Source organism: Sturnira hondurensis, unplaced genomic scaffold, assembly GCF_014824575.4.
Source record: "Sturnira hondurensis isolate 20B ecotype Veracruz unplaced genomic scaffold, ASM1482457v3 Scaffold0005309, whole genome shotgun sequence".
NCBI classification, from domain to species: Eukaryota; Metazoa; Chordata; class Mammalia; order Chiroptera; family Phyllostomidae; genus Sturnira; species Sturnira hondurensis.
This window is the reverse complement of record NW_028077940.1, coordinates 928292-1066265: the sequence shown is the minus strand read 5'-3', so window position 1 is coordinate 1066265 and position 137974 is coordinate 928292. Positions and strand designations below refer to the sequence as shown.

The 137974-nt window shown below is 46.0% G+C and overlaps 10 protein-coding genes and 2 pseudogenes across 27 annotated transcripts in view; 6 read left to right on the top strand and 6 right to left on the bottom strand.

Annotated features, from left to right (window-relative positions):
* Positions 1-19209: 19209 nt before the first annotated feature.
* On the bottom strand, positions 19210-29058 carry GNL1 (G protein nucleolar 1). 2 transcript variants are annotated; one of them, XM_037046873.1, is made up of 12 exons: positions 28857-29053; positions 28293-28458; positions 27816-27952; positions 27511-27662; positions 27333-27404; positions 26110-26317; positions 25857-25952; positions 25258-25452; positions 20963-21141; positions 20725-20887; positions 20364-20504; positions 19210-19984 (listed from the first exon to the last, which is right to left on the bottom strand). In XM_037046873.1, exons 1-12 carry the CDS (start codon positions 28927-28929, stop codon positions 19740-19742), a joined length of 1827 nt encoding a protein of 608 aa, XP_036902768.1. In that variant the 5' UTR covers positions 28930-29053; the 3' UTR covers positions 19210-19739. The 2 variants fall into 2 exon arrangements, with proteins under 2 accessions (XP_036902768.1, XP_036902769.1); XM_037046874.1 differs by lacking the exon at positions 20364-20504 and having other exon boundaries at positions 28857-29058.
* Positions 29059-29190: 132 nt separating this feature from the next.
* Positions 29191-34718, top strand: PRR3 (proline rich 3). The gene is given in 6 exon segments (XM_037046875.1): positions 29191-30137; positions 31144-31206; positions 33584-33613; positions 33616-33873; positions 34129-34157; positions 34159-34718. Coding segments are annotated over 6 exon segments (669 nt in total). The 5' UTR covers positions 29191-29926; the 3' UTR covers positions 34237-34718.
* A 10123-nt stretch (positions 34719-44841) lies between these two features.
* On the top strand, positions 44842-58458 carry ABCF1 (ATP binding cassette subfamily F member 1). Of its 5 annotated transcripts, none has more exons than XM_037046870.1 (25): positions 44842-44968; positions 49265-49311; positions 49508-49592; positions 49737-49874; positions 50019-50056; positions 50141-50265; positions 51116-51170; positions 51254-51370; positions 52167-52262; positions 52494-52616; positions 53007-53107; positions 53185-53270; positions 53554-53693; positions 53777-53925; positions 54237-54320; positions 54512-54636; positions 54845-54957; positions 55095-55266; positions 55399-55473; positions 55552-55622; positions 56871-56903; positions 56986-57154; positions 57340-57404; positions 57488-57560; positions 57704-58458. In XM_037046870.1, exons 1-25 carry the CDS (start codon positions 44896-44898, stop codon positions 57868-57870), a joined length of 2520 nt encoding a protein of 839 aa, XP_036902765.1. In that variant the 5' UTR covers positions 44842-44895; the 3' UTR covers positions 57871-58458. The 5 variants fall into 5 exon arrangements, with proteins under 5 accessions (XP_036902765.1, XP_036902767.1, XP_036902763.1 ...); XM_037046872.1 differs by having other exon boundaries at positions 49508-49595; positions 50141-50248; positions 51117-51170; XM_037046868.1 differs by having other exon boundaries at positions 49508-49595.
* Positions 58459-64043: 5585 nt separating this feature from the next.
* Positions 64044-80871, bottom strand: PPP1R10 (protein phosphatase 1 regulatory subunit 10). The gene is made up of 20 exons (XM_037046852.1): positions 80679-80871; positions 79951-80462; positions 73865-73982; positions 73088-73174; positions 72792-72927; positions 72329-72380; positions 69690-69767; positions 69380-69553; positions 69114-69219; positions 68902-69014; positions 68308-68408; positions 67920-68067; positions 67684-67842; positions 67341-67587; positions 67112-67175; positions 66810-67004; positions 66573-66648; positions 66233-66346; positions 65453-66076; positions 64044-65204 (listed from the first exon to the last, which is right to left on the bottom strand). The coding sequence occupies exons 3-20, from the start codon at positions 73969-73971 to the stop codon at positions 65095-65097; spliced, it is 2691 nt and encodes an 896-aa protein (XP_036902747.1). The 5' UTR covers positions 73972-73982; positions 79951-80462; positions 80679-80871; the 3' UTR covers positions 64044-65094.
* A 380-nt stretch (positions 80872-81251) lies between these two features.
* On the top strand, positions 81252-87006 carry MRPS18B (mitochondrial ribosomal protein S18B). The gene is made up of 7 exons (XM_037046866.1): positions 81252-81421; positions 82618-82726; positions 82819-82916; positions 83044-83112; positions 84691-84757; positions 85835-85894; positions 86447-87006. The coding sequence occupies exons 1-7, from the start codon at positions 81344-81346 to the stop codon at positions 86698-86700; spliced, it is 735 nt and encodes a 244-aa protein (XP_036902761.1). The 5' UTR covers positions 81252-81343; the 3' UTR covers positions 86701-87006.
* An 83-nt stretch (positions 87007-87089) lies between these two features.
* On the top strand, positions 87090-102654 carry ATAT1 (alpha tubulin acetyltransferase 1). Of its 6 annotated transcripts, XM_037046855.1 has the most exons (14): positions 87090-87578; positions 88053-88113; positions 88206-88297; positions 88413-88473; positions 88599-88712; positions 88900-89001; positions 92183-92206; positions 96825-96870; positions 96988-97056; positions 98774-98845; positions 98979-99222; positions 101739-101818; positions 101911-101953; positions 102305-102654. In XM_037046855.1, exons 1-14 carry the CDS (start codon positions 87472-87474, stop codon positions 102477-102479), a joined length of 1290 nt encoding a protein of 429 aa, XP_036902750.1. In that variant the 5' UTR covers positions 87090-87471; the 3' UTR covers positions 102480-102654. The 6 variants fall into 6 exon arrangements, with proteins under 6 accessions (XP_036902750.1, XP_036902751.1, XP_036902752.1 ...); XM_037046856.1 differs by lacking the exon at positions 92183-92206; XM_037046860.1 differs by lacking the exons at positions 87090-87578; positions 92183-92206 and adding an exon at positions 87591-87878.
* Positions 92440-93355, bottom strand: LOC118987623 (40S ribosomal protein S6-like; annotated as a pseudogene).
* A 176-nt stretch (positions 102655-102830) lies between the features above and the next one.
* CUNH6orf136 (chromosome unknown C6orf136 homolog) lies at positions 102831-106977 on the top strand. 4 transcript variants are annotated; one of them, XM_037046861.1, is made up of 7 exons: positions 102832-103085; positions 103499-103612; positions 104294-104695; positions 104991-105079; positions 105267-105467; positions 106550-106619; positions 106697-106977. In XM_037046861.1, exons 1-7 carry the CDS (start codon positions 103014-103016, stop codon positions 106808-106810), a joined length of 1062 nt encoding a protein of 353 aa, XP_036902756.1. In that variant the 5' UTR covers positions 102832-103013; the 3' UTR covers positions 106811-106977. The 4 variants fall into 4 exon arrangements, with proteins under 4 accessions (XP_036902760.1, XP_036902756.1, XP_036902758.1 ...); XM_037046865.1 differs by lacking the exon at positions 106550-106619 and having other exon boundaries at positions 102831-103085; positions 106697-106785; XM_037046863.1 differs by lacking the exon at positions 103499-103612 and having other exon boundaries at positions 102833-103085.
* A 35-nt stretch (positions 106978-107012) lies between these two features.
* DHX16 (DEAH-box helicase 16) lies at positions 107013-122289 on the bottom strand. Of its 2 annotated transcripts, XM_037046850.1 has the most exons (20): positions 121890-122289; positions 120551-120795; positions 120289-120451; positions 119691-119747; positions 117375-117629; positions 116994-117197; positions 116723-116914; positions 115966-116076; positions 115679-115794; positions 113979-114189; positions 113697-113795; positions 113433-113585; positions 111203-111343; positions 110845-111007; positions 110627-110745; positions 110449-110516; positions 109641-109803; positions 109389-109550; positions 108760-108933; positions 107013-107244 (listed from the first exon to the last, which is right to left on the bottom strand). In XM_037046850.1, exons 1-20 carry the CDS (start codon positions 122094-122096, stop codon positions 107116-107118), a joined length of 3132 nt encoding a protein of 1043 aa, XP_036902745.1. In that variant the 5' UTR covers positions 122097-122289; the 3' UTR covers positions 107013-107115. The 2 variants fall into 2 exon arrangements, with proteins under 2 accessions (XP_036902745.1, XP_036902746.1); XM_037046851.1 differs by lacking the exons at positions 107013-107244; positions 108760-108933 and having other exon boundaries at positions 109458-109550; positions 109679-109803.
* A 1074-nt stretch (positions 122290-123363) lies between these two features.
* LOC118987621 (40S ribosomal protein S2-like) lies at positions 123364-124708 on the top strand (annotated as a pseudogene).
* Positions 124709-126358: 1650 nt separating this feature from the next.
* PPP1R18 (protein phosphatase 1 regulatory subunit 18) lies at positions 126359-134605 on the bottom strand. Of its 2 annotated transcripts, none has more exons than XM_037046853.1 (4): positions 134164-134605; positions 131769-133393; positions 127821-128037; positions 126359-127195 (listed from the first exon to the last, which is right to left on the bottom strand). In XM_037046853.1, exons 1-4 carry the CDS (start codon positions 134267-134269, stop codon positions 127176-127178), a joined length of 1968 nt encoding a protein of 655 aa, XP_036902748.1. In that variant the 5' UTR covers positions 134270-134605; the 3' UTR covers positions 126359-127175. The 2 variants fall into 2 exon arrangements, with proteins under 2 accessions (XP_036902748.1, XP_036902749.1); XM_037046854.1 differs by having other exon boundaries at positions 134413-134605.
* Positions 134606-135313: 708 nt separating this feature from the next.
* Positions 135314-137974, bottom strand: part of NRM (nurim) — a 2891-nt gene continuing 230 nt past the window's right edge. The window contains exons 2-4 of one of the 3 annotated variants that reach the window (XM_037046846.1): positions 137288-137484; positions 136561-136737; positions 135314-136211 (exon numbers count right to left, since the gene is read on the bottom strand). In XM_037046846.1, the coding sequence (XP_036902741.1) occupies positions 135930-136211; positions 136561-136737; positions 137288-137484 (656 nt within the window). In that variant the 3' untranslated portion in view covers positions 135314-135929. The remainder of the gene's footprint in view (positions 136212-136560; positions 136738-137287; positions 137485-137974) is intronic. The other 2 variants (XM_037046847.1, XM_037046849.1) reach the window with 2 other exon arrangements.

Below are 137974 nucleotides of genomic sequence, written 5' to 3'. Positions count from 1 at the left end.
TGACAGACAGAAACTAAAGGACCATACAGCTGCAGGTCAGTGGGGTCTCGGGGACCTGAGTAAAGACAAGAGCAGTGGCGGCCTCAGCCAGCGCCTAGCGGCCTCAGTCGGGGTCCAGAGGCTTCGATCTGCGACCAGCGCTGTGGGTGTCTTCCACAGGCTCTTCAGGAGCCCCGGCACCTGGCAGATCTATGGCAGATTCTTTGGGAGCCTTGGGCCTGCCGCAGAGTCCTTTGGGGAGAGCTGGGTCATCAGCTCCCTCCTTCCCCGTCTAAGCAAGGCTGGGCAACACTGGGCAGAGACCTGTCTGCTTGAGTTAAAAGAAAGGGTAACAAGGGCAAAGGGCCATGTTCAACCACGAACTCTGTGGTCGCCAGCCCAGGAGAATTGGGAAGCACATTGTCATCACCAGTCTGGCTGGGGATCGGGCTGGGCTGAGAGGCAGGCTTTCTGGAGAAGTCTTTTTGGAAAGTGGACTGAGGTGTTCTCCTGCCACAGCAGCTTGGCTTGCTTCCCACCCAGCCTGGCAGCAATCCAGAGGAGGGGCCAAAGCACTTGAGTTCCCCCAAAGAGCTGGGAAGGACCGTGCCATATCCTGCGAGACCCAGGCAGCCTGGGTGGCGTGCGCGCACCCGGCACCCCAGCCCACAGACAGGACCCCCAGGGAAAGTGCTCTGAAAAGAACCTAGATCGCCTTCATGGAGTGCTGGGGAGAGGCTAGCTCTTGGGACAGCACTCTCAGAAAGACTACGCCAATTGACTCTCAGGCTGCTGCAGCCAGAAAAACCGGTCTGGGCAATTTGAAACCAACAAGGGATTTCTTGGGGGGTGATTTTTTTTTAGTAATCTTATATCTTTTTAATTTTATTATTGTTTTATCTTTCAATACTCTTTTCCTCTCCTTTTTTCCCCTGTTTAAGTCCTTCTTCCTTTCTTTCCTCCCTTCTCCTGCCTTTTGTTTGTTTGTTTTTTTGTTTGTTGCTTTGTTTTCTTTTATCCACAAGGGACACAAATAACTGGGAACCACAAAAAGACCAGAGTGGGACCCAAAGAGGGAGTATCCCAACAGTAGAGACAGAGACACAAATTTCACTTTGCTATAGCAGAGAAGCCACGAGTTGCTGCATATTTGTATTATTTTTTTCATTATTCTCACTTCTTTTATATTTTAATAGTGCCTTTGTATTCCTCCTTTTTCTGTATAGGCTTCTTAGTCTTGGCTGGTTATATTGTATTATTTGACAGGTTTACCCTCTTCTTTTCTCCACAGTGTATTGCTAATTTTCTATACTTCACACCACTTGTTTTCCTTTAGCACACTACCCAAAGTTCTATACCCCCTATTCAGACAGATCATATAGAGTCTGTCATATGATTGTTGCTCTAATATTATTGTAAATAATAGCTGTTCAATACAACTGTAAAAACTTCACAACACATCTCCTGGGTCTTAGCCCACATTACAGGTTCCTGAATTCTATGATTAGAATACAATTAACTCTATTCTGTAGTGATTAACTCTATTTGCTCACATACAACACCTACTTACTATTCTTTACTCTCACCTTACCTCAAAATCTGACCGCCTGCAACCTCACTGCTTTCTAGATCCAACTCACAAGCCTTCCTTCCCCAACAAGAGACTTATCTTTTGTCCATCCTTTCTAAAACGTAGCAAGTTGGGTTGAAGATTACAGTTAACACTATATATATACCTAAAGATCTTCTATCTCTTCTCTACCAGCTGTGACTGTAAATATCATAAAATACTCTTCTGTTGTCATAAACCATTTTGCATCCCCCTCCAACTGATCACCCACACACATACAAAGGAGTAGGTGGAAGTGGAGAACATCAAGATACCTGAAGGAGACTGCACCACTGAATTTCACAAGTATTCTACCACAGAAGTTCACAGCATAAACCCAGGGAGTCAGATCAGATCAATTTAAGAAGCTGAGGCAAACAAGAAGAGTCTCACAAACAATGGGAAGACAAAGAAACAATACCCAAGTGAAAGAAAAGAAGGAAGCCTCAGAAAGAATGTTAGATGAAATAGAGGCAAGTCAACTACCAGATATTGAATTCAAAGCACCAATTATCAGGAAATCCAAAGAGCTCACAATGAGCTACCAGAAACTACAGGGGAACTACAATGAACTCACCACAAACTATATCAACATGAAAAAGGAAACAGAAACTATCAGCAAAGGCCAAGAGAGAATGAAAAATACAATTTATGAACTGAAGAACAAAGTAGAAGGAATCAAAAGCAGGATCGATGAAGCAGAGAGTTGGAGGACAAAGGGAAAAAAAACTCCCAGAAAGAGCAAGAAAAGGAAAAGAGGCTCAGAAAGAATGAAGAGGGATTAAGAGAAATGCAAGACAATATGAAACATAATAATATCCAAATAATAGGGATACCAGAAGGAGAAGAAGAAGAACAAGGGATAGAAAACCTATTTGACAGAGTGATGAGAGAAAACTTCCCTAATTTGATGAGAGAAAAAAAAAATCACACAAATCTAGGAATCACAGAGAGTCCCAATCAAGAGGAACCCAAAGAGGCCCACTTCAAGACACATCATCATTAAAATGGCAAAATTCCAAAACAAACAGAGAATCTTAAAGGCACCAAGGGAGAAAAAAGGAAGTAACATACAAGGGAGCCCCAATAAGGTTAGCTACTGACTTCCCAATGGAAACACTCCAAGCAAGAAGAGAATGGCAAGAAATATTCTGAGTAATGAGAACCAGAGGCCTACAACCAAGGCTACTTTACCCAGCAAGGCTCTCGATCAAGATAGAAGGCCAAATAAAGAGCTTCCAAGACAAAAGGAGTCTAAAAGAATATGCCTCCACCAAACCAGCTCTACAGAATTACTAAAAGGGCTGCTTTAAGGAAAGGAAGGAAAAGAGAGAGACAGAGAGGAACACAGGTAAACAAAAGGCAATGAATAAGTACCTTTCAATAATAACCTTAAACATAAATGGATTAAATTAACCAATTAAAAGACATAGAATAGCTGAATGGATAAGAAAGCATGACCCACATATATGCTGCCTACAAGAGATCCATCTGAGGACAAAAGACCATCCCAGACTAAAAGTGAAAGGCTGGAAACAAATTTTCCAAGCAAGTGGACAAGAAAAATAAGCCAGGGTAGCAATTCTCATATCAGACAAAATAGACTTCAAAAAAAGGGCCATAAAGAGAGACCCAGAAGGTCACTTCATAATACTCAAGGGAAGAATCCACCAAGAAGACATTAACATCATAAATATATATGCACCCAACATAGGAGCACCCAAATATATAAAGAAAATCCTAGAGGACCTCAAGAAAGATATTGACAGCAACACAATTATAGTAGGGGATTTTAACACCCCACTGTCAAAAATGAACAGATCTTCTAAACAAAATATCAACAAAGATATTGTGGCATTAAACAACACCCTAGATGAAATGGACTTAACTGATATACATAGAGCCCTTCATCCCAAAGAAGCTAAATACACATTCTTTTCAAATGCACATGGAACATTTTCAAAGATAGACCATATGATAGGACACAAAACGAGCCTCAACAATGAGCTCAAGAAATTCAAGAAGACTGAAATCATACCAAGCATTTTCTCCAACCACAAGGGACTGAAATTGGAAACCAACCCCAAAGGAATAAACCCAAAACACTCAAAAGCATGGAGACTGAATGGTATGCTATTAAACAACGAATCAGTCAAGATTGAAATTAGGGAAGAAATCAAAAAGCTTCTGGAAAAAAAATGAAAATGAACTCACAACAACCCAAAACTTATGGGACACAGAGAAGGCAGCCCTGAGAGGGAAGTTCATAATAATACAGGCCTATCTAAAAAAGACAGAAACATTTCAAACAAACAACCTAAACCTACATCTACCAGAACTAGAGGAACAACAACAAAGGCAGCCCAGAGAAAGTAGAAGGAAGGAAATAACCAAGATCAGGGCAGAATTAAATGACATAGAGATTAAAAGCACAATTCTAAGAATCAGTGAATCCAGGAGCTGGTTTTTTGAAAAGATAAACAAAATAGACAAACCTTTAAGTAGGCTCATCAAGAAAAGAAGAGAGAAGACCCAAATAAACACCATCAGAAGTGAAAGAGGAGAGATTACAACTGACACCACAAAAATACAAACGATTGTAAGAAATCACTATGAAGAACTGTATGCCAAGAAATTTGAAAACCTAGGTGAAATGGACAAATTTCTAGAAAAATATAATCTTCCAAAACTCAATGAAGAAGAATCAGAAAGCCTGAACAGAACAATAACAGCAGATGAAATTGAAGCAGTAATAAAAAAACTCCTGTCACACAAAACCCTGGACCAGATGGTTTCACAGGAGAATTCTACAAAGCATTTAAGGAAGAGCTAACCCCTTTTCTTCATAGACTTTTCAAAAAAATCCAAAATGATGGAAGACTCCCAAAGTCTTTTTATGAAGCCAGCATCATCCTAATTCCAAAACCAGACAGAGACACAACAAAGAAAGAAAATTTCAGGCCAATATCACTGATGAACATAGACACTAAAATCCTCAACAAAATATTGGTGAATCGCATCCAACAATACATTAAATAGATCATACGCCATGACCAAGTGGGATTCATCCCAGGGATGCAAGGATGGTTCAATATCCCCAAATCAGTAAATGGAATACATCTCATAAACAAAAGCAAAGACAAAAATCACACAGTCATATCAATAGACACAGAAAAAGCTGTTGATAAGGTACAAAACCCATTTATAATAAAGGCACTCAGAAAAGTGGGAACAGAGGGAGCATTCCTCAATATAATAAAGGCCATATATGAGAGACCTACAGCCAACATCATACTCAATGGGCAAAAACTAAAAGCTTTTCCACTAAGATCTGGAACAAGACAAGGTTGTCCACTTTCACCCTTCAATATAGTATTGGAAGTTTTAGCCACAGTGATCAGACAAAAGGAAATAAAAGGCATCCAGATCAGAAAGGAAGAAACAAAACTGGCATTGTTTGCAGATGACATAATAGTGTACATGGAAAATCCTACAGACTCTACCCAAAAACTGCTCAAACTAATAAATGAATTTGGCAAAACAGCAGGATACAAAGTCAATATCCAGAAATCAAAGGCATTTTTGTATACTAACAATGAAACAGCAGAAGTAGAAATCAAGAAAAAATTCCTATTTGAGAAAGCAAAAAGAAAAATGAGTTTTTAGGACTTCCGCCAAGATGGAGGCATAGGTGGAAACACTGTGCCTTCTCCCACAACCAAGTTTGAATACAACAAAGGTTTGGAGAACAAAGACACAGCCAAAGAACAGAAAATTGAATTATACGGAAGTCTGACAACAACTAACCGTTCAACCGGGACGGTAAGAGGTGCGGAGCCAGCAGCGGAGCAGGGTCGGGCAGGAAAGATCCCCAGACCTAGGCGCTCAAGTAGCCCGGACCCAGTCAGGGTGTGGGGCAGACTGACCGGGGTCGCACACTCATGCACAGTGAGACGGACCACACAGGCCCCAGGGGGCGAACCCAGTGGAGAGCTAGCGGTGGTGGCACACTCGTGCACAGTGGGATGAAATGCACAGGCCCAGGTGACGGTGGCAGCTGCGGCACCAGCCACCAGTGGGGGCCGCAGCCGGAGGTGGCAGATGGGACACCATTGTTCCTCTTTGACCCCGCCCCCACATACAGCGTCACAACCCAGCAACTGAGTGGCCCTGCGGTGGTGAACACCTAGGGCTCTGATCCTGCTACAGCCCAAAAGATGGTGCAAGAACTCAAAGCCCCAGAGCCGATAACTCTAAGCCACCGAGAGATTGCCAGCCTCTCAGAAGCACAGTTCAAGACACTGTTTATCAGGATGCTCTCAGAACTGGTTGATTATAGTCACAAATTAGAGGAACATATGAAGGCTAAACTAATTGAAATGAAGGGAGATGTCCAGGAAACAAATAGTGATGGAAAGGAAACTGGGACTCAAATCAATGGAATGGACCAGAAGGAAGAACGAAACATCCAACCAGAAATGAATGAAGAAATGAGAATTCAAAAAAATTAGAAGAGGCTTAGGAACCTCCAGGACATCTTTAAACGTTCCAACATCCGAATTATAGGGGTACCAGAAGGGGAAGAGGAACAGCCACAAGTGGAACACTTACTTGAACAAATAATAAAGGAGAACTTCCCCAGTCTGGCAAAGGAAATAGACTTCCAGGAAATCCAGGAAGCTCAGAGAGTCCCAAAGAAGCTGGACCCAAGAAGGAACACACCAAGGCACATCATAATTACACTAGCCAAGATTCAAATGAAGGAGAGAATCCTAGAAGCAGCAAGAGATAAGGGGACAGTCACCTACAAAGGACTTCCCATCAGACTGTCAGCGGGTTTCTCAAAAGAGACCTTACAGGCAAGAAGGGGCTGGAAAGAAGTATTCCAAGTCATGAAATCCAAAGACCTACAGCCAAGATTGCTCTATCCAGCAAAGCCTTCATTTAGAATGGAAGGACAGATAAAGTGCTTCTCAGATAAGGTCAAATTCAAGGAGTTCATCATCACCAAGCCCTTATTGTATGAAATGTTAAAGGGACTTATCTAAGAAAAAGAAGATGAAAAATATTAACAGTGAAAGGACAGCAAACTCACAGTTATTAACAACTACGCCTAAAACAAAAGCAAACCAAGAGGACAGCTAGATCAGGAGTGGAACCATAGAAATGAAGATCACATGGAGGGTTAGCAACAGGGGAGTGGGAGGAGGAGAAGTGGGGAGAAGGCACAGAAAATAGCATAGATGGTAGGTAGAAAATAGATAGGGGGAGGGCAAGAATAGTATGGGAAATATAGAACCTAAAGAACTTGAGACAGGTGGTTATAAACTAAGCGGGGGAGAATGGTGGGGGAGGGAGTGTGCTGGTGGAGGGGAATGAAGCGGGGAATAGAACAACTGTAATGGTGTAATCAATAAAATATATTTTAAAAAAAGAAAAATGAAATACCTGTGAATAAACCTAACCAAGGAGGTAAAAGGTTTGTATACAGAAAACGATACAACATTGAAGAAAGAAATCAAGGAAGACACAAACAAATGGAAACATATACCATGTTCGTGGATTGGAAGAATTAATATCATCAAAATGTCCATACTACCCAAAGCAATTTACAGATTCAATGCAATACCTATTAAAGTACCAATGGCATATTTCACAGACATAGAACAAACACTTCAAAAATTTATATGGAACCATAAATGACCCCAAATAGCAGCCACAATTTTGAGAAAGAAGAACAAAGTAGGAGGGATCACAATACCTGATATCAAACTGTATTACAAGGCCACTGTAATCAAAACAGCCTGGTACTGGCATAAAAATAGGCACATAGACCAATGGAACAGGACAGAGAGCCCAGAAATAAACCCAAGTCTCTACAGGCAAGTAATATTTGACAAAGGGGGCAGTAACATAAAATGGAGTAAGAATAGCCTCTTCAACAAATGGTGTTGGGAGAACTGGACAGCTATGTACAAAAAAATGAAAATTGAGCACCAACTTACACCATATACCAAAATAAATTCAAGGTGGATAAAAGACTTAAATGTAAGCTGTGGCACCATTAAAATCCTAGAGGAGAACGTTGGCAGGAAAATCTCAGATATTTCATGCAGCAATATTATGTCCCCTAGAGCAAGGGACATAAAGGAAAGAATAAACAAATGGGATCTCATCAAAATAAAAAGCTTCTGCATGGCTAAAGAAAACAGCATTAAAATAAAAAGAGAGCCAACTGTCTAGGAAAACATATTTGCCAATGATACCTCAGACAAAGGCTTAATCTCCAAAATATACAAAGAACCCACACAACTCCACTCTAAGAAGACAAGCAACCCAATTAAAAAATAGGCAAAGGACTTGAACAGATATTTCTCCAAGGAGGACATACAGAGGATCCAGAGACACATGAAAAGATGCTCGATATCGCTGGCTATCAGAGAGATGCAAATTAAAACCACAATGAGATACCACTTTACACCGGTCAGAATGGCTATCATAAACAAAGCAACAAACAACAAATGTTGGAGAGGTTGTGGGGAAAAGGGGACCCTAGTTCACTGTTGGTGGAATTGCAGACTGGTACAAGCATTATGGAAAATAGTATGGAATTTTCTCAGAAAACTAAAAATGAATATGACTTTTGACCTAGCAATTCCACTGTTAGGAGTATATCCTAAAAACCCTGAAACACCAATCCAAAAGAACCTATGCACCCCAATGTTCATAGCAGCACAATTTACAACAGCCAGGAGTTGGAAGCAACCTAGGTGCCCATCAGTAAACGAATGGATCCAAAAACTATGGTACATTTACACAATGGAATTCTATGCAGCAGAAAGAAAGGAGCTCCTACCCTTTGCAACAGCATGTATGGAACTGGAAAGCATTATGCTGAGTGAAATAAGACAGGCGGTGAAAGACAAATACCATATGATCTCACCTTTAACAGGAATCCAAACAACAAAACAAACAAGCAAGCAAAATATAACCAAAGACACTGAAATAGAGAACAGGCTGACAGGGACCAGAGGGGAGAGGAGAGAGAATTTCAGGGGAAAGGGGGAAGGATTCACAGGAACAAGTAGAAAGGACACATGTACAAAAACTAAGGTGGGGGGAGGGAAATGGGAGGGAGGCGGGGAGCACTGGGGCAATGGGCTGGGATGGGAGTAAAAGACAGAAAACTGTACTTGAACAATAATTAAATAAATTTTCAAAATAAATCCAATACTATAGTGGAGAAAAGAGGTAAAGAATCTAGATTTCAATTAATTCTATCTTATCCCAAATTACACACTATCCTTTTTAACCTTACCAGACATTTTTTCCATAGTTAATCTTCATTCAATTTCACTCACACATTTACCTTTTTTAAAAAAGGTTTTGCCCTGGCCAGAGTGGCTCAGTTGGTTGGAATGCCATCTCATAATATAAGGATGGCTGGTTCAGTTCCCAGTCAGGGTACACATCCAGTTGGGGTGTGTGCAGGAGGCAATCAAGCAATGTTTCTCTCTCTCCTCCTTCTTCTCTGTCTTAAATGAGAATAAAATAAACCTTTCAAATTTATTTTTAATTTTCAAAAAATTTAAGTATTTTATTTACTTTTAGAGAGAAGGGAAGGGTGGAAGAGAGGGAGAGACACATCAGGGTGTGAGAAATACATCATTCGGTTGCCTATTGCATGCCCTCAACTAGGGACCTGCCCCACAACCCAGGCATGTGCCCTGACTGAGAATCAAACTAGCAACTTTTCAGTTCACAGGCCAGCATTCAATCCACTGAACCACACCAGCCAGAGCTAAATAATTTTTTATTTAAGTACAGTTGGTATGTAATATTACATTGGCTATATTAGTTTCAGGTATAGAATATAATGATTCAACATTTTTATACCTTATGATGTGATCAACCCAGTAATTCTAGTAATCATCTGTCACCATGAAAACATTACAATATTATTGATAATATTCCCCTACCCCTTTTCACCCATCCCTATAACCCCTCCCTTCTAGTAACCATCCCTTTGGTCTCTGTTTCTATGAATCTCTTTTTGTTTTGTTTTGTTTGTTTTAGATTCCACATATAAGTGAAACCATGCAGTATTTGTCTTTTTGACTGACTTATTTCACTTAGCATAATACCCTCTAGATCCATCCATGTGTGAGAAGTGACAAGATTTCATTCTTTTTCACACTGACCGGTGTGGTTCAGTTGGTTGGAGAATGTCCCATAGCCAAAAGGTCACTGGTTTGATCTCCAGTCAGAGTACAGCACTGGGTTATGGGTTCAACCCCGGGTCAGGGTGTGTGGGGGAAAAAAACCAATCAATGTTCCTCTCTCACAGCAATCTCTCTCTCTCTCTCAAATTATAAAATAAACCTTTAGCCCTGGCTGGCGTAGCTCAGTGGATTGAGTGGGGGCCTGCGAACCAGAGTGTCGAGGTTGATTCCCAGTCAGGGCACATGCCTGGGTTGCGGGCCAGGTCCCAGCAGGGGATTCACAAGAGGAAACCATTGTGATGGTTGATGTTTCTCTCCTTCTCTCCTTCCCTTCCTCTCTAAAGATGAATAAATAAAATCTTTAAAAAAATTAAAAAAATAAAATAAAACTTTAAAAATATTTCATTAAAGACCACATCCATGTTCTAAAATACACATCTTTCAGTCCTCTTTCAACCCCTGAGGTAGCTGGCCACAGCTCAGTGGCAGGAAGCTCTGCTCGCCCCCTCACCCAGGAGGGCTGGGGAGTAGGCCCCAGCCCTACCTCTTTACCATTATTTATGGAGAGGGAATCCCCAAGGAGGGAGCCTCAATAAAGGACCTGCCAAGAGTTTTTTAAATTTGTTATTGAAAAGTATAACAAATTAATGAGTCCAGCTCCAAAAAATATTCCATTATTTTTATTTTAAAGATTTTATTTATTTATTTTAGACAGAGGGAAAGGGAGGGAGAGAGGGAGAAAAACATCAATGTATGGTTGCCTCCCACGTGCCCTCTGCTAAGGACCTGGCCCAGAACCCAAGCATGTACCCTGACAGGGAATCACACTGGCGACACTTTGATTCACAGGCCCGTGCTCAGTCCACTGAGCCACACCAGCCAGTGCATATTTCATTTTTATTGCTGCATGATATTCTAGTGTGTGAGTGAGTGTGTGTGTGTGTGTGTGTGTGTGTGTGTGTATACCTCATATCTTCATCCGTTCATCTATCAATGGATTCCTAGGTTGTTTCCACATCTTGGCTATTGTAAACAATGCTGCAGTGAACATATATCTTCCAAAAGCTTATATCTTCCCAAGTTAGTGTTTTCATTTTCTCTGGATAAGTACCCAGAAGTGGAATTGCTGGGTCATGTTGTATATCTATTTTTAATATTTTCAAATATCTCCATACTGTTTTCGATGGCAGCTGCACCAGATCCCACCAACAGTCCCCAAGTGTTCCCTTTTCTGTACATCCATGCCAACACTTGTTATCTGTTGACTTTGATAATAGCTATTCTGACTGCTATGAGGTAGTTCTCATTGTGATTTTGATTTGCATTTCCCTGATAATTAGTAATGTCGAGCATCTTTTTATATGGCCATATATATGTCTCCTTTGGAGAAATGTCTTTTCAAGTCTTCTATCCATTTTTCACTACACTGTTTATTTTATTGTTATTGAGTTATATGAGTTTCCTATATGTTTTGGATATCAACCCTTTATCAGATACATCATAAGCAAATATATTCTCCCATTAAGTAGATTGTCTTTTGTTTTATTGATTTCTTTTTTTAATATTTTATTTATTTATTTTCAGAAAGAGGGGAAGGAAAGGAGAGAGGGAGAGAAATATCAATGTGTGGTTGCCTCTCATGTATTCCTCACTGGGAACTGGCCTGCAACCCAGGCATGTGCCCTGACTGGGAATCGAACCGTTATCCTTTGCTTCACAGGCCCGCGCTCAATCCACTGAGCTACACCAGCCAGGGCTGTTTTATTGATTTCTTTTACTGTGCAAAAGCGTTTTAGTCTGATAAAGTTCCATTTGTTCTCACTTTTGTTTACCTCACTCAAGGGGATGTATTCAAAAAAATGTTAGACAAATAACACATAGTCTCCTTCCTATGTTTTCTTCTAGGTGTTTTATGGTTTTAAGTCTATACGTTTAAGTCTTTAACACATTTTGGGTTTATTTTTTCTTTTTTTAAAGATTTTATTTTTAGACAGAGGGAAAGGGAAAGAGGGAAACATTGTGTAGTTGCCTCTTGTGTGCCCCCTCCTGGGGAGCTGGCCCACAACCCAGGCATGTACCCTGACTGGGAATCCAACCACCAACCCTTTGGTTTGCAGGCCAGCACTCAATCCACTAAGCCACACTAGCCAGGGCCATTTTGAGTTTATTTTTGCATACAGTGTACAATAGACCAGTTTCTTTCTTTCTTTCTTTCTTTTTTGCCTATACCTGTCCAGTTTTCCAAACACTATTTGTTAAAGAGACTGTCTTTACTCCTTTGTCCATATAAGCGGAGGTTTTATTTCTGGATTCTCTATTCTGTTCCATTGATTTATTTGTATGTTTTTATGCCAGTACTATGCTGTTCTGAATACCGTAGTCTTGTAGTTTGAGTTCAGGGAGTTTGATACCTCCGATTTTGTTCCTTCTCAAGATTGCTTTGGCTATTTGGAATCTTTTGTGGTTCCATATAAATTTTAGGATTATTTATTATGGTTTGAGAAGCATGCCATTATTTTGATAAGAACTGTATTGAATCTGTACACCTTTGGATAGCATGGTCATTTTTTAATAGATTTTCTTTCTTTTTTATTTATTTTTGGAGAGAGGAGAAGTGAAAGAGAGAGGGAGAGAATTTGGTTTGCTAGATATTTGTGAGAATTTTGGCATCTATGTTCATCAGGAATATTGACCTGTAGTGTGTGTGTGTGTGTTGTTCTTGTCTGATTTTGGTATCAGAGTAATGTTGGCCTTGTAGAATAGTTTGAGCGCCCCCTACTGGGGGCCTGGCCAGCCACCCAGGCATGTGCCCTGACCAGGAATTGAACCAGCGACCCTTTGGTTTATAGGCCCATGATCAATCCGCTGAGCTACACCAGCCAGGGCCTAGCATGGTCATTTTAACAATGTTAATTTTTCCAATCTATGAACATGGTATGTGCTTCCTTTGATTTGTATCCTCTTCAATGTCTTATAATTTTCAGAGTATAGGTCTTTCACCTCCTTGGTTAAATTTATTGCTGGGTATATTATTCTTTTGGATGCAATTATAAGATTGTTTTTAAATTTCTCATGATTGTTATTAGTGTATAGGAATGTTGACAGGTTTCTGTGTATTAATTTTGCAGACTGCTACTTTGACGATTTTGTTGATTCTCTTTTTTTGTGGATTCTTTAGTTTTCTTTAAATAACACCATGTCATGTGCAAATAGTGACAGTTTTACTTCTTCCTTTCCTATTTGGATGCTTTTTATTTCTTTTTCTTGCCTGATTGCTGTGGCTAGAACTTTTGGTACTGTTTTGAATAGTAGTGGTGAAGGTAGGCATCTTGGTCTTATTACTGATCTTAGTTTTCAGCTTTTCACCATTGCGTATGATGTTAGCTGTGCATTTGTCATACATAGCCTTTATTGAGTTGAGGTCAGTTCCTTCCATACCCATTTTGTTGAGTTCTTTAAATCATAAATGTGTGTTTAATTTTGTTAAATGCTTCTCTGCCTCCATTGAAATAATCATATGATTTTTATCCTTATTTATTGATGGTGTGAATCACATTAATTGTTTAATGGATGTTAAACCACCCTTGCATCCCTAATATAAATTCCATTTGATTATGGTGTATTAGCCTTTTAATGTGTTGTTGAATTTGGTTTGCTAGAAATTTGTGAGATTTTGGCATCTATGTTCATCAGGGATATTGACCTCTAGTTCTTTTTCTTTTTTTGTAGTGTTCTTGTCTGATTTTGGTATCACAGTAATGTTGGCCTTGTAGAATAGTTTGAAAAGGTGCCTTCTCTTCAATTTTTTGGAATAGTCCAAGAATAGTTTTTTTTAACATATTTTATTGATTACACCATTACAGTTGTTCTATTCCCCCCCTTCATTCCCCTCCACCCTGCACACCCCCTTCCCCACCATTCACGCCTTCCTTTAGTTCATGTCCATGTGTCTCAAGTTCTTTAGGTTCTATATTTCCCCTACTATTCTTGCCTTCCCCCGTATCTATTTTCTACCTACTGTCTATGCTACTTATTTTCTGTACCTTCTCCCCACTTCTCCTCCTCCCACTCTCCTGTTGCTAACCCTCCGTGTGATCTTCATTTCTATGGTTCCACTCTTGATCTAGCTGTCCTCTTGGTTTGCTTTTGTTTTAGGCGTGGTTGTTAATAACTGTGTGTTTGCTGTCCTTTCACTGTTCATATTTTTCATCTTCTTTTTCTTATATAAGTCCCTTTAGCATTTCATATAATAAGGGCTTGGTGATGATGAACTCCTTGAACTTGACCTTATCTGAGAAGCACTTTATCTGTCCTTCCATTCTAAATGAAAGTTTTGCTGGATAAAGCAATCTTGGCTGTAGGTCTTTGGATTTCATGACTTGGAATACTTCTTTCCAGCCCCTTCTTGCCTGTAAGGTCTCTTTTGAGAAATCCGCTGACAGTCTGATGGGTACTCCTTTGTAGGTGACTGTCCCCTTATCTCTTGCTGCTTCTAGGATTCTCTCCTTCATTTTAGTCTTGGCTAATGTAATTATGATGTGCCTTGGTGTGTTCCTTCTTGGGTCCAACTTCTTTGGGACTCTCTGAGCTTCCTGGATTTCCTGGAAGTCTATTTCCTTTGCCAGACTGGGGAAGTTCTCCTTTATTATTTGTTCCAATAAGTTTTCCACTCGTGGCTGTTTCTTTTCCCCTCTGGTACCCCTATAATTCGGATGTTGGAATGTTTAAACATGTCCTGGAGGTTCCTAAGCCTCTTCTAATTTTTTTGAATTCTCATTTCTTCCTTCTTTTCTGTTTGGTTGTTTCTTTCTTCCTTCTGGTCCACTCCCTTGATTTGAGTCCCAGTTTCCTTTCCATCACTATTTGTTTCCTGGACATCTCCCTTCACTTCAATTAGTTTAGCCTTCATATGTTCCTCTAATTTGTGGCTAAAATCAACCAGTTCTGTGAGCATCCTAATCACCAGTATTGTGAACTGTGCATCTGAGAGGTTCACTATTTCTTTTTCACTTAGAGTTATCGGCTCTGGGGCTTTGAGTTCTGCTTGAGCCATATTTTGGACTGTTTGTGCCTGTTATGCATGAGGAGCGGAGCCCTAGGTGTTCACCAGGGTGGGGCCACTCAGTTGCTGGGTTGTGATGCTGTATGTGGGGGCAGGGTCAGAAGGGGCAATGACGGTCCCCTCTGCTACTTCCAGCCGCTGGGGCCTGTGCAGTCTATCTCACTGCATGCAAATGTGTGACCATGGTCAGCCTGCCACCTTGTGCCCTCACTGGGTCCGCCACTGGGGCCTGCACGCTCTGTCTCACTGCTCACTGTTCACTCTTTTGCTGGTTTATCTGCTCGTGGATGCGTGACCACAGCCAGCCCGCCACCCTGCGCCCTCAGTGGGTCTGCTCGATGCTACCCCAACTGCCCGAGCGCTTGGGGTCAGGGGATCCTTCCTGCCAAACCCTGCTCTGCTGCTGGCTCCAGCCCTCTTACTCGTCCGGTTAAATGGTTGGTAGTTGTCGGACTCCCGTATAGTTCAATTTTCTGTTCTTTGGCTGCGTCTTTGTTTACTAAACCTTTGTTGTATTCAAACTTGGTTGTGGGAGAAGGCACAGTGTTTCCACCTATGCCTCCATCTTGGCAGAAGACCAAGAATAGGTTTTTTAACGTTTGGTAGAATATATCTATGAAGCTGTCTGGTCCTTGGCTTTTGTTTTTTGTGAGTTTTTTTTAAATGCTCAAAATTTTGTATGTAAAACAAAGTTCCTCAAATCCATATATATTCTCCTCCATTTTTCTTTTGTTGCAAACACAACCAAACTTATTGAAGATTATAAAATTTCTCCCTCTACCTCCACTTCTTTTGTACATATTCCTCAATCCCCTGACATCGAGTGTTTCTGATCTCACCCATCCAATAAAACTGCTCCCACAAAGATCATGAATGCTCAGTGTTGCCAAATCCAGTGGACACTCTTCAGTATTCATGACGTTACTCCTCAGCAGCATTCCACACTGTGCCCTTCCATCCTTCTTCCCCTGGCTCTCATCATACATTTCACTAGGTTTTATCCTGTCTGCTGGCTTCTCTTTCCCTGCCTTCCTTTTTATGTTCTCCACTTTTCTCCCTCAGCTGTCTTCTCTTCTCATTACACTTTCTGTGGATGTTACTCTCCTCCCCCTATATGTTAATAACACCCAAATCTCTGTCTGCAGCCACCACCTCTCTTCCTCCAAGCCCAACTTGTATAAACCCTGTCTCAGAAGAGTCCCACCACCCATCCTGTTGCCTAGCCAGAAGCATGAGATGCACTCTTGACTTGTCCCTTTACCTTACCCACACAATGAAACAATTCCCAAGACCTGTCAAATTCTACCTGCTATGTATCGCATAAAACTATTTCTCTTCTCTCCATCTGCCAGCACCTTAATTCTGGTTTCTAGTCCTTCCCTGGGATTGCTGCAAAAGCTCCTGATCTCTTCCCTTTCCAAACAAGTCTTCACACAACCACCAGAGTGGTCTAAGACACAAATCTCTACTTAGTTTTGGGCTTAAGTTCCTCCAGTGTTCCTCTGGATATAGCCTACATCTTTAGCATGGTGGAAACGGCCCAGGAAGAGATGGCCCAAGCCTACCCCTCTGACTCTACCTTGCCCCACATCTCCCTTGTACCCTCTACCCCAGCCATGCTGAACAAGTTAGTATACCAAAGCTGTCATGTGCTTGTTCCTGGATCTTTGCATTCCCCTCTGGAATGCTCTTCCCCTCAATGCCTGGCTAACTCCTGCTCAGTCTTAAGGCCTTGGCTTGGACTTCTTGCTCTAGTTTTCCTGACTCACAAAGACTGGCTTAGCAGCCCATGTTGGGTGTTCCCACAGCAATTCTTTTTTTTTTTTTTTTCAATAGCAATTCTTTACCACAGACCACTAATTTGTTTTTTTAGTTATAAATAATTTGCTATGCAAATACTTCCAGCCCTGTCTTCCACTCCTTTCTGATCAGCATCCCAAGACCCCTTCTTTATGGAGCCCATGCTGCCCCATAGGACCCTGCACCATCTTTCTTAGGGCACTTATCCCATTTCTGTAATTGCCTATTTAATTGCTAGCTCCACAAAGGGCCATTTCTGTATCACTTATACTTAGCAGCAACTGGCAGACAGTAATTGCTCAACAAATGTTCAGTAGGTGAGTGAATCCTTGGGATGATTATGTCCTATCTATCTTACTTAGTATAACAGTTCAATGGATACATGTAATTATTTTCTAATTTACATAGTACTATAGAATTGTTGCATTACTACTACTACTACTACTACTGTGTGTCTGGCTGACCCACTCCATGAGATCTATGCCATATTCAATTTTTTTTGTCCCAGAACTCAGCATGCTATCTGGCACGTTTTCAACCGATTTTTGTTGGTTGCACCAATGATTTTAAGAAGTGAAAAAACAGGAGCCCAGGTAAGTAAACCTACCCGGACCACACACAGCTACTTTGTGTCAGATACAAGACTAGACCTCTTGTCTGAAAAAAGGGAAGCTTGGAAAAAACTTGTTCAATATCCAAGTAGAATTCCAGCATAAATGAGATGCACTGGCTTCTCTCCATCAAGAGACTGGTCAGAAGCTATAGGAACTATCAGGGCCCAGATCTCCCTGGTCAGGTATCCCCATAGTGGACATAACCAAAGAGGGGTATGCAGACAGGATCCTGGGTCTTTCAGTATGGAGGGAAGCTAATTTCCTTTGTCCCTTTCTGTAAGTTTCAACCTCAGCCTCAAGCCCTGGTCTCAGAATATTACCCTTCTCCTCCCAAATCTGTTTGTTGCCAAGACCATTCTTTTCCTAGTATTCCTTCCCCACAGTCAGTGAGTCACTGGCAGAGGCTGGGAATGAATCTTTAGACTAGCCCCTTAGGGTTGTTAGAGGTCCTGCTTCCAGGTTTTCATTATGAACATGCCCCCTCTTCATGGTTCTAGGTCGCAAGTCCCTGTCGACACACATAAGATAGCAAAAGACAAAACAAGGGAAGATAAACTCTCATTTTTCTTTTTCTACATTTTGAGATGACTTCCCTGGACATCACAAAACATTAGAGGACACTGAGCATCCCTTTTCTTCCATCAGAAGACCCAGCCCTGAAACTAAAGAGCCCCAGTGGAAGACAGGTAGGTTTTTCTCTCAACCCAGACTTTTTAAATCTTTTACAGCACATTTTAAGCAACCTTTAAGCACATCCACACACTGGCAGTATTTAAACTTGGCACTGGAGTGCAGATCCCAGGACTCATGCCCTCATAGGGACCGACAAAGGGCAGAGTTTGAGGTAATGTGTGGCCCCAGTACCTTAGCTTCTTTTGCTCCTAGGTTGACAGCATCTTTGCTGGCATTCTGCCCAGTGACCCAGGACCTGAATGGGATGCTTGAGTGAAGAGAAAGAATCTGGTACTGCCCCTTAGCCTTACCCCTACACTTAATGGTCAACCCATCAAACAACACTTTTTGCTACAACCCAACCCAGACAACACTATGGCAGACAACAAAACAAAACCCATTCTCCCTTTTCTCCAAAAAATTAAATCTTGGAGTGTAGCTCCTCGCTTGACAAAGGAGACATACAGCAAAGCCTTAGGTGCCCTGACTCATAAGACAGCTGATCACTGCTGCAATGCACATGATACCATAGGTCAACTCAGACCCTGCACTGAGTCAGCTTGGCTCCACCCCCAAATCAAGGAAAATGGGATTCAGGAAGCTGGTTCTGTGCCCTCCCTTCTGAATCTCATACACCCTTATTGCATATAGGCTTTTAAATAATAAAACTTAACACTACTTAAAAGGCTGATGTGCTCAATCATAATTATACAAACTATATTGCCCTGGCCAGTTTGGCTCAATGGTGGAAGCATTGTCCCATAACCAAAAGGTTGCAGGTGCATCCCGGGTCCAGATGCGTACATTCCCAGAACCCAGCAGATTCCCAACCCAGGGGCATATTGAGGCAACTGAGTATGTTTCTCTCACATCAATGTTTCTCTCTCTCTACCTTCCCCCCTCCTCTAAAAGCAAATGAAAATGTCCTTGGTGAGGATGAAAAAATAAACAAAAAATAAAATAAATGTGCACACTATTTGTTTGCCAGTAATTATGACTCTACTTGGACACATTTAATCAACATTTTCACAAGCATTTAGTCTTAACTAAATATTTTCATCAACAGGAAGTTCTAGAATTATACTGTATGAGGCCCCAAAATTTGGAGAACATTACACATTCCCCTAATCCAAAAACTTGGATAATGACAATGGGGTCTTGGTCATGGCCAGGCTGCAAGTTCAAGTCAGACCCTGTTTATGCATCATCACAGGCTCAGTGCTTAGCATAGGTCCAAACACACAGTCAACGCTCAGTAAATATGTGCTGGATTTTAATGAATCCTGTAAAAATCTCACTTGGAGACATTAGGTTGTGACACCTCTTTCTGCTTCTTCTCCCAGGAGCTTCTGGTATAACCCAGGCTGGGCAGCAGGGGGCACCCAAGGCTGCTGCTCAAATCTGAGAAGGTATGGCAGGAACTCATAAAGGGGGTTGGATATAGACCAGGCTTTAAAAGCCTGACGTGCCCTGCACTCCCCATGGTGACACTGGCATTCCTAAGGTGCAGGTGGCAGACTGAGCAGAGGAAGCAGGTTTCAGGGCCTGAGAACCCACGGAAATAACTCCCGAGAGAACTTTACCTTTGCAGAGAGAATGCGCAAAAAGAGAGAGAAACCTCCCACAGCTGTCAGTCTCAAAGAGCTGCTCTCACCTCAGTCCATGTGGGGAAGGGGCTACAAAGCAGACAATCTTTATTCACAATTGGGGCAGCAGAGGGGAGATACCCCCAGGTCTGTCCAAAAGCAAAGAAATTGGGAAAGACGGCATGGGGCATGACCTCAGCATTCGTCCTCACCCAACAGGGTGTAAGGGTTTCTCGAGGCCAGGCTGGATCCTGGAGCTGAGGTCGGGGTGTCCTCATCCCCTTCCCCCTCCTCATCCGCATCCCGGTCCTCCTCTCCCTCCTCCTCACAGGAGCTGCTAAGCTCTTCTTCTTCCTCCTCTTCCTCCTTGTCACCTGCTGGCCCCACCCTGCCCTGCAAAACCACCAGCTCCATGGTCTCCGGATGGGATTCCCAGGTGCCTGGGGAACCGAAACAAGAAGAAGATCAGAGAAGAGTTTTGAACAAGGGACTAAAGCCAGAAAAAGATGGGGAAGAGGCAAAGACTAAGAATAAAAATAATTTTTTTTGTAGCTGCTGGAATGTATTCCTTCATTCACTCATTCAACCTCCCATATGCTAGGCACCGAATCGTTCTGCCCACATTAACTGTCACCACCTCACCAGGGGGGGGCAACTGGCACCGATTTTGTGGATCAGGAAACGGTCTCAGAGACACTTAGTAACACAGAGCTGACTGACAGGTGTAGAATCCAGGTCTGTCCCAGCTCTGTGTGGCCACAAGCCCACCCTCTCCTGCCTACACTACAGCAGGGCTGGGAGGCACACTGGTGGGCTGACCTTTCTGTTCACTATAGCCCGGGGGATGAAAGCACAGGCTGAGGCGGCCATCCAGTGCCAGCCGCAGGAGGCTGTTGGCCGCTCTGTACACATCGTTCCGTGCTGCCTTGGCTGTCTTGTAACCACGTTTCTCTGCCCAGGCTGAAGGGAAAAAAGCATAATGGAGAGGGAAGCCCATTAACCCCACCTCCCTAACACAGTCCTTCCAGTTTTCTAGAATATTCCAGGCCAAAGATCCTACTGTCCCATGACAGAAATCTAGGGGTGGCCAGCTGTTGGGTCAGTGACAGAATATCTGAAGAGAGGAGCGTCACAGGGCAGAGTAAAGGGCAAGGAGAGGAACCAGGCACATGGACCTTACCTTCACAGATGTCCCAAGCACACCAGGGGTGTTCTGCAGAGGGATCCTCAGCTTCCGGGTGGCGCAGGTGGAGCAGGACATGTACAGGGATTCGGGAGGCCAGGTAGCCCACAGCAGTGTAGGGCTCCTGGATCTGGGCAATGGGGTAGATCCCCGCCAGAACCTAAGAGGAAACAAAATGCTCAGCTCCTTCCTTGATCTCCCGTCTTCCCCCTCCTTCCCCACACTGCCCTCATACCTGCAACTGCTTAGGCAGAAGAGAGGGAAATATGAGGCCCGGGCAATCACAGAGCTTCACAGAGGGAGTCAGAAAGTAGGTCTGAAAGTATCGGGTGTGGCCAGGGGTTCTGGAGACACTCACAACCTTCCGCCCCACCAGCCCATTGATCAGAGAGGACTTTCCCACATTGGGGAAACCTGAGGAAAGCAAGGAAAGTTAACACTTGACAGATCCTCACTCTGTGATGGGAAGGATATGGTGCTCTATCTATAGATGAAACGGGAACTAAGGCTCAGAAATTAAGGAAGCAGTTTAACATTGCAAGTGACAAATCAGGCTCTGGACTTCCAGGGTTGAATCCTGGCCCCTCCACTTACCAGCTTTGTGACCTCAAAGCAATTGACTTAACTTTCTGAGCCTGTTTCTTCATTTTACTGTGTAGATATCTCCAACCCCACAGCAGTCAAGATCAAATGAGAAACAAATACAACTGTGTAGGTCAGTGCCTACAGTGGATTAAACACCCAATGCCAGTGAGACAGGCATCTCATGATTATACTAATTATCCAAGGAGAAGCCTGGAGACCATGGGCTCACTGACACTCTTGTCATGACACCATGTTCATTCTGGCGTGGATCAGCACTCTGGCCTCTCTTTGGATGTCCCTTCCAAAGATCGTTTCCTCCACCCTACCTCAGCTACAGATCCCTGTGGTCATGACCTGGAGCCTGTGACTTCACACCTCCAAAATCTCAACTGCAAGCATCCCCCTTTCTGAACTGACATCCCATCTTTCTAGATCATTTATCCTGATTCCTCCATTTTAATCATACTTTGACAATGACTCTAGTATGAGAACACTATTGAACACCCAATTCATGTCCTCACTTCCCTCTTTCCCAACTTTGATCCCATGACCCCAGTCTACAGCCAATCCCTGTCACAGACCCTGGACACCCCCTGATCCCACCTCTTCACTCCACTTTACTCACCTGGCAAAACCCCAACCCTACAAAATGCAATTCTTTCAGCACCTGCTCCCGGCAGCAGACTGCAGCTGGGGAAAGATGCACTACCATGACTGCACTCCATTTACAGCCGCTAAGAATCTGCTTTCCACAGGAGGGAGGGAGGAGGGAAGGAGAAAACAACCCTCCTCTGACAACACCCACCAGCCCCATTTCCCTGACCCCTTTATAGTGAAACACCTTCGAAGACTCATCACTTTTCGGTCACCACTTATTCATCCATCTTCTTTATGACTATAAACTCTTAACATACACATCTCCTCTTTTCTCCTTGTCTCTCAAAGAAGGGACAAAGTACGTATCTCTCCCACCTCCCCCAGGCTCCAAAAACACTTTTGCTGATGTTTCCTCAGCCCATTTCTTCTACAGCTCACTTCTTCTACCTCTGTGACTTTCTAAATAAACTTTCTCTTATAGTTTGAAAAAAGACTGTTCATATACAAAAATGCATAAAACATAAATGTGCTAGACAAACCCCATATCACCCACTCCTGTGTGATATGCATCTCCAGAGGCCCCACTGGTCCCTTCTTAATCATAAGCCTCTCCTTTAGCCTTAGTTTGAGTTGTAAGGGATTCTGTTGCTTACATTTCATTTTAGTTTTATAACCTATGTACTCCTGAATGATGCAGTTCAGTTTTGTAGCTTTTGAACTTTCACAAATGGACTTATGTAATATGGAGACTGTTGTGTCTGGCTCCCGTATCACACAATGTTACACAAAGTTCTACCATATTGTTGCCATTCTCTCACTGGCCTACACCAATCTGGCTTTCTCTCCTCCATTCCACTGAAACCCCTCACGTTCACATTGCCGAGTTCACTGAGCAAATCTCTGCTCTCATCCCACTTGATTTGTCGACAACATCTGATACAGCTGAGCACTTCTTCCCCCTCCAAAAAAGTTTTGCATTTGACATCTGGGGATCCCTGTTTCCTCCTCCTCTGCCCAACCTCTAAATACCAGCTTGGCCTCCACTTTCCACCTAGCTCCTCCCCCACACCTCCCCCAATCCATGGCTGTTTTAAATACCATTTATACCAGTGGTCCCCAACCTTTTTGACACCAAGGATCAGTTTCATAGAAGACAATTTTTCCACAGACCAGGGTGGTGGGGATGGTTTGGGGATGATTCAACCACATGACACTCAAGCTCAACTCCTGCTGTGTGGCCCAGTTCCTAACAGGCCCAGACTGGTACCAGTCTGTAGCCCACAGGTTGGGGACCCCTCATTTATACCCACTAGTGGCTCCCCAAATTTAAATGTCCCAAATCCAAATCTCCAATTCTCTTCCCTAAGCTCCAGGCTGATATACCTATTCAATATCTTCACTAGGGATATATTTTTTAAAAGATTTATTTATTTTCAAAAAGTGGGCAAGGGAGGGAGAAAGAGAGGGAGAGAAACAGTAATGTGTGGCTGCCTCTCACACTACTACACCCACTACTGGGGACCTGGCCCACAACCCAGGAATGTGCCCTAAGAATGGAACCAAAGACCCTTGGTTTGCAGGCCAGAGCTCAATCTCCTGAGCCACACCAGCCAGGGCTCCACTAGGGATATTTTTTTTAAATCTCAAATTTAATGACTGAACCCCCTCCCCTCCTAAACTCCTCCAACCTGCTCCTCTCCCACTCTTCCTATCTCAGTATTCCCAGTTGCTGAGGACAAAAACCTAAACTGGACGTGCACTACAATAGCCTCTGATGCACTCTCTGCTTCCCTTCTTGCCCACCCCCCACATTTACTATCCCCTGTCTTACTCAAAGCCCACCCTTGGGTTCTTACAAGACTCCAAAACTCTTAGCCACAGCACCTTACATAATGTGGTGTCTGATGACCTTTTTGACCTCATCCCCAGTTCTCTTTTCTGTCTCCAATACTCCAATCTGTCATTCCCACCTCCAGACCCTTTCTTTCACTTACTACCCTTGGCCCAGAGGGCCCTTGCCCCACATCTCCACAGCCACTTCTCTTCATCATTCCAGGCTTTTCTCAGGAATTTTTCCAAAAGGACCACTCCTCTTTAAGTCTCTCTCTGTCCCCTTTCACTGTTCCCTAAATAACATGATTTTAAATGATGACTCAATTTATTCACAAGAAAACAGCTCCATAAAGGAAGAGGCCTTCCTGGCTGGTGTGGCTCAGTGGTTGAGGGTGGGCCTGTGAGCCAAAGGGTCTCCAGTTCAATTCCCACCTGGGTTGCAGGCTAGATCCCCAGTGGGGATCAACCACACATTGATGGTTTGCCTCCCTCTTCTTCCCTCCCTTCCCCCCTTTAAAAAAATAAATGAAATCTTAAAAAAAAAAAAGGCCTTTCTCATCTTCATGGCAGTATCTCCTCCCCCTGCACATAGCACCTGTACCTGGTACTCAGGAATGGATGAGTGAGAGTAGCATGGCAGCCCCAAACCAGGGTGGCACGTGCCAACCCACCCTGAACACAGGCTGCCAAGACAGGGCACGGGCCTCCTGGGATAGAGAGCTGGGCTCAGAGTCAGCACAAGGGAAGTCAGAGGGAATGACTGGAATGGGGAACAATCTGTCGGCAGTCAGGCAAGTTTTTCCCAAGACAAAAAGGAGACTTATCCCAAAAGGTAAGTCAGGAGCATTTCCTAGGAGCCAACTACTCTGCTTTCCCCAATTTCTACTAGGCTTGGTCTTTTTTGCTTAAAATAATACCCTAGTACTACAGCTTTGACAAAATCACTTTGCATCTCTCCCACCCAAAATGAAAAGGAGTCCCGGGCCCCTCTCTCCCCCACCAAGAGCAGAGACAAATCTCTGGAATAAGGAAAGATTCTCTTTGACAACAGGTTAAGATGCAAAAAGAAACTAACATTTGCTAAACTCCTACTATGATTTAATGACCACTCTACTATGGACTAATTACAACAACTGAAACAGTTAATACACATAAGTCACTTAGTACAGTGCCTGGAACATAGTAAGACCATATAAATGTTAAGTTTTAACAATTATTCTTATTGTCACCATTTTTCAGGCTTTGTTAGACCCTCTCTATAGTCTTCCCTTCATTCCTCACATTTGTTTTTACTTGGGTATCACTGTCCTCATTATAAAAGTCAATCTATGACCCAGAGTGAGTAAATACTTGCTCAAGATCAGTAACAACTGAGAAGAGATGGAATTTAACTCAGGCAATGATCCTTCTACTGCAGCAGAGGGTCTTCAGAGACCCTGGAGCCTAATGAGACTTGATCAGCTTTCCTCTTTTCCAAATGTTGAGACTGCCCTGCAAGGGCCACAACCTCCTTACCCACACAGCCGATGGTCACTACCCCGTCCTTGTAGCGCTCTCGGGTTAGGCTGGCTGGCTCCATTGCTGAGTCAGACTGCTGCTCTACCAGGACTGCTGGCCCATCATCTTCTTCCTCCTCCTCACCAGAGCCATTGCCCCAGGTGGCCCCAGCCACATCACGGGCGATCTTCTCCCGCCAGCTGCTCAAATCCACTGCTCGGGGAAGGAAAAGACATAGAAGGTTTTCCCCAGGACCACCATATATCACGGCACATACTATGATGGCACAGCTTGTGTAACCAATACCCTCTGGAGTAGGATAGTGCCAACCTGTACCATGGATGACTCCCCATTCTTCACTTGACCCCACCCTGGAATCACATGCATTTCTCTGTCAAAGTTTTCTGAAAAGTCCTGGGAAGCCTGATGGCAGCTGCACTAGGGCTCCTGCCTACCTGTTGCTTCTCTGGTCCCACCAAGCCAGTCTTCCATTCCTCCCCATGGCCCCTTGCCTGTGTCCATAATAGAGGAGCTGACTTCAAGAAAGGTGAGCAAAATGACTCTGGGACTTGGATCTCCCCCATGGCCTGCCACATCTTCTTCTAAGGGGCACAAACCTTTCCCTGCCGTGATGGCTTCACAGGCTCTCAGCAACTGCTCCGGCCCCAGGGCCCGAGTCCATCCTCTCCCCCGCCTTCGGCTCTTCTTCAAAACTGAGATTCAAGGGTCCAAAAGGGTTAGCACACCCCATCTCTGTCACCACCCTCAGGTCCAAAATCAGGTACTTCATTGTCAACAAGCCTCTCTTTTCTCCCCCTTGTCCCCTGCCACGCCACCTCTCCCATGCTGCCCTTTTCATTTCCCACTCACCACTACTAGGGTCCTGTGGGATGCGGGGGTCCCGAGGGAAAGAGGTGAAAAGGACGATATGGAGCTGGGGAAAGTGCTGGTGGAAATAATGCTTCCAGGCAACCACGAGAGCCGGTGGGGCCAGATCCACCTTGTTCAGGACCAGCACCAGGGCCAGCCCAAGTTCTCCAGTCACATACTCGTAAAGTGCTGGTGGGAAATTCACAACCTGGGATAGGGTTGGTAAGGGGATGAGCAATGAGAGGTCAACCCAGAGCCCTCTGCCTCTAGCTCCCTACTCAGCAGTCATAGCTTAGAGACAAAACTCTGGTAGTAGCAGAGTCTGGGGCAAAAAGGGTAAATCAGCCAAATTAAACTAGAAAAACAAAGTAATACCTATAGGTATTAAGTAATACCTATGCATTTATGTAGGAGTGCGTGTACAACCCGTTAAGGTCCTCCGAAAGAGATCCTCTTGACATCCCTCACACACCTCCCTTCCTCCCACTGAAAGACAATAGTGAAGCGGCAAAGCAGGTCCACACAGTATCATCCAGCAGCAGAGTTTAGAGCCTTAACTACCACGCCCACATTCCAGGTGAGTCCTGTGCTCACTGATGTGGCAGGGCAAGGGGAAGCTCCCAGATGCCTTCATTATACCCCCAAGAACTCCACTCTGGGATTTTCTACTCATTTAGCTCAGCTGGACTGGGAAACAGGATATGCAGTTTTTCTTTCTTTCTCTTTCTTTCTTTTCTTTTCTTTTTTATTTTTTTCCTCATCTGAGGTCACGCTTAGTGATTTTAGAGAGAGGAGAAGGAAGGGAGGAAGAGAAACATCAATGGGAGAGAGACACATCTATGGGTTGGCTCTTATACACACCCCAATAGGGGACCAGACCGGTAACCTAGGCACGTGCCCTGACCAGGAATCAAACCTACAACCTTTTTTTTTTTTTTTTTGGTTTATGGGATGACCAACTGAGCCACATTGGCCAGAGTAGGCTACGCAGTTTTTCATCAAAGGAATAACCAAGAGGAGAGTCAGCTGGCCAGGAAAGAAGTAACAGGCTATAGCCCTGATGAATAAAAAACTGAGTCTCCGACTGCAGACATCAGCACAGGATAGAGGAGACTAGAAAGGAAGGTGGATACCTCTCTGTCTCCCAACTCCTGCCTCTGCCCTTAACCCCACAAGAATTTTTCTCTCTCCTCCTGCTTGCCCAGCCTCATCCCAATACTCACTGGATGTCGGACATCAGTGATCAGCAGGACAATGTCAGACATCTCTAACACTCGCCACAGTTGCCTCCACGTCTGAAAAGACAAGGTCAGTGGAAGAGACCCTGAGCCTAGAGTCCCTTTCCAGGCCAATTTGACCCTAGGTCACTATGCTCTACTACTGTCCCCTTTCCATTCTCACCTCCAGATTGTGCTCAAAGTAGCTAAGTTTCTCTGACATGTAAGCCCCATGAATCTTCCCGAGATACTCCTGAAAACTCCGTTCCTCCTGACTCATTAGTTGTTCCTTGGACATCTCATAGCTCCAAGGCGGACGGCGGGGAAAGTCCAGCACTGCAAAATCAAGAAAAATCCAAGTAAGTCTGAGAATAGTTTCAGGACTCCAGAGTGCATCCCAGGCCCCTCTTTCTCAGTTTTTCCTCTTCCACACTCCTCACCCCAGTCCAGTGCCTGTCTCAAACATCTAGGTGTTAAATTCTCACTCACCTGAACCAGGCTGATAGACTTGGTGGATGTCAAGCTCCAGCACCTCAGGACTGACGGGCTGTAATACTTGCTCCCGGGCTGCTCTCTTTCTCCTCTCCACCTCCTCCCTGCTATCCCGTTCGAAATGCAGTCGGTATCTATGGGAACAAGAACCAAAGCATCCATCACAATCCTGTGGCCACAAACTCCTCACTTGCGCAGACAATTTTGCTAAGCTTGTCTGTCTCAAAGGTTGTTTGCTTCCTGAGTCGGCCCTCCTCCAAGTCCATTTTTCACGTAGTATTCTCACCCTTCTAAAACCAAACTCTCTCCATCCCTCCAGAAAGGAAGATTGTGGCCCGCTCCCGTGAACACAGCGGCCCGCAGAGAACCATGGCATCCCAGCCCCACCACCTCCAGTTTCAAGCCTTCACCAGTGGCAGCCGGCTTTCCCCCTACCGTCTGACTTCCTGGTAAGCGGGGAAGGCCCACTCTCACCGATTTGGGTCATAGCCTCGCGGGCCCAGACCCTGAGAAGGCTGCTGGTTGAGCCTACGGATATGATGGGTCACACACTCCCCGTCCGAGGTGTCGGTCTGCTCCTCCCGCCGCTCCCGGCTCCCGCTGCGGCTGTTGGAACTGGATCGCAGCCCATCTTGAAGCCCTGCGGGGAGGAGCCGGTGACGCCAGTGCTGGTCGCCTCTCAGGAGCCAAAAGATCCCCTCCCCAGTGGCCCTGGCTCCCCCTCACCCCACCGCCACTTCTTTTGAGGCCCGATCTCTCACATAACCTGCTCGGGACCCTCCTGGATGTGCATAGGAGTAGTCACTCCTCCCGGGATCTGCGTTCGAGCAAGAGGGATTCCCTTCCCCCAACTCTCCATCCTTTCCCCCCTTTCATGTAAGGGTGTTGGGATGAGAGAATCCCCGCCGCAGTCGCCCGCCAGCGTGGGCGCGCCGCCACCGCACCCTCCCACGCCCCCCAGAGGGGCATAGGGCACACACCTCCTTTCAGCGGTGCGAGAGCCCGAGCCCCGCCCCCTCCTCTCGCTACTGCACTGACCTCGCTTCCGCTCGCGTTTGTCCTGCAACTGTTTCTTTTTCTGCTTCACACTAAAGGGCTTCTTCCTCGGCATGGCCCGGACCAGTCACCTGGCCCGCACTTCGCCGAGCTCCCGCCGCCTCAACTGACTCCCCCTCCCGGGGCAGCCCCGCCGCCGAGGCTGGGGACCCTCCAGGGGGCGGGGCTAGGTGGTGACGACAGCGGGCAGGTCCGGTCTATTCGCCCCAGTAGCCCGGCTGAAAGGCGGGCGGAAGGAGGAATACAGTCACTTCCCTCCCGGAGCGAGGCGAGACGATGTAGGGCGGGCTCCCGGAACGTGAGAGCCAGTGGCACTGACAGAGGCAGGAGGGAGGTGCGCGTGGGAGGATCGAGCTCGCTTTGTCACGGACGCTACCACCTAGCTCTCGGAAGAGGGGGGACGTGTGTCCTCAACACCTACGTGCCTGGGAGAAGCTACCACTCACCTTGAGGGGCTGTGGAGCGGCAGGCGTGGGGAGAGAGGGGCGTGAACAACCCGAAGCTACTTTCCCAGCCCCAGGGCTTGACCTGAAAAGGCTGAGACTGTGCGCCGGAGATTGGAACCCAGTTTGCACTTACTCTGTGGGTGGGGTCAGAGGTCTAGAACGGTGGGAGCGGTCTAAAGCATCCTGAGCGCCGCCCTGCGGGGATCCAAATTACTGGTGGGAAGAATGAGGAAAAGGTTTACAGATCATAAGGGCAAGCGCGGGCGAGGAGGGAAACCCAGATGTTACTAAGGCTTTGAGGGGAAGGTCAGAGGTCACGAAGTTGTGCCTGCAGCTGTTACCATAGTAACCGGGAGCCGGATGTGGCAGTCTTTGTGTGCGACAGCCCTCTTCACAGACCTAGCTCGAGAGCCTGAGGACTCTAATATACCATGTGCAGCCGGTCGTGCAGGTTTTTTCAGCGAGGGAAGAAGAAAGGAATTTTTCAAGCACTTATAGAAGCGCAGCGAAGGAAAGGTTTGAGATTGCCGCTGCCTGACAAAGACCTAAGGAGGCAGCTGACGTGAGAAAGCTACACAATAACACCCACACCCTTGCGGAAGCTAAATGGAGTCGCCTCAGCTTCCATGTCCACCGCACCCCGGAAGCGGAAACAATCCCAGCGTGCCCCTTCACCGTACTCTAAGGCCTGCTGCAGCCTTTGCAGCAACTGCGATGCCCAAATGAAAGAAGCAGAATCAGCAGCAGCAGCTGACGCTAGACCTCCGAGTGTCAAAGCGAGAAGAGATTGGAGAAGAAGATGATGGGATTCCTACGGGTGAGGAGCACGGGAGGATTGTGCACATGCCTGTCAGCAGATGGAGGCCATGACTTAGGAGCAGAAAGGTGCGGGGGAGGGGAAGGAGGAAGGGCGCACTCTCTGAGGCTGGGGGATGGTGTTGAGGGCCTATCCGGGATGGAGCCCTGAAGGAGATCCCTTACTTGAACCCTCAACTGCAGTCCGGCTCCTAAATCTTTTCAAAGGAGACTGGGGAAGAGAGGCTTATAGAGGTTGTGTGCGCTGCCACAAAAGGGCAGGCGAGTGAGTCCTTAGAGAGGTTACAGGTTTTGGTGACTGGAATAACAGTATGTGACCAGACGTTCACAGGGGAGGTGGAAGTGTAACTTTTAAACTATTGGGGGGAAGGGGAGGCTGATTGGCCGTAAGTTAAACAAAAGGGTCTGGATACTTTGGATAGCAACAATGTCAGGGAAAGAAAATGGTGTGAAAACGCCTAACGCTACTAAGAATATGCCTGGTTTTACTGGTTGGATTAAGAAATCGATAATACAACCAAAATAAAACAGGATTGCCATGGCTGGTGTGGTTCAGTGGATTGAGTGCTGGCCTGTGAACCAAAAGGTCGCTAGGTTTGATTCCCAGTCAGGGCACATGCCTAGATTGTTGGGCACATCCCCAGTAGGGGTGTGTGAGAGACAACCACACATTGATGTTTCTCTCCCTCTATTTCTCCCGCCCTTCCCCTCTCTCTAAAAATTTTTTAAAATATTTTATTGCTTTTTAAAAAGAGGGAAGGAGAAAGAGTGGGAGAGAAACATCAGTGTGTGGTTGCCTCTCATGTGTCCCCTACTGGGGGCCTGGCCTGCAACTCATGCATATTCCCTGACTGGGAACTGAACCAGCAACCCTTTGCTTCACAGGCCTGTGCTCAATCCACTGAGCTACACCAGCCAGGGCAAAAAAAAAAATTTTTTTTAAAGAAGAACGGGGTCATCAGTCCCTCAGTTCATTATAATGACCATATTTTTGTGTCTTCTCTTAGGACCACCCAGCCTTCTGGGCCCTCCCACCATGGCCAAGGGAAAGCCCGGTGGGCCCAAGTCAGGTGAGGAGGAAAGGACCCAAATCCTTTGCTTATGTCCTAGAGAAGGGAAGAACTAAAACCTAGGAAAGACTTAAAAGCAAAAGATGAGGGATTCGGCACCTAAATGAAGAGATGTTGTGCATTCACAGGTTGGAAAACTCAAGTTGTGAAAATGTCAGTTCTTCGTAAATTAATCTGTATAGTCAGTGCATTCCCAGTTATAATCCCTATAATTTTTGTGGAAATAAACATTCTACATTATTGTATGGAAATGCAGAGGATCACGGTGAGAGACTGCAAAGATAATCTTGAAGTGAAAGGGCTTGCTCTGAATATCCAGACCTAGTGTAAAAAGCTAGTTATGATGTGGTATTGAAGCAGGGATAGACATGTAAGTCAATAGAACAGCATAAAGGGTCCAGTAATAGGCCCACACATATCTGAAATAGTGGTCTTTTCGGTTAATGATGATAGATGATAGATTAATTGAATATTCATAGGGGGAAATGAAATTCAATTTATTCATACCATATACAAACATCAATTCCAAGTAGAATCTAGATCTAAGTGTAAAAGATAAATAATTCTAGGAAATAAATATATTACATTGTCTTAGAGTAGATAAGAGTTTTTACACAGGAAAAAACACTAACCATAAATATTTATAAATTGAACTACATTAGAAAATAAACTTCTTTTAACCAAATGATACCATTAAGAAATTAATAGAGTAAGCCCTGGCTGGTGTAGCTCAGTGGATTGAGCGCGGGCCTGTGAAGCATATGGTCGCCAGTTCCATTCCCAGTCAGGGCACATGCCTGGGTTGCAGGCCAGGTCCCTAATAGGGGACACATTGATGTTTCTTTCCCACTCTTTCTCCTTCCCATCCCCTCTCTCTAAAAATAAATTTTAAAAAATATTTTTTTAAGTTAAAAAAATAAATTAATATAGTAGAAGATACTTACAACAAATGTAAGCAATAAGGAGCTCAAATCTAGAATATATGAAGAACTCTTATGGACAGCCTGTTAGAAAATTGGTAAAAGACTAGAATAGCCATCTCATAAAAACTGAAATTTAAACGGCAAAAGCAAGTGAACAAAACATCATTAGTTGACAAATAAATGCAAGATAAAAGTATACCACTCTGAAATTGAAGTGCTTGTGCACTGTTGGTGAGATTATAAAATGGTACAACCACTATGAAAGACAGTATAGAAGTTCCTGAAAAAATTAAAAATCGGGCCTGGCAGGTGCGGTTCAGTGGGTTGAACACCAGCCTGCGAACCAAAGGGTTGCCAGTTTAATTCCCAGTCAGGGCACATGCCTGGGTTGTAGGCTAGGTCCCCCATAGGGCTGTGTGAGAGGCAGCCACACACTATATTTCTCTCCCTATTCCTCCCTCCCCCTCTCTCTAAAAATAAACAAATAAAAAAATAATGCTTAAAAAAAAACCTTCAAACTCAGCAGAATTGCAGAATATCAGACAGATTGGCAATATCCAGAGTTGTCAAGGCTATAGGACAACTGCTAGTCAGGGTATAAATTGGTAGCCCTGGCTGGTGTAGCTCAGTGGATTGAGCGCGGGCCTGCTAACCACACGATCGCTGTTCGATTCCCAGTTAGGGCACATGCCTGGGTTGCGGGGCCAGTTCCCAGCAGGGGACTCACGAGACGCAACCATACATTGATGTTTCTCTCCTTCTCTCCTTCCTTTCCTCTCTAAAGATAAATAAATAAAATCTTTAAAAAAAATTGGTACAACCACTTTGTAAAAAGTTTGAGACTTTATTAAACTTGAGCATACATATACTATAGGACCCAGTAATGCCTCTACTATATATACACTCAATAGAAATGCTTACATATGTTAACAGAGATGTGTATAAAAATGTTCATAGCAGCATTTTTTGTTATAGCCCCAAAGTGGAATCTACCCACATGTCCACCATCAGTAAAATGGATGAATAAGTTGTGTATACTTGCATTTGGATACTACACTGCAATGAAACGAACTCCTGCAGCAGGCCACCTGGATGAATCTCACAAACATGATGTTGAGCAAAAGGAGCCAGACACAAAAGAATGCAGACTGTATGATTCCACCTATGCAAAGTTCAGAAAACTAACTGGCAAAAACCAACCTACGGTGCTAAAAGTCAGGATAGTGGTTACCTTTGGGGAGGAGGTTAATAAGGTCCTATCCCTTCACCTGGGTGGTGAAAACACAAATATGTTTACTTTGGTGATAATTAAGTTGTGCACCTGAAATTGGTGTATTTTTTTGTGTTTATAATGTACTTCAATAAAAAGTAAAGAAAACAAAATTAGGGTTTATCAGGTTTAAGTTAGCCGTTGATCACCTTTCCATGGTGTCTCTCTCTCTCTCCCTCTCTAGCTCTTCACAGAGGTCCTCCAGGATCAAGGGACTGATGATTCTACCACTGCTGACTCTCCCACCTCCTCTCCGAAGCAGAGGCCCAGTTTGAGATGGCTTTGCCCCCAGGTGTGGCCCATATGGTCATGGTTGGTGGGGGGTCAGTGCTGAGCCTCCTTTTCCCATACCAGGCTATAGTAATCCCTCCAGAGGGGGCTTTCACAAAGAACAGAGACAACCTCAAAGACTCAGAAGCTGGCCACTTGTCAAGAATACCTGCCCTCCCAAGAATGAACCCCAGATTATGGAAGGTGAGACCCATTTTTGTTTATGCCTTGTACATTTAATACCCATCACTCCCAGAGTGACCATGACTCTTTTCCTTTGGGCTGTCCTTTGTCCTCTTAAAGTGTGGGAGTAGGCCTGAATGTTTTTCTCCTAGGAGAAATACCACCATTTCAGAATATCTGGAAATGGTAGGAAATAGGAAGTCTGACTATACTCTGTATCTCTACTGTTGTTTTCTTTCTTACATTTTATATTGACCCATTTTCATGTGTTCACAGACAAATCTGACTGCTCTGTTTGCCGACATTTTTGCCAAAAAGGGCCACTGTCGATATGAGGACCTCTGTGCCTTCTACCACCCAGGCGTCAATGGATCTCCTCTGTGAGACTGTGTTCCCATCCAACCTGGAAGGAGCCCTCTATGCCCTATCGGCCACATATTTTCCCTGTGGCCCTGTAATGGCTACTGTGATGTTGTTCAACCCACCACCTCCCAGTCAGTGACACCCACCCCTATTTACCACCTCTCCCATTTGGGGTCCAGAGTTGTGTTTCATCACCGGTATACAATGTGCGCTCTTCTGATCAGCCTCCAGAGACTTGCCTTCAGTATCCCATCTTTGTTCCTTTCAATTGCTTCCTGGATCCTTTCTCCCTTGCCAACTGACTGCTAAGCAGGAAATTTACTTGGTACTGTTTCTTGTGCAATTGTCCATCAAGCCCCCAGTATTGCCCTCAATTCCTGAGCCCTGGAGCAGTTTCCTACCATTCCCTCCTTCTAGCTGCTTGTTTTTTTGGTTTTTTTGTTGGGGTTTGTTTGGTTTTGGTTTTTTTTTTTTTCAGTTTTTTTTTAATTTATTTAATTATTTTTCAAGTACAGTTTTCTGTCTATTACTCCCATCCCATCCCATCCCACCCAGCTGCTTGTTTTGAGTCCTTTATATGAGATACCTCCTGCTCCCAATGTTAGCAGCTGCTCTGTGAATCTCCCCAGGTTGTCTGACCTGGGGTCAAGTTTCAATGACTGGTACAGAGTCACTCCCTGAAAAGCCACTGTCCCTGCTTTTGGATTTTGTAGTTTCACCATCAGTAGCATGGCCCCCGCCACTGTGGTCTGTGATCACTGTGCTTTGTGAAAGAAATCTGCATCCCCTCATAGTCTTTTTCAGTGTCCATGGCATTTCTGTGGCTTAACACACTAGAGTATTTCTGCCAAATGAGTGAGGTTCTTGGTGCCCTCTACACTTGCCTCAACCCCAAAACGGGAGAACTGTCAAACTTCCCACAAGAGTGCTTCCTTGGCCTCATGAGATGTCCTCTAAAGCCTCTGGTGGGCCTACCCCATGCCCTCTACAGCCCATTTTAGTTAGACTGCATCACTGTGAGGCCACCAGGCTTTTTTGAATTCTGTGAATTTCCACCTGACCTGTCTTTGGGTGGAACCTGGACAGTATTGTCCTCGCCCAACCTCTACTTCCCTGGCACTGGTTGTTTTCTGTGAAAACAACAGTGAACAGGCTGCTGTGAACTGACCCTGAGGATATGGGTCAGGAGTTGTTAGGGCAAGAAGGAGGGTTGTTGAACTGAAAGTGAATTTTTTCTTTTTAAGATATTTTATACTAGTAATAAATGCAGTGGAAATGAACATTTTCTTTTGTTCCTATGTTCCAGTCATCTCTGGAGGTGCAGACAAGGCTATTGGTGAAGTCATTGGGGTTTTTTTAAGCATTTTTTGAAGACTATTTTTAGACAGGGGGAGGGAGGGAGAGAAACATCATTGTGTGGTTGGTGGCCTCTTGCACGCTCCTACTGGGGACCTGGCCTGCAACCGAATCAACCCAGTGACCCTCTGGTTTGCAGGCCCGCACTCAGTCCACCAAGCCACGGACCAGCTAGGGCTTGAAGTCATTTATACTTCATTTAGTTCATACGTAGTGCTGATGGGGAAAGGCAAAGCTTAAGTTTCTTCCAGGCTGAAGGAACTAGTAGGGGTCCTGTTAACTAGACTAGGCTGCATTATATTAAGGGTAAAGTTTTGTGGGGAAAGAGGAATAGCCAGGTATCCATGGAGTAATTTTTAAATATCTGTGTGTATAAATTTGATATTTATGGAGTGGTGATGACAGCAGTCTTTCAATAAATATTTTTGGGGCCAGGCACTATATTAGGGACTAAAGACAGCAGCAAAAACCAGTGAGTTGAAAATCCACAGGGCAGGATGTGTTCATCAACAAAAATCACAAATGTACCCTGGCTGGTGTGGCTCAGTGGATTGAGCACCCAGCCTGTGAACCAAAGGGTCATTGATTCAATTCCCAGTCAGGGCACATGCCTGGGTTGCAGGCCAGGCCTCATTAAGGGGCTCATGAGAGGCAACCACACACTGTTTCTCTCCTCTCTCTAAAAATAAAATCTTTTTAAAAATCACAAAGAGTGTAAAGTTAGACTTGTCAAAAGTACTGTAAAGAAGCAAAATGTGATAAAAGGGGGAGGATGTGATAAAGGTTCCCTCTGAAGATGAAAACAGGCAAGCTCTGAAGGATGAATAGGAGGTGAAGTGGGACAGTTTAGTCCAGGCAAAGGTGAGAGACAACATACAATAAAGTTGCAGGATACAAAATTGATGTAGAAAAGTCCTTTTGTAATTGCAACCAAAAAAACCAAAATACCTAGGAATAAACTTAAAGGACATGAAACACCTATATACTGAAAATTACAATGTATTATTAAAAGATAGGAAAAGACAAACATGGGAAAATATTTTGTTTATGGGTTGGAAGAATTGGTATAGTTAAAATGGCCATAACAAAAGTAATATACAGATTTATATGGAAACGCACAAAATCCAAATAGCCAAAGCAATTCTGAGAACAAGCTGGAGGTATACTACCTAGCTTCAAATTACACTACAGAGCTAGGATAATCAAAACATGGTATTGGCAGGAAGACATCGGTGGAAGAGAATTGAGAGCCCCAAAATCAAACCACATGTATATGGACATAATTATTCTTCTTTTATTTATCTTTAGTGGGGAAGGGAAGGAGAGAGGGAGAGTATCAATGTATGGTTGCCTTTCATGGGTCCCCTGCTGGGAACTGGCCTGCAGCCCAGGCATGTGCCCTGACTGGGAAGTGAACATGGTACTCTGGTTTGCAGGCCCACGCTCAGTCCACTGCACTACACCAGCCAGGGCCTGGACAGATAATTTTTGACAAAGGAGCCAAAAACACAACAAAGGGGGAGAAGTATCTTCAAAAACAGTGCTGGAAAAATTGGAAAGCCATATGCAAGAGAATGAAACTATAGTTTGTCCCCACATACAAAAATTAAAAGTGGATCATGCCCTGGTTGGTGTAGCTCAGTGGATTGAGTGTGGGCTGCGAACCAAAGGGTTGCTGGTTTGATTCCCAGTCAGGGTACATGCCTGGGTTGCAGGCCAGGTCCCTATTGGGGGCCATGTGAGAGGCAACCACGCATTGATGATTCTCTCCTCTTCCTTCCCCTCTCTCTAGAAATAATTAATTAAAAAACTAATACTAAAATGTTTTATTTTGAAAGAATTGCTTTAAAAAACTAGATCAAAGACTTAAATGTGAGATCTGAAACAATAAATTACATAAAAGAAAATATAGATACTAAACTTATGGGCCTTTGTTGTGGAGAACATTTTATATGTTTGACCCCAAAGACAAGGGAAGTAAAGGCAAAAATAAGTGAATGTGACTGTGAAATTAAACAAGCTTCTGCACAGCAAAAGAACTAACAACAAAATATTGATAAAAAGGCAACCAACTGAATGGGAGATGATATTTGCAAATAATTCCCACAAGGGATTAATACTCAAAATATATTTTGAATAATTAATTTAACACCAAATAATTCAATTAAAAAATGAGCAGAGGACCTAAACAGACACCTCTCCTCAAAAGATATACAAGCAGGCCTGGCTGGTGTAGCTCAGTGGATTGAGCGCGGGCCTGCGAACCACACGATCACGGTTCGATTCCCAGTCAGGCCACATGCCTGGGTTGCAGGCCAGTTCCCAGCAGGGGACTCACAAGAAGCAACCATACATTGATATTTCTCTCCTTCTCTCCTTTCCTTCCTCTCTAAAGACAAATAAATAAAATCTTTAAAAAAAGAGAAAGATTTACATTAAAAAATACGTCTTAAAAAAAGACATACAAGCAGTGAACAGATTTATGAAAAGATGTTTAACCTCACTAGCTATTAGGAAGATACAAATCAAAACTACAATGAGATACCACCTCATACCTGTTAGAATGGCTATTATCATCAAGACAGGTAATAATGTGTTGGAGAGGTTGTGGAGAAAAGGGAACTCTCATTCACTGGTGCTGGGAATGTATATTGGTACAGCCTGTGGAGAATGGTCTGGCAGTTCCTAAAAAAATTAAGAATAGAGTCACCAGCCCTGGCTGGTGTAACTCAGTGAATTGAGCACGGGCTGAGAACCGAAGAGTCGTCAGTTTGATTCCCAGTCGGAGCACATGCCTGGGTTGCAAGCCAAGTCCCCCAATGGGGGCCATGTAAGAAGCAACCTCACACTGATGTTTCTCTCCCTTTCTCCGTCCCTTCCTCTCTCTCTCTAAAAATAAATAAAATTTAAAATATATATATATATATTTTTAAAAAAGAATAGAGTCGCCATATGACACAGCAATCCCTCTCCTAGGAATCTACCAAAAAAACTAAAAAATATTCACAAAAATATATACATCCCTATCATTAAGCATTATTTGCAGTGGCCAAGACATGGAAACAACGAAAGTGTCCTTCAATAGAAGATTGGATAAAAAAAAAAAAAGATATGGTACATTTATGCAATGGAATACCACTCAGCCACAAGAAAAGATGAAATACTACCATTTGCAACAATACAGATGGACCTTGAGAATATTATGCTAAGTGAAATCAGTCAAAAAGAGCTAAGAACCATATGATTTCACTCATATGTGGGATACAAAATTGAAATTCATGGACACAGACAGCAATGTGGTGGTAGCCAGAAGGAAGGTGGTGGAGGACAGGAGGTGGAAGGGACCTAATATATGGCAACAGAAGATAGACTCTAGGTGATGGGCACACAGTGCAATATACAAATATAGTATAGTAATGTACACTTGAAACCTATACAATCTTATTAACCAATGTACCCCAGTAAATTTAATTTAAAAAAAAACAGGTGAGAGAAGTGTGAGGTTAGGCAGAAGAAAGGAGTTACACTACTTGGGGCCTTACAAAACAACGTTTGGGGGCTTTTAAGAATGAAGCCTTTGAAGAGTTTCAAGCAGGCCAGTATCACAGGTTAAATTGGTTTTTCTTTCTTAAAAAAAAAAAAGACTTTATTGCCCTGGCTGGTGTAGCTCAGTGGATCAAGCATGGGCTTCGAACCAAAGGGTCTTGTTTGATTTCCAGTCAGGGCACATGCCTGGGTTGTGGGCCAGGTCCCCAGTGTGGGGCACATGGGAGGCAACCACACATTGATGTTTCTCTCCCTCTCTCTCCTTCTCTTCCCCTCTCTTTAAAAATGAATTTAAAAAATTATTTTTTAAAAAGACTTTATTTACTTATTTTAGAGAGAGTAGAAGGGAGAAAGAAAAGAGAGGTAGAGAAACATCAATGGGTTGCCTCTGGGCCTGTAACCCAGGCATGTGCCCTGAATGGGAATTGAACCAATGACCCTTTTGTTCACAGGCCAGTGCTCAATCCACTGAGCTACACCAGCCAGGGTTAGATTGGCTTTTCAAGAATATCAGTTCAATGTAGGGAGCTGGTCAGGCCTGGAGGTAAAGTTAAACGTTACTTCAGTAATCCAGGTGAGCTTCAGTGGTGGCATCAACTCTGGTTGTAGAGTTGAGGAAAAGTGGAGTTTGGGAAATAAGAGGATAAAATGCAAGTATGTTAGGTTTGGAGAGGTAGTTCTGGCTTACATAACTAGGGGCCATTTGAAAAGAAAGGTATTGAGGACCTGGCTGGGGTGGCTCAGGAGATTGAGTGCTGGTCTGTGAACCAAAGAGTCACTGGTTTGATTCCTAGTCAGGCATATCTGTGAGTTGTGGGCCTGGTCTCCAGGAGGAGGAGAGCAACAGACAAATGCACATTGGTATTTCCCTCCCTCTCTTTCTCCCTTCCCCTTTCTAAAATTATGTAAGTAAAATTTTTAACAAAATAAAAAGGTATTGGGAAAAAACAGGCAGAATGCCACTAATTTCCTTTTGAAATGGTTGTGTCTGAGCTGCATTTTTAAAGACATCCAAGGGAGGATGCAGTTGTAGTTTTGGTATTCAGATGAAAAGGAAGCATGCATCTGAGTTTTCTGCATCTAGGTGGTGGTTGAAGTAATGAGCATGAATATATTTATCCACTGTAAATATTATGTACCTATTATGGCCCAGTTTTTCAACTATAAGTTCAATTGTAACAGAAACCAAATAATATAGTTTACTTCTCTCACAAGTCAAGAGATAGACGGACGGTCCAAGGCATGTATGACAGTCATACCACTACAAGGTCCTTGGGTATTACCTCCCCCCAGATTTCAGCTCCACAATTCCTGGGGTCAGACCCTCCTAATTCACAGCAAAACTCCAGTTTGCTCATCCATGCTCCAAGCCACAGAACTGAGGAAGGGTAGAGCACACCAGCTGTCTTGAAGGAAACTTCCTTGGAGCTAACATACAGCTCTTCAATTTATATGCTACCAGCCATAACTTAATCCTGTGGTCAGTACTTAGCCACCAGTGAGGCTTGGAAAAGTACTCCATTCAGGCAGCCATGTGCTGAGCAAAATATTGAACTTTCATCAGGTGAAAATGGGATAGGATGAATATCTTCTACCAGCCACTCCCCGATAAAATTTCAGGATGCATTAGAAAAGAAGACAGTAAAAGTGACAATCCCCTTCCAGTGAGAGGTCACCAGGGACAACACACCTATAGTCAAGCAAAGTTTGGTTTATTAACTCTAAAGACGTTATCTCATTACAAGGGTTAGGGATGACAGATTAGGGTCTGTGTTAGGTGATTGGGGGAAGGTTCAAGAAAGGGGATTTGTTCTAGATTGGGAGCTCTTGGGAAGTAGAGGCAAGTCTACAACTGCACATCTTGATTAAATCTCATCTAGAAGGGAGGAAAAACACCTTGGCAGGAGTGCTCAGTGGATTGAGCACTGGCATGCAAACCAATAGAGGGCGCACAAGAGGCAACCACACATTGATGTTTCCGCACTTTCTTCCTCCCCCTCTGTCTAAAAAAATTAATAAAATCCTTTAAAATTAAACATGGCTAAAGCTTTAACTTGGCAAAAAATAAAAAAGCAGCCATCACTCATTGCAGCCAAGAGGAGGCTGTTTACTATGGTTTAGTACGGTGACCTTGTTTATGTCCATGCTTAAACAAGATTATGAACTTTGTCTTCATTGCTATCACTGGGTGACCTTGCCCACCGCAGGTGTCCTGTGAGGCTCATGATGAACATGAACATGCATGTCCTAGCTGTGAGTGCCAGGCCATTTCCCAGTCAGCAGGGCCTATTTTTCTCAAAAAATAAACAAATAATTACAGATCGTGATTAATTATATAAAGGAAATAAATAGTATATTACATAGAGCAGGGGTGTCAAACTCATTTTAATTGGGGGCTACATCAGCCTCACAGTTGCCTTCAAAGGGCCCAGTGTGATTTTAGGAATGTGTAAATGTAACTACTTCTTCACAGTTAAGTGAGAGCTCAGTGCTGCTGCCTGGTGGGAACAAGGTGGAGGGCCAGATTCAGCCTGAAGGCCTGTGTTTTCCACCTGTGGCATAAAGAATAACACTTGGGGGCTGCTCAAGACATGGTGGTTAGGAAAGACCTGGCTGAAGAATCTGTAGCTAAAGTTACCTGAGAGGAGAACATCAGGTGGAAAGAAAAGAGGGTCCAGAACTCAGTCTTGAAGAAACTGACATTAATGGGCAAGTCAAGACGGACAAGGATGAGCCAGACAAATAAACATGAGGTGTGGCCAGAGAGGCAGGAAAGATCTCAGCGTGCAGTGTCTTGTGGTTGCTCTGTGTTCTTCATATGTATTGTCTTATTTAAGCCTCACATTCATTCAACGAATGCTTTAGTGCCTTCTCTGAGCTAGGCGCTAGGTGCTAGGGGTGTACCAATTAAAAAGACAAAATTCTTGTTTATATGGTGCTTATAGTGTATTGAGGATGATCAACAATAAGGACATGTGTAATATAATCTTAAGTAATAAGTGCTCTGAAGAAAAACAAAGTGGCCCTGGCTGGTGTAGCTCAGTGGATTGAGTGCGGGCCTGCGAACCACACGATCGAGGTTCGATTCCCAGTCAGGGCACATACCTGGGTTGCAGGCCAGTTCCCAGCAGGGAACACACCAGAGGCAACCATACATAGATATTTCTCTCTCTCTCTCCTTCCTTTCCCCTCTAAAAATAAATAAATAAAAAAGAAAGAAAAACAAAGTGAAGGAGGAGAGTGATAGGTCAATACTACAATACATAGGGCTTTGAGGAGGTAGCGTACAAATAGATAGAGCCCAACACTAAATGAGAAGGCAACCACATGAATATCTGGAGGAAATGCATTCCAGGTATAGAGAACAGCAAGGGCAAAACCTCTGAGGCAGAAATGAGTCTTAGTGTTTGAAATAAAAATAGAGAGCCATGCTGGTTTGGGGCAGAGTAGGACCCCTGCAGCCAGCTGAGAGATCTACGAGGTTTCATCAGAGTAAGGGTCCCCTCTTGCCCAGGTGAAAGAGAGAGCCTGCGGTTTCAAGTGCAGAACCCCTCTTTCCCAGGTGAAAGGGAAAACCACGAGCTTTGACAGAATGTGGACCTCTGCAACCATGTAAAGAAGAAAGCCACACGCTTTTGGTCAGAGTGCTAACCCCTGCAACTTTGGTAGAAGAGGCCCACGCGGCTTTGGAGCGCTCCCTTTGGCCTCGTGCCCTATGGAAAGCAGGAGAGACTTTGACTGGAACTTGGTACAAAGAACTCTTGCCAGTGGAAGGTGCTGAATGACTTTGGATTAATTGGAGATCCTGCCTAGATGGTCAACACAGCTGATGATACCAGCGACCTTGAAAAACAGACGTGTGCTCTTTTCCTGATTTACATACCCGGAGTAGGGAACACTGTGTGTGTGTGTGTGTGTGTAGGTGTATACCCTAAAGGACTTTGATATTTTAATGGAGGCATTAGACCTGAATAGCATTAAATAAACATTTTGGTTTTTTCCCACACAAAAAATAAATAATAAAAAATAAAAATAATAGGTCTGTGTGGTTAGCTAGACTGCAGGAGACTAGATCAGAAAGTTCAACAGGCCAAGTCATACAAATCCCTGTAAACCAAAGCAAAGCATTTGGATTTTATTCAGAGTGATTTGAACAAAGTAATTACATTTTTAAACTACTACTAACTGAAGGATAGACTTGAGAATGGGAATAACAGCAGGAACACCAGTTAGGAGGTCACTCCTGTCATCCATGGGAATGATGGTGGCTTGGTCTAGAGTATAGATGGAGAAAATTGGGCAGATTTAGGATGTGTTTTAAAGTCTTAGTTGATGACAAAGTGGGCATCTGTGTCCTGTTCCTTATCTTAGAGAAAAAGCTTTCAGTTTTTCACCATTGAGCATGATATTATCTGTAGGTTTGTCACATATAAGCAATTGAATTCCTGAGCCTGAAGCTTACAGCAGAGGTTGAAGGCAGTAAGAGACATGTGCACACGTTCATCAGTTATGGATGGCTTTTTTTTAAGGTTTTATTTATTATTTATCTTTAGAGAGAGGGGAAGAGAGGGAGAGAAACATCAATGTGTGTTGCCTCTCACATGGCTCCCACTGGGGATCTGGCCAAAAACCCAGGCGTGCGCCCTGACTGGGAATCAAACCTGTGAACTTTTGGTACACAGCCCATGCGCTCAATCTACTGAGCTACACCAGCCAGGGTGTGGATGACAGTTAAAGTCGTGAGACACCAGTAATAGGTCTAGATAAAGACGAGTGTCAGATAATAGTCCCAAAATACTTCAACATCTAGACTTCAGAAGAAGATGCCAGGAAGAGAGGGGAAAGGGAGCAGCCACTGAGATGGAATGGAAACCTGGAGAAGCAGTGTCCCTGAAGAAAGCAAAGAGGGAATGACCATCTGTATTATATGACGCTGAGAAAGGATAAGGACTGAGAACTGACTCTAATCGGTCGACCCTTGGCAAGATGAATTCAGGCCATGGTGGGGACAAAAGCATGACTGTAGTTGTTGAAGGATAGAATGGGAGCTGAGAGGGCTGACAGGCACCTGCTCTTACACTTATTAAAGCGGTGGTGTTAGAACTGAAGCCAAATCTTGAAGGTGGTGGTGGTTTAACGGATATATATATATATATATATATGCCTGCCAGAACTTACCAAAATATACACTTTGCAGTTTCCTTGTCAATTTATTATATGTGCATTTTATCGTATACTATACTTCAATAAAGCTTTTGCCAAAAAAGGGGGGGGTGGTGGAGTAGGAGGACTTAAGCTCCATCCCACCCTGATTTCTGTTAGGCTAGAGTACTTCTTCGTTTATAACTATAAACTGGAGGTTTTGTGATACATCTCAACACCACACCGACAAGTCCTGAAAAGATAGACTGTGCTTTTCTGCTCCTAACCAGACGTAAGGGGCTGGTCGAAGGTAGCACCCACTCAGGAAAAAAATAGGATGCCTCCATTATTTCGTACTAGTCGGAAATTAGTGATGCGGCGTCTGGGGCTTCCCAGACTGTCAAAAATCCTCCACCTACGCCACAAGCTGGCAGACACCATCCCGCCTCAGTAGAGGCAAGCCACGCCCCCAACGATTGCCGGCAGGCCCCGGAGTTGACAGTGAAGCGTTCACAGAGGCCGCCGGGGGCGGGGCTGGTGGTGTGGGCGTGGAAATGAAGTCCGGTGCGCAGCCCCACGCTACCGGAAGCGGAAATTGCGGTCGGCGCCGCCAGAGTATCTGTAACTGCTGTCGTGATGCCGAAAGGTTCCAAGCAGCTGCTGTCGGAGCCCGAGTGGATAGGAGAAGGAGAGGGCACGAGCCCCGCAGGTGAGGCTCGTGGCCGGGGAGGGAACAAAAGAGGGAAAAGAAGAGAAAGAAGAGTGCCCCTGTTTTAGGATAGGGTCAGGGAACGCGAAACTGACCGGGCCGTGCGGGGGTACTGCGCATGCGTGCATTGGGGTGAAGAAGCGTTTTCATAGTCAGTAGTGGGTTTGGGGTGCGGGGCGAAAGAAAAGTGATGGGTGTAGCTCAGGAACTTAAGTTGGACTGGGCAAAGAGACAAGGAAGAGCATATGGAATCGGAGGAGAAATGTGGAGAAGTGAGAAAGTCCTCTATTCTTCTCTTTTGGACATGTTCCGCACCACACTGTATTCTACATCCCACAGAAGTACATGAACAGTACCCGGATCTCGTCGCGCCATAGCGCCGCCGGGCACGTGTACAGACCCCCCCCCCCCCCCCCCCCCGCCGAGGAGCCCACGATCCCACCTACTTCTTGAGAGAGGATGGCTCCTACATGGGCTCTTTCATAAGGCACATCTGACTCACCTGGAGCTCGAGTGAAGATGCTGGGTGTTGGAATGGGGATTAAGATTTACTTGGAAACAGCGAACGTTTGTTGAACGCTTGTTTTTTTTTTTTTTAACGCTTGTTTTTAATTAAACACTATAAATTGTGCTTTGGTCGGGGGAGAGGAAAAATGTGAAGACATACTGCCAGTCTTGAAGACACTTAATAATTGCAGTAGGTACACAGTGACCAATTTTACAAGCATTTGTTGGATGCTCCCTTTATAGCTGGTCCTGGGCAAAGGAACTAGGAATGTAGTATAAAAGATATGCCTTGCTTCGAAGGAGCACCCGGTCCAGTGGAAGGGACAGAACATTAATGAGTCAGTGGTTGACATAGCATTTTAGGATGCTTGAGAATGCTACAGGACTGAGAGAACAGACATCATACTCAGACCTGTAGGGTAGGAGTCTTAGCAAAGCCTCCCAGAAATATATGATAGTAAATTCATTCATGGAGGATCAGTATGAGTTGGTTAGCAAGGAGAACATTCCAAGCAGAGGAAGAAGTGTGTGCAAAGCTGGATTCCACTATTGTTTGGCAACTAGTGTGATGGAATTGGAAAGATGTGCAGGAGACAGATAATGAAAGGCTTTATATACTATTCTGAGGAGTTTAACCCTCAAGACATTAAGAAGGAAGACCTACTGAAGTGCATAAGGAAAGATACTATCTGTTCACCTTAACAACACTGAACAGTGCAGAATGACTTGATTTGGTGGAGATTGGAGGCAGGGAGACTGTTTAGGAGGTTGTCAGAATGATCCAGGTGAGAAGTGGTAAAAGAGTGCCCAAGGGCCTGAAGAATAAAGAGTTATTAAGGGAGCGGCATTGACCAGAACTGGGAACTGACTAAGGGAAGGGAGAAGAATTAGGGACGACATTCACTTAAGTAACCCAGTGGGCAGTAGGGTATTAATTGAAAGCAGTATGGGCTATAGGCTGAGGCGTGGGAAGAGAGAAGTTTTGAATGCTGAGTTGAGCTTTCTGTGCAATTTCTAAGAGGAGATGGCAGGGAGAGAATTTGTTTAGTGGCTGTGGAGAGAGATCTACACTAAAAGGGAAGACACAGGCAAGGGTAGTTGAAGTGTTGGATGTGGTTGCAGATTGAAGTGAAATAGGATACAAGATGGGAACCCAAAAGAATCTCAACAATTAAGGAAAGTAGTGCAAGGTAGAGAAGGAGGCTGAGGAGATGAGACTTAGATGCAAGCAGCCAGAAGCACTGAGGGGCAAACCTGGAGCAAGCAGGATTCCTGAAGTTAAATAATGAGGGGAGAGAAGTAAAAGGTAGGCAGCATCGAATGTTGCTTGAAGGTCTAAATGTTGCAACTTAAGGACTATATGTTGCAAATAAGGACTAGAAAAATACTTTTGGGATTGAACAACTAAGGAGAAAGTGATAACTTTGTCAAAAGTAGTATTCAGGAGGAGGTGGCACCCAAAACAGATTGCAGTATATTTGAAAAGGAATGGGAGTGAGGAAATAGAGCTAGTGGGGACAATGCTTTTGAGACCCAGTGAAGACAGGATAGAAAACAAGTGATGGAGGGAGAAGATTGTTAGATTAAGGAAAATGTTTTATTTGCCTTTGAAGTTAGGAGCAGCGTAAGTGATGTGTAAAGGGGAGGAGCTTTTACAGGAGGAGAGATGGTACAATTTAGCTTAGCCACCACATTTACCTTATTCTATTTCTTGGTGATTAATCGCAGTTTCTCACAATTGAACCTGTACAAGCCTTTTCCTCTCTGTAGTCAGGAGGGTCAGAGTGGTGTTTAAAGTACAGAAGAGATGGACTGCTTGTGTTAGTCCTTGGGGGAGATAATGGTGCCTAAGATTTGTCACTGCTAGATGTCAAGGTGAGCTGCTCATGTTGTTGCCTTTTTTTCTTTTTTATGTTGTTCCTTCTTAATGCACTTCAATGGATCCTTCTTCTTAATGTCTAGGATTAGGCTCCTTGGAATAGCATATAAAGCCTTTCATTATTTCTCCTGCACATCTTTTGAACTCCATCACATTTGTCACCCAATACTGAGATCATATTATGAAGTGTGTTCTGGATGGAGGACTTCAGCATGCCTGGGACTAAATCAAGGAGCCAGGAGAAGCCATTGTCCAAAACATAGGTGGTAGAGAAACAGATATTTCAGAAAAGGTAGGTTAGGGCCCTTTCAAATTGAATCTCTAAATTGTAGGGATTGTCCTCATTAATCACCAGTTTTCGGCATAGTAGATATGCAGTAAAACTTTCCTAGATAAATGATTACTATGGATTACATGGAATTCTGGTCTGAGAAGTACGTTAATATAGTAAATAGCAGAAAGCTATTGAGGTTTTTGTTTGTTTGTTTAAGCTAAACAATTACAGGAGTGCTTTTGGATAAGATGGGATGGTTTGGAGGGTATATGATGGTGGATAGGCCTGGACATGAAGGGAAATCATGAAGCTGCTGGTTATCTTTCAGACTGGTTGGTGGTGGAAGGGAGATAGGAAATTAGACATAGTCCACTGCCCTCAAGGAAATGAAGATGGACAGAAGGGAGAGGCTGGAATTTATTGTCAGTAAACATTTTTTAAAGATTTTATTTATTTATCTTTAGAGGGGAAGGGAAAGAGAGAAGGAGAGAAATATCAGTGTATGGTTTCCTCTCATGAGTCCCCTGCTGGGAACTGGCCTGCAACCCAGGCATGTGCCCTGACTGGGAATCGAACTTCGATCCTCTGGTTCGCAGGCCCGCGCTCAGTCCACTGAGCTACACCAGCCAGGGCATATTGTCAGCAAACTTTTAATTTATTAATTTTAGAAAGAGAGAAACATTGATTTGTTGTTCTACTTATTTGTGCATTCATTGGTTGATTCTTGCATTTGCCTTGACTGAGGATCGAACCTACAACCTTGGCATATTGGGATGACGCTGTAACCAACTGGGCTACCTGGCCAGGGCCAGTCAATAAACTTTTATTTATTTTTTAAAAAATATTTTTATTTATTTATCTTTAGCGGGGAAGGGAAGGAGAGAGGGAGACAAATATCAATGTATGGTTGCCTCTGCCGAGGACACACAATGTATCGTGTGTCCGCTGCCGGGAATTGGCCTGCAACCCAGGTATGTGCCCTGACTGGGAATCGAACCGCGATCCTCTGGTTTGCAGGCCCGTGCTCAATCCACTGAGCTACACCAGCCAGGGCAATAAACTTTTATTTACTTCCCTCTTTGCTTCCTGGTAACATAAGCTACTGGTAAATAGTGCTGCAGGTGGCTAAGAGGAAAGACTCTGTTAGGTCACGGTGTGATCTGAGCTAGAATGCTGTACAAGCAGAGCAGATGGGTCATAGACCCAGATGTTCAGTACTTACCAGACAATCATTTAAATGGCCCGTAAGTTTCACAAACAACATATCCCAAACTGAATTCATAGTTATCTTTGTCCTACCTTGGGTGGGGAGAGGGAACCTTCTCTTCTATTATTTCAAGTTAATAAATGGTACCATAGCCCAACTAATGTTGCCAGCTGCATACACAGAAATCATCTGGCTGCTCTTTCTGTCTTCCCACCTCTGCCATCACCTTCTAATTGCTACTTTCCCTCTCCCTACTGCCATCCTAGACCAAGCTACCATTGTTTGTCTCGTGGGACAGTGCAAGTATGTAGGGAATGATAGTTTTACTAGAAAAATAGTAATATAGGATAGAGGCCATCGAGTGCTTTGTAGATCAGGATGCTTTGAAATTTGCAGATAATCATTCACAGTGTCTGCTTAACCTTCTAGATAAAGTGGTGAAGAAGGGGAAAAAGGACAAGAAGAATAAAAAGACGGTGAGGAAATGAGGGTTGAAGGTGACAGTTGATTGTGAGTGTTTCCATGTGAAGATAGTGGGAGGTCTGGGGGGAGAAAAGATCTTGTCAAGAGAGGAAGCAAGGCACGGGTGGAAGGGACAGTCAGTGGGCCTATGTGTGACAGAGGGGCTTGGTGGGTCTCTGAGCCATATTTACCTATATCTGAACTCTGTAGTTCTTTGAAGAGCTGGCAGTAGAACATAAACAGGCTGGGGAAGAAGAGAAAGTACTCAAGGAAAAGGAGGAGCAGCAGCAGCAGCAGCAGCAGCAGCAGGTACAAGTGTCGGGGCTCACTAACCCCTCTCCAGTCTACGTCGGTTCAGCCAAGTGATGGGGAACTCTGTGAGGCAGAGATACTGTAAGGACCAGGGCTTCAGACTCATTCTTATACTCTCTTTGCTTTTAGCAGCAAAAAAAGAAACGAGACACCCGAAAAGGCCGGCGGAGAAAGGATGTGGATGATGATGGAGAGGAAAAGGAGCTCATGGAGCGTCTTAAGAAGCTCTCAGTGCCAGTGCCAGCCAGTGATGAGGAGGGAGAGGGTAAATGAACTGAGAGGAATGGGTACCTGGAATCCCTGAGCCGTGAAGAATGACGTGTCTCATTCCTTGACCTGTGAGTTTGGTTTAGATTCAGGAGCCAGACATCATCATTTCCTGCCTCATCTTCTTTTCTTGTCATTTCAGTACCTGCCCTGAAACCCCGAGGAGGGAAGAAAACCAAGGTAAGCCATCTGCATGATAAACAGACACCTCAGGAGTACAACCTTGACCATCCCACTGACTTCTCTGGCCCTTTCATTCTCCAGGGAGGTAATGCTTTTGCAGCCTTGATTCAGGATCAGAGTGAGGAAGAGGAGGAAAAACACCCTGCCACTGCTAAGCCTGCCAAGCCAGAAAAGAATCGGATCAATAAGGTGAAAGTGGTGGCCCTGCTGGGCATTCCCACTCCATGTAGCACCTTCTGGCAGTGGTGTGCTAATTCCCTAGCTTGATTTCCTGCTCTTGAGCCAGCTCTTCTAGGTCTGTCTTGCTTAACCTTGTCAAAATCAGCTTTTTAAAAAAAAGATTTTATTTATTTTTGGAGACAGGGAAAAGGAAGGAGAACGAGGGGGAGAGAAATATTGATCAATTGCCTCTTGTACACACTGTCTACTGGGAACTAAAGCCACAACCCAGGCATACATGCGTCCTGACCGGGAGTGGAACCAGTGACCTGCTTTGTGGGATGACACCCAACCCACTGAGCCACACCGGCCAGGGTGAAAAAATCAACTTGTTAAAATACTCTTTTCATCATTTGGAAATCTATAGTGATTCTGTCGCTTTCAAACTCAAAATCTAAACAGAAGCCTTCAAGTCTGTGTTCTTCCACCCAGAGATCTTCCATGTGTACCTTGCAGATTGGCCTGACTGCATCATGGCATCCAGCTGACTATTCTCTCTGTTGAAGCCTTTGTTCTTTATGCTGTGTCCTTTATCTTCCCTAGAATGCCGTCTCCAGGCTCATGTCCATTACCTCCTCTTCTCAAGAGTCACCCTCTGAAGGAAGCCCTCTCACTCTATGATCACCCACCCATGGAACTCACTGCATGACCCACAGGCAGATGGTTTCTAGTTTTCACTGTCTAGTCTCAAGTTGGAAGCTAGGGTTATTCTGGGTGTCGTTTCCTCCCTAGTACCACTCAGTACAGTCAACTTCTACTCCTAGTCTTCCTAGAAATGCTTGTTAAGCAACAAGGTAGCAAATTAATTTGTACATGTGTGTCTCCATGTCCTCTCCAGGCTGTATTTGAAGAACGACAACCAGGACTCAAGAACAAAAAGGGGAAGGCCAAGGTGAGGCAGTAAATTGGCAGGAGGATGTGCTGAGTCTCAAGAATTTGAGCATTTTATTAGACCTGCTATCTTTTCCACGTTAGCTTCAAAGTAAATTTTCCACTCTGCACAATGAACATGAAGAGGATGAAAAAGAAGAAATAACAAAAGAAGAAGAGCCACCTCAGCAAGGGAAGGAGAAGGCCAAGGAGGTGGAGCAGGTGTGTATTTTGGTGTTGGGGGAGCGGGCCAAGAACTGGGGGTGCTGTTACTATGCACAGCAGGAGTCGGCAAACATCTGTGAAGGATTTGTCACATAGTTCATTTTTAACTTTGCAGGCCACATACAATCTCTGGCACATATTTTTCTTTCTCTCTTTTTTTAACATCTCTTTGAAAATGTAAAAACCATTCTTAGTTCAGGGCCATATAAAAATAGGCCACAGGTCAAATTTGGCCTATGGGCCACAGTTTGCAACCCCTGATCGAGAGAGGAAAGGACCTGGCATTAGCCTCAGACGATCTGACTTTGTGCCGTGAATACATCTTTCCACCTTCTTGGTTCTCAGTTATCTCATCTACATGGTAGGGGGGAGTCTAGTGATCTCTGCAGTCCCCTTTGTACTTAATGCTTTCTCATTCTGGATTCTGCCCCATCTCTCAGTGGCTGTATTTAGGGCTTCCAGACCTTTTCTTTGAATGTTAATGTGTAAGCTATAGTAACACTTGATACATGCAGCAGAGAGCCTGTGATATTTATTCTGCCATCAGTTACGTTGGTAGTTCTGTACACAAATGCCTGTACATTGTTTCATCCATACTCCTGTCATCTACCTTGTACCATTCGTGCTGGCAGAAATGCACAGGAGACATGGGGTAGGTATGAGAATGAGAGACGGTCCTCCCTGATATCTTAGGACTCTAGGTACAGAAGGAAGGAACTGACCGTTGAATTGGGGATGGATGACATGAAATCTGAGTTCTAGAAGGGGACTTTCATCTTTTACCATCCCTTAGTTCTCACTGGGTTCAGAGGAAGAAGAAGGGGAGTCTAAGGCCGATGATCCCTATGCACATCTTAGCAAGAAAGAGAAGAAAAAGCTGAAGAAACAGGTAAGACCGTAGGTTCTTAGTGGTCAAAGGCAAGAAAATTATTTTTAAGCTTCAGCCAGGGGACATGTGAATTGAGGGACAGGAAGGGGAGCTTTGAGTACCACTTCAAGTAAAAGCATCAGAGTAGGGAAAGAACAGTGTTCTGTGAGCCTTGTCTCGGTGTCCGATGGATGACCTGGGGCTGTACTGTGGTGACAGGAAACTGGCAGACAGTGCCTTTTCCCTCCTTAGATGGAGTATGAGCGCCAAGTGGCTTCATTAAAAGCAGCCAGTGCTGCTGAGAATGACTTCTCTGTGTCACAAGCAGAGGTGTCCTCCCGCCAAGCCATGCTGGAAAATGCATCCGATATCAAGGTAAGAATGGGTTTCTCCAGCTCACCAGGAAAGTGCTGGTTCTCTCACCTGCATGGCCCTGGCAGCCAGGGAAGTGGGGTGTGAGTGGCCTGGTCCACTGCGGGAAAGCTTGGAGGTATTTTCTATACCTTGAGTTCTGCCACCTTGAGCAAGAAGATAGAAAAATTAATAGAAGTGTAGTGTCCACCTTAATAGGGAAGTAAGTGGGACAGGCCTGTTTGAGGCAGTGGGCAGGGAAGGGGACTGGCCTGATAGGAGGAGGGGGTTGTGGCAGAGGTCTCAATTTGCCAGAGGCTTCCTTGCAGGGAGAAGTCTGTAGCTGCTGTCTGAGAGGGAAAATTCTCACTGTTCCCATTCCTTCTGTCTGTACTGCTTCCCTGACGGCTACAGCTGGAGAAGTTCAGCATCTCAGCCCATGGCAAGGAGTTATTTGTCAACGCAGACCTGTACATTGTGGCTGGCCGCCGCTATGGGCTAGTGGGACCCAATGGGTGAGTAGAGGAGGGGCTGGAAGGAAGAGTAGAGAGTTCTCAGTGATGGCCTAGTCCTAATAATTCTCATTCCTCAGCAAGGGCAAGACCACTCTCCTCAAGCACATTGCCAACCGAGCCTTGAGCATCCCCCCCAACATCGATGTGTTGCTGTGTGAGCAGGGTGAGGCCCCTGGTGGGGAGGTGGTTCCAGGGATGGATGTCAGGGTGGCCAATCAAGAAGGGAAACAGTTGTAGTGGGGTTGGAAAGGTTATGTGGGGAGCCAGAGGACTGGGACTGGAAAATGATGCTAAAGAAAGAGGGAGGAAGTGAGCATATAGGACATTTCATTTGGGACAGGTACAAAGAGCTGGCCAGGGTCAGGCAAACCAGAAATGGATCTGAAGGGCAGAGGGAACAGGACCTGTCACCCTTGGGGTGGCTTGACTGTCTTCCCTGCCCCCAGAGGTGGTAGCGGATGAAACACCTGCAGTGCAGGCTGTTCTTCGAGCAGACACCAAGCGATTGAAGCTGCTGGAAGAAGAGCGACAGCTTCAGGGGCAGCTGGAGCAGGGTGACGACACAGCTGCCGAGAGGCTGGAGAAGGTAGAGGGCTCATGGCACAGGGTCATGGACTGAGACTTGGGGGTTCTTGAGACTTCAGACGTGTAACGTCTTCCTCCTCCCAGGTGTATGAGGAACTGCGGGCTTCCGGTGCAGCAGCCGCAGAAGCCAAAGCTCGGCGGATCCTGGCTGGTCTGGGCTTTGACCCTGAAATGCAGAATCGGCCCACAGAGAAGTTCTCAGGGGGCTGGCGCATGCGTGTCTCCTTGGCCAGGTGGGTAGCACCCCTGTTACCCTCTCTTCAGCCTCAAACTACCAGGCTCTTTCTCATGTTCCCATTCTTCCAAGGCCAGCAGGGAGGTTCAAGGCTGACTTCTCTCTTCCTTACCATCTATTGTCAGACTTCAGGCCTCTTCTCCATTTCTCTCCCTACCTGGTGGACATTCTCCTGCACAGGAACTTCTTTAAAGAGAGATTGGAAGGCCTGTTCATGGTCTCACACTCTACCTATCAGTAGCTGCTCTGGGGTTGTCTGAGCAAGGATCTTCCCCCTCTGATCCTACACTTTGCTGCCCAACCCTCTAGGGCGCTGTTCATGGAGCCCACACTGCTGATGCTGGATGAGCCCACCAACCACCTAGACCTCAATGCTGTCATCTGGCTCAATAAGTAAGTGACCCTTCAAGCCTTGGCATCAGTAGTTCTCTTGCTGCCTTGTTTTCTCCAGCTCTTCTCCACTCTGCCCTTGATGCACTCAATCCAGCTGCCCTTTCCCTCCCTGTCCCCATGTCTGTCTGCTTCCCATGACTTAACTCAAACTTGACCATTGTGACCTTTCCACGCTCTTCTCTAAAACCCAGCTACCTCCAGGGCTGGCGGAAGACATTGCTCATCGTCTCCCATGATCAGGGCTTCCTGGATGATGTCTGCACTGATATAATCCATCTTGATGCCCAGCGGCTTCATTACTATAGGGGCAATTACAGTAAGTAGGGTCACTCATGGGTAGAAGAGAGAGGTGGGGCCCCAAAAAGAGGCCTGGGAGGGAGGGCCAGAGGGATGTGGTGATGAGCTGGGCCTTCTCAGAATCTAGACACTGATGCCTGTCCATCCCATCCTCCTCAGTCCTGATTATCCCTTTGTCTTCTGGGGAGAGGACACACAGTGATGCCCCTCCTCCTCTTCTGCCTCAGTGACCTTCAAGAAGATGTACCAACAAAAGCAGAAAGAACTGCTGAAGCAGTATGAGAAGCAGGAGAAAAAGCTGAAGGAGCTGAAGGCAGGTGGCAAATCCACCAAGCAGGCGGTAAGGTCTTCCTGTGGTCTTTTGGGGATGAGGGCTCTTTTCAGGAGACTAGAGAAAGAACAGACCCTGGGGAACCAACCTGCATTTCAGGGACCACTGTGAAGGTACGGGTTTCTCTCTTTCCCACTTCTCTCCAGGAAAAGCAAACAAAGGAAGCCCTGACTAGGAAGCAGCAGAAATGCCGACGGAAAAACCAGGATGAGGAGTCACAGGAGACCCCTGAGCTCCTGAAGCGTCCCAAGGAGTACATTGTTCGCTTCACATTCCCCAACCCCCCACCACTCAGCCCCCCTGTGCTGGGCCTGCATGGTGAGCGACTCTAACTCAGCAGCACAGGGGGAGCATGGGTACCCCAGCTCTCTTTTCCAGAGCCAGGACATGGGGGAGGGACCTTCAGGGTAACTGAATAGAAAAGAAACTACTTCCTTTCTTGGCTCTCAGGTGTGACATTTGGCTATGAGGGACAGAAACCACTCTTTAAGAATCTGGATTTTGGCATTGACATGGACTCAAGAAGTGAGTTGGTTTGGGTGGGACAGGAGCCACAGGGAGAGTGTCTGGGACTTCTTTGACCATCTCTGTTGCTTCTTGCAGTCTGCATTGTGGGCCCTAATGGTGTGGGGAAAAGCACCTTGCTCCTGCTCCTGACAGGCAAGCTGACTCCGGTGAGTCCTGGAGCCAGGCAGGGAGGCCGGTGGTGGGAGTGTGTGGGAAGTGTGAGAACTCGCTCTTCACCCTAGGCTAAAATCAGGGAGCAGGGGAGACTAAAACACAGAACTTGTCACAGATAGCTCGTTTCCCTAAGGGTTACTATAGAGAACAGTTTACATCAGTTCAGGGAGAAAAGCCAGGAGCTTGGGATTTGGAGCAGGGATACCCCCATGTGGGTTTTGGTTATATAAGAAACATGTTACCTATAGACTGATTCAAATTGCATAAGCCAAAGAAGAGTCTAGAGATAACCAGTATTAATTTTCATGGATAGCTTTCTTCTTTTTTTCCTTGGCAAATGTGCTTTTTGTTTTTTTTAAATAAAAACAGGCTATCACATGAATTGTTCTGTAGCCAGCTTTTTCCAGATAATGTATGTCAAGCATTTTCCCATGCCAATAATTGTATGGATAAACCAGATTTGACATCAGTCTTTTAAATTTTTATTTATTTATTTTTAGAGTGGGGAAGGGAAGGAGAAAGAGAGGGAGAGAAATGTGTGTGGTTGCCTCTTGTGTGCCCACTACTGGGGACTTGGCCTGCAACCTGGGCATGTGCCCTGACTGGGAATTGAACCAACAACCCTTTGGTTCACAGGCTCATGCTCAGTCCACTAATCCACACCAGCCAAGGCTGCCATCAGTATTACAGATTTTTTTGATTTTCACTAAACAACAATACTATAGCAAGTATTCTTATTGTAGATCTTTATGAATTCAGTTTTTCTTAAATTCACTGCTTTTAGGACTGGGGCAGTATATTGCCCTAAAGTGCTTTAGGTAGGCTGTAGCCACCTGTCCTCCCTCCATCTGTCACCCTCCTGCTGAGAGGGCGAACACACAGAGTAATAACCTTTAGGGAGGTGCTCTTTGATTCTCCTACAACCTGTCCTTACTCCCTCTTTGAGGTGGTGCCCTGAGAATGGGCCATTCGTGAGTCTCTGGGTGGCAAGGGGTATTCTTCAGTTGTGGTCAGTCCTCTCCTGGTTCTAAATCTGTGCTTTGTCTCCCCTCCTTCATTCTTCATCTCTTACTCCCTTTTGCCCCAAACTTTGATTTCCTGGTGTGCCTTTGTCACATTAGGAAGAACTTCCATAATCCCAGACCCATTCTTGTGTTTGTCTTCCCATTAGAAAAGTTGGGATGTGGGCCTACAGCACTTTTTTCCTTTCCCTTATCTTACCCCTTATTCTTTATTTGCAGACTCATGGGGAAATGAGAAAGAATCACCGGCTGGTAAGTTGGCTTTGGGAATTAGGGAATGAGTCCAAGAGAGGAAGTGGGATTTTGACTAACCACCTGCTCTCCTCTGGGGCAGAAAATTGGCTTCTTCAACCAGCAGTATGCGGAGCAGCTGCGCATGGACGAGACGCCCACCGATTACCTGCAGCAAGTCTTCAACCTGCCCTACCAGGATGCCCGGAAGTGCCTGGGTCGCTTTGGCCTTGAGAGTCATGCCCACACCATCCAGATTTGCAAACTCTCCGGTAGTACTGTAGGAGGCTGGGGAAAGTTGTCCTCAGTATTCATATCCACAGCTGTACCCAGAGGCAGAAGGGGAAAGGAACCAAAGCTTGGGGGCCTCAGTACACACACAGACACACATTCAGGGTTGACCTGCAGAAATGCAAGGCGGTCAGAGTGTGATGGACCTCCTATTTCTCTGCTACAGGTGGGCAGAAAGCCCGAGTTGTGTTTGCAGAGCTGGCCTGTCGGGAGCCAGATGTCCTCATCTTGGTGAGTGAGCTGGACTGCAGGAGAGGGGTAAGTTACAAGTAAGAATCCTAATGCTCAGTCATTGTGTACCTCCTCCCCCACAGGATGAGCCCACCAATAATTTGGACATAGAGTCAATTGATGCTCTAGGGGAGGCCATCAACGAGTACAAGGGTGGTGAGTTAGCTCAAAATTCACCTCTTCTTCCCCTGGGGACCAGGCTTCAATGGCCTTTGGCTAGGGCTTGACCCCTTCTTTCATGCTCTGATTTTCTGCTCCTGCTTTCTCCCCAACCTCATTCTTACCGTCTTTCTTCAAAGCTGTGATTGTCGTCAGCCATGATGCCCGACTCATCACAGAAACCAACTGCCAGCTGTGGGTGGTGGAGGAGCAGAGTGTTAGCCAAATTGATGGTGACTTTGAGGACTACAAGCGGGAAGTGTTGGAGGCCCTGGGTGAAGTCATGGTCAACCGCCCCCGAGAGTGATCTCCCTTCCCGGAAGACCAGCTTGTGTGGCCTGGATGCGCCCTGTTGTTTCTCTGTCTCCACTTGGAAGCCTGCCTTTGTTCTGCCGCTGACAGGGAGGCAGAGGTGGTGTTGATATGATTAGGATGCCACTTTGATTGCTTCCTTTCCTCTGAAAGATTTGTCTGTTCACTTTTTCTTATAAACTGGTCTGGCCTTACTTTTGACACTTCTCTGTGCCAAAAGAGATGACCATTCATTATTGTGGGTTCCATCCAGCCAAACTTAGATGGCCAGTTGTCTTGAGTTTCTCTCATCACTCTGCACCCTGCCTCTGGTCCACTTTAAAGCTTCAGGCCCAGTGGGCCCCTGGTCTTTTGAGTGGTGCTGTTCCTTTTTTTTTCATGGATTTCATGCCAACTTTGTGATACACATGGCTGTGGCAGTTCAACTGAGGGAGGAGTCTGAAGTGTGAGGCCTGAGCTTTTATCTGGCATGTGGTGTGTGCAGTCTCTTGTCTAGTTGGAGACTTGGGGGCAAGAAAGGAACACTGCTAAACTTGAATTTCCCTGTACAAAGGGAAGGAATAAAGGAAAGGAATTACTGGTGCCCTGTCTGTTTGGAGATTCATGGGAGCTGAAACTGTTTTTTATCTTGATTTTCTTTTTTTCTTTCAAATAAAGATTTTATTTATTTATTTTTAGACAGGTGACGGGTGGGAGATAGAGAGGGAGAGAAACATCAATGTGTGGTTGCCTCTCATGCGCCCTCTACTGGGGACCTGGCCCATAACCCAGGCATGTGCCTGGGAATAGAACCAGCAACCCATTGGTTCACAGGCTGGTGCTCAGTCCACTGAGCCGCACTAGCCAGGGCTGATCTTAATTTTCTTTATTCAGTTTTCTGGTGGCATTTAGTATCCTCACTTCCCCACTAATACAGATGGATCTAACCTGCACTCTTAACTGCACTTAGAATGGTGCTTACTCTTTGAGGAGCCTACCTCCCTTCCCCTCACCTTTCAGACAGGAAGAAGGGAGAGTGTCCAGGACATTCAGGTCTCTCACCATACAAGATCTGCCCTGTGGTCAGGGACCAGCTACTAAGTGACCCAACATGTAGAGTACTTGGACTCATACAAGGAGAAAGACAGAGTCTGCCTTCATGGATAGTTAGAGAAGGCTTAGCAAATAAGACATGAATGTACATTGTGATAGTATTAATTGCCAGTGCATGGTTCTCCAGACTCTTAAGTTGCTACATGCTCCTAGAAGGGAAAGATTATCTGGAATGTGATTTTTGTCAGGATCACTTGAAAAAGAATAAGGATATTCTTTATTCTTGAATAAAGAATAATGAGGGAATGGAGAGCCGTGTTTGGAACCACAAAAGAGCAGATCTAAGGCTTGGAAGGAAGAAAACCAAAACTGTATAGGAGTTAATGAGAAAATATGGCTGGAATGGCCACTTTTCTTCTTAGTTTTTGAAGAGGTGGGATTGAAAGTAAAATACAAGTGGTGGGTGGTGATTTTAGGTAGTGATAGGCAAGGTGAACTGGAGAGCCCTGATTGGTTTAGCTCAGTGGGCTTGGCATTATCCTGCAGAAAGAAAGGTCCCCGGTTCAATTCCCAGTCAAGAGTACATGCCTGGGTTCTGGACCAGGTTACCACTGGGCACATATGAGAGGCAACCAATTGATGTTTCTCTCCCTCCCTCCTTTTCTCTCTAAAAATAAACAAAATCTTAAATAATAAAAAAAAAGGAACAGGCAAACTGTAGAAAATTCCAGGGGTAGACCTTCCCCATACTTCTGTGGGGAAGAGGCAATCCTGAACTAGGCAGGGTTGGAAAGGGCAGGACAGAGGGAAGGACCAAGATGGGAACTGAAGACAGGGTGATGAGTGTAGCTAACCTTTTCTAGGGGAATATAAAGAACTGGTTAAGACTGAGGTTGGAACTCTAATTTTGGGAAATTATTTTCTGGCCAAGTGAATAAGTAATGACCTCCAGTAAAAGTATTATACTGGAAGTGCAGTTTTGGTGTGGAGACAATTGCAGAGGTGCTATAAGGTCACCTGTCCAATTTAGAGATAAAGCAACCCCCTCCTAACATAATTGGTAAAAAAAATCAGGGTCTTGAGTAAGATGTGTAATTTCTGCAATTCCCTGAAGTATCATAGAACAGTGGGAGTCAAGCTTCAGATTCACTTATTAATGGTGTGACCTTGGACAAGCCTCTTGGTACCTGTTTTCTAAAAGATGAAGATGATAAAAAGTACCTACCTTACAAGTTTATTAAGGAATTCAACATGTAATTATTTGTAAAGTCCTTTTCAGGTTTTTTTAACTTTTGTTATGTGTATTTCTTGTTACACTGTACATTTAAAATTACCAGTTTACTGATCTAGATGATACATAAAATAATAGGAATGTTATTTACAAAATGAATACCAAGATTTTGCATTTCAAGTTTTTGATCACTAACTCACTACAGGTACTTAAGATGTTCCAAAGTAACTTCTATCCAAGGGCACACATTTTATCTTTCATTAATATACATAGTAGGTAATGTAATGAAATAAATAATGTACCTAAACATGGGCAAAAGGATGCTGCCCCTCCTCCCAAATAACAGCAACACTGAAATGGAACATGGGAAAAATAACATTTACATGGTACGGTGTATGAGTAACTTAAAGCCTGGAAAAATGAAGTTGGATCAACTGAATTTAATTTTTTCATAAACAGCTTTTGGTACCCACAAACCTTACACTAATCTACATAATGAGCAGCACGGATGTTTCCATAAAGTAGTTCTGTATATCTTCCTAATGAGGAAACAGACTCAGAGGACACTCATCTGCCCAGCCCTCCCAGGCCACAGGGTGTACTGTGCCTGGAATGAAGGCCTGGTTGTCTTATTCCAGGGTCCTGGGCATTCTCCCTAATGTGTAGAATGTAGACAAGAGGAACAAGGTCTAAGAGGGGTATGAGGGCCAAGGTGGGGCTGTTTTAGGAACACTCAAGGCATTTTAGGAAAGACTTGTCAGTGTTAATGATTAAAACCTGAAAGCCAGGGTCAGCCCTGTGGCCACACAGAACTCCAAGGAGTCCTTGGAATGGAAGAAGTTGCCTCTGAGAGTTTTAGACAGGCGAAAGGGGGAACTGAGTGGTGCCCTGGAGCATCTCCTGGAGGCAAGGAGAGAAGGGATGTCACCTTTACCTGGCATGATTAGGAGAGACTTCTTGAAGGAAAGGCCTGAAGGAAATGAACCAATCAGATGAGTGGGAAAGAAGAGCCTTCAGGGAAGGCACCAGAATGTGTGAAGGTCCAGAAGCAGCAGACAGTTAAAACCTATTTAATGTTACTAATCAATGTCAACCCAATAAATTCAATTAAAAAGTTAAAAAACAAAACTGGAAAGACTTTGACATAAAGAATATGGCTTGAGCTGGGGCCAGGACACATGGGATTTTATAAAAGGAAATTGGGATGTGGTCCCAGGAGCAATGGAAGGCTGTTGGTGGCATTTACACAGGAGTGCAAATTGATCTGGTTTTCATTTGTACAAAATTGCCCTGGCTGCTGGGTGGAGAACAGTGGATGGAGCAGACAGGAGAGGCAGTGCCAGAAGTTAGATAATGCCTTAGAAAGGAAATGCCCTTCTGCTAAGAAGGGATGGAAAATAATGTAGACTTGGGTGTTTCCAGATGAAGATAATGCGGCTCACCTCAGAGGTTGTGCCAGAGAATAGGGAGAGTTAGGAAGTCTGACAAGCAGCAGTGAATGTTGAGTTAGTACAGTACTAGTAATTTGTATTGGGCCAAGATGGTAGTATTTTGTCATTTTAAAAAATTGGTTTTAGAGATGGAGAGAGAAACATCACTTTGCTATGCCACTTAATCATTGGTTGCTTCTTGTATGTGCCCTGACTGGAAACTGAACCTACAACCTTGGCATATGGGTATGACGTTTACCTGGGCAGGGTGGATTTTTTCATTAGACTCCCCAGGAACAGAAGTAAGAAATATAATGATGACGACTCAGAACTGGAGATGAAATTGATGCACTCAGGGGAGGGTTGACAGACATTTGAAGTTGAATGAGTATTTGGAGAAGGGGAACATGGAAGAAGAAAGGAGGAACAGACCCACCTAAATGGGAGAGAGGTACCTACAGGGTCTGATGAACAAGCAATGGGCCAATGGGTTTGGTGAAATGGATGAGATGTTCAGCCTCCCTCTGTAAACACCCCTTTCAAAGGAAAATTTTTTAAGTAACAGGTTACTTTGGATTTCCATGGAGAATTTGATAGAAAAATGACTACTTTTTAAAAAAAGATTTTATTTATTTATCTTTAGAGGGGAAGGGAAGAAGAGAGAGAGAAATATCAGTGTATGGTTGCCTCTTGTGTGTCCCCTGCTGGAAACTGGCCTGCAACCCAGGCATGTGCCCTGACTGGGAATCGAACCATGGTTGTTTGGTTCCCAGGCCTGTGCTCAATCCACTGAGCTACACCAGCCAGGGCGAAAAATGACTAATTTTTGAATAAAAAAAAATTTAAGTTCTATTTCAAGTTTCTTGCCCTGAACTATGTGGCTCGGTTGGGCATCATCCTGCAAAGTAAAAGGCTGAGGGTTCAATTCCCAGTCAGGACACATGTCTAGGTGCATGGCACGTACAAGAGGCAACCAGTTGATGTTCTATCCCTCGCTCTTTTCCCCTCTCTAATAAATAAATGTAAAGGTTCTCTTGTGGCCTGTTGCAGGAGATAGAGGGAAGGTGATGAGAAGTAGGCAAAAGACCAGGAGAGAGATGCAAGTTAAAGAATGACCTACTACTGCACAGGTGGCAAACACAAAGCCCCTCCACTTTGTTTTATCCAGCCCGGCACCTTGTTTCTACCAGGCAGCAGTGCCGAGCTCCTTGCCCCTAGTTAAGTAGTAGTTACATTTATACGGTCCTAAAATAAATGTGCATTGATTGAGTCCTAAAATTACATTAGGCCCTTTGAAGGCATGTGAGAGGCTGATGTGGCAGCTGGTGAATATGAGTTTGACACCTCTGAACCGTGTTGACATGTTTGCTGTTTTTTCACTTTTTACTTCCTTGATATTTCACTTCTCACTTTGGCCTTTAGATTACACCCACCTCTCAGGTCCTCTCCTAAGTGCACAGAGTAACAGTAGGTTGACTGCCTGATTCTCACTTCTGAGACTTCAAAAGCAGAAATCTGCCCCACTGGCCTTATTAGATGTAAATGAGGACTGTTAAATTTAGGAAGTTGCCCTCTTGTGGCCTGTCTTGGAAAATACAGCCAAGAAACTTGTAGAGTGACTTTTCATTGTTTTCCAGATCTGCATCAGCAACACCAAGGCAGGGAACTTGTTAGAAATGCAAAATCTTGGGATCCATCCCAGACCTACTGAACCAGAAAATTTGCTGTCCCTCACCCACAATCTGTCTTTTAACGGGCCCTTCAGATGTTCTGATGGATACTGAAAGGTTGAAAACCATTCTTCTCTCCCTCCAAAATGTAATATACTTCTAATTTCTAGCTTCAAGAATAGCGGGTTTAAATAACTTCCTATTTAAAGTTAACCCTCTCCATGTTCTGGTCTCCAAAACCTCCTGTCTTCCCAGAAACATTCCATCAACTAGCCCCTGAATACCTATCTGTAACAATTAGGAATAATCTTGATCCTACATTTCCTTGAAGCAGGTGAATTTTCCTCTAGCTCTGCAGCTGGTTTTTGGGAAGAGCAGTTTACACTCTCCTTGCTTCTCACTTTCTCCACTGGAACTTTCAAGACACCGCTCTTGGATTTCTCCTTCCTACACTCTCCCTGCTCCCCTTTCTCCATCCTCACTTAAATTCCTTCCCTGAACAATTCCACAGGGCCGGCAGGTCCAACCACAACTGCTGTGCCCCTATGGCCTGCAGCTCCAGCACTGAGCTCTGCATTTCAGAGGCCCGTTTCTTGCTCAACCAATGCTAGTCCTCCAGGCTTTCAATTCAGAATACTCCACTAAAGCAGTCTTTCACTTAGTATCAACTCTGTGGCTTGAAGGTGTAACTTTTTAGTTCCACTTCAAAGGACTGCAACAGATTCCACTAAGGTTTGTATTAATCTACCTAAAGGGCTGATAATGGCTGGGTTTTGTTTTTTAATGATTCCAAACACACCAGGGGTTAAATAAGCTGCTTCTCTTTCCACTGTTTATTATTAATGTACAAAATATACAAAACCAAAAGAAAAAATACTCATCCTCAAATACATAGTGGCTCTAACACAAGACCCTGCACAAAACCCAACCAATCCACTGTTTTCATAGAAAACAACTGACGCCAAGACAGGTGAAGGAGTGGACTGGGTAAGGACCAGTTGTGTCATTCAATGCACCCAGGAAGGTGCTTGGCAGGGATTCAGAAGTGGCCTCACTCCAACAAGGTCCCAGGTGAGGATAGGAAGCGTGTTAACTCCCAAAGCGGTGCATGTAGTGTGACTGTTGGGCCCAGCGTGCCAGGGTTCAGTTCATGAAAAGCTGGTCTCACTGAAGGATTTTAATTTCCAGAATGAGCTAATATATGCAAGGTGCACCACCACCAGCAGCCAACACCTTCTCTGGATGCAAACGTGAATTTCCCATCATTGAATCCAGCAGACCCATAATGTTCACAGGTTACAAAGTCTTACTTGAGAAAGGACTCAAAATATGTCCAGCTTGGGAGGGAGGGTGTGGGGAGCTCTTTCAGTGCAGCGGGATATCCAATACCCCTTTTTACCATCTCCCCACCCCATGAGGAATAATTAACTTGGCTTGGATGATATCATAAGTGCAACTGATCCCATGTCAGAGCTCTGTGCACGGGGAGGACTCAAAATAGGAGGGTGCAGGTGTTCTCCAGGATAACCAGCTTAGGTTCTCAGACATTAAAGGTAATACTGGGAAAGGGCTTGGGGTTATAGGGCAAAATCTCCTCACAAAATGAAGCCAACTGGGTCTTCTCTTGAGCAGTCAGGGTACAGAATGTGTGGTCTCTCCTTTCCAGACTGGAGGAGCATGTGTACACCAATCAATGCGCACCAGTGATCAGAATATCCCCATGAACACGAATGGGACTGAGAAGGCCTGCTCCTCCTCAGTTGGGGAAAGGACAAACGGGCCTCACAGAAGCCATAACAGGGTGGAGAAACAAGGCTACAGCCCACAGTGGGGTATGGGAAAGGCAGGAAGGGCTCCTAGGGCAGGGGGGGGCCATTGACCCCTGGGTGGTAGAAGGCACAGCTGTTCTCATAGCGGCAGTTGCCCTTCATCATGAAGTGTCGGCAAACAGGGCGGTTTGACATGTCTGGAAAAGAAGGTGAGATGGTTAGATAGGTCAATGCCACTCTCACCCACTTCCAAGTCCACGGCATCCTGAGAACTGTCTTTCAGAGAGACAGAGCCTTGAGGATTTGGGGGAAGGACATAGGGTAGGAATAACCATGCATGCTAAGCACAGGCAACCTCATGTTCTATGGGGCATACCTGGGGTAGCGGCACTCCCAGAATCTAGAATGAAATAAAAATCGTATAGGGGGCAGGGACCATCCTCACCTCCTCCATGGCTGTGGCCTCCATCGTGCCCTCGGTGGCCCCCTCCTCCATGGCCAGGGCCATCGTGGCTGCGGTGCTCATGAGGGGGTGGCCCTCGATGGTCATGGCTTCGGTGACTAGGGACGTCATGAAGCCGGTGGCCATGGGGTCCCCCATGTCCAGGACCTTCGTGAGGGCGATGTCCACCATTTCCACCCATACTCCCACCAGGACCTTCATGAGGACGATGGCCACTGCCACTGCCCATGCCACCACCAGGGCCTTCATGAGGACGATGTCCTCCACCCATGCTACTGCTAGGGACTTCATGGGGACGGTGCCCACCACCTCCAACCACGCCCCCACCAGGGCCCCCTCGTCCATTTGGGGGTCCTCCTCCGGAGCGACCTCCTCTGGCCCCTCGAAATGGAAGAGGAGGAGGAGGAGGAGGTTCATTTCCTCCTCGGCCTCCACGACCTCGATGGTATGGTCCAGGACCAGGTCCTGGACCCCCCCGCATAGGGCCACCCCGCATGGGGTCACCAGGGCCATCCCAGAAGGGATCACCCCCCCGGGGAGGGGGTGGGGGACCCAGGAGGCGTGGACCCACAGGCCCACCAGGGCCCCCAGGGCCTCCATGGGGACCTGTTAGGAAAAAAAGGGAGAGATACAATGTCAGCTACCTATTTATTCAGGAGGTGCTCCCTCCTAGCCCACACCACCTTTTACTTTTGATCAGTGCTATACTATCACCAGACCAAAGCTAAGCAGATAAGCCTACTCCAACATGTTACCACCTACCTGGCAGAGGTCCCCCAGGGCCTGAGGGGAAATGCTGTATTCCCTTGGGGCCCCCAGGGCCTCCTTGTGGAAAACCATTGGCTATTGGACCAGGGCCTAAGAGTCCATGAGGCACTGTTAATGAAAAAAGGAGTCAAACAGTCAAACAAGAGGATTCTAGAAGAGTGATATGACCTCTCACTTAGTGTTCCCAACTGATGCACAAAGACTAATCTGGCAGAGCAATGCTCTCCAAGTCTAGTCTTCCCTTTCAATGTCTGGCACTGAGTGCCAGTACTCCTGTTTCCCCAATTTCACTGCAGGCTTCCTCCCCCAGCCCCATTTTGGCCCTGATAATTACCCAGCATCTGCTTGATCTTGTCTGAGTAATCTGGTTGCTTCAACAGTTCCTCGGAGGGATGACTATTGGGGCTACCCTGTGAGGCAAGATCCATAGAAATCAAGGTCAACAGACCTCTCTGCTAGTCCTCACCAGCAGAGAGGGAGAGCCAAAACAGGAGGTAAGTGGGAAGATGAAGAGGACAGGGGTAAAGGAAGGGGAATTCCACACAAAGTAGAAAAGAGGAAGGGCTCATACCATGATAGAGGTGAGGATCTCTTGGACATTGATGCCTCCTCCTCCAGGACCCTGGGGGCTCTTCCCAGCACCCATGCTTCCCATAAGATTGGCCAGAACAGGAGGCAACTTGGAGCCACCTGCCCCGTCAGGTGAACCACCAGACTCCCCAGGCTCCAGAGTCTCAGCATATGGGGTCTCATCCATGGAGCACTCCTGAAAGCAGAACAGAACAATGAGGACTAACTAGAAAAAGAGAAAGGCTCTGTGAAAGCTGCATTAACCTTAATCACAACCCCTATCACCACATCACACTCACTCACCTCATCTAGGGGGATGAGCTTTGGAGGTATAGGTTCATAGGACTCAGGATCAGGCTCATGAGGGCTAGCAGTAATGCCGCAGGTGAAGCAAAAGAATGATAATCAAATTATTTATTCAGGTCCTGGAATTTCTTCCTAACCTCCACCCTCTTATTAATCATCCCAGGGCATGCACCCCTCAGGAGTCCATGTGCTCAACACCCCAGGGCATGAACCCCATTCTGCTCACCTTTCCTTGTTCAAGAAAAGCTCCTGCAGGATTCCTTTCTCCCGCTCAGCCTGGATGTATCGCTCCTGACTGTTGCTTCCAGGGGTCACAAGAGGTGAGGGCAGAACCAGGGGCCGAGGGCATACCCAGGGCACCTTTTCCTCCATGTTGTCATGGCTCAGACGCCGGGCAGTCTCAAACGCATGTCGGTCTGACAGTATCTCTCGCTTAGCTGCCTCACCAAAGTCCTTGATCTTATTCACATTTACTATTGGCAACAAGGAAAAAAAGCATGAGAGAAAGTACAACCATGTCCTTTTTAAACTCTATACCCACCTATTATATAGAAAACTTGACTTCTAACCTCGTTCAGTTTCATCTAGTTCAAAATAGAAATATTCTCTCAGTTTTCCCTCCTCAGGCCATGTCACAGTTTTCCTCTTCCTGCCTTTTCGGGTCAGCTGGCTGGCTTCACCAGGACTTTCCACTGGCTTTGCATCCAGAGCTCCTGGCTCCAAAGAGGCTGTAAGCAGAAGAGATTTCAGACTGAGGTCCTTCCTCTTGGAAAACCCCTAAATCTGGACCACTTTCTAGACTTACCTGTATCTAGGAGCTCTGGGACTTCCACAGGTGGAACTGGGGTCCCTGGACGGTCTGTGTCCATAGCCTCAGAAGAAGGTGCTGGCTCTGGGGAAGAAGATTTGGCTGTGCTTGGCTCTGTGCTTGTTTTCCCTTCGAATGGACTTGGCTATTATAAAAAGTTAAAAGAAAAAGTTAATGAGCTGACAGGAAAGCCAAGGTCAATACAAGGCAATTAACCCACGGTTCTAGGCAGGATGACCCAACAGTTCATATAAATGAAAATCTGTGTCAAATGCTGTCCACTGCCACCAGTGAACTCCTCTTGCCCTCCTGACTCTGAGCTGCTGAGCCCTTCCTTCAACTCTACCTTTACCTGTCACTAACACCTGCTATCCAGGACCCATACCTTGGCAGCTGTAGGCGACAGCACCTTCTTTTTCTTCTTAATTTTAATGCCTGGAACAGGTGCTGAATTGAGTGCATCCAGGAAGCCCAGGCCTTCCATTGCTAAAAAAGGAAAAAGTATAAATGGAATCATCATACCTCCTTCACAATCCTATTCCTATAACATCTGGGCAGAAAAATGGGTCATTAGAGAACCTGCTGCAACTTGGGACACAGTAAGTTCAAGATGACCAGCAAGCATATGCACAAGAAATTCTTGACATCATTCTTTTTTTATTAAAGACAGGGAAGCCATGGCTTTGGGTATAAATTAGAGCTTAGGTAACAGACAAAGCCACATCTGTAGACATGACAGATTCCTACCAGCTCACAGTACACCCCTGGACCAGTCACTGAAGAGCACACCTCCCACTTTATCTCTAAAGTTATTCCTAAAACTTCTTATGAAAGGAAAGTTTCAGAAGTGCAAAAATTAAAGGGACACCAAAAAATTAAAGGAAAATGGAGAAAAACATTAAAGAGAAGGAATATTCCCCACTTTATTTCCATGATAAGTTTGCTCCTAATTCAATACATTCCCCCACTTTGGACTCACGCTGTGGTGGAATGATCTTCACTTTGATCTCTTTGGTAGCATTGGGTGTTGTGTTGAGAGGCTTGTACTTCTTCTCTGCATGGGGTGCAGTGTCTCCAGGGGAGGCTGCAGAACTGTTAGAAGAGGAATTGTCAAGAACAATGCCCATTTAGCTCTTCTTTCTCTGTTCTTAAACTCAGACCATTCAGAAAAGCCCAGCACATGGTCCATACCTCTGACGCTTGAGGGGGATGGGCTTAAGGTTGTACTTGTCAGAAACCACCACTGCACTGGCGTTCTTCTTCACAGGCACCAAAGATGGGGTCTCCAGCTCTAATCCTAGGGAAGAGCCATGGTGTGGGGTTGAACTCACAGCCCACCCTCTTAACTTTTCCTCTCAGTTCATCTGGCCAGGTACAACCCCCCAGAGCTTCACCCACTAGTCTTCCCTCTTTCACGTGTCATAAATGCAGCAACCCCAGGCAGCCAACATCCTCACCAGTGGAGCGGAACTTGGCATGGCTCGGTGCTGTGGTTCGAAGAGACTTGGGCTTTTCCTTCTTCTTCTCTGGGGCCTCCTCTGCCCGAGGCTCAGCCTTCACCTCAGTGAAAGGTCGCTCAGGAGGGGTGCTTCGACTCTTTCCCTCTTCTTTACGTTTCTTCTTATCTTTCTCTGTTGTGGGAAAACAAAGTAGAAAAAGTACAAAAAGATTTTATTTAGCTAAAGTGGAAGACTGCCAGGCAGAAGTGAAACAGGTTGAAGACACTAAAGGCCACATGCCGGTGGGGTAAAGGACTTCAGAGCTTACCAGCAGGCTGGGTACTACTCTGGGAGCGGATGACAGCCATCCAGTCACTTACAAGGACTGAGGCCAATTTCCGGAGCTCTGCAGGTAACAGAAAGGGGAAATGCCTAAGTAACTTAAAATATTATTCCTCCAGTAACAGATATTACAGAGCATGTTGTAAAAACTACATTAATGCCCTGGCTGGTGTGGCTCAGTGGACTGAGGGCCAAACTGCGAACAAAAAGGTTGCTCGTTTGATTCCCAGTCAGGGCTCATGTCTGGGTTGTGGACCAGGTTCCCAGTAGGGGGCGCGCAAGAGGCAACCACACATTGATGTTTCCCTCTTTCTCCCTCCTGTCCCCTCTGTCTAAAGATAAATAAATAAATAAATAAATAAATAAAATCTTAAAAAAAAAAAAAAACCCTAATGTTTCATACATACAGCAGTGAGCAAAAGTAGGTTTATAGTTATAAGTACATGATATACAGTTTATGCTTATATTATTATTTATTACTGTATTATTTATTTGTATTATTTGTAAACCTACTTTTGCCCATCTCTGTGTATGTTACATAATTGCTACAACAACTTGAAAATGTTTAATCTCCCTTCACAGGCATAAAAGCAGAGATTAGAGTCATAAAACTAGAAAGTGGCACACTGAACTCAACACCTGTGCTCTTCCCCTTCTGTTTAGAGAACAGAAACTAAGGAGAAAAATGGTCAGAGTTCAAGTATCTAAAGGGCCACCAGATTTTAAAATAAGCACCATTTTTCACTGTTAACCTAAATGCAAAGTTTCAAGAAATTTAAGTCCATCTTACAAAAGACCTCCAGGTAAAATTTTCTTCTACAATGCTGCTAGTGATAATAATGGCTTTTTAATTAGGTACAGCAAGGGTGAAAAAAGAGCTTAAAAATAGACTAATTTAGGGTTGCAGTTTATCTAAAGAAAAAAGAGGTCAGAGAATTTTAAAATAGAGAACAGAATTTGTCTGTAAATGTATGAAAAATATACCTTTACAGCTGTTTCCATTTATACTTGGCAAGTAACATCTCTTATCTTTGGCATCTCTCTTCTTGCCAACATTTCTACTTACAGACTCATTTATGAATGAGATTGCCATATAACATTAAAACCTAACTTTTCAAAACAGTCACATAACTGATAATTTCTGTACTTAAGGCAAGATGAATCTCAATGCATACCCAATGCAGGAATACCCTAAAACCTTTTTGGAGCAACTGGTATTATGGTCCAATTAGACTCACTACAGTTGATAAAGAACGTACGAATTTCATTATCCAAAGGAAGTACAGAATAATAATTACATCTACATTCAAAGAAGGCAGCACAACTGAGCCATCTGGAAAATGGGGGACAGTATACCTGGGTGAAGAAACAAAAGGTGGGCAATGACCTACTAGGCTCTTCTAGGATATACGTTATATTACAAAGTATTACTAAAGATACTCTGAGATATCAGAAAAATAGTGCTCTATATCTAAAAGGGCCTTTATCTAAAATTGGGAATTAATACAACTAAAATAATGAAAAATTATGAAATGTTTTTTACCTAAATAATACTATGAGTTAAACCCTTTACCTAAGAAAGTGTTCCCAGTGTTTTCTCCTATAGCTTAAAAAAAACTTTAGATAGGCTGACCCAGGCCTAGATGCTCCCTCCACACCAAGTGGCCAAAGCTTCTTTCCAAAAGGGTTAGTATACCATTCTCTTTAGACAAAGAACAATCTGAATTCTGACCAAGGGGATCAAGCTCTGCTAGAATACCTCACACATACAGGGTACTAGGGTCTTATGCTCCTGATTTATGCAGTGGGTGTAAAGTCCTCGGGTATTTAACCCTTGGATACAAACCCTTTTTTTCTCTGAAGAAAAGGCTGTGACTTTCTGGAGACAGGCTCTATCTTTAAGCCAGAACTGTATGGCCTTTGCCAGGAGCTCCAAAACCCTTTGTCTACTATGAAGCTATAATATACTCCAGGAGTTGGAATTCTGCCCATGCCCTACAGGATGGTGTTTATTGGCAAAACTACTATATTTATTATTAGGAAAATAGACATTGCGGGCCTGCGAACCAGACGATCGTGGTTCAATTCCCAGTCAGGGCACATGCCTGGGTTGCAGGCTGGTTCCTTGCAGGCTAACTACCAGCAGGGGATGCACAAAAGGCAACCATACATTGATGTTTCTCTCCCTCTCTCCTTCCCCTCTAAAAAAGATAAATAAATAAATAAAATCTAAAAAAAAATAGACACTGAAAGTCCCAGAATATGCTATATTTATAAAGAACAGAAGTCAAGAATAATCAGACACAATGATCATAGATAGTACTTTTCTCCGCCAAAGAATTTTAAGTGTATGACTTGTACACCAAGAAATCTTAAGAAACAGCTTCTAGTTAAAGTGCGGTACCTTATCTCACAATCTTAGAGAAATGAACAAATCCTGTTCAAAACTGAGTCTAGGAGAGAGGGAACAGGTTAGAGGAACTGAATTTTTAAAAGAAAGAGAAAAGCAAGGTGAGATAAAAAGAGAAAGGAAAAAAGGTAGAGTCTAAGGATGGAGACAGACATGGAAGGAATTAAGTGGAAGTAATGGAGGAAGGCCCAGACAGAGGAAGGACTGGCCCCTACCTTCATCCTCACTTGACTTGCTCAGTTGCTTCACCAGTTTGGCTGTGTTGTTCTGTGAGAGATGGGGAAAAGAAAGGTAAGTGACAGGAGGACAATAAGCCCACTCAGAGCTAACAGCCCCCTAAACTCACAAGGTTTTCATAGTACTTTAACAGTGACTAACACTGACATTACACTTACCTTTTATAAAACCTTTGTGGGCATAGTCTTACATAATCTTTAGAATAATCCAATTAGTTAGCTACAATTATTTCCATTTTATAGATGAAAAAAACTGAGGGTCAGATATAGGGAGTGCCCCAAGCCACACACCTATTAAAAGATACATTTGAACTAAGTCTTCTGATTCACAATTCCTATTTTCCCTACCATTCTACCTCATGGGCCCAAGATCACAACCATTATCAGAGTCAGTGTAAATTTTTCATCTGAGGCTAAACCAAAAAATATAGACCAATGGTACCTGCTTGAGATGGTCTACGGTGAGTGGTAGGTGCTGCAAGGTCAGTAGAATTTGCTGCAACAGGGGTATGTTGTTGGTTGTCTTTGAATATGTCAACCAATTATTAAGAAGCTTGTAACCACCGACATCAATAAACCTGTAGGCAGGTAGGAGAAGAATGTAATGTCCTTCCTGAGTTTTGGGAGGACCACATCCTATACTCCTAGTTCCCCATCAACAACCCAGGAACCCCATGCCTCACCTCCCTCACCTTCTAACTACATCTTCCCATTCTAGCCATTCAGATCCCCACTTACTTGACCAATATTTCTGGTGATCGGGTCTGCAGGAGAATGTTCAAGTAAGTGCATCGACTCACCATCTTTCGTGCTTCCTTCATCAGACTGTAGGAGAGGATTGGATTAGGAATGGAGCAGCCAGAGAGTGCCTCTTCTCCCAGCAGCAGAACCTCTAATCTGTGAAGACTGTCTGGAGAGGTCCCTATAACTTTAGACTGTTACTAAGTGGTGGAGTCACATGGGCCTGTCTCTAGGAGGATGAGATGGATCCAGAGTGAAATAAAAACCCAGGGGAAGTTGGAAGACAACTGAGGAGACACTGAGTCTCTGATCTGGGGGTGAGCATCACTGCTTCCCTAATGCAAAGGACACTTCTGATTCTGCTTGCAGGTGAAGAATCCTATCCTTCAACAATCAGCCTTTAGTAGTCTGTTCAGGACTAGCTTAGCCATTTGCTTGCCCTGGGAAACTTGAGGATACCTGAAGGAAAATGGTAAGTTTGGAGATCTGAAATGTGACCCAAAACAGAACAAAGAATTCTGTCACCTGGCTCCCTGCTTCCTTCCTTCCAAAGGGTGACTCCCTTGAGACTGTGGATATACAAATACCTAATTCCATTACAGCCAGGAACCAAGAGATCACCTTTTCCTATCACTTATTCTAAAATTATTGGACTTCAATCCTATCCCACCGACTTTTCCTTTCCTCTCTAGAAAATTCAGTCCTGTCTGGCTTAATTATAACATACAATAAATGTCCTCTACTCATAATGAGTCCAAAAAAGGGTAGACTCACCTGAAGATCTTGGAAATTCCATCCACATTCTTGACTTCCCCATCTCGGTTAAGGAAGCTATCCAGGCCCTTGAGAAGCTCTTTGGGATCTATGGGACCTGAACCCATGATTGAGGCTTCTAAGAGAGGACAAAACAAACCCACAAAATAAATGGATGGCAAGGACATTGCCAGTATGCTCTTCAATTAATTCCATTTCTACATCTGACAAAATATAGTGACGAACTATTCCATTTATGTTCAACTACACTTACTATTTTCAAAATAAAAATCATCACAGACCATTGTCAGCACTGAGAAAATAACCCTGGCAAATTAAGCAAGGTGCAACTAGATGACAAGATGGGAAAGCAATCCAGTTGGCAGACTGGGGCAAGCTACCTCTCTCCCCCTCCCAGTTACATACATCCTTCCATGACAGCTAAACTTCGTTAGTCAGTATTATAGCTAAGATTCACATTCCTGTAACAAAAATGCTCAATTCTCCAAGGCATTTTCGCTTAATGGCAGGTTCTTGTCTCTCCTTGGTTGCTAGTAAATCTGGTTTCAAAAACAACGGGCTTGATAAGAACTGGGCCAATCTTGGGCTAAATGTCTTCTCAGATTAATCAATTCCTTTTTACTACAGCCCATTATGAGTCATAATCACAAGTGGCAGGATATATACTGCTTGCATCAGGAGACAATCAGTTCAAGTGACAGGTAAATAAAAACACAAAACTTGAAAACAGAACCTTTCCCCAGGGGAGTTATGGGTGGCTCCCAGAAATGGAGAGAAATGGATGCAAATAAAATTAAGCAGATTCACCTAAGTCTTAAAGTCATTCAATAACCAAACACTGCACAAGATTTTATTATTTCAAAATCAAGAGCATGATTGGCTTGTGATTTCAAAAGCAAACATGCAAATCTGACCCCCTATTACCCCCAACATCTAAAATCACATTACTCAAGATCCCCAAGAAAGACCTGATATTAGAAACCATGAAGCCAAAAAGAATGGAATAAAGGTAGACACTGGAAAAACGCCTTTAAATTTTAAGTAGCTACTTTAGACTAGGTTAAAAAAGGAGTTAATTAAAAGTTAAACTGTTTTTATGGGACAGATTAGTGTGAAGCAATTTCTACGTCAGAAACCAAGTTCCAGAGAGGTAGTTAAGAATCAGTATGGCTCAGATTGGTTACTTTTATCCACAATGCCTCAAAACACCTCTGAGAATCAAAAAAGAAAGCCACCTCAGTAATATCTACATTTGGGAAATCAGGTTAACACTGGGTAGGGAGGCAAGGAGAAAACCACCTTGTGCACCCTGCTTCTAATACAGTTAAGACATGATTCCCAGAAGTGTGGGAAAGTCAGGATTTTACAGATGACTGCATTTTGTGCAGAAACAAGAAGTTTCCTTATAATTAGTTCTCAAAGAAAAAAAGTCAACATTTTAAGTCCTTCCAACAAAAAAGGTCAGTAAATTTCTAAATGCAAAGGTCCTAATAATCTAAACAAGACAAAACAGAGAAGCAGGGAGGTGGCTGGTCTTTAAGATCATACCCTGTGGGTTGAATATAAGGAGAGATGACTTAAGAAATGTTGAGATGAGTAAATCAGTGGTAATTATGCTGTGACTGCTACCCTGGAACCTCTACAAATACAGGTAGAACCTGAAGTCAGAGGAAAAAACATTGAAGTAGAATACCAGAGGTTAGAAGCGCACAGGCCAAATCCACTGAACTGTGTGGTGATTCTTACAGAGAGAGACATAGGGATAAAGGAATTTTTCCCATGTAGTAACATACTATGTAATATATAGACACTATAAAGATACATAGATATAATAAAGGAATAGAAAACAGGTTTCCCATCTATGGGAGACTGTAAAAGCAATGAACAAATCCAAATAATATAGATCAGCAAAAAAGGTATGTACAATTTGACAAGAAGCCTTCAATTAAACATCACTTCACACCAGTCCCCACTAAACACAGCCGATTCCACTGATTCAAAGCCAAAGTTGAATATATGTCACCTTGGAGAACTCCCTTTCACATATACAACTATTAGCTATGCCAACAGGACTGCTACCCCTACTTCCTTCAGAAACTCAAATTATCACCTGAGCTCAAATGTTCATTCAATCAAGGTGGGAGACAAAAGATCAGTAAAAAAAACTAAATTATCTAGTGCCTTCTGCTGATAGCAAGACCTAGGAACTTTTTCATTCTCATTCATACCACGCAAGAATAGCCAGTCAAGAGAAGCTAAGAGACAAAGCAGAAGAAATGTTTCTTCTCAATTTCCATTCTTTTTTTCCTATTACATTTTGGAAATACAATTAACAAAATTTAATTTTGTCTCATAAGCACCAGTCCTGTGATTAAAAGGTGAGTTTTCTTATTATCACTTTCCTACAGATTAGCTTTCACTCATTTAAGGACCCCAAATGTATGACAATCTAATTTCCTTCTTTTAAAGTCAGTACATTCTGAAAGAAGTTCCAAGGCACTCAAGTGGAAAGGAACAAAGAGCCTAAATTCCTGGCACAGGCCTACAGTGGAAAAGGCAAATGAGCTGACCAGGGAGGAGGAGCAGAGACCAAGTGTCATAACATTGCCTAGTCATATATGGGAGCCTGCAATGAAAGCTTAAGGAAGATTTCTGGAACCAAAAATAATCCAGGGCATGATATTTTAATTTTCTTGAAGGCAGTACAGGGAGGGTGGGGAGCAAGCCCTGGCCTATCTCCACTTTCCATGCTGTGTTTTCCCTTACAGAGGATGTTGTAGGCAAAGCCCAGCACTACTAACACAAGACACTGTGGAGTTTTCTCTTCTCCTTACCAGAGATAAAATTTAAAAGTCCTGAAGTGACACACTGACTTCTGCCTCCAAAATGAATTTTACTTGAGGGTTATTCATTTAAATAGGGTGAAAAATATTTAGTTTGGCTAAAAGTATTCCATAATCACCAACAAAACAGAACTGGATTGGTTCAGTACAAAAATTCTATGCAAGTCAGAGCCTTTTTAAAAACAATCCCAACTCTCTTGTGACTAAAAATGAGCCCAAGTTTACCCTAACTTAGAGGATTTAGCACTTCTGGAATTGAAAATACTTTGTACCTAAGATCCCTTCCTTTCTTCAGTGTTTGAAATATTTCCTAGCATGGCTCAACAGTGGATGAATTATGTCTCCCATGTGATTCCCCAGGTTATTCTTTTCTTCTGAGTATTAAGCCCCTATCCCTCAGTCACTCGAAAACCTGGCACATGAGCTCCTCAAAAGCTTAGTGAAATCACCACACCCACTCATCCCAAGAAAGGATCCGAGAATATATCTCTGGCCACAAACTACAAAGATCAGGTTCTCCAGATGGATTTGGTTCCCCTACAAGACTTTGTTTCCCATCTCCCATGTTACTGAAGATTTTCTTTATTAATCCCCTGCCCACTAAAAATCAGGAACACCAGTGGGAAAAATGTTCAGCTACCAAGGAAGGTATGCTGCAAAGGCCCGTGGCAAATTGCCTAAAAAGTTTAAAAAAACAAACAGAAAAAACTTGTGGTCAATAGACATGTGGAAGAGCCCCTCCCATCCAATCCAGAAGCTTATTAATTTGAGAATTCATACCAAATAGAAAATTGGCCCTGAAGTCTCACCCAAGTCACCACATGGCATTTGTACAAAAATGGCTTTCCAATTCTGCTTAGAAACTTCATGCTTCAATGCAGTACTTCAGAAAAAGTATATGGAGAGTGTGATAAAGATTTGACTCTGAAAAAAAGCTGGAGGAAGAAATGGATAGGGCACGAAATACCACCCTCAGGTAGGGCATGGTTTTACAACATGCACCAATTGCTACAGCACTGCACAAGTTGAAAAATGAAGACATTACTTTCCCATTGCTTTAAGGAATTTCTCTTAGAAGGAAAAAATAAATTAAAAAATGGTGGCTCTTGGGAAAAAATGAAAATTGTGAAATGTAATACCAGAAAGGTTTTGCTTACCAGAAACCGTAGCTTGATCCCCCCTGCCTTGAGTTTACAACTGCCGCCTCCTTTCCTAAGATTCACTTCTCAGCCCAGTACCAAAGTACAGGAGCTAAGCAATTGGGGTACGTGACACAGCACGGAATAGTTTACCCCAAAACTCAAGTGGGAATAAGAGTGATTGAGAATAAATTCCTAAAGTACCCATTCTCCCCAGATTCTCATTATACAAAGCAACCAAATACAGGATGCCGAAGGACTGGTTACTGAGCAAAATCTGCACACTTCAGTGTTATTAGGCCCCATTTGTCTCAAGTTACTTTCACAAGCCCTAGTGTCTTTCTCTAGTATGCTGCGACACACACACATACACACACAAGCTCACACACACACACCCGCAAAAGGCCCCCCAGTCTTAGTTTAACTGGTATTCTACCCCTGACAACTGAAGTGGGGAAAACTTCCAGGTAGCCGAGTGAAAGGTGAAAATAAAAAGCATCAGGCTCTCACTGTAAAAGCAAAAAACTAGTTGCCCAAAGAGATGAACAGCTTGAAGATCTAATTTCTGTCAGCTTTTTTCCTTTTAAGATACAGGATATTAAAGATGATAATCTAAAGAAATTTAGTTAGATGTCTTCCTGGATTGCGTACATATGGAGTCCAGAAGGGATATGCTTAGGGGTGGAGTTTCAAGAGGGTGGAGAAAGAAGCGAATTACATCACCTTTCAATGAAGCTCCTCCCCCTTGACCAAGTTTCTAGGGCGGCCCTAGGCTCTGGATGGTAAAAGGGGAAGAACAACAACAAAGAAGTAGGGACGCCATTTTGTAATGGAGAAAAAATTTTTAAAAAGCTCTTCCAGCTCTGCCCGTAGCTGGTTACATTAAAAAAAAAAAAACCAAAACCACTTCTGTAAAAAAAAACAAAAAACAAAAAACAAAACAGTCCCCCATTTTTAACTCTTTGACCTATTTTGAGTAAGAGCACTATGAAAACACAATTAAAATAGTAAATGTAACAATTTTCTGCGGGGAAGAATTGTACTTCCAGTTGAGGTTCAACCTACGACAGACCACCCCCATCCTCCATACAAAGGGAAGGGGGGGGATTTGGACCCCTCTCAACAAATAGGGTTGAGGTAGGACAAGAGAAATATGGTAGACACAACCTGCAACACCGCTTGGAAGACAAAAGGACTAGGAAAGTCGCCATATTGAAGCAGGGAAGAAAAAATCCTTTTAACGACACAATCTTTTAAAAGGCTAGCATTCAATTGCACTAAATGGCTTTTAAAATGATACTCCTGAATTTCACATTTCCCAACCTTTCCACCCTCTAACTAGTCTCATCAGAAAGTACCAAGTTAAAATGTTAATCTTGCTTTTAAGTAACTTATGCAACAATTACAAAACATTTACGTCCCCAACTATCACCTTGTATGTACTGGCACTAAAATTATATTTTGTCCTAATTGTCTTGCAATCTTTATTCCTAGATTGCCACTTATTTTAACCACACAAATACACCCCAAGCATATTACATTAAAACTGAGAGGATTTAACCATTTTAAGTCATAGCCAGCTAATATTTCTCTGCACATCTCCTTACCCTGCAATCTTTATGTACAGATTGCTTATTAATCTGGCAAATTGGTAGGCGCCCTGCTTTGTCTCACACACAAAGAAGTGGCACTTCTGGGCCACAAGATCCACCGTCTTTTGTATGTGAGCTCATTAACCCTTTTGAAGACTGCTGCTTAGGGAGGATGGTAACCATCCCTCCTTATTAAAAGCAAATTTAGCGCTTTGGCAGTCTGGAAAATTGGCTGGATTACGAAGGGTTAACCATCAAATTCCTCACTCGCTGGCCCTCCCTCCAACCTCTCCTTGCCTACAGCAGGGCCGGTTAGAGGTAGGTGGTAGGGGGGAGAGAACTAGACTGTTTAGACCCAAAGGCCCTTTTTAATGGAGAGTAAGTGACCGGCTTGGTCCTTTCTCCAGTTCTCCATTTTGTTCTATGGTCTTATTTCTTCCTCTCATTTTTGATTTCAAAGGGAAAGGTTGATTTCTTGTTGCAAGGCTCGTTTTTGAAAATTCGACACTTACTATCCAATTTTTTTGCGACGTCAGCACCTCGGGCTCAGGGGGGAGGGGGTTAAAATTTTGGAGAAAAAAAATTAAACCACCGACCAGGACCCAAAACTCTATTTGGGGGGCCTCATTGGATCAAAAAGTCTCTTAAAAAAAACAAAGGCCAACTCAGTATTCATTCCCCCCCCACCCAACTCCATTTAGGGAGGGGGGGTCGTAGAAAAAAAATTTCTGAGTGGATTCAAAAAAGTAAACGCTGGATAAGTGAATTTGGGTGGGTTTGGGTGGGTTTGATTATTTTTGAAGTTATGTGGTGACGGTCCTTCGGCCACAGATCTCAAGTCCCAAGCAGCGTGGGCTGGTGGGGTGGGCAAGACAGGTGGGAAGGGGCAGAAGACACAAGTGGTTGGGCTGGTGGCTGCTGTTTTCCCTTTCCCCCCGCTCAGGATCCTTTCAAGGGCTTAGATGCTGCTGAGTCTTGTTTCTTTTTTTCCTCGTGGCTGGCCTTCCTCCGAGAAAATTCAAACCTGGGATAAAAGGAACACAAGGGGAAAAATATAATAAAAATGGGCTGCTTTTTATACACCCCAAATTACCATCTTTGTTGTCCCACACATCCCAACGGTCAACCCCGAATTTAATATAAATTGTAGCTCTGAAACAAACCCACGCCAAACCCAATAATCCAGGCCAACGTTCTCAGCAAAAATTTAACCCCCAACCGACAAACCACCGGAACTTACCTCTACACGAACCCGACAATGGCGGCTGTCGGCTCGGGCGGAGTCTTTTATACCAGGACACCACCCAACGCGCCCAAACGTGCTAGTGCGTTTCCCTTGTCGCGAGACACGGTGCTCGAGGCGTAAATTCATTGGCCAACCCGAAACACAACCAGGTAACTGATTGGCTACCCTTCCTTTTCCGTCGCTCAGCCCACTCCCCGCCACATTCGGGACTTCTTTCCACCTCCTTTCTGGGGAGGAAGGTGGCGCGTGCGCGTGACCGGAGAGCCTAGCCCCTTCCTTTCCCCTGCCTCCACCACTTCCGCCCTCGAAAACATTTCTTACCCTGGATTGGCAGAACGGGGTCGACGCATGCGTACTGCGGCAATCTGGGCCAAAATCGCCTTCAGAATTGCTTAAAAGACAAACTCAAAGTATAAGATTTAAGAGCCATAATGATTGGCTCATCAAAAACTTAATTTTGAGGCCGAATTCCACTGTGACGCAGTTGAAACTGTTTTTTTTTTCCCCCCTCAGGACCCTCCCCCTTCCTCGCTTCCGTCCTGACGCAAGTGCGTGGTTGCCTGCCGCACTGCAGGCTTGTCCTAGGCCCTGCCCAAGTCTTTTTCCGGGAGCATGCGCAGTCGCCTTCCCGGCCATTCCTGTTTTGGGTGTACGTCAAGATGGCGGCCTCCGTGTTGAATACGCTGCTGAGGCTCCTTCCTAGCCTTTCGTCTTTCAGGGGTGCCTGCGGAGTTCAGGTAACTCCTTGGAGCACGTTTTGTAGAACCGCTACTTAATTGTACTTTGTCTAGGTCTCGCTCCACTTCTAAGAATCCAGGAGCAGAGACTTTTCCACGTGCTTATGCCTTCGCTGTTTAGGCAACATTTTGCTCCCAGCACTTCCTCTTTCCCCTCACCCTTCTTAATCTTCGTGCATTTTAAAATCCCGAGCCGAGGGGAAAGAGCCAGGCTTAGATTTTATCGTCTTCCCATGTTATTACCTTGGCTAAATAACTAGGTGAATGATGCTCCCCACCCCACCCCGTCATGCACAACAAACTCTTTACTATACAGATGGTGTCTAAATCTATGATGCCCTGGAGTGTTCTTGGGTTTTGGGGCACTAACGTCTACTGGGAGAGTGTCTCCCAGTAAAGCCAGGATACATTATGGACGTGGTGACTTGTTTCTCAGCCTTCCATCTCAGTAAATGTTTATTGTCAGAGCATACATGAAAGTTTAACTCAGTTCTTGGGATTGAGATTTCCCTCCAGCCTTATGTACTTACCATTCTGGAGATTCTTAGTAGGGCAGGGCAGATTCTTGATGGGGAAGGGTGAGATAGGAAGGCTTTCTCAGCTTCCACTCCCTAAAGTGGGACTGAAGAGTGGTGACAGGGTCACTGTGGAATTAATGACAGACCTGGTAGTTTTAAAGCTAGCATAATTAGGACTCGTTTGTTCTTCCTGATGGAATGTTGACCTTCAACTTTTTGTAAAACTGAGTAACTCAGTGATTCTGGATTGGGTTGGAGACTTAACCTATCCTCTGCACCCCCTTCCTGCCACACATTTTAACTTCCAAAGAGCTACACATCTTCACTTTTCCTTTCTTTATACTTTTTCCTCCACTAGACTCACTTCATCCCCGCAAAGCATGAATTATCTTGTATGTACCAGGTTTTTGAGTTGTCCTCACAAATAAAATTGTCTCTCAGTCACTTGTCCTAGCTAGCCTCCAACATTAGTTTCTTTCAGAATCCATTTTGAGATATAGGGTAAATGGTTGTTGATGATGTCAGTTTAACCCTACCAAATATGCTACCTTCCATATATATTCCTGCTATATTCCATTAACACAATGGGCATGCATTCCCTTCTTCCTGAAGTGTCAGCAGCAAAACAATCCAGTTCCATCTTTGAATTCATTTTTTAATTTTCACCCTTTTTTATAGGTTCCCATCCAGGCTCTTTGCACTGAAGTCTCCCTTAAGGAAGATTCTTTGACCCCAGTGCCCATTTCCCCATATAATAATGAACCCTGGAAGTATCTAGACTCAGAAGGTACTTGTACAGGAAGGGAGGGTCATGTGGGGTCTGAAGTAAATGGACAGAGACACATCCTCTCCCCTAACTTGTGTGTTCTTTGATTTCAGAATACAAGTCCCGCTATGGTTCTCGTCCCATATGGGCTGACTATCGTCGCAACCACAAAGGTGGAATACCCCCACAGCGTACACGAAAGTCATGTATTGTGAGTCTCTGAGAGTAGCACATGGATGGGATATGAAGTGGGGGTGGAGACCATAGTGACAGTGGCAACAATACTTTCTCTGACAGGGCTTGGAGTATAGTCACCTGCCAACTTCTTCTCTCTATAGCGTAAGAATAAAGTTGCTGGGAACCCCTGCCCTATCTGCCGAGATCACAAGCTGCACATTGACTTTAGGGTAAGGAAAATCTTTTCTCCAGGATGAATATTTGGAGCCTTTTCGCAGTGCTAAGGAAATTGTCCTACTCTTCGTCAGATCAGGTGCCCCTACACGCCATTTACACTGGCTTCCTGGCACTATAAAAATGTTCTTTCCTCTATTCTTTTGCTCTCTACTATGGATTATAGTAAAAAGTTTCATGTCTTACCTGTGAAATTGACAGGCTAAATTGGCGGGCAATAAAAATGCCCATTTCTAATGGGAGAGGGACACCCCAAAATTTGTTTATATCCATCACAATTATTAGCAAGTAGATTGGACTAATTTTTTTTCTGAGGTTTTATTTCCTTGTCATGTTGATGTTTAGTGGCATGTTGAGACTTGCAGCTGAAGGGCAGAAATGTGAAGCATGGTATAGAGACTAGTTTTATGAAAAGCCTTCAATTAGGAGAAGAATAGGGAATTCAAAATACTTTATAAAAGTGGTGATGGAAAGTGCTCTTCTGAGCTTGCAGTGAAGCAGTAGGTGAGAAGCTGAATAGCTGGTCTTCAGAAAATTTGGAGGGTGTTTGTGTATCCGTCAAGCAGATGAGAACGTGTGACTGTTCTCAGACCCCTTCTGACACAAATTGTAGAGGAATTTGACAGGTAATTTATCAATTTCAACTGTGTACGATAGGTTAATAAAAAGGTAACTATAAATAGGTTTATATAGTTTATAATCACATAACAAGGGAGAGAGAAAAATTACAAATTCAGTAGTGTGGATGATTCTGCCTGCCATTCCAGCCGCACAAGTATACCTGCTTATTCCTTGGGTCTCACTTCCTGTGCGTAATTTGCTATCTCAGAGTCCTTCTACATAATTAACTTAAAATTGATCTGAATCAATTCTGTATACATTATATACAGCATGGTATTTGTATGCACATTACAAGATGGGTGATTTATATACAGATTTCCGGGTGATTTCTGGGTGATTGCCGGGATTGCCAACTGACTCCCTGATTTTTTGCACAAGGGCTGATTTAATTTTTCTAATATTGATTTATTTTTAGATGGGAGTGGATGTGATTCAGGGTGGTATGGCCATACATGTATTTATTTATTTTTAGACAGGGGAAGGGAGGGAGAAAGACAGGGAGAAAAACCTCAATGTGTGGTTGCCTCTCGAACGCCCCCTACTGGAGACCCGGCCCACAACCTAGGCATGTGCCCCAACTGGGAATTGAACTGGCAGCCCTGTGGTTTGCAGGCTGGTACTCAATCCACTGAGCCACAGTAGTCAGGGCTTCATGAAGGCTGATTTTAGAACCTAACCCCTGGAGAAGAGAATTCTGTATGAGTCTCAGTGACAGAGTGTAGGATGTGCACATGAAATGGTTGAAAGACTAGGAAAGAGGAAGCATTTGCTGGAGTTTTCATGAATGAGTTCAATAAGGGGATGGAGCTATAACTGGGACATGAGGGAGGGCAGCATCTGGAGAGACATAGGAGGATTAAGGTCACTTGTGTGGATGTGTAGAGATTGTGCACTTTCAGTCTCTGAAGTTTTCCTGCTGTCCCCCGCTCCTTTCTCCACCATTTTCCCCACAGAATGTGAAGCTCTTGGAACAGTTTGTCTGCGCCCACACGGGTATCATCTTCCATGCACCATACACAGGTTAGCTTGTCATCCATGTCCCCACCAAAATAGCGTTTCCTGGGAGCACTTCTGTTTATTCAGTCAGACAACAGGTACTTGGTGGCTTCTACTACAGCATAAAAAGTGTGATTGAACCTTTTGGAAATTTTGGTGTAATGGGGTTACTCACATGCTAAAACAGTTACGGGTGCACGAAAGATACAGGCAGATGTCATTGTAAGCAAGCCATCTTATTGTATCTCTTAAAAGATAAGTTCTTAAAAATAAATGGTAGTGATTATTTTATTTTTTTAGGGCTTTTCACTTTTATAAAAAGGCTTTCTCATAAATTTACTGTCCTATGAATTCTTTTATACTGTTGACAGTTCAGTTAGATTTCCCAAATTTGAAATTGTATGTTTAACAATTCAAGATTACATCTATTCCCTAACTGTAGCCACAGGCTAAATCTGGCTCACTGCTGTGTCTGTCTTCATAGTGTCTACAACTGCTTCCAGACTACAGTGGCAGAGTTGAATAGCTGAGACAAAGACTCTAGGCCCTACATCATGTAAAATATATAGCCCTATATAGAAAAATGTTGCCATCACTTGCTAAAGCAAGGTAAACTTGCCAAGAATAATTTGAATTTAACCACTTTGGGGCTGGCAGCATGATTAGTGGAGTTCAGTTTGTCGGGGAGTTTTAGAGTAGTTTTAAACTCCTGTCAAGCTGTAAAAAACTTATGAGACTATTTCGCTACACTCTTGGATTGCCTTCCCAAGACCCGAAATCCTTTCTTCCCTTACTGAATTTTTCTCTGGATTGTCCTGCCCAGTTAAGCACACTTGCCTCTTGAATTGTTTTCTGTTCTCTATTTTAGAGCCTTTTCCAATAAATGGCTTCTCTATAGTAGCTAGACCCTCCTACGTTCTTATTGCATCTCTCAGGAGGGATTCTTTCCCTTGGACAGATGGGGAAACGGACCTAAGGAGGGGGTCAGGAGAATGGGGAGCCAGGTCTTCCAAATCCAGCCCTCTCTCACCCTGTAGAAGCAGTTTGTTTTCTTACCATGCTTGATAGAAGGAGCAGAGTTACCTTTCTTTCTTCCTGCAGGAGTCTGTATGAAGCAACACAAGAAGTTGACCCAGGCCATCCAGAAAGCCAGGGATCATGGTAAGTTTGAGAAGGGCCCAGAGAAGTTTTGTTAGATGTCAAGAAAGTAACTAAGAGCCGGAGGATGGATATAAATGCTCCTACCTATCTGAGAAGTCAGCATGTAACATGTTCCCAAGAATTCCTTCTTTCATCATTTCACTGTCCTTTATTCCTTCTCCTCAGTCTTATTTTGTCATTGTTCCCCCTCTTTCACTTTTCTTCCCTCTAATAACCATCAGTCCCACTGCTGTAGTTACATCATAGGAGGAATTTTGTATAAATGTTTGGCCCTGAGCTCCATGATACTTTCGTACAAATTAGGAAAAGGTTTTCCTCCAGTAGGGCAGATGCAGCTTCATAGCCCTGGTGCAGGGCTGCACAGCTTGGTAGGGAAAAGCCTAGGCAGTATGTCAGCTCACACTTGTCCACTGGCCAATTGGCCTTTGTGCGGTGTATAGCGTGGGTAAATGTACCCAGTGGCTGTGACTGGTTCCCTCCCTCCCGTTACAGGTTATTTTCCTTCTGACTCTCTCAATCTGAACTACCTCACTCTTTTTTTTAATACCCTAGGTCTCCTCAGTTACCATATTCCCCAGGTTGAACCTCGGGACTTTGACTTCCGTAACTCTCATGGAGCTGTGAGTGCTACTCCACCAGCCCCCACTCTGGTGTCAGGTGATCCTTGGTACCCATGGTACAGCTGGAAACAGCCACCAGAGAGCGAGCTGTCCCGCCTTCGTCGGCTGTATCAAGGCCATCTAAGAGAAGAGAGTGGCCCCCCACCTGAGTCAATGCCTGAGGTGCCATTCTCAACACATGCCTAAAGTCCTCCGTAGGAACTGTAGATGGGAAGGGTACAGAGAGATTGGCAGATAATGCCAAGGAATAACATGATAGGATTCACCCTGAAGAGTTTCATCTGTTTGTGGCCAATGGCAGGTTCAGGGTCAGTGAAAAGACATGATTGTTGTTGAAAGGGGTGAATACATCTGACGCTGAGGGAGGGCAGTACAGATGTATGCAGGAAGCCCTGATCTCCATGTAGTGTATATAGATGGGTTCAGCCTTCTTTTGCTGTTGCAGACTTAATGCCAACTCAACTTTTCCAAAATAAAGTTTTGTCTCCTGTCTCTGGACTGAGTCTCAAAGAATGGGTGCTGCTATGGGAAAAGGAGTGGTCAGGCTGGAGCCAGCCCAACCTGTGACTCTTGGGACCAGGAGTCACCTGGAATAAACGTGCCATTCTGTCTCCATCACCTTGGGGGCCCCTAGTGCCTGAGGCAGTGTTCCTTGATCCACAGGTCCCAGCTGCTCACCGGGTACACTGGGTTGGAGAAGAAGCAACTAGGCTGAAGGAAAATGTATTCATAGCTAGGCACCCCCTGCCTTGGTAGTTGGTGGGTAGTGGCATCACTAAGGGCCTACAGGTCCGCGCCTAGAAGGGCAGGGTCTCCGAGGGCAGCTTGGAGAGGGCCAAAGGCGGGGTGTGTGTTTGGCGCCCCTCCCCCACCCAGAAATGGCCGCCTAGGGGGGGTGGTGTCTGGGGAGGGCGGAAGTGACGTTGCCTGGGCGGGGCCAGCCCAGCACAATGGGCCATGGAGTTCCCGTTCGATGTGGACGTGCTGCTCCCGGAGCGCATCACGGTCCTGGACCAACACCTGCGGCCACCGGCCCGCAGACCTGGAACCACTACGCCTGCCCGGTGACATCTCAAACCCACCTTGATGCCTTTCTCCCGGTTCTTGTAGAAATCTGGTCCAGGCACCACCCCCTACCCCCCCTTTTCACTGAGTAATGACCCACACACCTTTTGAGGTCCTGGATCGACCTGTTGGTGACCTTTGACCCTACACTTAGTGGGATTGAACTGCGTTTGGATCTATAATATTTCACCCTTTGGCCAAATATAAGGTCCCAGCCAAAGGATGTGGTTGACCTGCCCTTCCTGCTTCCTCACAATAACCGCAAGGGAGGAGGGAGTGTGGCACATTGGAAAGGAGGTGTGGTGAAAGTTTGGGTTCCAGAGAGTGGGGTGGAAAAATCGAGATTGGAATACTCCAAGGCAAAGTCGGGGAGTCTTTAAGTGCTGAATCTGGACTGGAGTTGTGGTCCAGTTTCCTGGGAGTCCAGAATCCTCATTCATTGATTATCTGACTGTTTATCTCCTCTCTTATAGTGTTGATGTGCAAGAGCAAATTATGACCATTGTAGATGAACTGGGCAAGGCTTCTGCCAAGGTATTGGGGACACCTCTCTAGGAACATTAGATAAAGGAGGGCTGGATTCTTTGGAAGGGACCTGCAGAAAGTCTGTCTCATCTTTCTGTCAGGCCCAGCACCTTCCTGCACCCATCACCAGTGCATCGAGGATGCAGAGTAATCGCCACGTTATGTATGTGCTCAAAGACACTTCTGCTCGACCGTGAGTACTAAACACTTTTCCATCCTGTATCCCTTTCTTCCCAGTCCCTTTCCCTTTTTGCCTCTACCTCTCTCAGCCAGTTGCTTCTAGCTTCATTATTTTTCCCATCCTGTAGGGCGGGAAAAGGAGCTGTTATTGGTTTCCTCAAAGTTGGATACAAGAAACTCTTTGTACTGGTGAGTGCCGCTGGAAGCTGAGAGTTCATATGCCTTGATTACTGAACACAAAAGTGCTAAAGTTTGGGAGGTGGCAACAATGTCTTGGTCCTAAAACAAGACATTCATTGTTCTTTACCTCTTAGGATGATCATGAGGCTCACAATGAGGTGGAACCACTTTGCATCCTGGATTTTTACATTCATGAGTCACTTCAACGCCATGGCCATGGGCAAGAACTCTTCCAATATATGTTGCAGGTATCACTTATCTTTTCACCAGTCTGTCTAAAGGGAAATCAAAGGCCCCTTTGCCATGAGCCCTGCCAAAGCTTCTGTCTTCCCCTCCCCAATGTCCCCATGTCCCTATTCCCTTCCCAGGCTCTAGAGTTCTGTTGGCATGTTCTCCCCACACCTTCTCCTACCCTGAGTCTCCTGTTCCCTGCAGAAGGAGCGAGTTGAACCACACCAACTGGCCATTGACCGACCATCACAGAAGCTGCTCAAGTTCCTAAATAAATACTACAACCTGGAGACCACTGTCCCACAGGTTAGAAATTTCAAATGGTGGATCCCCACTAAGCATTCACATTGAATTTATTATTTTAGGGCAAAGAATGGGCACCTTCCAAGCACTTCTTAGTCCCTATTATGTAGGATTCATTTTATACAACAAAGTGTTTGTTTTTTATTTTTACCATGTCTCATTTTGCAGCTATTTTACTCTCATCTATTTTGATTCATCATCATGGCTGTTTTTTATACTTAATGATATGTTCCTGCCCCAAACATAGCCAGCTCCTTTTCACCTCCTTTTCACATAGGCTATTGCTTATTCAATCAATATTTCTTAAGGGTTCAGAATAATATACATTTCCTGTCTTTGGGAGCTTTGGTCTAAAATGGGGGAAGTGGTTCGTTTTTAAGTAAATGCAACATAATTATTACTAGTGCTATCCATTTATTTAACAAATATCTATTGAGCACCTGGCACTGCTCTGGGCACTAGGAATACTTTACTCAACAAAAACAGGTAAAAGTTTCTGCTCTTGCGGAGCTTATATTTTAGTTGAGCCAAAAATTATAAACAGGTATATCCTATGGTTGATTATAAGTGTTCTGAAAAAATGAGAGCCAGGAAGAGGGCTTGGGAGTACCACAGTGGGGATGGGAACATGTGCTATTGAAGTTTAAATGGCATTAGGCAGGGAAGGACTCACCGAGGAAGTGTCATTTGAGCAGCAGTGAAAGGAGGTGATAAAAAGAGCTGAGTAATATCTGGAAGGAAGGCATCCCAGGCAGAGGGAACGGCTAGTGCAAAGACCTTGAAGGAGTGTGCCTGGAAGAGTGAACTGATGGTGTGATTGGCGTACTGTGGATGATGGTGGTGATTGGAGAGAGGTGGTTGATGAAATCAGAGCTATAAGGCAGGAAGGACGTTTTGAGCCTTAAAAGCTATTTCAAAGGCTTTGGCTTTTACTCTCTGTGAAAAAAGGAAAACCATCATAGGAGTTTCAACAGAAGGATGGTATGATCTGACTTTTAACCAGACCACTTTGACTTAAAAATAAGCAAAAGGGAAGCCCTGGCTGGTGTAGCTCAGTGGATTGAGCACAGGCCTGTGAACCAGAGGATCGCGGTTCGATTCCCAGTCAGGGCACATGCCTGGGTTGCAGGCCAGTTCCCGGCAGGGGACACACAGTACATTGTGTGTCCTCAGCAGAGGCAACCATACATTGATATTTCTCTCCCTCTCCTTCCCTTCCCCTCTAAAGGTAAATAAATAAAATCTTTTAAATAAATAAATAAATAAATAAAAATAAGCAAAAGGGGAACAAAGGTGGAAGTAAGCAGACCAGTTAGCAAGCAACAATCCTGATGAAAAATGGTGGTGGCTCAGACCAAGATAGTAGCAGTAGAGATGGTAAAAAGTGGTCAAATTTTAAATATTGTGAAGTTAAAGCAAGTCAGGTTTCCTAATATATTGAAGTAGAGGGAGTGGGGGAGAGTTAAGGGTGATCCCTAAGTTGTTGGCCTGAGAAGTTAGAAGGAGTTACATTAACTAAGACAGTAGGTAGAGCAGCTTTGGGGGAAATAGGAGGACCCATTTTGAATATGTTAAATTAGAGATGTCTGTGATAAGTCCAGGTTGATAAGTTTAGTATTTTCCTGGAGCTCAGAGTAGTAGTTTGGGATAGAGTGTCTTCAGTGTACATAGGGTAAGGAAAGCAGTGAGACAGGATGATGTCACCAGGGAGTATCAGAGACATGGTCCAAGGACTGGAGCCCATGGGAACTCTTTTAAGAAGTCAGGGCAGAGAAAGAACCAGCAAGTGTGACTAAGGAGTAACTAGTGAAGTAGATGAAAACTTGAAAGTTGACCTGGTAGGCCGGTAAGGAAAGTATTTCCAAGGAGGAAGGAATGGCTTACTGATTCAATGGTGCTGATCAGTGAAGTAAGAAGAGGTCTGGGAAGTGACCATTTGATTTAGCTGCCTGAGGCCATTTATGATCTTGGTCAGCTGTTTTGGTGCAGCAGTGGGTGAAAGTCTTGATGGAGAGTGAGTTTAGGAAATTGAGAAGCTAGGAGCTGGAGACAGCAAGAGTAGGCCACTGTTATTTTATTATTTTTTAACTTTTTATTAGAAAAACATCCACTTGTTTCACTTATTGAAGTTTTACTTATTGGTTGATTCTTATGTGTGCCTTGACCTGACCAGGTATTGAACCCCAACCTTGGCATAAGGGGAGGATGTTCTAACCAACTGAGCTATCTGGGCAGGGCTGAGGCCACTCTTTTAAATGCTGCTTTAAGGAGAACAGAGAAGTAGGACAAGAGCTGGAGAGGGAAGTGGATCAAGAGTGGGTTCTGTTCAGTTGGAAGAACAGCCTAAGAATGACTCTCTGTATAGAAAGAAAATCTGATGATGTCAGAACATGGAGAACTGTTGAAGCAGTGTTGTTGAATGGGTAGGAGGGACTGGGATTGGGCTCCTTGGATGGGATCATGGACAGTTAATCCATAGTAACATGATTTGACTGATATGCTTACAGAGGAGGCATAAAGACATAGTGGTGAGTTGAGGATTGGTAAAGAAAGGTTTGATACATGTTTAATCTTGAAAGGTGAGTGTCAGGAGACACAAGTGGGTGGGTTAAAGTGCATTTTACTTTTTTTTTTTTTATTTTAAAAATATTTCTTTATTTTTAGAGGGGAAGGGAAAGAGAGAGGAAGGGAAATATCAATGTATGGTTGCCTCTCATGAGTCCCCTGCTGGGAACTGGCCTGCAACCCAGGCATGTGCCCTGACTGGGAATCAAACCACAATCCTCTAGTTCACAGGCCTGCGCTCAATCCACTGAGCTATGCCAGCCAGGGCTAAAGTGCATTTTATATGTAAGAACCAGCACGAACAAAGTCAGAGAGGTACTAAACTACCCATCAGGGCACTACAAACAGTTTGCATGGCCGGAGTACTGGGCATGTGCTTCAAGGGAAAATAAGCAGGTAGACATTACAGCAGGATAAGGCAGGAAATAGACAGGGCCTGTTCAGAGTGTCCTCATATATATTTTTCCAGAGAGTAGTGAGAACAGTGAAGGAACATAGTATTAGGCATCAAACACATTACCTAGGTGACCGGTAATACCAGAGCAGGATAGAGTGTAAATAATAATGGCTAATGTCTCATGAGCTTTGTGTGGTATTGTATTTACATGCACCATCTCAGTTGATCCTTGTACATCTCTTTGAGGTAAGTGCTACTATTGACTCTATTTTGGGTTTATACAGATGAGTGACTTGACCAAGTTCACATAGCTAATCAGTGGTAGAGCTCAAATCTGAACCTATAACCCACTCTTCATGACCACACTGTATTCCTGGCTGAAATGCTGTAGCTAGCTAGCATCAAGAATCTGGGGCTTGAGACCCAGCTCTGCCACTTGTAGCTACTTGGCTTTGGGCAAGGCATGTCTCCAAGTCTTCTTTATTTTTTGATGCTTGTTCTTATTTATTTATTACTCTTAGAAAACCTCATTTTTGACTGGACTCAGTCTTAAAGGTAGAAGCTCTCAGAGAGGACAGCCTACCTCTCTTGGCAGTCTATTCCTGGCATTTTTCTTTGGCCCTCTTCATCCTTTTTGCCAAAAGTTTAGCACATTCTGCAGCCTCTTCCTTACTTTTCTTAGTACGTTGCTTCTTCAGAGCAATGCGCCAATATTTGTGTTACAGTACACATGGAGTAACAAGACACTGAATCTCAGGTGCGCTTTGGTTCTAGGTTTCTTACCTTCTTTGTTTAGGGGCTTTCACATAACATACTGGCAAACATCTTCTTTAGAAAGGTTGAAGACTTTGCAGATTCTGCTAGGTCTTCTGCGCCCCAGGTGACAAGGCACAATAGTATCAGTGAGACCAGGAATATCTTTCTGCCCAGCCCCCCCACCTTTTTTTTTACAATAACCATATTGAGAACACAGAGATTGGCATTCACAATGCAACCCTGAACAGACTGGCGCTTTCGCTCTTCAGTCCTTGGTCTATAATAGGAATGCCCCTTGCTCAGCAGCAGGCGGACACATCCATGGGTCAAGACACCCTGCTTCATAGGGAAACCTTGTTTGTCATTCCCACTCCTGATTCAAACCACATAACTCCTCTATTCATCTAGAGCATCAGCAACAATTTCTGTGGCCATATGCTTCTCATAAAAGGTACTATGTTTGTGTTCATTGCCCTCTTCAATGAGTTTCTGGTAGCCAGTGGATTAGAGATTTTCAGTTTCATCCTGAAGCAGCCAACCGCCTCCAAGGCACCATGAAAAAGAGTCCAAGTCTTTATTACTATTCTTTATTTTTATTATTTTTAATGCCTTTCTTTTTAATTCTATTTTTTTAGAGAGAGAGTCAGGGAGGGAGAGGAGAAAAGCATCAATATAAGAGAGATATATCAATCGGTTTTTTTCTTGCATGCCCTGAACTGGGGACCTGGCCCACAACCCAGGCATGTGCCCTGACTGGGAATCCAACCAGCAACATTTCAGTCCACAAGCTGGCGCTCAGTCCACTTAGCCACGCCAGCAGGGTCTTTTTTACTGTTTTTTTTTTTTTTGAACTATAATTGTTGTGAAGGCGAAATCAAATGTGATAACATGACAACACTCTAAAATGATCAGTAATTAGATATCAAAGTGGCACCCCATCTTCCAGCATCTCTTCCTTCTCTCAACAATCCCACCTGTCTGAACCCTACTTAAAATCTTAGTTCTCAGTATTTGTATCCTTAACTCATGTGGCCTTGTCTGTGAGTCTTGTTTGGACAGCTCTGTATGCCTTCCTTGACATTTTGTGCTTTGTCACAAAAGCACAAATGAAAATTAAAGTAAAATTCACTTTTTTATTTTTTAAGTAAAATATACAATTTGCCCTGGCTGGTGAAGCTCAGTGGATTGAGTACCAGCCTGAGGACCAAAGTGTTGTCAGTTCGATTCCCAATCTGGGCAAATGCCTGGGTTGCTGGCCAGGTCCCCAGTAGGGGCCGTATAAGCAGCAACCACACATTGCTATTTCTCTCCCTCTTTGCCCCTCCCTCCCCCTCTCTCAAAAGGTAAATAAATAAAATCTTTAAAAAAAAAATAATTCAATGCCCTGGCTGGTGTAGCTCAGTGGATTGAGCTCAGGCCTGCGAACCACACGATTGCGGTTCGATTCCCAGTCAGGGCGCATGCCTGGGTTGCAGGCCAGTTCCCAGCAGGGGACTCACAAGAGGCAACCATACATTGATGTTTCCCTCCTCTCCTTCCCTTCCTCTCTAAAGATAAATAAATAAATAAATATTTAAAAATAATAAAAAAAATAATAATTCAATAGTTTTTAGTATATTCACCTTGTTGTGCAATTACCACCACTGTCCAATTCCAGAACATTTCACTAAGCATTCACTTACCATTCCTCTTCCCCAGACCCTCTTAACCACTAATCTCTTCTGTGGAATTGCTTATTTTGGACATTTTATGTAAGTGAAATTATACAACATGTGGCTTTTATGTTTGGCTTTCATTTAGCATAATGGTTTCAGGAGGTTCTTCTATGTTGTAGCCTGTATTGGTACTTCATCCCCTTTTTTAAAAAAGATTTTTTTTTTTTATTTTAGAAAGAGGGAAAGGGAGGGACAAAGGGAGAGAAACATCGATTGGTTACCTCTCACATGCACCCAGACCAGAGACCAAACCTGCAACCCAGGCATGTGCCCTGCTGACCAGCAGTCAACCAGCAACCTTTTACTTTGTGGGATAACACCCAACTGAGCCACACCAATTAGAGCTGTACTTAACTTCTTTTTATGTCTGAATAATACTCCATTATATGGATTATGCCACATTTTGTTTATCCATTTATCAGCTGATTGTTTCCACTTTTGCCCATTTGTGGGCACTTTTAAGATTTTAGGTTGTTGGGTTTTGTTTTATTTTTAAAGATTTTTTATTTACTGATTTTCAGAGGTGAAGGTGGGGAGAGAGGGAGAGAAACATCAATGTGTAGTTGCCTCTTGCACACCCCCTACTGGGGACCTGGTTTGGAGGCCGGTGCTCAATCCACTGAGCCATACCAGCCAGGGCTATTGTGTATAAGATTCTGTTTGCGCTTGTATTTTCAGTTCTTTTGGGTATACCTAAGAGTGGAATTGCTGGCCATGTTGTAATTCTTTTTTTTTTTTAATCACTCAATTTTTCATTGCTTTTAGAGAGGGAGAGAGAAAGGGAGAGAAACATCGATGTGAGAGAGAAGCATCAATTGGTTGCTTCCCACATGCACAGGGATGGAGGATTGTATGTGCTCCAAGCAGTGTTCAAACCCAAAACCTAGGTATGGACCCCAACTGGGAGTCAAACCTGCGACCTTTTGGTCTACAGGACGATGCTCCAACCAACTGAGCCACACCGGCCAGGGCCATACAATAATTCTTGGTTTCACTTTTTTAAGAACAAGCTGTTTTTCCAATAACTACATTTATATTTCCACCAGCAATGGATGAGTGTTTCAGTTTCTCATCAGCCTCATAAACATGTTATTTTCCTTTTTAAAAAATAATCAGCATCCTCGTGGGTATGAAGTAGTCTCATTTTGTGGTTTTTGATTTGCATCTCCCTAATGACTAACGATATTGAGCATCTTTTAAGTGCTTACTGGCCACATAAATATCTTCTTTAGAGAAATATTTATTCAAGTCTCATGCCAATTTTTAAATTGTTTTTCTCTTTGAGGTGTAGGAGTTTTTTATATGTTCTAGATATAACATCCTTATCAAATGTATGACTTGCAAATATTTTGTCCTATTTTGTTTATGGGTTGTCTTTCATTTTCTTTTAATCTTTTTTTAAGGTTTTATTTATTTACTTTTAGAGAGAAGGGAAGGGAAGGAGAAAGAGGGAGAGAAATATCAATGTGTGTCCACCTCTCACGTGCCCCCCACTGGGGATCGGCCCACAACCCAGGCATGTGCCCTGACTGGGAATCGAACCGGTGACCCTTTGGTTCCCAGCCCACACTCAATTCACTGAGCTACATCAGCCAGGGCTCATTTTCTTGATAGTGTCTTTTGGTGAAGTCCAGTTTATCTATTTTTCTTTTTGTGGTTTGTGCTTTTGATGTCACATTTAAGATATTGTCTAATCCAAAGTCATAATTTTCCTCACTGTTTCCCTGTAAGGGTTTCATACGTAGTTTTAGTTCTAGGTCCATTTTTAGTTTTATTTTTTCATCTGTAGTGTGAAATATAGGTCCAAATTTATTATCTTGCGTGTGGGTTTTCAGCTGTCTAAGCACCATTTGTTGAAGACTATTCTTTCCCTTTTGAGTGGTCTTGGCATCATGGGTGTATTTCTGGACTCTGTTTTTTCTACCACACCATTATAATGGCTTTCTAGTATTGAAATCAGGAAGTGTGAATACTCCAACTGCATTTTTTAAAAATTTTATTTATTTATCTTTAGAGGGGAAGGGAAGGAGAGAGAGAGAAATATCAATGTATGGTTGCCTCTTATGCGCCCCTTGCTGGGAACTGGCCTGCAACCCAGGCATGTGCCCTGACTGGGAATTGAACAGCGATCATCTGCTTTGCAGGCCCGAGCTCAATCCACTGAGCTACACCAGCCAGGGCCAACTGCATTCTTCTTTTTCAAGGTTGTTTGGCTATTTGAGATCCTTTGCAACTCCATGGGTTCAGCTTGTCAGTGTTTGAGACTGTCAAGAGGACTAGAAAGGCTGGCTTTTGTTCCTTCCACTATGGTTTTTCTAGCAGCGTTTTGTATCCAAGTATGCTGAGTGGTTGAATGGACAGTTACTATATTTTGCTTGTTTTTTGTCTTATAGGTAAACAACTTTGTGATCTTCGAGGGCTTCTTTGCCCATCAGCATCGTAAGTCTTCTTACCTTGTGTGTTGGTCAGTTAGCTGGGGTGAGGGAAAGAAAAGAGGTGGGTTCTTTGTCCCACTGGTCTCCTCACTGAGGGGCACCGCCACTTCCTTCCTCACAGGGCCCCCTGCTCCCTCTCTGAGGGCAACTCGGCACTCCGGCACTGCTGTGGTTGATCCTACACCTGCTGGTAAAGCGGTACTGAATTGGCGGGACTATAGTGCTATGGTGGCAAATTACTCTGGAGGCCACAGAGCACACAGTGTGATCTATAGGCAGTGTGGAAAAACTCTAAAGCAACCCAAGTCTCCCAGCAGTCATTTCCCATTTGCCTTTACCATCATGAGAGCAGTGCATTTAAACTTGTCAAGACTTTCTTTTTTAAGAGTTTACTTATTTTTAGAGAGGGGAGGGGAGGGAGAAAGAGAGGGAGAGAAACATCAATGTGTGGTTGTCTCTTGAGTGCCTCCAACTGGGTATCTGGCTCACAACCCAGGCATGTGCCCTGACTGGGAATCAAACTGGTGACCCTTTGGTTTGCAGTCTGGTGCTCAATCCACAGAGCCACACCAGCCAGGGCTGAACTTGTCAAGACTTTTAACTAAGCAAACTTATTGGGAGCCTGTTTCACAGTTAATGTTGATGGAGACTCTTGTTGCTTCAGGTCCATAAAAGTAGGCCAGAGTCACATTCCTTTGTAAACCCCTCAGATTTCTGACAGTCAAGTGCAGTCAGCCCTTCCATTTCCAGTCAAAGAATATTGACATGAATGGCCCAAAGTTTAAATATTAGATTTAGAAGATAATGCTCAGAACTTACATCTCCAACCAAATATGAATGAAATTGGTCTCAAGAAACCAGACCTAGGAGGTACAGAAACGCTGACTCAGTTCTCTATTTCATCTTCATACACACATGCTCCCTGCCAGTCTGAGCCCTACTCCTTCCTCACTGCTTGCTTCCCAAAGGTGGGGAAGCACAGCTGTCTGTTAGCTATGCAGCGCATACTGCATGGAAGGGCCACTCTTCTGAGCTGGCTCTGTGACTAGCTCACACCTCCTCCATGGACAGGAAAGGGAAGAACAATCACTCAACAGTCAGCTTCAGCCAGCATCAGACACTGAGAGGCAGTTCATTTCTATGAGTTTCTTTGGTTTCCAAGGCTTCCCCCACCCAGCTCCTGCTGATGTACAGGCTATGAGAGGGACTGAGATCCAGTAAGGATTGTGGGGACTCAGGACCACAGTTGGGGGCTGTGGATAAAGCTTAAATGGATTCACTGAGGTTCTCATGATGGAAAACTTGAGGGGGAAAGGGAGGGAACAAGTATAGTGAGGGAATGAGAGGCGGAGCCTTGGACAATATGTTATCATTCCATTTACTCTCATAACTCCCTTGCAGATACCTATGCTTTCTCATCCTTTTTTTCCTCCTAGTAAAACTTACATCTTTTTGCATCTTTGCAGCAAAAGGAGAGGTTTTGCCCCACCCCAGCCTCTCCTAACCTCTCTAAAGCAATTTCTGATTAACCAAGGACTTTGTCCATCTCATCTAGAGGGACCCAGGGTCATTGTTAGCCTGGCTGGGACCATTCCACTGCCCCAGAATCCCAGGGGGTCTGACAGCACCCACTGACAGTAAGAGCTTGCTTCCCTTGGCCACCCTTCTGGATTGTTTCCCCCTAATTCTGCATTTGGCTTACTCCTTCTGGCTCTCGTCAGAAGTGCCCCAGCATTCTTCCAAAATTCCCTTGTAGTGTGATGGTATTGCCACAGAGGTGCTTCTGTGGTGGAGCTGAACTCTTACCCTTCCCCAGAAGGAATTGTGGTGTCAGGGAGTAGAGGTTTGGGCTCATTACAAAGTGTGTCTCCAAATGCCTACCTTGCCTGTGTCTTCTCCACCATCAGCTCCAGCCAGGAAGCTACCACCCAAGAGAGCAGAAGGAGAAATCAAGCCCTACTCCTCTAGTGACCGAGAATGTAAGACTGGGGTAGGGTGTCTTGGTTTGGGGTACCCTAACTCAGGAAGAATTCATTCTCTCTAAAGGCTCTGATTTCTCTTCTCTACCCTAATCTGTGCTGTCTTGCTCTTTATCCTCCCCCCTTCTCCCAGTTCTGAAGGTAGCTGTGGAGCCTCCTTGGCCCCTAAACAGGGCCCCTCGCCGAGCTACACCTCCAGCCCACCCACCTCCCCGCTCCAGCAGCCTGGGGAATTCACCAGAACGAGGTCCCCTCCGCCCCTATGTGCCAGAACAGGAGCTTCTACGTTCCTTGCGCCTCTGCCCCCCACACCCCACTGCCCGGCTTCTGCTGGCTTCCGACCCTGCTGGCAGCTCTGCCCAGCGTCGCCGCACCAGGTATTAGAAGTTGGATGGTTAGGGAGCCTTGAGACTGTCAAAGAATATCAGAAATGGCAAAGGGCAATTCAAGTCGAGACATAAACAGGACAGGTAAATTGGAGAGTATATTGGGAAATATTTGTGGGAGTGGTATGGAAATAAATGACAGTGGGGAAGCAGAATAGGACTTTATGTACCGTCTAGGGACCCCAGTTTTACAGAGAGAGTTGGGAGGAAATGTAGGGAGAACCCAGATCCATGGGTGGATGGAACTGAACTTCTAAGTTGGGGGAAATCTTTTTGTGATACTTGCTAGGGAAGTGCAGTGTCTCTGACATTGGGGGCCACTGGCCCCATGTGGGGGTGCAAGAATAGGCATCTCTTGTATTTTTCTCCCTAGCTTTCTCTTCATTTCTGACCTCTATGTTTTTCTCTCTCCCCCCACTTTCCCTCTCCCTACCTCCTGCCCATAAATCCTTTCACAGCTCCCTTCCCCGCTCTGATGAGAGTCGATACTGACAGACAGCTAACCTGCTCCCCTCCCTAGGAGACCTTGGCTGGGCAGAGACCCTCTCCCCGAGAACCCCAGACCTATTCTTCCAATGCTTCATCCAGGATCCAGTGGAACCTGACTGAATCCATAGGATTCCCTCTTCCCCTTTCTTGGGTAACTGGGTTGTCACGGTCCCAAATGGCCAAATACTCTGCAGTGTTTCTTGCCAGGAAATGCATCCCTTCTCTCTTAACTTGGTCTCTGAACACTCCCACTGTCTGAATTTGCTGCCAGACTCCTTGGTTGTGCGCTTATACTAACTATCCAGATAAGCACACTCTGGCTTGCTGCCAGACTCCATAATACCATGGAAGGTCCAAGGGCCTCCACTGCTAGAGAAACCTTTTAAGAAATCTTGTCCGTGGAATAAATCCCATATTCAATCTACAGTGTCTACTGGTGGCCCTCATACTGCTTTGTGCTACCTAATATACTTACCTTTCAGTGTGCTGATGCCAGCCAGTGAGATATGCTTCAGAGCACTCCAATTAGGTAGGATAGGGACTTACTCAAAAAGGGATCTACTCAACATTGCTGAGCTCTTCATTACAACATGTTTTGTGTATGTGTCCATGAACCCTTCAGGTGATGTCTGCTTTGGGGCTATGAAGACTTGCCACACTTCTAAAGACACCACTACTTCCCCCAGACGCAGATTCTGTGAGGGACTTTGTTTCTTGGCAGTAGATCCCAGCAAGCACCCTGGGGTTACTCTTTGCCATATTTCAAAAGATAAGCCTGAGTCTTGAGGCTCTGTTAGCTCCCAGACCCGTCCCTCCCCAGTATCTAGATGCTGGTAATATTCCTGTCTTGTGGGATTGTTTTGAGATGAAGGGGAACTCCTCTCTGGCCATTTTTTTTCCTTCCCCCTCTATAGCAAGAACCTTTTTTCCTGCTCCATGCCGATGGTATAAAACATCCTCCTCCCTCCCTACCCTCTGTGGTAGATCAGTACCCCCACTATGTTCCCCCAAATCCTTGGGAGCAGGATCTCCCTTCCTCCTTACTCATTCTTCCTTTTTCTTCTCCCTCTCAGTGTTGTCTCAATAAAGTGTGAATTCCTTTGTGTTTTTTAAATGGACATTTTCAATGAAAAAGAAAACACCCTGAAAAACCGACTTAAGGCCTCAGCTTCATTTGTGTTACCTCATTTTCCTAGGTTCTAAGGGATCTCTGACCCTCTCATCTTCCTCATTGCTGAGATCTGTAGATCTTCTAGCAAGGAGTCTCAGAGCTCCCCTTGCAGCATCTGGTGTTCCTCCCTTTCCCATCTTCATAGATGGATCTTCTCCCGTGGATTCTGTCTTCTCTCATGTCGTTGCTGGATCCCTCTGTGTAGGCTTCTATGTCTACTTCCCCATTCCCTCCAGAAACTCTGGCTCTCCCCAGTGATTTCTACCCATCACCCCAGGCCAGCCCTTGCTGTGTTGTCAAGATTTACCCATATCCCTGGGATCCCCTAATTGGTCCCTGGATTCCTCTTTACAACTCTGATTTCCTGCCTTTCCCCCACCAAACACTTGGCCCTCTCCCAAGACAGTCCCTGACCTCTCTTTTGAGTGTCCAACACATTCACAGCCTCTCTTCAAAGGCTCCCTCCCTTCTAAATCACCTTTGCTACTGCCTATAATGAAGGTAACCATGTTTTCCAAACCAAACATCAGGGTACCTTGTCCAACAAACTGGTTTTGTTTATGTGCTTTTGTGGGGGCTAAATGCACCACATACTTTTAGCCTGGCTTTTAACACATTCCAGCTAGAAATAGTAAAGCAACAAATCAGGATTGCTCCAGAAAAATCTTTGGAGTATCAAACGAACTCTCCCCTTTCTGGGGCCCAGCTTAGATTAAAGCCCCTAGGAAGGATAATTACCTCTCCGTGCTCCCGTGCTGTTCCTCTCATTCCTCTCCTCTGATTCCTCTACATCCACTCATTTTTCACCCTGTAGCCTCTTCCCCATCATTTCCCATTTCTTCTACAGGGGGACTCCCCCAGGGCTGGTAGCCCAAACCTGCTGCTACAGCCGCCATGGGGGGCTGAATTCCTCATCCCCTAACATAGGTAAGTATTCATCCCTCCATATCCTCAAATCAAGTAGGCTATATTCACTACCTTCTCCAGCTTTCCCATGCACATATGTTGTATTTCCACAGGCAACCTAGAATGGAAGCAGAGGGAACAGGAAACAGATAATAGGTGAGGCCTGATCCCCTTCCCTACCAGCCTCCCACAGCACCTGTCTTTCATAATATCACTCTCAGCTTTTTCCTCTGAAATCTTACTCTCCCAACTGGATGCTACCCGCCTTTCCCTCTAAATCCTTCTGCTTAACATCCTACAAGCCTGTTTCCCCGTAAGTTCAACACTGGTACTTCCCTTTGGCACTGTTTGAGGGGTTTCAAGTTTGGACATACCACCAATGGTTCCAGCTTCACACCCCATCATTTGTCCTCCCCTACTTAAGAACCAGACAGACCCTGAGACTCTGATCTTAATTTCACTTCAGTGCCTCTGTAACCCACTGTCCATCACCCTCCTACCTACCAGGTCTGCCAGTGATGAGCAGGTCTTGTCACAGCATGGGTATGAAAAGGAACCCATGCACACAGTTCCTCCACAGGTCCAGGCCCCACCAGCCCAGTACTGGTCAATGGCTGGGGACTTGTTCAACGCCAGGTTCATTCGAAAGTTGCAGGAAAATCGCAGCACCAGGCCTTGGTGACTGCGGCCCTGTCACACCTTCAAAGTAGTATTTCTCTCGCTACAAGAGGCAGCCAAGTGCCGGCCTTCATAGTAGAAGTATTTCATTCATTTGTTCATTCAACAGGCTTTCTTAGCAGTGCTAAGTCATTTGTATCTTATTCTAACGACAGCAATAAAGTACTTTTATCACGAGAGCTACTGAGAAACTTAACTGTCATTATTTCAGTATCATCTCACTGCCTGTACCCAGTTCAGCCCCATCTAGCCCAGCATTTTGCGCAAGCGCCCCGAGTGAGCGGAGCCCGCGGCCGCTAACTTAACTGCGCAAGCGCTCTAAGGCGGCCTCTGGTCCTCTGGCGCAGGCGCACTTACAGCGGCCTGGGTTTTCTCTCTCCGTCGCAGTACGCAAGCGCGCAACATCTCCGTTTCCCGGCCCACTTCCTTGAACCCTTCCACCTCTCCTTTCCCCTTCAAGAAGCCAGCCCCGGGACGCATTCGTCCCAGGAGATCAGAGGCCACATTTGGTAGGAGTGCTCTCTGCTTTCGGAATATCATGTACCAGCCCAGCAGGGGGGTAGCCAGGCGTCTCGGCCCCTGTCTCCGCGCCTACCAGGCTCGCCCCCAGGTGAGAAGAGGGGAAGCAGCCGGAGTCGAGGGGGCGGGAAGAGACCCTCATCAGAGCTTGCACTAGGGGCGGAGCGCCCGCCCCATTCCGCACAGGCGCAGTGACATCCCAGCGCCCTGTCTTACCTCTTGTTGGGCGGTACCTGGAGGGCCTGGGGTCTCGGGCAGCAGGGAGGTCGTGCTACCAGCCGTGGCGCACATGGAACATGAACAGCGCTTCTGCCAGGTCTGGGGTGGACGGGCAGGGTTGAAGGTGGGCTTGTGGGGCGCATCTGCTCTTCGCCTGCGGCTCTGCCACTGCCTGTGCCTCGAGGTGATTTGAAGGGCAGGGGGGCGGAGAGATTCATACTCCGCGTGTCTTGCACCGTGATATCGCCCGATGACTGTAAAGCCGGCCAGGGCCTCTGCTCCCAGGTGGGAAAGCTGGCCACACCCCCAGTGGAGACAGCGCGTCAGGGACAGAGCCCATGCGGCCCACTCGTCTTCTGGAGTGATCCCTCCAGTTCCTGGAGAAGCGGAGGAACTCAGGTCAGGCCTGACTTTGGGTGACCTCCTGCTCATCCTGGTTTCAACTGTCCATCCTTTCAGCCTACTGGGCTTGTTTGTGTCATTAGTGGGACTCGAAATGATAACTTGTTTGCATACCTTATAAGTCAGTTTCGTTTACATTTATTTCATATAGTACTTATAATAATTCCATGTGATGTCATTTTTTATAAGAGGGCATTTACTGGAAACAGGCATAGGGAATGAGAGTGCCTAAGGTTTCTGAATAGTCTTGGTACTCAAGAGAAATGTCTGCTGTTTCAGCTGGATTTTTCCTGTATACACCAGTCTCACACACTTAATTGTGGAATGTGGAATAGGCCACATAATTTCATCCACAGTGCAAATAAAATCTGCTATTAGTTCACTTGTTCATTCTTCAAACACGTATGTGATCCTTGCCCTGAGAGGTGGAACTGCTCTCGAAAGTATTGGAATCTTAAATGTAAAGGTATTTGTCAATGTTTTGGGGAGATGCTTGTCGTAAGAAACTTTCCCCTTGGAGATGGAGGTGAATGTGTCCCATTTTCCTCTAGTCTAGTAATTCTGTCACTTCTGTCAGGAAAAGCAGGTGGGATTGGGAGTGTGTTAATGAGCAGCTTGGATGAAGGGCCATTAGGCAGCTGGATTCTTACCTTTTTCATTTTGGTTCTTCCTCCTTAGGACCAGCTTTCTCCATGGGCTCTGCCACTCCCACCCCTGTGGCCCCACTCCGTGACTTCCACTTCTCCGTCTTCTCTTCTCTGGTTGCCCCCAATCCCACGCCCTCCCACTTGGCTGCTTCCCTGGGCTCCCCCACTACCTCTCCTTCAGATCCAGGCCCTCAGCTCACCACCATGGGTCGTTCTCCCTCCACAAAAAGGGGAGGAGGGACCAGGACCTGAGCTGCATAGTGGCTGCCTGGATGGGCTTAGGAGCCTATTTGAGGGACCTTCCTGCCCCTCTCCTGGAGCTTTGATATCTTTCCAAGCCCCCGTGACTGCCCGCCCTTCCCCTGCCACTCCATCTGGAGATCCGAGTATGGAGGAGCACCTGGCTGTCATGTATGAAAGACTGAGACAAGAGGTAAGTCAGTTCAAAAGTGACCTTCATCCACAGTGGGAAGGAATGCAGGTAACACTTGGAAATAAAGGATTAGTCAACTAGATTCTTTCCTGGAACTGCAAGGCATGCATAGAAATGTTACAAACATTTCCCAAGGAAAAAACAATCCTAAATGTAGATTAAAGAAAGTTAAACATGGCATGGAGATGACCTTTCACTCAGAGAGGAATAAGGAAGCACTAAAAATAGAAAACTTGAGAAATAGGATCATCTTTTCTTTCCCACTGGGTTGATGCCTTCTTCTTCTTCCACCTAGCTTCCCAATTTCTTCCTTCACTCCCATGACTACACTCTCTACTCATCGGATGTTGAATTCATCAATGAGATCCTGAACATACGTACCAAGTGAGAATCCAGCCATGGGCATGGTGGTGGGGAAGAAAAGGACCCAGTGCTATGTATAATACTTGACCCTTTCAGTTACTGGAGAAGGTACTAGGCTGTTTCCCTACAACTGTTTCCTATTCTTCAGTAGCCAGTATGGTTTTCTTATTCTGCCATTGTGAGATTTCTTTTCCATCCCTTTGCACAGGGGTCGCACATGGTATATTCTGTCACTAACCCTCTGCCGCTTCCTGGCCTGGAACTATTTTGCACAACTTCAGTTGGAGGTTCTACAGTTGACCCGCCACCCGGAGAACTGGACCCTGCAAGCCCGTTGGAGGCTTATGGGGCTACCCATCCACATGCTCTTTTTGCGTTTCTACAAGCGTGACAAAGAAGAGCTTTACCGGTAAGAGTAGTGAGGATGGACCCACACGCTAAAATCCATTTCCTAATTGTACAGTTTTCGGATTGATGGTCCAGTGTCCCAGAAAATCCTTCTAACTAACTTGGCTACAGCCTCCTTGAGCACAGGGATCTTATAGTAGTCTATTTTAATACAACAGAAATAGGGACTTGGAGTACATTTCCTAAATCTCTGAACTCAGTTTCTACATGTATATTACCTGGCACATAGTAGGTGTTCGAATACTTATCAAACAAATGAAAATTTCTGCTGGTGAGCTCTCCTTCCCAGGAGCATGCCTGCGCCTTTCCCTTCCCTCTGTTCTTCCCCCAAAGGCACAGATCTCCTAAACTCTTAAATGACCCTAGGCTTGCAACTAGGGGAACAATGGGCAGTGGCAGCTCATCCCAAGCTGACCCCCGACCATGTATGTCCCCAAAACCACCTTTTCTCCGACTTCCCAGTGAACTAACAGCCCCACCTACGCTCTCCTATTACTTCTTCCATCCTAAATCCTTCCTTGTTTCACTGTGTTCAGCTTTAACAAACATACTCTGAAAATCAAAATAAAAGAATCCAGCCCTGGCTGGTGTAGCTCAGTGGATTGAGCGCGGGCCTGTGAACCACACGGTCACAGTTCAATTCCCAGTCGGGGCACATGCCTGGGTTGCAGGCCAGTTCCCAGCAGGGGACTCACAAGAGGCAACCATACATTGATGTTTCTCTCCTCTCCTTTCCTTCCTCTCTAAAGATAAATAAATAAAATATTTTTTAAAAAAAAGAATCCTTGTAGGTTGAGCCTCACAACCTTAGATAAAGTACTTGGTAAATTTCTGACTAAGTAGAATCCAATTGTTAGGCTTGCCCTACACCAGTGGTCTGTAAACTTTGCACAGTGGAATCATTGGTGCCAGACATTCTGGTTTAATTGGGACAGGATACAACCTGGGCATCAGGGTTTCTCAAAGTTCCCCAGATGATCTAATAAGTAGCACAGTTAAGGAACTATTAGTTTAAACAAATGCTTGAATTAAACCTTGGGATCAGTCAGCTTACCCCTCAGTAAGCCTCTCTTTCTTCACCAGGACCTATGATGCCTATTCTACTTTCTACCTGAATTCCGAGGGCCTCATTTGTCGCCATCACCTAGACAAAGTGAGTCCCAGGGCTGAATGTGGTAGGATGAAGGGGTAGCACATCCTACCAACTGGTATTAACCTTTCTCCCTGCAGCTGATGCCTTCACACTCACCGTCAACACCTGTGAAGAAGCTGCTTGTGGGGGCCTTGGTGACTCTAGGGCTGTCAGAGCCAGAACCCAGCTTACGCCTGTGTCCCAAAGCCTGATCCAGGAACTGGGGTGGGGGCAGCACTGAAACTGCTATGCACATGAGGTGGAGGTGGAGGCAGCCAGCTTCTTCCCCTCTTCTCTCTCTCCTTCCTCCTTATCTCATGCTGTGTAAAGCTGTTGTGTAATTTAATTTGTAAATAATAAAGTCTAAGTGAAAATATGACATTGAATTTCCATGTCACTTTATCTGGATTCCAGAAGTTCCCATAAACTTTATTCTAAAACTTTTTATTAATAGATATTAAATAATGTGTAGAAGGAAAAGGAGCTGGTGTTGGGTTCTGAGTATGTCCCCTTTTCTTTACCCTAGTTCTTCCCGCGTCTTGCCTGTTTTTTTGGGCATTTTCTTAGCGTGGGGATCTTCTAGTTCCTTGGCCTTATAGTAGTGGGGTGCCACCTCCAGAAGCCAACTGCTCTCAATCTCCAATACCTAGAAGGGAAGAAAAAAAACAGAGTTCCTGTCTTTCCAACCTAGACTCTAATGTGTGTATGTTCAAAAGAAATTCTTCCCATCTTACTGCAGGACTAGGGGGAAGGTGCAGGGCTCTAATACTATATAAGGGGGGACCCAAAACCCGCCCCAGAAATTATCTTCTGCAGGGCAGGCACCTTGTAGTACAGGCTTCCCCCACTAGGTGAGTGTTCTGGGCGCCCATCCATTGTTAGTATACCAGCTGGCATTGTTAGAGGCTGTGTGTGGCTTCAGTGAATTTTTTTTGAAGATTGTCACTGCATTTGCCTATTGCATGCCCAGTGATTTACGAGGACACCTGCCCACACACCACACTGTTCTGCAGGTCATGACCCCAGTGCCCCACCCTTTCCTGTTCACCCAATTCACCCCAAGCAATTTTTTGCTTGCTTCCCTAGATGGAAAAAGTCAACTTTTTTTTGTTTCCCTGGATGAAAAGTCCTCATTCTGCTGATGTGGAGAGGAGAAACAAAAAATGACGTAAGAGCCCTGGCTGGTATAGCTCAGTGGATTTGAGTGTGGGCCTGCAAATCACACAATCGCGGTTCGATTCCCAGTCAGGGCACATGCCTGGGTTGCAGGCCAGTTCCCAGCAGGGGACTCACGAGAGGCAACCATACATTGATGTTTCTCTCCTTCTCTTCCTCTCTAAAGATGAATAAATAAAATCTTTAAAAAATAAAATAAAATACTGATTTATAAAAAAATGGCATAAGCACTAAAAGGCATCAAAATTGATGAGTTCAAAAACTTTTTTAAAAATATTTATTTTTAGAGGGGAAGGGAAGGAGAGAGGAAGAGAAATATCAATGTATGGTTGGTTCTTGTGCATCCCCTGCTGGGAACTAGCCCCTGCCGGGAACTGGCCCGCAACCCAGGCATGTGCCCTGACTGGGAATTGAACCGCGATCATCTGGTTCACAGGCCCGCGCTCAATCCACTGAGCTACACTAGCCAGGGTGAGTTCAAAAACTTTTGAGCAATGGAAAAACACATTTCGATAAGATGTACTTCATCAAATGGAGAGTACTTTGAAGGTGACTAAAGTTTCAACATGTAAGAATACACAATTTTTTATAACTAAATTCCAGGTCTTTTTGTGTCCCCCCCTCGTACCCTCCAGTGGCTGTCACATTTCTACATGCTATTCAGGATTCCAAGTAGGCTATTCCTAAAACAACAACAAAAAAACCCTTAAAAACAAAGACTGTAAAGTACACTCAGGTTATCACCCAACACCCAAACACTGTGACAACAGCCATTCAAATATTCATTGAATAAATATACAATGATCGTATCTTAGAAGATGCCGAGTCAGCTGTTAATGGTGCGTTTCTATTTTATCCTACCTTAAACCAGTATATTTTCCGGGTTCTCTGTCAGTCCAAGCAAATTGAACCTAGGATTTTAGCTTGCCAGGATACCCACCTGTCTACAATTTCCACCTGCCTGGGCAGGGGATCGTCCCCTCACCTGTCTCATGAACTCCTTGGTGGTCAAGACAAGTTCATGGTAGAGCAGCCAGCGAGGCTGTTCCTCAAAGAGGGAGGAGTTGGGGTGAATGAACACTGTCTGTTGTTGCTTCACTGTTCTGTAGCCACTTCTAGTCAACCGTGCTGTGTGATAAAAGTAACCGGCAGTGATGGCCTAAGGAGCAGGCAGGAAAGAATGTCAATAGAAAAGCCACTCAGGAACCCTCAGCACTCACTACCTGTTTTTAATTCAGGCTTCTGGAGGACTAGAATGGTAAGGGATGTGTGAAGAACCCACTGAGAAGAACCCTGCAGTAGCCTGGGCATAAAGCACAGGAAAAGACTCCTTCCACAAGGAGAAGAGGGCACAATCTTAGGCTAGAGGGGCTGCCAAGGTCCCAGAGGGAGGCTTGCTCCTTGGGAGACCCTGGGTGGACTAAAAATGGAACCTTGTGTTGGCCAGGTAACTGACTTGAGTTGGAGCATTGACCCATACACTAAAAGGTTGTGGGTTCAACTGCCGGTTGGGGTACGTAAGGGAGGCAATCGATCAATATTTCTCTCTCTTCCCACTTCATCTCTCTAAAATCAGTAAATACATCCTCGAGTGAGGATTAAAAAAATGCTAACCTTGCGTACACGAATATAGTCCCCCTGGCAGGAACTGAGACCAACTTCCACACGCTCCAAGAGTCCCTCCAGCTGTTCCCGTACATCCCGTGCTCGGCGCATAGATCTGAACTGGACAAAGTTCTCATAGCACCACTGTGAAGAGTAACCACTCTCAGCCCACTGTGAAGAGGTTTCAAAAGTGGCATAAGTATACAGTAGAACCAGAGTCCCCCATGTCTCCCTCATTCCCATTTACCCAAGCCCAGTGACCTGTGTATAAACGTTTAGCAAAACCAAGTGGTCCCCACCAGGGAGGAAGAAGTTGACACGGGCATTGTCAGCATGGACGACCTTGTCCTTGGGTCGGTAGAAGATGGAGTTGTTGACAGACAGCATGGCAGCTACTGTCAGGATCTCCTCTGAACAGCTGTACCTGGATCAGAAAGGGAAAAAAGCATGAGAGTTCAAAGCAAGCTGTAAGAACAGACAAACAGTGGGGGAAAGTGTCTGTTGTGTGATGCACATGTCCTCACATGTGGACTGCTGATTAGGATAATGGCTACAAATCAGAGGCTAGATTTGGTGACAGCAGCAATAGCATAGGGGTCAAGGAGACAGGGCTGCAGATGACTGAGTTACAAAGGAAAGGACTGGCACCTCTGAGCAGTCCACAGTAGGCAGGTGTGCATTAAGTGCACTGGGGAATGCCCAAGTTCCTTTAAACTCATGTGGTAACTTGACTTCAACTATAGCATTTAAAGGTGGTCCCTCCACAGCCACATCTAAATGTTCCAGTCTGCAACCTTAGGCATGAGTAAGTCCCCATACCAGCCCTCACTCCGCACTCCTCAGATGAAAAGTCTTTCACTTCCATTCATACACCCAAATTTCCTATGTGTTTCCCATTTGATATCATGATCAAGGATAGCACAGTACCTTACTGGCCCTAATAACTTGTCATTTGTTAAAGAATAATATGGTACTGAGAAAAAAGGCAAGAAAACAAAGACAGCCCCAGACACAGGAGAAGCAATGGCCAGTTTGTGGGCTGATAGCCCATTTGGGGTGGGGGACTTACTTCTCAGAGGCCAGGATCATTTTAGACAGCATGGGGTCCACTGGCAGCTCTGCCATCTTTCGACCAGACTAAGAAGAGATAAGATGGAAGCCAGTCCTATTCTCAGGTGTCCTCCCACCACTCACGGGGTCAACCTGACCCCTTTATCCTATCCCAGCCCACTGCCCTCCCACCTCACCGTGGTGAGCTCCCCAAGGTGGTTGAGGGCTCCCAGAGCATACAGCTGCTCCAAAGCCAGCAGCAGAGTCTCATAGGGTGGAGGGTCCAGGAAATCAAAGTGCATGAGGTCATGAATCCCTGCAGAAAGATATGAGAGGTTAGAACAGAACCCTTTACAAAGACCAGTGTCTCCAGTCCCATCTCCCTCTCTCAGGAGAACTGTGGGACCCCACTCACCTAAGCTCTTGAGCAGTAACACAACATTGCCTAGGCTGGTCCTTTGGATCTCTGGCACCGTGGTCTCCTCCAGCTCATGCTGATAGGCCCAAGCGGTATACAGGCGGAAGCACTTCCCTGCAGCCACCCGGCCTGCCCGACCAGCTCGCTGATTGGCTGAAGCCTGGAAAGAAAGGAGAGGCAGGCTGGCTGACAACTGGGTGAGAGAAAGAGAAAGGGCAGTATTTACACAAGACACCTAGGAGGATGTGATTCCATCCTCTAACAACCCCCCACAGGCTTCTGAGTGGGACCTTCCTGTGGGCTCATTCCACCTCCCACTCCCCGACGGAGACCCCCTACTGGAGCCCATGCTGACCTTGCTGCAGGGTGTGACCGTGAGTGATTCCATTCCTGTGCGGGGGTTGTAGCTCTTCTGCTTACAGAACCCTGGATCCAGCACGTAAATGATGCCCTCAATCGTGAGTGAAGTCTCAGCAATGTTCGTTGCCACAACCACCTGAGTGAGGGGATATGGGTCACTCGGAGAACCCAACATCCTAGTTATGTAGAAAAAATAGCCCTGGCTGGTGTAGCTCAGTGGATTGAGCGCAGGCCTGCGAACCACATAATTGCGGTTCGATTCCCAGTCAGGGCACATGTCTGGGTTGCAGGCTAGTTCCCAGCAGGGGACTCACGAGAGGCAACCGTACATTGATATTTCTCTCCTTCTCTCCTTCCCTTCCCCTCTAAAGATAAATAAATAAGAATCTTTATTTAAAAAAAAAAAGAAAAAGTAATCCTGGAAGCTGTGGAGTAGACAAGCAGGAGCAAATAAGAGGCAGGAGCTGAGGGGGTTAGTGTCCAAAGTCACAGAGGGGGATAAGCCAGGAGAAGGGTGGCTCAGAAGGAACACAATATGGAAAGGAAATAGAGAAGAGGGTTAATGGGTTTTTCAGAGATAGGTTACGAGCCTATCTGGGTTCCTGCGCCCATCTTCTCTGCCAGCACTTTACAGTCACCTTCACACATTACTGCCTGCAAAAGCCCACTAACAAGCCTTCCTACTTCTACTCCTGCCTGGGTTATGTGGCATCCCAGAATAGTCCTTTTAAAATGTACACCCATGCCCTGGCTGATACGGCTCAGTGGATTGGGCACCGTCCCACAAACTCCACTATCACTCCACTGTCACATCACTCCACTATCCTCCAATGGCTCGCGATCCTACATGACATTTTATCGAAACCTGTTCAGGTGATGAGTCCTCTAGCCTTTCTGCATTCCCCAGAACCATGTTCCCTGGCCAGGCAAAGCACACTCCTTAGTCCGTGCTCAGGTCCTTTGCAAGAGTCCATCCCTCTGCTGGGTGCACTCCTCTCCAGGATACCAGCCTGGCTCCCTCCTTCACCAAGTTAAGGTTTCTGCTTCACTTTCACTTTATTGGAGAAGGAGAGGAGTGTAGACTCCCAGGAAAATTCCTCCCTGCCATGTTGCAGTCCCACTGAGAGTGGGACTGCATCTTCCTAGGCTGCACCGTATCTCTTCATAGCAGTTATCACAAATGGACATTAACATACTGAGATGCCCACTGTCTCCTGATTTACACTAGACTGGAAACTCTGCAAGGCCAGGAACTTTATTTTGTTCATCACTGTATCCCCATTCCCCCAAACAGAACCCAGTCAATAGTGCTTTATGAAAGTTACACCTTTGCTCAAAAATCCTGATTGCCATTCAACTGTCTAAAGTCCAAATTCTTCTACCTGCCACCCAGGGCCCTCCTTAATCTACTCTGAAGTTGGTTTTAGCTTGTCTCCCACTGCTTTACCACATGAACCTTCCACTGAACCTTAGACTCTGATCTCAAATATATCTATGGTTTCCTCTGACCTCCTTGTCATTTTTCCTTTTTTTTTCATTTTAAGATTTTACTGACTTATTTTTAGAGAGAAAGGAAGAGAGGGAGAGAAATATCAATGTGTGGTTGCCTCTCACATGCTCCCTATTGGGGACTTGGCCTGCAACCCAGGCATGTGCCCCGACCGGGAATTGAACCAGCAACCCTTTGGTTTGCAGGCTGGCATTCAATCCACTGAGCCACACCACCTGAGCCAGGGCCTTGCCATTTTTCTTTTTCTTTTTTTAAAGATTTTATTTATTTATCTTTAGAGGGGAAGGGAAGGAGAGAGGGAGCGAAACATCAATGTATGGTTGCCTTTCGTGCGCCCCTGCTGGGAGTTGGCCTGCAGGGAACTGGCCTGCAACCCAGGCATGTGCCCTGACTGGGAATCGAATGGCGATCGTCTGAGTCGCAGGCCTGCACTCAATCCACTGAGCCACACCAGGCAGGGCCCATTTTTCTTAAAGGTGCAAATCAAACCCCACGTCCCAGTTCACCAAAGGCACCCCTTTTCCTCATGCATTTGGCTATCTCTCAATCCACACTGTATTCATCCTCTCTCTCCAGAGGTAAGTGACTAACTGCTCCTGAGCCTGTGGCCACAGCAATGCCCAGGATACACGTTGCACAGGGTAGGTACACCCTTTCTTTCTCACTGCTACTTGTGGAACTACAGGGGTGAAAAAAGTAGGTTTCTGCAACTTACCTTCCGTGCCCCCTGCGGCGTGGGCTGGAAGATGCGAGCCTGCATGTCAGAAGGCAGATTGGCATAAATGGGTAGCACCAGCAGCTCCCTAATTTTGGAGCCCAGGCGGCGGCAGCGATCCTGAAGCATCTCGCAAGCGGCCTCAATCTCCTCCTGGATTTGGGGTGGAGAGAGCAGCAGGAACCCAGAATCACAAAGCCCAATCTGCCAGCCTCATCTTCCCCTGGGACACAAATATCATTGCCCCTCCCCCACCTCACTCACCTGCCCTGTCAGGAACACTAGAACATCTCCAGGGGGCTGGGTCACATGAATTTGTAGCACAGACACTACACAGGCTTCCAGGTAGTCAGCCTCTGGAGCCTGGGGTGGAGGAGAGGGCTCAGGAAAGCCACTAGCTCAGGCAAGCCTCCTCCTCTCCTCCCAGCTCCACACACACTTTATCCCAGATCCCCTTTGGACTCTCCATTCCACCCTGCCCTCCTTGGGACAACTTCCCCCAGCTTCACACCTCACACTTAAGCCTATCCTCCCTGAGGGGGACACCTTGGTATAGAAGATGTCAACTGGAAACCGGCGTCCAGGGATTCGGAAGACTGGAGCATCATCAAAGAAGGTGGAAAAACGGGCTGTGTCCAGTGTGGCTGAAGCCACCAGAACTTTGAGCTCAGGTCGGAAGCGAGCAACATCTTTGATTAATCCAAAGAGGATGTCTGTGTGCAAGGTCCGCTCATGAGCCTCATCCACCATCACCACACTGGGGAAGGAACAGGGAGCAGTGAGTAAGGAGAGCTGAGCAATGCAGTTCCCTGAGGAAGGTACAGATAGAGGCAAAGAGTCCAAGGGTGACTGTGGGAGAAGGGGGCTCTAAGAGAAGCAAATCACCCCAGTTAACTAATACCAACAGAAAGTTGGAGAAGACCAGGTTGGCAGACTCTCAGCTTGGGCAAACAACAGCTGCCAATATTAGGAGGATGAAAGTTGAAGCCAAGCCAAATCAGACATCCTGCTCCGGATCAGAGACAAGAGTCTGCTAGAGTCAATAGAAAAAAGAGTATCTGTTTTAAAAGGAAAAAATGTGAGGGAATGGCCTCTTTCAATAAGGCTGGCCCCCCAGTCTGGCTGGGGATGGACAGATGGACCTGTGCCACCAGAACAGCCCAGAAGCTTCCAGGCCCCTGCGGGGCTGTTGCTACACATCACTGTTGGGCCTGCTGCTTTTTATAGAGAAGGCTAGTAAGCCTTCTTAACCCAACCTTAGAAGCTTCTGCAGGCTTATCTTCAAAATTAGTTATACGTGTGCACCTTCTTTCTCCTTGCTTTAGTCTTTGTATTTTTGATGGCAGCCAAGCCTGTAGGACCTCGCCACCAACCTCAACCCTTTGTGCCTAACCCTGTCCCTGATGATGAAGCTCCCAGGTATTTAAGCCTGGGGCTGATGGGAAAGTCCCATACCCCAAATATTCTTGTATCAGCTAACCTCCCATGGGTTCTCAGAGATTTTTGGAAGTGCTGTGAAAGGTCAAATCATATCTGTTCTATGGCGGCACTCTGATCTTTGGGGACCAGAAATTCACAGCTCCTACTCAGATGGCCTAACTCCTCAACATGATGCTCATCTCCCCTCACGGTGACTTCCCTAAACACATGCTCATCATCCAATTTCCACTGGGTCAATGCAGCACTGAGAATTCACCATTCACAGACACGGCAAACTCTGCCACTCTACAGCTTCTTGGTATTGAGCTGAAATTCATCTCCCTGTAACACTGGTTCCTAGATGTGCCCTCTGGGGTCACACAAAACAAGTCTGACCCCCTTTCCATGTAAGAGCCCTTCACATTTCTAGAGGAAACCAGGTTGTCTCCCTTGAATTTCTCCCCTGTAAGCTGAACACTTTAAATTTCTTCAGGTGGTCTTCAGATGGTTTTTCAAGTCCCTGCCCGCTCTACCCTACCATTCTGGAAACAACTGGCAAGGGAAGGAGGGACTTTCTCTCTATTATCTTCTGCCCTCCAGCCCCATCTCTATGGTGCATGGAGACCAGCTCTAGGACTGCCAGGATCACAAAGATGCAAGAACTGGTGGATTCATATAAAGACAACAGCCCAACTGACAGGAGGTTGGGGCAGAAAGGAGTGAAAAAGGTCAAAGGTAAGGACAAATGGAAGGCACAAAGGGGGAGGAGACCCTGCAGGAGGAAAAAGTGGATGGTTCCCCTGTGGGACACTGAAACCTGTCTATACCTGTAACTTGCAAGGTCGGGCTCAGAGAGGAACTCTCGAAGAAGCATCCCATCTGTCATATAGCGGAGGACTGTTCGCTCTGACGTGCAATCCTCAAAGCGGATGCTGTAGCCAACCTGTTGAGGGGGCCATTAACGACAGGAAGTAGGCTGGTGTTCCCTGAAGGGAATGCATAGCTAGAGGACAAGGGGCCAGTGTCTGGACTTGGTGTGGGAACCTGAGGGCAGTGTGGGCAGAGTTCTAGACCCACGGGGCTCTCCCCACCCATCAGTCACGCCAGACCTCACCTCATTCCCAAGCTTTACACCCATCTCCCGGGCCACTCGGGCAGCCACACTCATGGCAGCCACTCTCCTGGGCTGAGTGCAGGCAATCTTCATACCATTCTTGGTATAACCCTGAATGACAGAAGAAAGGTCTCCCCTTGCTAAATATGGCCCTGGGGCCCAGGACAATTCAGATTAAAAAGTTGTAAATGCAGGGCAGGTGGAAAGGAGGGAATAGACTGATGCTGAAATCCATATAGGGAGGCAAGTGGATAGGATAGCAGACCCAGGGCCCTCAAAAGGGTCCTCATCCATCCCTGGCAGTCCCAGCCCTTTGAGGAATCAAGTTCTGGAGTCAGCTTGATTGAGCTGGGAAAGGACAGAACAGAGCCACAGACTCAGAAGTGATGGGAAATAAAAGTACAAAGGAAGGAAAAGAAATCCTTTTACTCTTCATTGTTTGGACCCTGCAGAGGAGCAGAGGCCAAGCTGGATAGGAGTACGGAGTCCATGTTCACACACACCCCACCATCTGGTTGTCTATACCCTCTTCCAGTATGAACACAGGGAATGTCTACCAGTCAGAGGCACTGTGGACAGGCAGTGAGAACAGAAATGTGGAAAGGATGGTCCATATTCTCAAGAACCTCACCATTTAGTGGAAAATGACTAAAATGGAGGTGAGCAACTCCTAAAACTATGATGGAAAAGGAGCTCTGACAGGACTGTACTTGTCAATGGGTGAGACCCAGCAGCCTGGAGGATGTGGGTGACATACCTCCTCAAAGAGATACTGTGGGATTTGGGTGGTCTTTCCCGAGCCTGTTTCACCCTCGATAATGAGGACCTGATGATTAGTAATAGCAGCCAGGAGATCCTCCCGGAACGGGTACACAGGAAGGCTTCGGCGGATGGCCTGGATGGACTCCTTCTGTTGGGCCTGGGTAGAAGTGGGTGGAGCTGACGGCTCCTGAGAAGGAGAAAAAGGGGCATGAGCTTTAAGACCCAGCTTCTCATCCTCTTCACAAAGTCCCAGAGCTCTGCCTCACCTCGTCACCCTGGAGCTGAGTGGCCTGGACAAACTCGATGGTCTCCTCTTCCTCTAGTACCAACTGATACTTGGGCTCCTGGGAAGCAGCATCTCGGGCCCCAAACTTCAGGGAGGCAGCCCCCAGTCGGGCCTCCTCCCAGCGTCGCTGCTCCTCCCCAGGGGCACCTGATTCCTCCTCCACAAGATCCACAGCTCGTGCTGGCTGTGCAGAGAAGGACACATGAAGACACAGGCTGCCCTCTCTGCCCAGTCCCTTCTTCCCCATCAGGACCCTGGCCCACTGGGAAAGGGAAGACAAGGAAGGGGCGAACTCAACATCCAACACCTTCCCTCCCTCAGCTCAGGGACCAGGGCTAAGGTGGATGCCTCTTCGCCTCACCTGTCCTCGGGTCTCCTCTGGCATGTGGTAGCGATTGGTGGCCTCCAGCTTTTCCTGCTCCCCTGCCGCTCGGTACTCCCGGGCCAGATCCCGCACTCGCCGCTTGTATTTGAGCTCCCACTGCTCATGTTGGCTCAGCTCCACATCCCCGAAAAGGAACTCCTCATCCGCCAGCTCAGCCTCCAGGTCCTCAAGCTTCTCTCGCTCCCGCTTAGCTAGGTACTCTCGGCGAGATTTCTTCCGCAGCTCAGGAACCTGGTCAGCACAGGATAGTCAAATCCTCATCCTGCTGGAAGGGAAGCCCCTTTCCCTACCTGCTTGTACCAATGACAGACTCTGACAGACTGGAACGAGAACCTAAACATCAGTCCTGTATCTTTTCTTTGCAATGTGCACCCTAATGGCATGGCCTAAGCTGGGCCTATGAAGGCCTCATGCAGACACCATACACCGCCTTCCAGCAGCAGTGTCCAGCCAGAAGTCCTCTGAAGCAACTTTCACCATCTTTGTCAATGTAAATGTATTAAGCAAACTATTTGAATATTTCATATTTTACTCTTCTATTTTATTTGAGTTACTGAAAATGGAGAAAACAAAAGGGCTTATACCAGCACTTAGAAGCACAGGTCTCAAACTGAAAACAAGTGAGAAATGGAAACCAATGGAGGCACCAGTAGTAAGTCATCTTCATCCCAGATAGATGCTCCCTGATTGTAAAGTGAATGACTGTAGTTTGGGGAAGGGGAAGGACAGCATCAGAGAATGGCTCTGTGAGGCAAGATGCAACTGGAATGCTAAGCTCCTGGGAAAACTCCCTTCATACCATGTGTCATTTGGCTTCTACCCATTTCCTCTGATACATGCTTTTCAGGACACACTGTAGATGACAGAAGACTGGCCATATCCTTAAGGCCTTTCTCAGTTCTCACCCTGGATGGAGACAAGCTCTTCTACTGCAGTGGCAAAAACCTGCCATAGCTGCCCCTGGGGGTTTCAGTTCCGTTTAATTGCTGGACTTTTACTGTTTGTTCTATAGAGACTTAAAAGGGAGTTTATGCTCATGACCTAATTTGAGAACCAAAATAAAATACTCCTTCAGAACGATGGGTGCGATAGATGGATCTTTTTAAAATATGGGAGCCTTGGCTGGTGTAGCACAGTGGACTGATTGTGGGCCTTCAAACCACACAATCGCAGTTCGATTCCCAGTAGGGCACATGCCTGGGTTGCAGGCCAGTTCCCAGCAGGGGACTCACGAGAGGCAACCATACATTGATATTTCTCTTCTTCTCTTCTTCCCTTCCCCTCTAAAGATAAATAAAATCTTAAAAAAAAAAAAAGAATTACTATTTATCTTCTTGGGTGTGACAATGGCACTATGGTTTTAGGGGAGAATGCTTTTATTCTTATGATGATGGGATAAAGTGCTATGACATCTAAAACTCTTAAATGGTTCTAAAGAGGGAGAGAAGCCCACATTTACATAGACATTGCAAATACCACACAACTTTTTAACTAAAATAGTCTGTATAAGTGTTCATTATACTATTCAACTTTCCTATTTTTTCCTAAAGTTTTCACAATTGGAAAAACAACAAAAAAATTTAATTCAGGCAAATAAAAACACTGCACCAGTACTAAGTGATGGGCCAGAAGTCCCTGACCACAGTCATTTTATGGGGTGAGACATGACATGGGTTGGTCAGTCAGGAGACCTTATGGCCACTAGGCCATTCTTAGGACACCAAGAGTCTCAAAATTCTTTTGGTAAACCCAAGTGTGAGCTTACTTGGAAAGACAGGGCCTTTGAAAAACTGCCTGCCCTCCCCAGACGCACATTAGAACAAGTCCAGTTCATCCATTACAAGAGCTCTGTTCCTGCAGTGGGAAGAACCACCCAGGAAACCAGAGGGAGGCCACATGGGAGTTGGAGGGTGAGGTGGCAGGAAGGTATTTGGACCTGGTGTACACAGGCTGAATGGTCAACATATCTCTAGGCAGTGGGACAGCTGCCCTGCCCCACCTTCCAGCTGCCTTACACCTTGTTAAGTCTCACATTTCTCTCACTAACACACAGGATGATCTGATCTAAAAGAAAAGAGTAAGGAAGGTTTGGGGGTAGCTTCATTCCCTCTACAACTTAAAAGTCCATCCTTAGCAGACTCTTGCCAACCAAGCCCTCTCCTCCAGAGACCCAATACTCCATCAGCAATCTCACTGCATTCCTTTGTATCTCTTCTCCCTACCCCTAACCATGCCATCAGAAAGTCTTTCTTTCTGCCTTCTGATCTTGGCTTCCTGGGCACGGGGACTCACCATGGCTTTCCGGTCTTCCTCAGCCATCTTGAGGCGCTTCTGAGCCTCTTCATAAGCCTAGGAGAAGAAACCAAGAGTAGAGGGGTGTGAGGCCAAAATTCCCCACAGCCACAGCCATTCCTCCTCCAAAATCAGAATGATCATTCAGATGTTTCCTAGCACAAAGAAACATACCCTCGAGCCCTAGCCAGGTGGCTCAGTTGGTTGGAGCATCATCCCACACACAAAAGGGCTATGGGTTTGATTCCCGGTAAGGGCACATACCTAGGTTGCAGGTTTGATCCCTGGTCAGGGAATGCGTGGGAGGCATGTGACAGATGTTTTTCTCTTACAACAATGTTTCTCTCTCTCTAGAGTCAATAAACATATTCTCAAGTAAAGATTAGAAAAAAAGGAAAAAATGCCCCTTCTTAGATAGGAATCTCTATCATTACAGGTCCAGCAGAGGACCCAGAGGGATCCTCCCGCCACAGAAGTGAACATTCCACTAGAGGCATTCCCTTGTCTTCCAGGATATCACCATCTCTGCAATCACACCCCCTTCAGATTTGACCCAGAGATCTTCCTGGGGATTACAGAACATGCTGTTCCTATGCACCTTCTTGTCTGACCGCTCCAGGACATTTCGAGTCCGATCCTTATCCCGCTGCCGGACCCGCTCTGCGAAGGCATCACGTTCCTCCAGGTCCTGAAGGCGCTCTCGTTCTGTCCGCTCCCATTCATCCTCAGACTCAGACTTCTCTGTCTGCTGTTTGCTCCCCCTGCAGTTCAGCCCAGAGGATTAAACGCAGTTCAGCTCAGAAGGTGTATCATCCTATCCGCTACCTGCCCCATCCTCTCTCACCCTACATCTGATTTACCCTGTCTTCTTCCCTTTCTCTGAAACTTCTTCCTCTTCTTCATCTTCCTCCTTCTGGCATTTTTTCCTCAAGTGTTTCCGTTTTTTACGCTTCTTCTGGAGACTGTTCCCAGCCTTACCCACAGTCTCCTCACTGCTCTCCTCACTGTCTTCCAGCAACTTATAAGATTGGTTCTTCTCTAGCAGCGCTCGGGCCTCTCGCTCAGCTGCCCGAGCTGGCTTTTCTACTACCGTCTTCCGTGGTACCTGTCAACAGAAGGGATGTGAACAACTGAACTTTACCCACTTTGCCCTGTTCCTAATTTAAAGAATTACTTGATATTAAACTTGCCTCCCTTCACACTATGTTCATCAGCCTGAACAGGAACTCTCAGCTTCTAAAATTCCTCTCAGTCACTAACATTTATTGAAGCCTGTCCTAGGATTTGTTAGGTACCAGTCCAGAAATAAACAAAAGAGACAAAAATCCCTGCCCTCATGGAGTTTACATTCTCAAACCCAATTTTCAATTGCTCAGCCTGTTATTCCCAACGATTGACCCAGTGCCACACAAGAAGTGACATGCTACAACAACTGTTTTGCAGAGGACTGTCACAGGCCTGGCACTGTACCAGACTCCAGGGATACACTGGTGAAAGGATTAATGTAAAGTTCCTATGTCATATCACTTACACTCTAAACGCATCTCTCACTAAACACCAGATGGAACAGCCACTTAGGCTATTTACCACATGCTGAACACTTGCACTCTTACTACATACCTTCTGAGTACCTATTCTGTAAGGTGCTCTATTAGATGGCAGAAATACAAAGACAAGAAATACATAGTCCTATCCTTTAGGATCTTACCTTTTATACCTTTACTCATCCACCCCTCTCTACGTACAATTCCAGAGTATCTTTGGACCTGCTTTTCCTGATTACCACGCCCACCTTCCATGCTCCCACAGCACTTTCCACACCTCACTACTCAAAGTGTGGTCCTCGGACTGCAAGCATCACCTGGAAAACTTGTTAAATCTGTTAGAAATATAGAACTAAGACACCCCACGCATCCTAGGCCTACCGAGTCGGAATCTGCCCTCTAACAAGAGCTCTGGATGAATGTATTGCATGTTAAAGTTCGAGAAACACATTTGGCCCTCCTTGATCTTCACTGAGCTGGACGTCCAAAACGTAGCACAGTGCCCAGGAGACAAAGCCTCAGTGTTTGTGAACTGAGTTTACCACTTAATTCCCGCCACACCTGGACAAATAACCTAGGGCCCCCTCCCCTGCTTCACCTCCTCTCCCGCCTCGCCCACGCCGGCCCACCCCAGTTACTTCCCTCCCCTCCAGACCTTGTTCCAGAGTCTCAGCGCGAAGTCCCTGGCGGGCCCGCTAACGTCCAGGGTATCTGTGTCTCGCAGGCGCTGCACGAACTCCTCCGCCGAGCCGCAACGGTGCGCGGTGCCGATCAGGAACTGAGCCACGTGCCGCTCGCTTAGTCCCAGCACTGAGTGCAGCTCGTCCTGTACCCAGCGCTCCAGCCCCGCCGGCGTCATCATGGCGACCCACGCTCCCTGAGCCCAGCCCGAAAGGGTCTCTAGAAGCCTCACTGTCGGCCGGACGGATCGGAAGCCTGGAGCCCCGGACCGGAGCCTCAGCTTCGCAAAAGTGCTGCCTTACCTCCTTAAGAAACCCGTTTCCAACATCCCAAAGCCGTCTTCCCAGACTGCACAGCCGGAAGCGGCCGCGCTTTTCCGGCCGGAGTACTACGGTGGCCGAGCTAGTTCAAAGTTCGCGGAACTGTATCATAATTCGAAATGAAAAACTTTTTCATTTCCGCCCTACAGAGTATCTGTCGCCCCCTGATGGTCAGCCCGTGGACGCTTCACTCGCCCATTCATTCAACAAATACTGAGCGCCTAATGTGTGCTAGATACAATTTTAGTCACTGGGGATAGAGCAAAAACAATCAGACAACAATCCCTGTACCGGCTAGTGTGACTCAATGGACTGAGCAAGGGCTGCGGACCGAAAGTTGTGGGTTTGATTCCCAGTCAGGGCACGTTCCTACTTGGGGGCCTGAGAGAGGCAAAGGATCGCTGTTTCTCTTGCTCATCATGTCTGTCTGTCTGTGTCTCTCTCCCCCCTTGCCCCTCTCTCTAAAAATAAATAAATACAATCTTTAAAAGTTTTCTTTTTAACTCCCTCAGTGATCCCTGGTTGGCATAGCTCAGTGGATTGAGCACCGGCCTGCAAACCGGAGTATTGCGGTTCGATTCCCAGTCAGGGCATATGCCTGGGTTGCAGGCCGGTTCCCAGCGGGGAACTCATGAGAGGCAACCCGTGCATTGATGTTTCTCTCCCTTTCTCCTTCCCTTCCCCTATAAATATAAATAAATAAAATCTTTAAAAAAAAAAAAAACCTCCCTCAGTGATATTTGAGGGGCAATGTTCCTTATGGTCCATGGACCCCCCTCCCACCAAAATGCAAGGTGTATGCGAATCAGATCAGATCCATGCTTACTAAAGATTAACTCATATTGATTAGAAGTGTCTTTTGCTAGGACCTGTCCCTGCAGCGGTAGTAAATACAGGTTAGGTGCAAGCGAGGACCTCCCAGCAGGAAGGAAGATGGGATCTGGGGAAAAGAGCAAAGGTGCTTTGCTTTTCTTGATGCTATTTCAGAAAGCAATTTTAAAAGATGTCCAAACTAAAGAATGTGTGAATTGTGTTCTGTATTTTTGCTAACAGCTAGAGATATGTACTGGTGGCTGCTTGTTTAGAAATAAGCCCCTCCCCGCCCACCCCGCCGCCAGGAAACACCAAATGGCAGGTGATGCTGGTGTTGAGGAAGGGCCCGGAGGCTCCAGGGGCTCTGGAATGGATGGCCTTAGCGGGCTCTGATGAAGGATTTGGCAGCGGCATCCTGGGCAGAGGTAGTGGCCAGGGTCGGGGTCGAGGGGGTGGAGCTAACAGAGGCATGAATGAGGACAATGAGCACATCCCCTTCACCAAGCTGGGCCAAGCCACCTGGTCAAAGACGTGAAAATGAAGTCCCAAGAGGAGACCTACCTCTTTTCCCTGCCCATCAAGGAATCTGAGATCATTTTTTCTTGGGGGCATCTCTCAAGGATGAACTTTTGAAAATTATGTGGGCGCAAAAGCAGACATGTGCAGGCCAGAGGACCCAGTTCAAGGCATTTGTCACCGCCCTTGGGGACTACAATGGACATGTTGGTCTGGATGTCAGGTGCTCAAAGTCAAATGGAAAAGTCTGCGTTAGTGCTGTCTGTCACATACCACACCCAATAAGCAGAGACAGGGATTGAATCTTTATGGGCACTTTATTCAGATGGCTGACATTCTGAGAAGACAGTGGGTTTGTACCCTAACAAGCTTACATTTCCTTTCAAGCTAGCCTTTTAATAACAGTGGACAGAATGCAGTGAGGGGGTTTGAAATTCAGGGAAAATTAGATGGAAAAAATTGCAGATTTCTCACTCAGGGTGGTTAGCTTTTCCTGGGGGAGTTGGGCGGTCATATGTCCCTCCCTGGAACACAATAGCTCTGATGTCTCCAGCTGTGCCCTAGGCAGTGATCTTTAGCTGGGCCCCAGGAGGTTGGCTGTCTTTCTTGGGAGCATGAGCCATACCCGAAGTTCCTGAAGCAATAGCTTTAACATATGCATTACCTACTAGGCTTATTAACTCTTTACCTTAAACTAAAATTTTCCAACTTTTGAGTCCCCTATCAAAAAGAAGTAATCACTGCCATCTGTGGGCCATCATCCTGGCCAAGCTTTCTATTGTCCCTGTGTGGCGAGGCTGCTGGGAGAACAAGGTCAGCAAGTCCCACACCGTCCCTTGTAAGGATACTAGGTGCTGTGGCTCCATGCTGTGTGCCTGCATCCAGGGGCACCAGCATCATCTCAGGCCCTGTGCCCAAAAAGCTGCTGCTGATGGCTGGCATCAACGAGTGCCATGCCACCCCGGGCAACTTCGCCAAGGCCACCTTCCATGCCGTCTCTAAGACCTACAGCACGCTCCCCCCAACCTCTGGAAAGAACCGTGTTCGCTAAGTTTACAGGTTAGGAACTTGCTGACCATTTGTAAAGACCTGCCCCAGGGTGTCTGTGCAGAGAACCCAGGCCCCAGCTGTGGCTGCTACATAGCTCTACACAAGGCAAATAAAGTGAATTAAGCCTGTTTAAAAAAAAAAAGCAGAACACCCTGGCATGCCAAGGTTGTGGGTTCAATCTCTAATCAGGGCACATACGAGGGTCAACCAATTAATTCATAGATAAATGAAACAATGGATCAATGTTTCCCTTGCACTCTCAAATCAATACATAAAAATAAAACTAAGCAGAACTTGTTCATTAGCTCTCTGCTGTCTGACCCTGCTTCATACTTTTATGATTAATTGGACTTGTCAGACACTACTGTTGAGAAATGAAAAACTGTTATTTCAATTAACAGCCACTGGTAATTCCGTATCGTTGATGTCTTGGATACATTTTTTTTTCTTTTTTTTTTTTTTTTGGAGATCATATAAACTTGATCTTATTTTTTTAAAAGATTTTATTTATTTATTTATTTTTAGAGGGGAAGGAGAGAGGGAGAGAAGCATCAATGTATGGTTGCCTTTTGTGCATCCCCTGCTGGTAGTTAGCCTGCAAGGAACTGGCCTGCAACCCAGGCATGTGCCCTGACTGGGAATCGAACCGCGATGGTCTGGTTCGCAAGCCCGCGCTCAATCCACTGAGCTATACCAGCCAGGGCCTTTTTTTTCTGTTTCTGAAATGGACCGTGGCACCTCTAGGCTTCCTGACTCTACTTTCTTGGGTAGAAACAAATAAGGATCTTACCTAATTAGCTAACATAAGAATTTTGCTACCCTACATACCCACACCCTCTGTCTGTGAACTGGCTCATTCTTTAGACATCAAGCTTGTTCCCATGCTAGTAAGTTAAAGACTTCTGGCATATGTTTAGATCAATATGGCTAAAATATTTTGTTTTTAGTAAAGGAGAGCCTACTCTGATTAGGCCGAGGGAAGCATCCTCTAGTGATAGGGCCATAACTACTCAACCATGACTTTACTAGCCTGGAGAAATAAAAAAATTGACCTGGTATGTAACATACAGATCTTTCACATTTGTAGAAGGTAGAAATCCTTTGAAATGGGGAAATCTCTCAGTATCGACTACACTTGGGTAACAAAGCAATGGATCTTAAACCTTTCAGAAAACCTGTTGTCTGTCAGAGGAGACCCTTTTCCAAGTCATTGCACATCTGTACATACAACTGTATTTTTCAGATTACTGAGTGGTCCTGAGTCTTGGAGTTAATGACCCTGGAATAACTAGTGTCACACACTACCTGGCTGCTTACATTGCAGTAGGCCTCCAAACGCTGGAATCTATCAGATCAGAGTATTCTCTGCTTCCAATTTCTCAGCTCTTTCCATTTACTGATTTATTTGTTGAATCATTTATTCTAGAAATAACTCTTTAATCTACTAGGTGCCAGGCATAGGGTTAAACCCAACCAACAAAGTCTATTCTCATGGCACTACCTATGTCTAGTAGATACTTCAAATGTCCTTCCTCAAACCAGCCCTTTGAGAAACAAGTGCAGGGCTCTCTCAAAACTGTTTCTACACATCAGTGCTGAGTTCTTGGTTCATCCCCATTGGTCTCCCTTCCCACAGCATGGCCAATTCCTTTCCTGGCCAATAGGAGATGGCAGAGGCTTGGAAGGAGAAGTCCAGAGCATTCCCCCAAATATACTTTTTTTTTCTAAAGGAGAAGCAGCAGGAAAGTTGGAAAAAGCTCCACTTTATTATGAAAAGTTATTTTTATCTTTTTTCCTAAAACAGGCAATTGATAAGGAAGGAGAAATAGGGGAGGAGAGTTGAAGTACTTCATTAGTCACTCTACACCTTTGCAATTTAATTCATTTGTGAACCACTTAAATAACCAGATACGGTTACGAAGTTAAGAATCCTTGACTTTTCTCTTGGGAAAAACTGAGGCAAAGATGAGCAAAGATGGAGGAAGCCACACCTACAGGTCATTCCCAATGAGATGACTTGGGTGGGGGGTGCTGGGAGGCAAGAGGAATTCACAAGGACATGGAACATAGGTGTGACTAATAAACCTGGGACTTTTGGGTGTTTGGTGGGAGTTGGGGATGTTTGTAAACCAGGCTGTGATCAGGAGAGGAGGCAGGAGCTGTAAACAAAGGGACAGTGACCTAAGGAACAGGAGAAACACATGTTCAAGAAAGGACTGATGGCCAGCCTCCCAGGGAAATGAGTGCTTAAATCCTGAGAGCCCAACAGGGGCTGAGGGAAGAGCAAGGTTCTCCACCCCTACCCCACAGTGAGCTCTGTCCTCTCCCCTTGGGACTTGGATCACCTAGGGTGTACAAGCATGCCTGATGCATTCACACTGGATTTTAGGTGAGGGTGGAATTTGGGCTCTGTCTTCAGAAACAGGATGAGAAAAGCAAGTTGGAAGATGGTGGTTGCCCTTCCCTTTCCGGCTCATTTTCAGGGTTATCTGCTCTGAATCTTCTGGAATTCAGGATCTTTAGTTCTAAGAAGGAAGGTATGTCCCGGTGTTGGAAGAGGGTCACCTTCGGCAGGACTCATCTGTGAGAGAGGAGGCAATAATGACATACAGTAATAGCCTCTGCCTCCCCCATCCACTCCCCTTAGTGAAGGCCAGTTGGCATACAGAAGTCACCTAATAGAGTACCTTCCACATCTTGAGTGCTTGTTACTACCAGTAACAGCAGCCATATTGATTTGGCTCATATTCTGTGCCAGGTATCTTATATCTTGTTTAACTCTCACCTCCAGTTAAGGTTAAGTAATTTAATGTCCAGCCATGGTTTTAGGTGCTTCATAAAAATTACTTAATCCTCTCAACAACTCCAGGAGGTACTTATTATTAACCTCATTTCATAAATAATAAACAGGCCAACAGTTAGGTTATTTCCCTGAGGTCATAACCATAAAAGATAGAATTTAAACTCAGGCCTGATTGACCCAAACCCTGTATTTTTAAACCGCACTAGAGCGCTCAGAAAGAGCCCTAGTTTTAAAATCTGGAGACTCTATCTACACTCCGCTTCCCAGAACCTCGGTTTCCTCATTTGTTAAAGAAGCAGGTTGAACCAAAGGACCTGGCAAGCCCTTCAAGTGCCACATTGTCCTCCCCTTTCCTTCGGGACCGCAGTGCCAGCTCTGAACACTAGGAGGCGCCTCTGCTCACCCACTATCAGCGCCTTGTGGCGCAGCCCGCCTTGAAGCTCCGGCTGCAGCTCCTCTTCCTCCTCCTCCTCCTCTTCCTCCTCTTTGTCAGGCTGGGCCGCTGGGGCGCTGGGAGCGCCGGGGGCCTCGGGATCCGGGCCCAGCTCCTCCAGCACCGAGTTCTCGGAAGGGTATTGGTACGTGGTCTCTAGGGCTGTCTCGCTGAAGGATATCTTGAGCTACGGATGGAAGGGAGGGAAAGCGGCGTGGAGGCAGGTCAGACAGCCCCTCAGCCTCGCAGGTGCAAGCTGGGGCGCAGGGCTGGATATGACCACCCCGCTGACTTGGCCCTCCTGTCCACTGCGGGGCCCAGTTTTCTTTTTGATGCTGGCCCTGCAATCCCAGGTATTCCCTCTTCAATCACATCGTTTCATGAGATGAGACTTTGGCCTGAGCTTTGGCAGTGGCCTGAGTGGCAGAGGCGAGTAATACAGGACCAACTTTAGAGTGTGTCAGGCAGAAGGGTGAGTATAAACTAAAAACATTGAAACAAAAACAAGTCTTGAGATCACAAATGAGTCTTTGAGAGCCCTGGGGCAATCAGGAAGGCTACCCAGAGGAGGCGAAATTTGAGATAGCTGGGGAGGGAATCCCAGGCAAAAACAGGGTAGACCTACAGTAGGGCCCAGAGGAAACAGAGACACTTCCCACAATACAGAGGAAGAAAGATAAGCCCTTGAAAGGTGCAGCTGGGAGAGGTGAAAGGAGAGAGGAAAGTCCATGAAAACATAGAGTTGGCATAGAGCGTACACCAGAAGGGACATCAGAGACGAAGGCAAAACACCAGACAGGAGATCTGGAAACTATAGAAACTCCTTCCTAAACACAAGGACCCAAGCCCAGCTGTTCTCACTGCAGTTCTTTGCCTTCCTAAGAAGCTCAGTGGGAAAGAGGTAGGGTGGGATTAACTCTGGAGCCAAAGCCACAATGGAGACAAACAGAATTCCATGTGAATTACTTGGAAAAGTCCAGATGATCTACTGAGGCCTTCTCTGGCATCTGTTTTGAGAAACTTGGGGCTGGTTCCCTGCCACCTCATCTCAGAATGGACTGAGATATGAGACTGAGAACCCTGGAGGGTGGCTGGACAGGTGGTTGCTAAAAAAATGCATCTACACAGAAGGCTGGAACTGATGGACTGTCACTCGTAGACTCCAAAGGAGCCAGCTCCCCATCTCACTGGGAGCAAAAGCCAGGGCCTGACCAAATCCTTCAGGATGGATTTGGTCTGACCAAATGCTCTCACCTCTTGGGCACCCTCCATCCACTCCAGCTACACAGGCCTACTGGAGGAACTCCCACCTCAGGGCCTTTGCACTGGCTGTTTCCCCTCTGCCTGGAACGCTGTTTCCCCAGACATCTCCATAGATCCCTCTCTTACAGTTACCCAATTATAAAGTTATCACATTCATTCCCTCACACCCTGGCCCTCTAACTTCCTCTTATCCCTTGTCTGTTTCCCACCACCCCCATAAGCACCTTCTAACCTATCAGAGAACTCATTATCCTTGTAGCTGCTGTCAATAAGAGCATGGAAACAGCTTTACTGGGTAAGGAAGGGCTCATCCAGACCCCAGATGAGGTCCCTACCAAGGACTAAAGCTGAGGGAGAAATGTTGGGGGGGGGCAAGCCAAATACAGTCGACCCGAGTCTGTGTAAAATGGCTAATAGAATCAGGTGACAGCAAGCAGACCCCTTACATCCCAAATTCTCAAAAGGGGCCACTTTTGGTTCTGTTACTGATGTGCCCAAACTTCTGAGAACCTATTTCTATTGTCTTTTCATATTCCCTTTCAGGATAACAAGCTCTGTAGTTTATTAGCCACTCTGAAGGAACTCATTTTGTTTGCTTTCAGTCTATGTTTGACTCTTCCCCGACACTTTCTACACTGACCCTGCTACCCCCACCCCAGCAACTTCTGACTGGGTTTCCCAGGAATGAAGAGCCTGGGAGGGGTGGGGGGAGGGTACAGAATGGGTGACTCACTGGCTCCTCTCATCAGCTATATAAGGTCACAAGGGGGCTGGAGAGGGGAGGGGCTGGTGTCTCAGCTGAGAGGCCTCCGGGGAAGGGCAGCAGCCACAGCCCATCCATTCTCTGGCCTTCAGTGCCAGGCCTGGGATTTCTCTGAATAAGACTGATGGAATTAGCCTGCAAATGAGTTATTTAGGGAAGGCAGGGGTGAGGGCTGGGGTCTTCCTATTCCTGAGCCAGGGGTTTGGGCAGAGCTGGGACAGGGCACACCAGCCCCTCATGAGCTGGTGCTGGAAGAGGGCAGAGAGGGGAGGCGCATGGGTCTAAAGAACTCTGTTGCTTCTTTCCCACCCCCACCCTGAGCTCTGCTTCCTTCTTCTCACCACATCCTGAGCAGTTCTGGAAGGCCTGAGCCCAGTGTTCCCCACTCAGCCCCACCAGCCTTCCGGCCCCCGCCCCAGGCTTCCTGTTTGGGTGATCTGCTTCCGGCTCCCCAGCTCCCTAACCTAGGTATGCTCACCATCACAGGTTCTGTCCCACACCTGATAGCCCCTGGGCTTTGGGTCCCAACTTTTATGCCTCCTTCCGTTCTTTCCACATGAAAAACACAAGCCAACTAACTCAGGAGGAAGTGACTTTTCTGAACACTTTATCCTGGCGGTTCCTGATCTACCCTCCTTGCTTTGTCAAAGGGCTTGGGACACTGCTGGGGGATAGGAGCTTAAGCTTCTTGTGATGATGAATGGGGGTATCAGATGACCCCATGCTTAATCTAGGTGTTTTTCCGCTGAAACTGAGGACTCAGAAACCAAATCTGAGGGCGTCACATGTGGGATGAGGACTGGAGACTAGGAAGGGCTTCCCTGCTTCTGGGCACATGTGTGAGGTGCAGGGGGCTCTCCTTCCTTTCCAAGCTGGAAATAGACTGGTATGAGGGAAGGGACTAGGGAAGAGGTAGGGGTGGGACCAGGCCGGGGAGCTGTCAGCCTAGCTTCTCCTACTTTTCTGTACAACCTGATTCCAGTTTAACCTCTGACCCTCTGCTGGCCTCAGCCCTCACCCCAGTCCTCAACTCTCATTGGATTCTGTTCTCACTAGTGCCTCCAAATTCACATCTCTTGTTTTCTACACCAAGACGAGGGAGAGGCCCGTCTTGCAGGAAGAGAGGGGAAAATGGAGTGCTGAGCCAGTCCTGAGGAGGGAGGGGAAGGCCAGGGAGAAAGACAGGGAGGGCATATATTGGAAGTGGAGAAGGCTTTTCTTGTCCCGGGAGGAGTACTGTCTGAAGCAGTGGCCCAGCTGGTGGTGTGCAACCCCAAGGTCACTCATTTTAAATGGCCTCTGTGCGGAACTTTCCTGTAGGGCAGACTGGCTCTTTGGTCAGTCCTGTTCCATTCCCCACCCCCTCATCCTAGGATGTCCCCACTCAACTCTGTCCCCCTCTTCCTTGGACTGTGAGATTTTCCTCTACTCATGTCTCCCCTCCATTTCTCCCCAGCCTTCCTGTCCCCACATTCTCTCCCTGGAAGGCTGAAAGGACTTTCACCCTGGTGACCTTGCTATTATAGATTTAAAGTTGTTGGCCTGACTGCCACCAAATGGGCTGAGTTGGGTCGAAGACTCAGAGGAAAAGAAGAAAAGAAATGGGGTAGAGGACATCAGAGCTTGATGGAGTGGAGGGTAAAGTAGCCTGGGCACACCCTGAGAGTGACACACCCAGGGACAGCACTAGGTTGTGGGCAGGATCCTTGGGGCTTGAAAATGAATGAAAAAGGAGGGTTACAAGAAGGAAGGGTGTTTCAGAGAAGGGGTGGCAGCAGGAATTAACAATAGAGGAAGACCAGAATACAGGAGTATAAAAAGATGAGTTCAAAGCCCAGAGGGAACAGACAAGTGGGCTTCTAAGAAGTCTGGCTTAGCTAGCTGCTCCATACCTGTTTGTGGTGCCTTTCAGGGGACCCCTTGACAAGACAGCTGCGGCTGAGGCGAAGGTAGCCCCCAAGAACCGAGATTTCCTCAGCAGTTGGGTACCGCTTCTTCCCAGCACCAGGGACCGCAGCATCAGTGGTGCCTAGAGTGGCAGGGACTGCAGGGGGGGCAGACCTTCTTGGGTTGACTGTGAAGGTGTGTCCACTGCGGCGGGGGGGCCCCACCCCTGGCCCTGCCTTCACCCCATAGAACAGCCGGCTCATGAGGGGATCCCCAGGGAACTGGGGGGCAGGTGGGGTTGGGGGTGAGGGAGACAGAGGGGCTGCGGGTGGGGGCCGGAGTTCCCCAGCTTCCTCTTCCTGCTGTCTAGAGCCTCCAGTCCCAGCGTCCTCTGGTGGGAGGGGGCAGGGCACAGAACAGCGGTTCTGCAGGGTGCTCAAAGACCTGCCTTGAGCTCCTGCCTCCTCCTCTTCAGCCTCTGCATCAAGAGGTCCCAGATGCTTCTCAGCAGACTCTGGAGGGGTTGGCTTCTGAGTTTGAGTCTCTGTGTCCCTGGGTGTCCATTCTCGGACCTTCCCAGAGTACAGGGTCCATCTCCACCCTTCCGTCAGCCTCAAGTCCCCCTCGCCATCTTCCACAGGGCGCGGTCTCTGCTCTGCTCCTCGTACTCCTCCAGAGCTGCTGTCTGGAGCCCTTCGTGTCAGGGTCTCAGATAGCCCTGTAATCTCTTCTGGAGCCATCCTTGGAGCTGACCTGTCTCCTCTTCTCCCGCATTCCTCTGAGCTCTCTTTTCTTTCTCCTGAGCTCAGCCTCCATTCTGATGCCTCCAGTTGTATCAAACTTTGTTCCTGAGACTCTATGGAGTCAGGCCTCCATTTATGGGCCTCTGTCAGGCCCAACTGCAGACCATCAGACTCTGCTGGGCTCAGTCTACTTTCCACCATCTCTTTTCTCCTAGGGCTTTGTTCCTGAGGTTCTGCCAGTCTCAGACTCCAGTCCGGTGTTTCTCTGGGACTCAGCCTCCATTTCTGCACCTCTGACAGCCTGGAGATCCTGTCTCCAGCCTCTCCGGGGCTCTGCCTCCAGTCCAGAGCTCCTGAAGGCCTGGGACTTGACTCTCTGGCTCCCCCTACCCCCAGCCTCCTCTCTCTGGCTTCCTTAAGACTGAGCTGCTCTTCCTTAGACTCTCTTCCTTTGGGGCTTGGATCCCTCACCTCCCCAGGGCTCAGTCTCCAGTCCCTGGACTCCAAAGGCCCAGGCTTCCTTTCTGCAAGTAGCTCATCACTCCGGTGTTGCTGCTGCTGCTGCTGCTGCTGCTGCTGGCGCTCCTGCCGAATGAATCGGTTCTGGTGCACTGGGCCAATGGCCTCCAGGAGGACCGCAGACTCGTCTGGGTCTGGAGGTCCAGCCTCTGTAGTCCCAAATTCAGAGCTAGGTTCCCCAGGAGACAGACCAATCTTAGCCCGGCGCCGCTCCAGGAGGCCCCGCTTCCAAGCTGGCATCTGGGACAGACGTTCCCTCTCTGCCTTCTCCCGGCCCCTAACGGCTGCTTCCTCCTGCCGGCGCCGGGCCAGCAGCTGTAGCTTCCAGTCTGGGATGGTGGCCATGGTCGCCTTGAGGGTGGGGAGTACTGGGGGCAGAGAACAGACAGGAGATGCTACTGAGAGGCCCAGGAGTGAGGCTGGGGATGAGAGGACAGAAAGTGGAGGGGAGAGGTGGGACAGAGAAGGGCAGAGGAGCTGAGGGGGAGAGGGTAAAGGGGAAGAGGGAAATGAGGCAGGACAGAGAAAGGGGAAAACCAAGGAAGTAAAGAAAAGGCTATGGGTCAAGTTGATGCGGGGAAGGGGAAGAAGTAAAGAGTAGAGATTCAGATGTGGCAGCTCAGGGTTAATGAAAGTCAGAGACGGTCCCAAGGACGTGAGAAGAGAGAAGGGCAAAAACAAAGTTGGTATGAAGGGAAGGAAAGTAAGGCGGCAGGTGAGGGGGCCAAGATTCGGGCGAGGTGGCGTCACTGCTACCCCGGGAGCAGTGAGAGTGGGGACGGTGGTCAGGGAATCAATCCCTCCAGGAGAGGGGGACGACGGGATTTGAACAGATGACGGGGTAGTGAGGAGGGACAGAGAGTGGAAAGATCTAGGGGAGCAGGGGAAACGGGGGTCAGAGGGTAAAGGAAGCTCCGCGGATGCAGCTGGGCGCGTCTCTGCTCTGGCTCCGGTGGTCCAGGCTCCCCTTCCAGCTGTGCGTGGGCCCCGCCTTCTGCCCCCCTTCCGCCCCAGGGCGGGCCAGGGAAATACCCTCCCCCGGGGACTTTCAGAACCCGGGCGCCGGGCTGCCAGCGCGTTCCCAGAACCCTGACGTCCACCCAGACCCTGGCGCGTCACCACGGTCTGCCTCCCCCACCTGCTGTGCCCGGGACCCAGCAGCGCGGAGAACCGGCTCCGCGCCTCTTCTCTCCGGAGCCTTCGCGTCCCGTGCCGGGGTCTTGGCTCTCAAGAAACCCTGACATTGTCCCCCATCCCCACCCCGTGCCGGCCGCACAGACAACCTCAGCACAAAGAGGCGTCCCCCCAAGGTCCCGGCCAGGGGCAGGAGTGAGGACGGAGCAAGGGGAAAGCCCTCCCCAAGTCTGAAGCCCCTCAGTCAACTCACACGCTGCGGGAGCTCCCGGGGGAGGGGGTGCGGAGGAGCCTGGCGTCGGGATAGAGGAGGGTAGAGGAAGCGAGAGGAAGCGGACAAGAGGGATCCAGGGAGATCCGGAGACAGGACGGGGGGAGGAGGGAGAGGAGGAGTGAAAGTGGGAGCCCTAAAGGAGGGACGGAGACAGAGACCTTGGGGCGGGAGGGGGGTAGGGGGCGGCGGCCGCTTTGTCTGAGGACAATGGGGAGAGAGGGGGCGCGGGGCGCGGGGCGGAGCCCGAGGGGGCGGGGCCTCGCTCCCGCCTACCACGCTGGGGGCTTCGCTCCCAGCTCCGCTTTTCCGGCCGTTGCCCCTGGCCCTCCGCTCTGAGCCCCCAGGGCCCCTCACCTCTCTCCTGCCCAGTAGCCTTGGAAAACCCAGGTGTCCGGACGCCCGCCACCCCCATCCCGCAGACCCAGGGCGGCGGCCGGTGACTCAGGCCCCTTAAGGGACCTGGGGAGGAAGCAGCCGCAGCTCTGAGCTGGACCCGCCCTTCCCATCCTCTGCTGCTCCTCCCCGCGTTTTGGCCTCGGGGGCCGGCCTTTGGTTGCTGTGGGGTCCCGGGCCACCGCCAGGCAGTGGGGGACCCATTGGGACGGGGACGGCAGGAGAGGCACTCGGAAGCCAACAGCTGTGGAAACTCGCTGCCTTCGGAGCTCCTGTCTCCCTTGAGTTCCACGGTCTTCGGGGACATAGCGGGACGTGGAGGAAGGAGAACTGGGCTGCTCCGGGAAGGGCGGGGGCGCCGCCCAACGGTCGCCAGAGGGCGCGGTGGCTGTTCAGGCTCGAGTTTGGCGCGCCCAGGCTTGGCTCGCTGTCATTCCCAAACTCCGCCCTCCAGTTTAAGATACACTGATAAAGCTGCGCACCATAAGTAGAAAAACCAGGCTGACATTTATTTTCCCGCTGTGCGTGTTACTAGGGAGGGCAGAGAGACCTTAATCACTCTAATTAAGAGCTGGAGAACCCTTTCAACTAAGTTCAAGGACGGAACCCTGGGGCGGGGCCTAAAGAGGTGAAGAGGCCAGCCAGTGGGAATGGAGGAGGTATGGAACCTGAAGGGGCAGCCACTAGCGTCAAATTTGCAGACCCTAGCAGAGCGCCTAGAAGCCAAACCTATACCTGGAGAAGGGGATCTTTGGGTTGCAGAGATGAGTAACTCTGCCAGGGGAGTGGTCAGACTGGACCCTTCTCCTTTTGAAGATGTTGGGAAGGGGGTGTCAAGCCCTAAACTGAGAAGACCTGTAAGTCCCCCACCCCTTCTTGCTGGCTGGTGAGAATTGGACCTTGAAGTCTTGAAACTTAGTGACTATTTTACCACAAAATAAAATTTAGGTTATGGAGATGGACCCAGGGAGTGGAGTGGATGAGATAGTTTCTTCAGTCCATGGATTTGGGCCTCTGGTCTGAAGCAGCCAAGACCTGGATATCAAGGGATTTGAATTCTGAGGGAAACAGGAAGTACAGGGGTTGAAACCAAGGTTAGCTTCTCAATAGGCCTCACCCTCCTGAGGCCGGGAGAGCAGGTGGAGTTTTCTTTGTAGCTGGGCCCGGAGGTAGCATAGGTCTTGCTGGTCAAGTCCATGAGCCAGGCCCAGGTACAGGGTAAGGAGGAGAGCAAGGAGGAGCCTATCAGTGCCCAAGGTGGGTACCACCCACAGCACTGTCAGCAGCTCCACACACACTGGGTGACGCAGGTGGGAGAAGAGTCTCAGAGCCCGGGGAGACTTCAGGGCCAGAGGCTCCCCTAGCCCCAGCACATGGTAGTACACCTAGGAGTGGGAGAACAGCTTAGAAATGGAGTCAAGCCCCTTTCATAACTTAGCCACCTTTTCTTCCCCTTCCAGGCACCCTCCTGCTATAACTCAGGCCCAGGAACCACCCTTCTAAGTCTTGGGCCCCTGACCCTCATCTTCAGGCCATGAACCTTCCACAGGCTCAGGAGGCCCATGGTTTTTGGCCTTTGAAGAAGGGCTGAGGTAAGACTCATACAAGAAAGGTAGGTAAGGGAGCTGAAAGCAAGAGCAAGGTAGAAGAGCCTGGGTCAGGGAGGGGGAAAAATCCTGGGAAAGCCAAGAGGTGTTCTTGAAAGGATCAAAGGTAGGGATCTGGGAGCCTCACCTGTTTGAGGCCCATGAGCTCTGCGTAGTCAAAGACGAGAAGGATGCTGAAGATGAGGAGCCAGGAAATGACGTGAAGCACAAAGCACAGGAGGGGCACCCAGGTGGCCCATGGCTCTGCTTGAGCTGCCCACAACACAGGGCCTCTGGGAACAGGTTCCCAGTATCGCATCACCATCTGGGGAAGGATGAGGGGCTGGGAGACCTAGACCCAGAGGCTGTCCCCACCCGAGACTGGCTTGCAGCTCTCCCCACCTTTACCATGAGCATCACCAACCAATATTTAGCATGTGAAGGATGTTGGGTGGGGTCCGAAGGATGTAAGGATGATCTGTCTACCAAGAGGACTTACAGAATGGATGAGGGTGACCAGAGAGGCGCACAGTAGCCCTTGCCAATCCGCCACTGAGAAGACAGATGAATACTAACTAGGACGCCTTCTCTTGGTTTTGAAGAAAGGATAGGGCTTTCGAAGAGTTAAGGAGACTCTCAAGCGGTACATGAACAAAGTGCAGGTGAGAATGCACATGGTGTGCATGCTTGGAGAATGAGAAGCAGTGCACTGGGGTGTGTGCTGTGAGGGAATGGAAGCTGAGATTAGAGTCATGAATACCCTGAGGTCTCCTAAACTCACACTTTTATCAGAAGTCTAAGGTCCTTGCTCCTGCTATCTAGGGCATCCTTCCCAGACTGTTTCTCTTAGGGACTTAGCTTCCAGGGCTTCATACCTGCAAAGCCAGAGCAGTGCATGCCACGTACAGTGACCTCTGAAGAACCCCAAAATACTGGGACATCCACACTTTCACTGTCTCAGTTGCCATGAGGCTGTGCTGCGCCACAAATAGTAGCAGGAGCCCCAGATCCCAGGCCAGAGGAGCAAGAATGCTGCGGTCCTGAAAGGCAGCCAGCCATTCCTGGTAGGCATCTAGGGGAGTTAGAGAGCGAAAAGAACAGGACCCTCTACCTTCATCTTTTGGAGTTCCAGGCCATGTCCCATAATGCTTTCAAGAACCTTAACTTTCTCTGTAGTCTGCCCAGTTCGCTTCCCCATTCATTCCATTTCCTCCCACTTTCCTAGGCCTCCTTTAGAGCTACGGAAGCCGATTCCTGTTGGGTAGTGACAAAGGCATAGCAGGAGAGGCTACCCTTGCCCCTCTCATTTCACTCCCCCTTTTTAATCAATCTCCTCTCCATAGATCTGTCTACAAAGCACTTTCCTTAATATGCTCTGTTTATCGCCCTTTCCCTTGATCTCAATCCTAACCATCCCATCTCTCCAACGGTCTAACCCCTGACTTCCTTAGTTTTTCCTGCAGCTTCTCAGAACCCTGCTGGGTTGTAGATCCCTCTCCGGGACTTTTCCTGTCTAACAAGCCCTGCCTTGCTCCCTCTCCTCTGGCTCCACCTTCCTACCC

Coding starts and splice junctions, on each gene's coding strand:
- GNL1 (XM_037046873.1), bottom strand. CDS start 28,929: ATGCCGAGGAAGAAGCCCTTTAGTGTGAAGCAGAAAAAGAAACAGTTG. Junction 27,953..28,292: donor CGAGGCTATGACCCAAATCG/GTGAGAGTGGGC, acceptor TTGTTCCCATAG/ATACCGACTGCATTTCGAAC. Junction 20,888..20,962: donor TTCTGCCTAAGCAGTTGCAG/GTATGAGGGCAG, acceptor GTTTCCTCTTAG/GTTCTGGCGGGGATCTACCC.
- ABCF1 (XM_037046867.1), top strand. CDS start 44,896: ATGCCGAAAGGTTCCAAGCAGCTGCTGTCGGAGCCCGAGTGGATAGGA. Junction 49,607..49,738: donor AGCAGCAGCAGCAGCAGCAG/GTACAAGTGTCG, acceptor CTTTGCTTTTAG/CAGCAAAAAAAGAAACGAGA. Junction 52,263..52,493: donor AGAAAAAGCTGAAGAAACAG/GTAAGACCGTAG, acceptor TTCCCTCCTTAG/ATGGAGTATGAGCGCCAAGT.
- PPP1R10 (XM_037046852.1), bottom strand. CDS start 73,971: ATGGGTTCAGGTCCCATAGATCCCAAAGAGCTTCTCAAGGGCCTGGAT. Junction 69,220..69,379: donor TGCCAAGTTCCGCTCCACTG/GTGAGGATGTTG, acceptor GCTCTTCCCTAG/GATTAGAGCTGGAGACCCCA. Junction 65,205..65,452: donor AGGCCACAGCCATGGAGGAG/GTGAGGATGGTC, acceptor CTTCTTTTCCAG/ACATGTCAAACCGCCCTGTT.
- MRPS18B (XM_037046866.1), top strand. CDS start 81,344: ATGGCGGCCTCCGTGTTGAATACGCTGCTGAGGCTCCTTCCTAGCCTT. Junction 82,727..82,818: donor GAAGTATCTAGACTCAGAAG/GTACTTGTACAG, acceptor CTTTGATTTCAG/AATACAAGTCCCGCTATGGT. Junction 82,917..83,043: donor GTACACGAAAGTCATGTATT/GTGAGTCTCTGA, acceptor TTCTCTCTATAG/CGTAAGAATAAAGTTGCTGG.
- ATAT1 (XM_037046855.1), top strand. CDS start 87,472: ATGGAGTTCCCGTTCGATGTGGACGTGCTGCTCCCGGAGCGCATCACG. Junction 88,114..88,205: donor TGGGCAAGGCTTCTGCCAAG/GTATTGGGGACA, acceptor TCTTTCTGTCAG/GCCCAGCACCTTCCTGCACC. Junction 88,474..88,598: donor ACAAGAAACTCTTTGTACTG/GTGAGTGCCGCT, acceptor TTTACCTCTTAG/GATGATCATGAGGCTCACAA.
- CUNH6orf136 (XM_037046861.1), top strand. CDS start 103,014: ATGTACCAGCCCAGCAGGGGGGTAGCCAGGCGTCTCGGCCCCTGTCTC. Junction 104,696..104,990: donor ATGAAAGACTGAGACAAGAG/GTAAGTCAGTTC, acceptor TCTTCCACCTAG/CTTCCCAATTTCTTCCTTCA. Junction 106,620..106,696: donor GTCGCCATCACCTAGACAAA/GTGAGTCCCAGG, acceptor TTCTCCCTGCAG/CTGATGCCTTCACACTCACC.
- DHX16 (XM_037046850.1), bottom strand. CDS start 122,096: ATGATGACGCCGGCGGGGCTGGAGCGCTGGGTACAGGACGAGCTGCAC. Junction 117,630..119,690: donor AGGAAGACCGGAAAGCCATG/GTGAGTCCCCGT, acceptor TGTGCTGACCAG/GTTCCTGAGCTGCGGAAGAA. Junction 116,077..116,722: donor CACAGTATCTCTTTGAGGAG/GTATGTCACCCA, acceptor TCTGTCATTCAG/GGTTATACCAAGAATGGTAT.
- PPP1R18 (XM_037046853.1), bottom strand. CDS start 134,269: ATGTCAGGGTTTCTTGAGAGCCAAGACCCCGGCACGGGACGCGAAGGC. Junction 133,394..134,163: donor CTGGGTCCCGGGCACAGCAG/GTGGGGGAGGCA, acceptor CTCTGCCCCCAG/TACTCCCCACCCTCAAGGCG. Junction 128,038..131,768: donor CTGAAAGGCACCACAAACAG/GTATGGAGCAGC, acceptor TTCCATCCGTAG/CTCAAGATATCCTTCAGCGA.